The sequence below is a fragment of the Semicossyphus pulcher genome, unplaced genomic scaffold (genome assembly GCF_022749685.1).
Source record: "Semicossyphus pulcher isolate SPU_LCO1_2020_fin unplaced genomic scaffold, fSemPul1.0.p SCAF_17, whole genome shotgun sequence".
In the NCBI taxonomy this organism is placed as follows: Eukaryota; Metazoa; Chordata; class Actinopteri; order Labriformes; family Labridae; genus Semicossyphus; species Semicossyphus pulcher.
This window is the reverse complement of record NW_027211681.1, coordinates 16,010,853-16,137,655: the sequence shown is the minus strand read 5'-3', so window position 1 is coordinate 16,137,655 and position 126,803 is coordinate 16,010,853. Positions and strand designations below refer to the sequence as shown.

Sequence of the window (126,803 nt, the reverse complement as noted above, 5' to 3'; positions counted from 1 at the left end):
GACCTTATTTAAAGTATTGAACATCCATCCACATTATTCATAGAGAAATGTATGAATTACGTTATTATAGGCCTACAGAAATGATGTTTTGGATCGAGTTGCATACAGAGCAAGTAGCACTGCCATGCACAGAACTAATGATGTTAAATTATAGATTGCTGTCCTTCCTGTTCGCTTTAAAGTAATGTCTGTTAAGTCACTATCTATCACTGAATGAGGTAACACAATGGTGATTGAGCCTATGGCCCACTGATGAAAGCCTTTGCATTTGCAGTATTACAGACTGGGTGTCTGTGGCGACTTTCGCAGAAATAATCACAAGCGGCGCCCAGTTAGTGACGCGTTTTCCATCACCCAGCAGTGGTTGGTCTGCCAGAGAGGGTAGGCGGAGCTAAGCGGCTGCTTTTCCAGTCTCTGCAAGTGTTGCGAGTAAACAGTAATCTACTATGGCTGAACAAAGAAAGAAAAGATCGATGACTACAGATACAACTTCAACAATAAATGAAAATCCAAAGAAGAACAAATTGGACGCTCAGATGAAGGCAAACAGTCTTAAAAGGAAAGCGACCGTCAGCGAGGAAACCATTGACGTCACACATGCAGCACTGTCTGGATATCTGGGAAGTGTGCTGACGCAATTATCGTCTATCACCATAGGTGGCGCCAAAGAGAAGGAAACGGAGATCTTCGAGATTACAACTTTAACATCCATCCACACCAATCATAATGAAATGCATGTATTACATTATGATAGGCCTAAAAAAAATTTGTTTTTGGATCGAGTTATTAATCAAATTTCAAAGTCATTTGCAGAGAGAGCAAGCAGCGCTGCCATACGCAGAACTAAAGGTGTTAAATTGCCAAAGTACATCTAATAATGATATGACTCATATTATGTGTTTACTATGAATGCTCACTATATCCATGCTATCTAATTCTATATTCACTCAAGGCAATGTGATGTCAAGGACAGAGCAGAGGAAGGAATTAAGCACAAAAAGCCAACAGCTGTTTTTGTATTAACTGATCCAATGTTTCATTTCACACAAATAAAAGAGAGACAGTCAGAAGCAGCTCAGAGATTCTTTTGATGAGATCACCGTGTGTGGGAGGATCAACATTTCCACAAATATATCTAAGTTTAGGACGCGCCGAGCTTTAGAGAGGACACCTGAGAGCTGGATCACGCTGCATGTTTGCTTACTCAATTACATTTGAAACAGCTCTCCCCGTTCAAATCGTGTCCTCGGCGTGAACTTGTGACATCTTTCATCAGCTTTTCAGGGATCAGAGGTTACGATGTAGGTTCTCCTCTGGAAGTAAAGGCTTTGCTCTGCAGCTCTTCATCTTGACGAGCCCTCTCTGCCTGCTCAGGTTGTCGGATTGTACCCGGCCTGAGCGTGTGAGTCGCGTGCGCGTGGGGGTGGGGTGGGGGGGATAAGGATGCTGTGGCAGAGCTTTAACCTCGTGTGCACACTCGTATCGATCCCTACAAGCCTCAGTGAGTGTTGCTACAGAGCGGGCTGCACTCTGTCACACAGGCCTCCCCCCTGTCACTGCACAGCCCACCGCGCACATATCAGCCTCTGCCGGGCTAACACCCTGCCACCAACCCTGCCCTCACCCCCACCGCCATCCCCCTTTTTTTCCCCTTCCCCTCTTTCTCTACCTCACTTTTCCTCTAATGAGTTGCAACACTGATAACGAGCCTGATGATCTTCCATTGATTCGGCTATCACTTGCTTGTCTGGTAATTGATCCGTAGCTGAGCCTCTAGTTAATTATATGGGCTTCGACATGGACCCCTGCCCCGGGGGGAATTCTCAAGTCCTGCACAATAATAGTTTTAATAAAGGAGCCTCAGGATCCCCCTTCTTTTTCTGCCCCTTCCTGCTTCCCAGCGTCTCCCAACCTTCCATTTCCTCCATCCTCTCGCCTAAAATTTCTCCATCTCTCCGTGTTTTTACTTCTGTGTCTCGTCTTCGTTTCCTCTGTCATCACGGCCATTACCATCAGCGGAGGCGAGAGGGAAAGGAAGCGGGGGTGGGGGGGGGAGAGAAGAAAAAAGAGTGAGCGATATTGGCAGAGTCCACTCCTCCCTCCCACAAATAACAGCCATTAACCAGCCGGGTCAGAAGCTGAGCCACCAGCTTGACTTGAAGCTCTGAGTGCCACTCGACAAAGCCACAGACTCGCACATTTGCAGGCGAGAGAGAGAGAGAGAGGAAGAGAAGCAAAAAGGAACCTCGGCTGCTAAATTGTCACTTAATATAATTAGCCGAAGCCTCGTGCATTACCTTTTCAATAAGTTGTTAAGAGCGGAGCGTGCGACGCGCGGACAGGAGGTGACACATCATGCCTTCTTACGACAAGGCGGCTTGTGGCTCCTGACAAGGCGAGGGCCACTATGGAGGAGATAAATGAAGAAAAGGAGGAAGGGAGGCGTAGAAAAAGTGGAGAAGGAGACAAAAGCGAAGGATTAAGATGTAGGAAGCTTGAGACAAAAGACTTGCACATTATTTTAAAGTGTTCACACTCCGGCTGCACACTCCTCTCCCCGCTCGCACACATCCCTGTACATAACAGTAACGACCGGTGAGATAATCTCAGCAAAGGTTAACACCATACGGCCATTAGCACGCCGCACAAAAGGCTTTTACCCGAGACAGCCGCGCACCTGTCTGCAGCAATTTGCCACAAATTTTGAAGTGACTTTACACATCAGAAGGCATTTAATACAGCCGAGCAGAGAAGTTCCCTCTTTTGTTCCTCGGCGGCGTAAAAAAAGATCACAGTGACATCTTCCCTCTCGCTATACTCGGACGGAGGCACCTGCTCTGTCATTTCTCTGTAATGACGGGTGGGGGGGCGAAAGAGACGGGGCGGAGGAGAGGAGATTTGAAGAGAAGTGGGGAGGAGGGACGTCTTCATTGTTTGAGATGTGTCCTACGCTGTGTCAAAGGAAGCATACATCTCCTTCCTCTCCTTTTTTTTCCCTCTTTGGTTATATCCTCCTGTGTGTCTTTTTCTCCGTGTCTGCCTCCCTTTACTCCTCCATCGCTCATTTTATTCCCTCACCTTTGCTGCTGTGGGGACCAATTTGGCTAAAATGGAACCTCTTCCTCATTTTTTTCTTAATTAAAATCTGAGAGCCTCCGCAGGGGGGGGGGTTCCTGTGTGTGTGTGTGTGTGTGTGTGGCTCCTCCTGCTCGTGTGTGTTCATATGCATGCTGGTGGCAGCCTGCCTGCGTTCCATTAGTCTTTCATTAGAGTGGGTGAAAATCAAACAAAGGCAGCAGATTTTTGAGAGATATAACAAGTCTATTGATATTTTTCTGTTTGTTTTTCTTGTTTTTTTCTTGCTGCCCTACAAATTAAAAATAAAACAATTTTTCAGCTGTGATCAAAGAAGCTTTTGTTGAACACACTCCTGCATTTTCAATGTTCTCAACAAAGAAACAAACACTCGAGTCTGCAAAGGTGATGCTTTTCTTCTTTTTTTACAAAGTAAAAACCGAGCTTGTTCGCTAAGCACCGTGTGTGCGTGTGTGTGTGTGTGTGTGAGTGTGTGAGGTGGGATGCTCCCTCTGGGTAACTAAGTTGCTCTGAGACGTGCCGGCCACTCGCAGCGCAAATGGTAATAAGGCAGGGGGACAAACTCTCCCCTCCCTCCCTCCCTTCTCCTGCTCTGCGATGGCCCCCACCTCTCTCCCCCTGGCAGGGGAGGAGTGTGTGTGTGTGTGTGTGTGTGCGTGTGTGTGAGGAAGCGTGCGGTGCGATGTCATTGAGCATCTCAGAGAGAAGAGGCACAGTTGACTCAGTTGAGCCTGCACCGGCCTGACACACACGCTCACACACACTCTCGCTCGCTCTCTTTCTCACACACACACACACACACACACACACACACGCAGACACTCAGGGAGCCACCGTCTCTCTCACTCTCACTCACATGCTCTGCTCGCTCTTACACACACACACACACACACACAGAGGCTCAGGCGCTCAGCTCAGTTCCTCAGCGGCTGCAGCGGAGTACGGAGGAGTCCGAGAAAGAGAGAGAGAGAGAGGAGAGAGGACAGGCGGCGCGGCGCGGACGTCGAGAGAGGGACACGCTCACACAGAGAGAGAGAGAGGGAGAGAGAGTACGGGAGAGAGAGAGGGAGAGAGAGAGAGAGAGAGAGAGAGAGAGAGGAGCGGGAGGCAGGGAGAGCTGGATAGCTGGTGGCTCACTCCCACACCTCATCTTCACTTTGCTGGGACAGGCACAGAATTGATGGTAAGAGACGTTCATGCCTTTTATTGGCTCGGCTGTTTGTTTTATGAAGCTTTTTATGGCACTTTTATTTATTTTATTTTTTTTAAAATATGTTTTTTTTACTATTTTAAAATTTGTAAGAGATTTTTTTGGTCCTGATTCCTGTGAAATTGTTGATTTACCTTATGAAGTGAGTTGTTTCCGTTTTTTGTCTGAGCATGTTTACATCCATAAAGTTTTTTTAAGACTATTTTTTTTCTATTTAAAAAATTAGATTTATTTGAAACATTAAAAAGATTTATTTGAACCCACATGCGAGCATGTTCTCAGGGTGGAATGCGCTGATTCAAGTGTTCATGTTAAACCTTCCTTCCACGCTCTGTAAGCGTGTGCATGCAGGTCAACATGTGTGTCATTGTGTGTGTTTGCCTTAAAGTGTGTTTGTCTTGAGTCCATGTCCAAGTACAACCTGACTGACAGCTGGATTCAAGCTAAATCTAAGGCCACCGGCAGCATCATGCACCCCTCCTCACTAATTCCCATAACCCCCCTCTTCTGCTTTTAACTCCACTCTTCCTCCTCATCAGCCCCCTCCTCACCTCCATCCTCATCCTCCCTCACCTCCCGTGCTCCGCTCGTCTTGCCCTGTCCGAGACGAGGCCCCCCGAGGAAATTCACCGCGAGCCCTCTTTTTCCTCTCTCTTCTTAAGAATTAACTTTCACACACACCAGAGCTGCCAAGAAACCTCACACACATCCACTCCTCTCTCAGCTCCCCGCTCGCTGTTATCCTCCTCGAGAAGCAGGACGAAAAAAAAGCCAACAAGACCCCAAAAGAACCCACCTTCACTGACTGTTTTTTTTTTCCTCTTCTCTCCTCCTTCACACTCCCACATCCCTCCTGCCCTCCCTCCCTCTCTGTCTCTCCCTCTCTCTGTCTCTCCCTCTCTCTCTGTCCAAGTCCGAGGAGGCAGAGTTGGATGTGAGAGGCAGTGAGTGCGACACAGTCCCACCAGAGCCCAGCACGGACCCCGAGCCGCCCAGGCCACCTCCGGCTAAGTCTGACGGACCCACCGGCACCGCTGGCGTTTGCTCGAGCATCCCCTCCAGTAGCCACAGTAGCAGCAGCAGCAGCACCACCACGACCACCACCAGCAGCAGCAGCAGCAGAAGTGGTCTGGGTGGCGTTAGCATCGTTAGCAGCAGCGCTGAGGGAGCAGGCGAAAGCTCCATGCAGTTCAGCACCAGACCGCCTAGTGCTGAGCAGCCGGGCTTCATGGGGACATGGCAGCAGCAGAGCACTGACAGCAACCTCCTCTACAGAATGTCCCAGCAGGTACGTCAGCCTCAGCCTCTCACCCCCTCACCCTCTCACTCGCTCCATCTCTGACTCCTCTCTCCTTCCATCTTTACATGTTTTTAGTCTTTAATCAAGGAGCAAACTTTGATTCTTCTCCTCCTGCATGTTTAGATGTTTGTTGTTGTGATTATGTGTGAAAATGTGAGTGTAGGTGTGTGTGTTTATGTGTGTGTGTGTGTGTGTGTAATTTAGGGGGTAGGGGTCTGGTTGTGGGCTGTGTTTTGTTTGGGATATTTAAAGTTTAGAATCCGTACTTGCATTTTTACAACTTTCCACATTTTAAATATATCAGATTTCTTATTGAGTGTTTGTCCTGGTGTTGTTGTTTTACACACAAAAACAGTGAGTTTGTTTTCATTCATGCAGCCTCTCTTTTTCTCTGTGTGTGTGTTTCTTTTAATGTCACTAATTCAGCCATTTTCTGCTCTTTAAAATAAACCCAAACAGCATATTTGTGTATTTAGAAAAACAAGCATTTTAATGGAAAATTTGCACGCTTCAGTTATTTCGCCCTTTGATGGATTATCCCTTGTCCGGCTTCGTTACACACATGCTTAAGTCTCCATAATTGCCCTATGAGCGGTGTGGAGTTTAAAAGCAAGCACTAGCAGTGTTTTGGTAACCTCAGTGCCGATAAAGACCCGGGCAGGGGCTCCCCTCTGGGACCGGCTAATTGACTTCATGTGGCCGAGGCAGGAAGCCCCTCGCGCGGCTGCAGAGCAGCGGAGGAGCCGCGAACGAACGAAGGCTCGTCTGGGAAAAAGCAAATGATGATAACGGACAGCCTGCACCGGCTGAGGAAAGTCCACATTTCCTCCTGTCATTTCTCGCCTGTTCTCGTGGATGTTACGCTGAATCTCACTCTTGTTTACAACCTTTTTATTCTCTTAAAGTAGTCCCGAATTCAGGAAAAGAGAGTTCTTTTTAAGGGCTTTTGTGTTTTCGTCTGATAAATGTCAAAAAGGAGAGAGAAGAGGCGAGTGTGTTTGTGTTTTTGTATGTGTGTGTGCGCGTCCGTTCGCGCGCACGTGTTTGAGGGGGAGACAGTAAAGATAGAGGATGGTCGTTAGCTTGCAGTTAATCATAGCGGGACCTGCAGGCTCTCGGTCCGTACCATGCGCACGCTGTCACGCACGCAGGCCACAGCGGCTCTTGCGCAACAGCTCCGCCGCGGCTCTGTGCTGGAGAGGATGAGAAAGTTACTCTGTCACCTTGACGGTATTTACAGCATCAGAGTTTTGTTTTGTTAAATCCCAGTGGTCTAATCGTGAAGGAAAAACTGATCTATTGATACTAAAACACTTCCTGGTGTAACTTTTGGGAACATGTTTCGATGTTTTGTGTTTCTTCATGAAAAATAATCATTTCTTCTGCTTTTCACGCAGACGAATCTTTGCCAGAGATTTCAGGCATTTCTTGACTGAATTTATTAATTGCATTGCTGCACTTGTCATGCACATCATGCAGCATCACGTTCTGTCCTTAAGAAACTATTGATGAGTAAATTGGAGGAGCCGGTGTGAAGCAGGTGGATGGGCCCCTGCGCTCAGCATCTGCTGGGACCCCACGTTTGCATCCCCAATCCTTTTTACAAATGCGCACCGTTGTTTCAATATAATCAGCTGAGGGACTCGCTGTTATTTATCCTTCCTCGCACCACTTAGAAGACATCTTCCCATGTTTAGTAGGCATGACATAAATTCTCCGAAGGAAGCCTGTTCCTTGACAGACTCGCCTTCTTGGAATCTAACCGATAATGACTTTGTGTTTGCCGAGGCTGGCGCACCCTGGGGTGTTGGAGGAGAGAAATGCGTTATGGGCTCGTGTTTCGAAATCTCCCCTCTCTCTCCCCCTTAAAGATCAACTAGGTGACACGAGGGATGCGGTATTTTAGCGTTGTTAGGCCAAATTATATTTCCAGCTGATCGATAGAGACGCGTAAGAGCTGTGCGCACTGCGTGCAGGACAGACGCGGCTGTGGAGAGGTGCAGGGCACCAGCGAAGGCACAGAATGTTGAAATACCTTTGACGTAATATTGTAAACTCGTCACACAAGGCGAGAGTTTGGAAATGAGGGGAAAAAAGCACTTAAATGCAGTCAGCTGAAATGAGGTAAATAAGCTCGTGGATTGCAGCAGGTGTCTGAGCATCTCGGTGCGTAAATATCAGTGACCGATGAGGAGGATGAAAGTGAAGATTTTAATGATGACATTTTAAATAAGGAGGTCTGATTAACTTTGATTTCCTTTCCACATAGTTTTATAACATAATAAATCTATAAAAAAGCAGCACCTGTCTCCTTCAGAGTGAAGACAATTACTTAAATAAAAAAGGGACAATTTGAGAACGAATTTGGCCCAAGAGTTGATCGATTTCCTGTTCGATTGACTCTTGTATTGTTTTTCTTTATTTTATATTTCGGCTTTAATCGTGAAATATTTCAGAATAACTGAATTAATTTATTTCCATGTTTATTTAAATTTCTTTATTTCTAAGAAATATTTTCCCCCAAAATATATTTGGCTCGAGGAGATGCTGGTGCAATTTGCAGAAACCGGAAGAAGAACGAAGCTGAATTAAATCAGTGTTGTTGTTTTTTTATTACCTTAGGTGTTAATATTGCACATAAAAACATTTATCTACATGCCATCGTTTGTCACTATTCCGTGTTTCTATAAATGAACGAAATTAACAAGGATTAAGGAACGACTGCGAGCGAATAATCGACACCTCTCAGAGCAGGCCTTAATAGGCTTTTAATCTTTGAAGAAACTTTTTTTTTCATAGCACAGAGCAGGAGATGCACAGCCTTCATAACCCACGCAAATGTCAACAGGAAACAACACGAACAGCGTGCAATTTAAATGAAATCAATGAAATGGATTCGATAAATACTGCCTATTTTCTCAGCTTCCTAATGTTCAGAAATCGGTGCACATTTGACTAAACACTGTGAAGGGGAACTTTCCTAATTGTTTTTATGGAAGAAAAAAAACAAACATTAATTAGGAGTTGAATTATTTCCCAGCATTACGCAGTGATAATATTTGGAGCCTTAATTGACCCGCTGCTGTACATGCGTGGATCTCAATATCGACCGTTGCAAGTAAAAAAGCCCGGAGTTAAGTGATCCTACGAGCCTAATTGGTTCATCAGGGATGATTCTTTCACAGTAAAACACCCGTAGGCCGCGTCTTCTTTTTTTCCTTTCTTTCTTTTTTTTTTTTTTTTAAACTTCTCCTCCGCTTCAAGTCGGAGGAATGTGGGAACAAGTCAAGGTTAAGAAAGCTCGTAAAGAAATGCCCCCCCTTCCCCCTCCACCTGAGGATGCGATGCTGCCACCCAGGCTTACAGCACAGCTCAGAGACACGAAGACAGACAAGAATAAATCAGTGCATGTCTTCAATCTGAACACGCTCTCTAAAATAGCCTCCCTCTCTTCTCTCTGCAAGGGTGCTGTAACGCGGCTTCCTTTGAAGTGCGACAGGTCGACTATGGGCCGAGACCTGGAAGAGGTACAGTGGCATCATGTCTGCTCTCTGCCTCCTGCTCCACCTCACACCGAGACTCTCGTGTATCCACACAGAAACACAAGGGGTTAATATGTAGAAATAAACATTAGAAAAAAGGATGAGAATTATATGAATAGGCCTCCCTACATTTTTAACAGTTTGCAGTCTTTTAATTTGAAGGCATTTTCACTTTGTAAATTTACTCTTAATTTGAAATCCAAAAACCTGCAGGATTTATCATGATATTTGCACATTTAAGATCCTTAAAAAAGCTTTATTAAATTGTAATTTTAAAGCAATAAAATGATTTAAATAAAATCAATATTTATATATTTTTATTCTAAGAGAAAAAGTGTCTGCTTATAATTTAAGACGCCATAAAACGTTAAAAAAACAAACAGAGATTGATCACACAAATTTGTTTGCTTTATAGGTTTAAAAAAAATTCACCATCTTTATCGACTCTAAATTTCTGTCTTCAGTTCTTCTATTTCAATGTTTTTTAATAATTTCATGTTTTCCTTCCTTTTGTCAAATTCTTCTTTGCAGTCATGTTGCTTAATTCGTCCTTATTCCACATATTCCGTAAGCGCATTGGAGCCTATAATTTCCTGCCGTTGTATGTCAGAGCTCTGAGAGTGAACGCTGCTGCTCTGAGCGCGTGATGACAGACATATTTGAGCACTAACTCGCTCCGCTTTGTTTTGTCTGACTGCAGAAATGAGGCTGATATTATCCTCCTCAGTGCAGATCACACAACGCGCTAATCTGCCCATTAACACGCTGATACACTTATGCTGGTGGTGAGGGAGCGAGTGTGTGCGTGTGCACACGTTGTTTTACACGCTGGGGTACGGCCGTGTTGCATATGTGGTGCACATGCATTGCTTCTTAGCGTGGTGTGTGACTGGGAGGCAGTGATTTGATGCATATGTGTAGAATTATCCACAGTCAGTGAACGTGTGTGTGTGTGTGTGTGTCGTTGCACTCAACTGTTATTATTTCCATGTCTGTCTTTGATGGGTCGTTGCACACAGAGCATATGGATGCCTATACGCGCATGTATCTGGTGTCAAGTGTGCGTCTGTGCGGTGAAGTTTGTGTCCGTGCATGTGTGCGTTAAAGCGTTTGTGTCCGTGCTTTTGCCATTTATTTTTCTGAGTGGGTGGCTAAATACTCATATGCCAGTTTTTGTGTGCGTGTGTGAGAGAGAGAGAGAGAGAGAGAGAGTACGAGTGAGCGTGTGCAGTTTTGTGGGTGTGTGTCCTCTCCCTCTCAGTGTGTGTGTGTGTCTCTGTGTGTTGGCTCGGGCTCCATGTGTGTGTGGGTGCGAGGTGAAGTGTCTCTTGGCTGGCCTTGGCTGGAGAGCTGGAGGAGAGCAGAGGTGAAAGAGGAGATTTGCAGAAAAGACACGCACCACTTCCCCCATTACTACTTTTTCTTCTTCTTCTACTACGTCTCTCTCTCCCTGCCTCTTCTTCTTCTTCTTCTCTCGTTCGCTTTTCCTTCCTTGTCTTATTCCCCGCACCTCAACCCCCTTTTCCGTCTCTCTTCTTCTTGACTATCTTTTATACCTAAAGCTCTATCACCACCAGCGGTCCTCCACGTACTGAATCAGATTCACTCCGCAGCTACTGTCTTCATATGAACGACAGGCCTCCTGAGGTTGAAGCTGCGTTGGCCGTTGCATGCTTCCAATGCGTTTACAGGATTATTACTTACAATAACACAAAAAGACAAGTGGAAGGAGGGGAAGAACCTGGGTGCGTCTCTCAATCATATTCACGGGCCTTGCACCTGATTGGAGCAGCTTTACAGCTACGTCTTCTCCACCTCACATCCCACCTGTCTCTTGCTCCCACACTCTTTCATTCAATTACCGCGACCCTACCGGCCAGTTTAGAGAGTGGAGATAACATTTGCAGCGCCGAGGAAGGCCGCTGTGGCGTTCAGTCGGCGGGCATCTCTCTCAGTCTTTGTGCATATGCAACAATGATGATGTGTTTCCTGAAGGCAGCGTTATTTCTGCAAGAGGGAGCACAGAAACAGGAGAGTGAGATTGAGTGGGAAGGTAGCTGCAGCTGCTTGTATATTTACTGTATACGCATGTGTGTGTGTGTGTTTGTGTGTAAGTGCAGCGTTAAGAAGCCATCGAGTTTGATGAAGTAGGAGGATGTACAAGGTTCCATTCATGCTGTGGTCCCCACTTTATTTACCCAGGCACCAAGCAGGGAGATATGACGTCCGCAGCGTTTTTACTTTCAACTTTTAACGGACTTTCTTTAATCTGTTTTTTTTTTTCTTGCACCATTAAGCAGACGCTTTTTTTATTTTTTAAAATCTGAGCATTAATTAATATAATTTGTTCCCCTGTCATGCAATTGATTAAATATTTCTGGCACATATACTGCACACATCTACAGCATGAGTGGGTAAAATCCATGATTTTAACTCCATTGTTTTCCTTTTTCGTGCAGCAGTCCATGAGACTGTAGAGGAAATCCGTCAATACGACTTCTCCTTAAACCTTTAAAAAATTCTCTTTTATCTTAAATAAATTCACATTTACTCCCCCCCCCAAAATAAATCCGCCCCTCACATGATCATGTGTGTCCCGGGTCACGCACTAACCTCTGCAGCCGTGCAGCAATGCCCTGCAGGAGCAGCGTTACTGTTAAGCACCGACCCTGACTCCGTATGTGAGACCCGGGGCCGAGCAGCGATCAATAAGCATCATGTGAGCATCACTCACGGGTTCCACGTCAGCTGTTTCCTGTTTGTCCTGCGGAGACGGCCGCCTCACCGCCATGCTCAATGCCCGAATAATGAACGTAAAGACGCTATCGTTGAAGTCAGAAGGACTTTCTTTATCACACGTGTGCGTGTTGAGGAGGCATGCAAAGCCTTTTGCTCTGCTTCTTATCACAGGGCTGAGCGGTGAGTCTTTCCCAGGGACTTCTTTTAGTCCTGTGTGGGCAAAAGGAAGAAATACATTATGTATTTCCTTTTGTTGTTCTTTATTTACTGTTATTATGCAAGCTGCTTTCGACACAATAATCAATACACTACTGCTAATGTGAGGAGATATCGGCATGTAGCATCAGGAGATTCTTGTGCTTGACAAGACGGTATATTTGGGTTGGATTTATTTAAAATAAATGTCAGAGAGGCCGTTAAAGTCAGTCAGGCGAGTGTCACGTGTGACATTCACTGCCCTGAGAAATTAATATGAGGAAAAGATGAAATAAAACGTCAATTTTAGGGGAAAATGTACATTTTCTTTTTAAAAATTTGACATAGTTTTTTCACAGATTCATTAAAAATATTGCTTGATCATACATTATAAATCTAAATTAGTTTTTTCTACCACTACAGTTTATTTGTTTCTGCAGCTCAACTGAACACGACTCTTATCGCCACGGTTTCCCTTTTTTCCTTTTGAAAGAGAGCTGTTAGTTATTTGTCTTTGGCTGGTTTCCTGCAGTGGGGAGAAGTCGCCGGTGTGAAGAGGAAGTGTGTGTTTGAAGGGCCAGTCGCTCAGGATGTCACCACCCCGCCACTGGCTAATGAGAGGGGGGGGGACATAAGCACAGGGCCAGGGCAACACACACACTCTGACACGGCAGGAATGCAGCAGCTGTCACCGAGGTCCAGGCAGTTATGAAAGGGTTCAAGTATAATTGTGTCCTGTGTGTGTGTGTGAAGTGGCAGTACCAGGGGTCATGGTGGTGTTGAGAGCTGGGAGGGTCTCACGTTGGCTTCGGTGACCCAAAGATTGCCACCGGCGGAGAGGATGATCACGTAATTGACTAAAGTGAGGAGAGAAAGAGCGAGTCAGAGCAAACATTCTTCAGTGTCCTGTCGTATTTTAAGCCCCGAGCAGATGGCAGAGACATTGTTGTGTGCTTCCCCGTCCTGCATGCGGAGGAAGGTGACATTAGGTGTGACCTGCGCTAAGTGACAGGAACTCGGGGCATACTTTCACCGCGGCTTCTCCCTTTTCCTGTTATTCCTCGGCTCCTGTGATTTTTTTGTTTTCTTTGGAGCAGCGCCAGCGCAACGGGCAAAATCGACAGCCTACTATTTTTACATCCGTCTTAAGGACCCCTGTCTGCTCGCTCTGCCTGCCAATTTGCCCCATCAGCAGTGGCAGAAACAGAAGAAGAAGAGGAGCTCTCAAGGCTCCGAGTGTTTCATTTTTCTGTCGGCGGTGTGGCTAATGCTGTCACTGTTATTTGAAAAAGCACTCAGGCTGGATTGCTGTTATTATTGTTAAAGCCATCATCATCATCATCAGGCTTATTTATGGTTATGTATAATCATGGTAATTTTGTTCAGGGCTCACAGTTGACTCCGGCTCTTTCCCCTGCTAATCCGGCATGTACCGTGGAGCGTGTGTTTGTCAAATTACCAGAGCTGTTGTGCAAAGAAAATGGCTCTCCAACAGGTAACAGCGATTCATGTGAGGTGAAGAGAACTTCTCTCTGAATGCAAACACTGCAGCTTAAGAAGAGAAGGAGGCGGGCGTCATGTCTCTTTTTTTTCGCTCCCATGTATTGCCTCTCCCTCTATCTCTCCCCGCGCTGCTCTGCTCTGCTCTGTCTCCAGCTTACCGTGGAGATTTGATTGCTAGAGGCCCAGGGAGGATTTTTTAGGGAGGTTCTGGAGAAGGGAGGCTAGTGGTACAGACTGTGGTAGGCTTGTTGCCAACTTACACACACAAAGATATTCAGCGCTACAGGCATGTACACCAGCGTTAACGCACTCCCATTATGTCTTTGCCTTATGCAGATTGTGTAAATTGCTCGCTAACCGTGTAGTCGTTTTAACCCCGAGTCTTTACTCATTAGCTACTTTTTCTTGTGCGCAAAGTGTTAAAGCAACATGTGTAAGCATTTGTTTGTGCTCTCTGCTGACTTTGTAAAGATGTTTGCGCTGTTGGATTAATAACATTTAATGGCCACTGTTAAATGCAGCTGCCTTGGCATCCCACAGCTCGTGTTTTTCTGGCAAACTCAGACTCTGGGTGGCTCTCGTTTTTTTTTTGTGAGGATGTGTGTGTGTGTGTGTGTGCCGTGCGGTGAAATACCACAGTGTGTGTGGCCTGGATGGGAGAGGCAGCGTGTGTGTTGTCACTGGGCATACCTGTTCCTTTGAATTCATCCCCCACACACACACACACACACATAAACACACACTGAATTGAGCTTGTGTGCATGTGAGGCGAGCACACTATCGAGCATTTCACTTCACTTTCTAACAATCTATAATGTCAATTAACTCACAAATGATCTAATTAGCCTACTCTGATACACATCAATCGGTCTGACCCTGTATCTGCGGCAACCAGCCAGGGGCGGGAGGTCAGAAATCGTGACCTTTGGCACCGCACATTGTTGGGCTGTGGCACTTATTGTGCGATTGAAGTGACGGCTCGGTCAGGACAAAGTGAGAATTCTTGTAAAGAAAAAGGCTCCGTTATTTTGTGTTGTTGACACACACACACACACACACATGCGTGCAGGCTCAGATGCAGCCACACACACACACTCTCATATGCACTAGCGTTCTCTATGTTGATGTTTTCTCTGTAAATGGCCTGAGCTGCCTCTTCCATTGTCGGGAAACACACTCAGCGATAAGTGCTTTGTTGGAGCGCCGTCCGCTGCATGATGTGTGTGATTCTGACTGCCATTTAATATTTCATGGCATTTAATCCATTTGCTATGTTTCCTCCAAACACAAAAAAATAAAAAATCTGGAGCTTTTGTTTCTTTTATCCAGGCCATTACCTCGCAGCTTGTTGATCAGTTTAGATTTGTAAAGGCCGGCGACGAGGGATTTATCACCCAGATTTACGGCCATTTTTCTGCGCGAGCGTTAAGCTAATAAATTTAGCGTCTTGTTTGAGGCTTAAACGGGACCTCTTAGGGGCAAAGGTGATCCTTTGTGCCTGATCAATGGGCGGCAAGATATAACTCAATAACATAAATAATAAAAATATCATAGGCGAACGGCTGCAAGATTTATCGCAGGAAAAGCATTGAAACGAAAGCACTTAAAGAGCAGTCAAGTTTACAGGATGTAGCGGCAGGAGAGAGATAGCGCATTATGACAAAGAAGAGGAAAAGGAGCCGACAGCTTGTGCATCAGTCAGAAGGTGAGGTGGAGGCTCTCTCCGAGATCAATTGGTAATAGGCTGAAGTCACAGAGGCGATTAGAGGCGTCGACTTGCCTGTGTTGTAAATGCTGTCAGATCTGTTAAAGGAAGCCTAATACCTCTCAGGTTGAAAGCTGTAATAACATCAACTGTAACTGGATCCGCCGGGAAGTGCAAGTGAGTCTGCGTGTGCGTGCGGGAGCGGGAGGAAGGCGAAAGTGTTTCATTGTGTGTGTGTGTGTGTGTGTGTTTGTGTGTGTGTGTATGCGTGGTGTAAAAGCAGCAGCAGCAGCACGCATAAAAGGCGAGAGCCGCGGGGCTGCTCCTGGCATTTTTTCGGCCACCAGATGCCTGTCACCGCTTTAAGGAAAAAAAAGAGCAGGGGATGAGTAGGGGAGGAGGACAAAGAGGAGGGAGGGGGAGAAAAAAAGAGAGAGGGAGAGAGAGAAGGGGGGCCGGGGGTGGCGCTGTTCAAATCATGTCACGTAGCGCTAATTCATCCAGCCTCATTAGAGAGAGGGAAGGGACCAGAGGGCCTCTCTCAGGACAGGGCCCCGGCTCCAACACACACACAGCCACACGCAGATATATGCATACACACATTGTCTCAGTTTTTCTCTGGCACACACTTAAACATTTCCCTCTTCCTCACACACACACACACACACACACACACACAGACACGTAGACGTTCGTTCGTACACAGATGACACTGGCACATGGCGCAGTGCGGGGGCAGTTTGGGGAATAGAAAATTGCCTTCTCAGGAAGGCCCCGGCCAATTAAGGACCTGACCGTATTGAATGTCAAGTGTTAATTTGGGCTCCCCCCCTCCCCTCCTTCCCTCCCTCCCTCCCTTCCTCCAACCCTCACCCTTCAATTTCCCAGCAGTGATGGAGGGGGGGGGGTTGCTGGGGTTGTGTGTGTGTGTGTGTCCCAGAGATGAGCAAATACATGTCAAGCCAAAGTTGATTGCCTGCTCCGTATTATGTGTCGCAGGCAAGTGGCAAATGTGCTCCCTCCTTTTAGCCTCTCGCGCACCCCCCCGAGGGACGCCGTGATGGTAGGAGGAGGCGGAGGAGAGAAGAGGGAGGATTAACTGTACCGCAGTGATAAGAATGGGGGGTTTTACACTGGGGAAGAAGAAGAGAGAGGGACAGACAGAGGGAGAGGGCACAGGGTTTGTTTGATCTCATAGGACTGGGTGGTGACTTTGATAGTCTTTTAATTGCCTTCATTTTTGCAGAGGTGAAGTTTTTTTTTTTTTTTGCAGAAGCTGTCAGAGTAAATGTTTTAAAAAGAGTTATTTTAAAGTTTTAGGAGGCGTTTATGTAAAAAAAAAAAAAAAAGCATTAACTTTATGAGAAACTTCAGGTGTCAGCGTGATGTCTCCGCGTTACACTCGCGGGCACAGTTCAGTTCAGGGGCAGACAAGGTTGTTTGTGAGTCGGACTGATGGTAAATGCCCACCTCCTTACCTCCATGATCTAATAGACATCCACTTAGTCTTAATGGGCAGATTCCCTTTCTCCTCTCGTGATGACTGTTGCACTCTTTAAAGGTGGAATTGCCTGCTTGTCTTTCCTATCAACCCCCCACCCCCACCACCACCACCTCTCCTGTACTCTGTGTATCTCATGTTCACCACCTCCCTCCCAGGATACATGCGAGTATTTCTAGGTAAATAAATATTAATGCATCGCTCGCATTCACACCAAAGACAATCCTCCCGCTTTAGCCGGCCCTCTGGCTACTTTGTGTTCGTCAAAGGCCCTTTGTTTTACATTCGTGTCGGTGTGTTTTACGCAAAAAGATGTGCGCCCGCGCGCGAGTGTGTGTCCTGTGATAGTAGTGATGTTGTGAAATTGAATAGAGAGGCTGAGTATTGATCATTTCCCCCTGTGTGTTATTAGTGCCTGCTGCTACTGACAAAGAGAGCATGAGCCACCTGCACACACACTTCCACACGGAAATACAGTATGTTGTTTGCATGTTTTGACAACTGTAATGTATCGCTTCAACAGGAGAAAAGCTTATTTTCCTGCTACATTATATTTTATGGGACATTATTGCGCGGAAGACGTGGTGGAAGCCTGTAAAATTCAGCTCCTGTAGTGTTATGACAGACCGCGCTATGTGTCGCTGACTTATAAGAGTCAAGGGTCTTTTATTATTACAATCTGTTTTGTCAATCTGCTGTAAGTGATAACACGTCTGGAGTTCACAGAGGTCACGGCGAAGTGTAATTCAATCTCTGATCACTGATATCCAAACAGCCGCCCGTGCAGACCTCCAGGGCCATGGAGGGAGGGAGAGAGAGAGAGGGTGTTAAAGCCTAGACTAAGTGCTCCGTCTCTGGGTAGATTGTGATGTCTGCAGGGCCTCTGGAGCTCCAGTGGTCAGCCAGGTCTGAGAGCTCTGTCAGGCCCTAATTGATCACCCTGACCTGGGGAGGTGAGGACAAAGGGAGAGCGCAGTGGAAGGATGCATTCGATAAAAGCTAACGGGAAAAGAAAGAAGGAGAAGGAAAAAAAAGGAGAAATTGTGCGACCGGTGGCTTAATCTCTCTGGACCGGCCATTTTTTCCCCTCCGGATGATAGATATCGGAGGCCTAGTGTGTGACACAGATGGATAATGCAGGCGTCCGGGGTGATAGAGTTATAAATTAACACATTACTGGACCTTAATGTGGACTACTGTGGATGACCACACGCCAACATCATCAGCCCCTCCAGGCGCGCACACACACAAAAGGCGCACACACTCACACAAACACGCCTACGGTCTCAGTGATGCGTCTCGCTGAGCTCAGGGTGCGGATTGTACTCCTCAAGTGGCATTGATTTGTTAAAGTGCTGAATTAGCAGGAGAAGTCCAGCTGCTGGCGCTTCTCCACTTTCTTTCCTTTCTTTCCTTTTTTTCCCCCTTTGTTTTACAATTTCACTCTCCTCACTTCTCTTCATCCGCTACTTCATTGTTGCTTCACTGTTCTCTTCTTTCTCCTCTCTCTGTACGGCTGTCTCGCTCTTTGACCGAACGCGCGCTCTGCTCGGTCACAAGTGCTCCTTCCAGCGGCCTCGCTCTCCTCGCTCGTCCTGGCAAACGCTTGTTTCTATTTCCCCTCCTCGTCCGTGTCCAGCTGGAAGGTTTCACCTAAAAGAACAGTTGGTTTTTCTCTCCTTCTCCTTGTGGCCCACACAATACTGCCAGCCAAAACTGTTATGTCCCTGACTTTGAGACTGGAAGGGAAGTGGTCTGTGTGTGTGCGTGTGCGTATGAATGTGTGGCTGGGGATTGGTATTTAATAGCCAGACATACAGAAGAACTAATATCCAGAGCAGCAGTAGCCTGCACATTGTAAGGCCACACACAGTGACAAGGCCCCACTAAAGCCGCTGTATTTAAAACTTAACCTGCTGCTTGCAGTGCAAAGCAATGGTTTATACATGTACGAGCTAACCACAGTGAATTCCAATGGTGTAAATGTCATTTTACTACAAACGAGTGCCTCTGGAAACTGTACAGTTAGGGTCACTGGTCCCTCTGTCTGCTGAGTGTGTAGTTTATTAGTTGGACAGACTGACTGAGTCAAGGCCTCTAGCCAAGAGGTGCAGATTTGTTAGTGTCTGCTCCATTATCACCCATCACTCTCATGCTTTGTTGTGTGTGTGTGTGAACGTGTGTGTGTGTGTGTGTGTGTGTGAGCGAGGAAGGAGAGAAAGCAGAGTAAAGAGACTGTCCCCCTCGTTCTCGCTCGCTGTGTTCCAGCCCAAACAGCTACCATCTGGTGACCAGTGACTGACCCTTTTTTTGTCTCACACACACACAGTATACACACACACACACAAACACACGCACACACTGAGTGCCGGACTGCATCCAAGTGATGAGTGAGTGACCACCCGACTCCCCCTTTCCTCCCCGGGCCGAGTGTCCGACTCTGCCAGACCTCCCAGGTCCCTCCCCTCGCTGCACATGATTGGTCGACGAAAGGTTGATGGCCGACCGATGTGTCCACAGCTCCAATAAAATGCTCAATAAAGCAGCGGCCCCGGCCCTGACGGGGCTAATAGAAAAACACCTAAGAGGAAAAAGCACCTACATGCATGTACAGTACATGTGGGTGCACACATGCGTGTTACTGTAGCACATTTCTCCTCGCTGGTTTGTGACATATTGCTGCTTTTAGCTGCTTGCTTTTGTTGCGTTTGCTTGATTAAGTGAGGCTCTCCTTGTGAGCAGTCACAGCGACATCTGACCATTTTTATTATTTTGTATTGTTGTCATTTTAATATATATATTGTTCTGTTTCTTGGTTATCGTGTCCGATTATAGCTTTAACAATAAGACTGATCGATTGAAATTTTTTAAGGAAAAATGTCTTAAAAGTTTCTGTATGGATGCAACTTCAGATTTCATTGATAGAAAACTAAATATTTTACGGGTTTTAGATGATTGCACGGACAAAATGAGACATTTGAACATGTGAATATAGAATTTGGGAACTTGGAACATTTTCCTAGCATCTTATTAGCCACACAATTAATCACTGAGGGCAGCGACCAGATAAATTGATGATATATATCCAAGACAGGGAATAGGATGTATATTTGGTTGACAGTGTAGCGCAGTCACTGTTTTTTGTGTGTAGTGAAGCGCAACAAGAGAAAACATGTGTGTGTGTTTCTGGTCTGTTTGGGTGACAGAGATGTGAGCATCAGGGTCAGAGGCAGAGAAGAAGTGACACATGCATCACAGGGTTGTGACATGCCAGGGTCACCGCAAAGGTCACGCTGGCTGTCCAGAGAACACACACAGAGCTGAGTGTGTATGAAAGGAGTGACCGTCCCTTCAAAAGGAAAACAGGAGGAGAAGCAACCTCTGCTTCTTCTGGCGAGTGTAGTCGGGGTGGGGGTGGGGGGGGGCAAGGATTGAGCGGAGAGGAGGACGCAGGCAGGGAGTAAGGCCTGTGCGGTGTTGTGACGGAGAGAAGGTAGAAACGGTGTGTGTTTGGAGGGTGAAAGAAAAAAGAGACAGAGCGGCGGAGTGAAAGCATCTCAGCAAGAAAAATACTTAAAGTGAGGGATAGTGAGAGTGGATGGAGGGAGGGGATGCAACCAGGGGGACTTGCTGAAGGAGGAGGGGGGAGGAAGGGAGGGGGAGAGAGGGAGTGAGCATCCCTGGCCTGAGGCTGATGCATTGTGACAGTCACTTAGAAGGATTTCACTTCCCCTAAACTGTGGCTTGCAGGAAGAAACACCATAAGTTGGGACAATTATGGGCTGAAGGAGATATGACAGGACACATGCAGAGTGAGCTGCAGAGGGAGGGGAGGGGGGTGTGAAGCAAAGACTATGTGTGTGTGTACACTCGGGAGAACACAATCATATCATCTGCTTGCGTTTGGCGGATGGGTCTGTGTATGTACAGTACATATGCTGTCCAAATACTGTGTGCGTGCATGTTTGCCTGTGGGGGCCTGGGAGGGGGTTCTCGCTCGGTGCACGGCATGTCAGGGAGGGCCGGCGTCTCGCTCCTCATGGTACCGTATGTTACCACTCTGCCTCCCTCATTCCTGCGCCTCATGTCTGTAACTTAACCTGGTGACGGAGGAAAGCAGGGAGAGAACGAAAGAGAGGGGGGAAAAAAAAGAGAAGTTGGATTTAAACGCTGCCAAGAAAACAGGCCCTATTTTTCCTCCTCTTTCGCTGATTTGATTTCTTCCTGTGATTTTTCTTTGTGCGTGTTAATCGCGAGTCTTTTGTGTCACATCCCTGATAAGAGTCCCAAAAAGTTCTTTTTTCTCCGCTTCAGTACATTGTATTTCCCAAGTGCTGCAAACCCTGCCAAGAATGTCACTGTAATTTGAGTGTAAGTGGATTCCAAGAAATACACTTTTCCTGTTTCATTGAGTCGTTTTGCTTTCAGCGCTATTATGTCCTTCGTGCGAGTGAGGTGCTGCTGAAATTGTCTGTTTTTCTCTGGCCTGAGTCTTTTTTCGCATGGCACCTACTGTTACAGTCCACCTACAGTTTTTCCTTGTTCTCTTGTGATTTAGAAGTGAATGGACGAAGTGTGATAAATAATGTCAACAGCAAAAAGAGCTTTTATTCTGAAAAATGGTTATAGAGCCTCTTTTCCTCTCTCTTTGTCTCAAACTTTACTCCTCAGATTTCCCTAAATTCTTTTAATTACATGTATATTTATTTTTTTCCGTAGCTAATTTACCGTATTTACTCTAACAGATAAACATAGTTATATCTCAAGGGTCTGACCACTTTGTTTGCAGGTCCACGGCGTACAGACTCTTTTTGATTTTAGTTGCACTTATTTTGCATCCTACAGTCAAGTCTGACAATTATTCCATTTTTTAGACTTGGATGAAGCTATTTTAGAAATGATTATTCTCTGCAACCTACTGCAGCCACAAAGACACAGCTCTCCCTGAAGTGATGTTTAGACTAAGCTTCAGTCCTCCGCTCTCGCCCCGCTCTGCTCCCTCCTCATCAGTATGGCGGGCGTGTTTGCTGAGCTGGCTTTTGATAGACTTTGGTTTGGTTTGGTCATCGGAGATTTGGTATTAGCTCCCCCTCTCTCTCCCCTCACTCTCTCTCTCTCCTCCCCACCCCAACCTCACTCTCCTGTGGGTATTATTCAGATGCACCTTCAGACTCTGCTGTGGCAGCGTGAGCGAGGGATGGAGTGATGGAGGGAGGAAGGAATGAGGGGCAGACTGGGACAGAGGTTGAGGGGTATTAGACCCCTGAACACAGCTGGGACCCCGACTATCAAAGAGATGGTAATGACCGTCTGCTAGCATTAGAGGAGCTGGGATGAAAGAATGGCCAACAAACCCACTGAGAGAGGAGAGTTTGGCACTGTGTCGAAGCCGGCGCACATCACCGCCTCTGCCACCGCCGCCTGTCGTGTACAGGGAGCTACTGACAAACATTTCAGTAGACACACTTGTCACAACGACAAATAGAACTACTGCCACTGTGATAACCGTGTCTTGGCGTCTGTTTAGCCTTCAAAGTCAAACTTCATTTCCTGGACTGTACGTCATTTTCTCACCAGTATCCATAACAACACGTCCACACCAACACAGCATGTCCCGTTTTATAACACGGTGCTACTTTTGGTCCGAACGCCTGCTAAGAACTTTCTAAAGCAAACAAACAGACGGCACAAGTTATGTTTATGTTTAATCACGGGAAGGCTGGAGCTACCCCTGCCTAGCCGAGCCCACATCCTGGCTCATGTTAGCCTCTAGCTACATGAAAAAAGCTGCTTCCCACTCCTTAGTGCCTATTACCCATACCCCCTTGCAGCAGTCAATACCCGTGACAGAGGTCAAGAAGGGTTGTGGGCTAAGCACTTCATCGTCTGCAGAGTCAATAAAGGATTCATGTCTGTCCACAATGACCCTCATAGTGATCTATTAAAGCGAGAGAGCGCTGTGCATGTGTCTGTCGGTGGTGTTTGAGAGGAGATTACTCGTCAGCAGATTATGATCCATGTTGTGACATGTCAAAGCGTCTCCCAAAGTGGATTCAGGTAAAGAAAAAGATCTCTTTACCGTGCATCTCCCGCCGCGAGCCCGCGCACACACATTTTTCTGGCCCTGAGTCCAATTCCAGCGCTGGCATCTCGCTGCAGCTCTCCACACGGTCCGTGCACGCTTAAATTATTTATCTCCTCTTGCTCCCTCGATCTTTCGCTCTCGCTTCATGTCGCTCTCTGCCGCTCCCTCCCTCCCTCCTCTCTCACCCCCCGTTCCTCTTAGCACTTGCTTCATTTGTTTGCTTTGAGGAGCTAAATCTTGTTTGCGCGTATTAATAAGTCAAGGCGGATTATCCCCCCCCCTCCCTCCCTCCTCGCTACAGCCCCCGTAGCGTCCAGGCCTTCTCTGCTTACACTGTGTTTGCGGCCGGGTGGCTCTATTTGCAGAATGCCCCCCCCCACCCCCACCCCTCACCTCCCTCCAATACCAGAGAGGCCTAGTGTGCTGGGCTAATTAGATTAATTCCGATGCCTGTAATGATTGCTCGCCATCTATTTTTAATGACTGGTGCATATCAAAGAGTAGTAAAGCATGCTACCAGCAAGGCCCGCTCACAGTCCCCCCGGTGTGTCAGGCACTGTAGGGGGCACCGGCTTAGTGTTAGAGTGTTTGCATATTGCCATTGTGTGTTTGTCAATGCGTGTGTGTCACAGACGGTTAAAAAGGAACATGTGCTCAGCTTGGCCTCTGCCAAATTAATAAATTAAACACAAATAAATAAATTAGCCTCCATTTGATGACATATGTTTGTTATGCGCATCATTCCAGCTGTTTGTTGCTCCTTTTATTTTGAAAGGCCTGGGAAACCTGCTCGACAACAGAGGTTCGGTTCTGCAGTAAAACAGATGCAGAACTAATTTAAAATCTGCATAAAGTAAACAGTATTACCTTTTCTTGCCCTATTACTTCCATCTGATGTTTTCCTCCCTTCCCAAACACATCCTGTTTCCCCGCTCCCTCTCTCATGTCGTAAATCAAAAAGTAAACCTTCTTCAGAGTGTGTCATTAAGCATTAAGCCGCGGCTAACACCTTGCCATCCCCGAGCATGTGCGTTCATCGCCCCTCTTTATGCATTTGAGATGTTCCTCATCTTTAATGGATAGATCTAAGTCTCTTCCCTCTTTCTTCACCCGTCTGTCTCTTGGCCCTGTAAAAGGGAGTATAAATATTTGAGAGGCAAGCAGTTCAAAAGTGGGGAAAAAAGGGGGCGTTTAGCGGAGCCATTTGGAAACACAAATCTGAAATGAGAGAAGAGTAAAAGGAGGAATGAAAGGAGGGACGCGAGAACCAGAAGTCATTCAAGAACAAGAACTCCATATACATACACCTCTCTTCTTCTGCTCCTATCTCTCACGCTGAATAAATACGTGCAACTTACAACACACACACACACACACACACACGCAGGGTAGATTTCCATAAAATATTAAAGGAGGTGTTTCCTGTAATTATAGCACTGTTTGCCTCTGCCTCAAAGCCTGATCTGTAATTAAACAGGATTGCACACGCATATGCCAAAGTAAAGCACGCACAAACACACCTCCATGCCCCCAGACACACACAGACACACACACACACACACTGAGCGAGGTGCAGATTTGTGAGTAGATCGCTGTAATTCATACTCTCTCATAACACATGCTCAAATTTGTACACACACACACACACACTCAATGGACTCATTCATAGACAAGTGCTCGTACACATCAAGGCTTGAGCAAACACACACCTTACGCCTCCCCTCTCTCTTCGTCACACACACGCACGTACACACATCTTTACCTCATTCCCACTAGGAAAAAAAGAACAGGGGTCTGTAATACGCTATCTTTCCCAGACACCCTATTGTGATGTTATCTCCATAACTATCCATATATTGATCCACCTCCCCTCTTCCTCCTCTTTAATTCTCTCTCCATCTGCCCCACTGCACCTAACCCCCACCCACCCAGCCCTTATCTAATCTGGCTATGCCACTAATGGCAGCCATTCCCAGCCATGAACAAGTGCCATAATGTGCTCTGGTAAGCCGTTATGATGTGAAATGACCCTATTGATTGGCTCGCATCCCCACTGACAAAAAGAAGTGGCGGCAGTCACTTATTACTGTTAATGAGCTGTGGGATGGGCCCTAAGTGGCACGGCACACGTGCACACTTTCACACACAAACATGCATGTGCTTACAAATGCAGACGCGCGCACTTTGCATAATTGTGGAGGCATTACTCCTACCTGTCTGTGTCCCGCCACATTTCGGCTCGTTAGCGATGGGAGGTCCCACCGTGTGGGCGAGTGACGAGCTTTTAATGGCCGCCACTTGGCATTGTCATGTCGCGTTTTCGATGACTGTTGCATCTGTTTGTATTTTTTGCGTCTGTTGTACACACCTGGTGTGTATGTAATGAACGAAGCAAAGGACTGCCACTTAGCGTAACAAATTAAACCAGCTTTTGCTTTTGGAGTAAAGCGTGTTTGAGCACAGAAGCCCAGATGTGAGCCGATGTCGGCTGTGTAATAGCAGCGGTGAGCGTAATGATGGCCAAAACAAAACTGGGAGGTTTGTTAGGACACCAGCGTGTTGAGGCCACAGGCATAGATCTGACTCCGACACTCTGCTGTGTAGACAGAGGACGGGCGTGCGTGCCCAGCTGCTTTATGAATGAGAGGAACTTCTTGCTTATGTGTTTGTACGTGCGTAGCCGTCGTGTGTTTTCCAAGCTGGCAGAGCCTCCCGGGGATAATCCATGGGACACATCCAATCAGCCGCAGTGCATGTGCGACACATGTTTTTTTATTCAATCTTCTTGTCTTTTCATCTTCCGCCACCACCAGAACGCTTCCTGCTATTTTCTTCCCAGCTCGGGACAAACGAATAACAGATGTGAGAGGTTGGAACGTACCCTTCCCCTCCACCTCTCCCCTTCCCCTCCTCCCGTGCTGTGACTCGTCTGCGACAACCTTTGCACTCTCACTCTCTCCCCCCGCGCTCTTTCCCGCTCTTTTGTTTCCCTGATGTCTGCCCATCCCTCGTCCGCTATGTGGGGACACAAAGCTGCACCCAGCTCCCACCCGCTCCCACTGTATGACTCTGTGTCTCACTCTGGGACTGTTTGCCTCTTCTGTGTTTGTGTGTGTGTGTGACCTGGATACTTTTAGTGTACATGTGTAGACAGGTCCCAGTCCTCGGGGTCCCCCGTCTACGCAGTGAATCATAGATTTATTTAATTTACGGGAATGACATGTCAGCATGGATTCAAAGGAAAACTGTGTCATACAGCTGCTGTGGAATTTCATTTAGACGCATCATTTATTCCAGTGGGAGTAAGAAGGGGAACAGCTACAGGAAGTGCTGCAGAAAGTGAAGAACTTTGGAAATAAGATGCTGTTTGTGTTTGAAAGAAAAGGCTGTTTTAAAATGTTTCAGAGTTCCTGCTATATGGCGCCTAAAATGCTCAAATATTCCCATACAAATCAATCAAAAGCTTTAATAATTTAACTATAATTCAATACATTTGCTTATTTATTAGATCTTCAAACGCGTAAATCAATGGCGTATCAATGTTGCATACTTGAAAAGATTTATTTATGCAAGGCTGCGGCGGGAACAGAGGATATAGTGGGGTGTCTGGGAAGAGTCAATATTTTCATATGTAAGCCTGTGAAATTAATGACCTAATATCTGCAATGAGAAAGCTCGTTTTAAAGGCATAATCCTCGCCCTGTTTCTTGGGAAGACAACAGCAACTGAATCAATGAAGGTTTAGGCTCTGGGAAATTATAACTGCAGACACACACACATGCGTAGAATCACGCGCGCAAACACACAGTTTTATTGCGTGTTGTGCTCCGGCCTCGCTGTGAGAGAGAGTGTACTTTTATTTGATCACACAAAAGGACAAAGCGGTGACAATAAGTGCTTTTAAATTGGTATTAATGTTCTTTTACATAAGGTGAAAGGAACTGATTAAATAAAGCTTTACCTCCAGCCTGCAGAAGAAAAAGCAGTGCATGACATTTGGCAGTTCTTAAAAGTAGCAATCAGTTACTGTATTAAATCCAAAGGCCGCATACGAGGGGAAACTGTACCTGCACTTTACATAGTGAAAACACATGTCGAAGGAGTGACTTCTAATTTCACTGTAATGTGCTCCAGTTCAGACACTGTAGGATTCATTCTGCAGCCATCTTTCTTTGACTTCTGAGGGCTCATTTATTTCGAGCTATATGTAACTGTTACCCAGCTCTTTTCTTACAATGCCAGGAAAGACAAAAGCTCTTTTACATTCATCAAAGAGCGCTAGTTTCCTGCACGCACACGCGCACATAGAAACACACACACATTTTGAATTAAAATGCCATTACTTAGCTGCAGCTCAACAAGACAGAGGAGACAAGGAAAGAGGGGGAAAGAGAGACCAAAATGGTACTTAATTCTTTCATTACAGAAATGAATGAAATCACACCAATGCATCGAGACAAGGCCGTGCATCTGTCTCAGAATTAACTCACCAATTATGTGAGGTAGCTAATGAAAGCCCAGGCTCCGTGTAGTTATGGCTCGCAGCCGTCAAAAAGCCTTTTGATTCCATTTGGAGGGAAGACCTCAGATGGCGCTCTGGTCCGGTGCCAGCTGACCTCCTTTATCTGACCTCTGACCTCCGCGGTGGCTCGGGAGCTGGGCTGATAGCTGATTTGTTTGCTCGCCTGATAGCCCAGAGAAATAGAGTTTGAGAGTGTGTGTGTGTGTGTGTGTGTTCTTGGAGACCTTGCTTTCAGTGAACTTCACAGTGCTGTGTAGATATTCAGAACAATTACATACTGGTTGGATGACTTGTTAGCAGAGATGCAGCCTTGCAGCACACTGACCCTGCACATACTGCGATGCGAGTGCCAACACTGTCTCTACACCGTGTTTTTTGGTATCCATAGGAGGCCACGAACGCTGAGCAAAACAGGACGAATAGGATGGTAGGGGGCATGTAGAGGACAATCATTAGACAGCACAGAAGGAGGCATGAGGAGATGAGGAGAGGCTGCTGGGTGTGTGAGGAAGTGAGCGGGATGCTCAGCGGTCCCCGAGCATCTGGCAACGCGTCGCGGGGAGCCACGGTCCCTGTCATTAATAGTGATGAAATCATTTAAGCCATCAGGACTAAACGAGCCAGTTAAGAGACACTCAGCGCTACACTTCTGTCTCGAGACGGAGAGGCATCGCCGGCGTGCGCTGTTGGCATTGAAACACAAAGAGGGGAAATAGATGTGTGGAAGCTGACAGGGTGTAGAAACTTCATTATCTAAGTATGCGTACGTGACTTTTTACTTCGCTGTGATTGTGATGAACCGAACGGGATTCAATATGAAGGTGGTTCCTTCGCTTTTAACGGGATTAAAGTGGTGCTATCAAACTTATTCAGACTGCGTGTTTTAAACTTGAGTTGCATGGTGTGTATGTGCATTAGAGAAACGAGCAAAGTCATTTGTGTCTGTTTGGAAAAGTAATTTGTAAAGAGAAAATGAATGCAGCACAGGTCACTGTGAAATTCAAGTACGACACAAACTTGCAGAAAGTTCTGTTTTTGGTCACATTTGGCCACCAGATTAACGCAAGCGACAATATCAAGATACAGCAAACGTAAAAGCCAACGACGCGTCTCCATCTGCTAATTGTACAAAATTGAAGCCAAAATAGTCGCCGTGACGGACGCTGACATCTTGAGCTGGTGACGTCATTTGGAGCTGCGCAGTAGAGATTGGCGGGTGGAGCCGGCGTAGCCACTTCCACTAACCAAAACACACACTTAACTCACAGAAAAAACAGCTAAGAGCCTGCATGTGGGCGTGTTTCACAGCAGAACAGCTTATTGTGTTGGTCTGAAGCAGACATTCACAGATATGGAAGCTAGTGATTGTTGTAGTTACGTCTCCTCTCGCCGATCCTCCTCTACTCTGCTAATCCAGAACAGATCGGCTGCAGGAGCCGGATTTGTCAACAGAGCTGTCAATCATCTGTTTTACAGCATCAAATAACTAGATAAAACTAAACTGATGTAAATCAAACAATAATGACCATTGTTTGACAATAACTTATTTGGCATGTATTTTGATTATATAGTTTGACTCATGTCCCACCTGTTAACATGGAGGAGGCGGGCTTTATGACCTATACTGCAGCCAGTCAGCAGGGGGCGCTCAAAATGTTTTGGCTTCACTTTTCGGAGGCTGTCATGTCGTCCATCTTTTAATACCGTCTGTGGTAAGAGCAGATGAAGATGTAAAAAACCCTAAATGATAAGTAGTGATAACAAATCATTAAAAACACCACAGAAGTTCATCTTCCGAACACACGTTTACTTTCCCTTCGTTTTTGCCACAACTCTTAAACCTCGCGGTGTGTTTGGTGTTTTGTTGAAAACTGTGTATCTTGGTTAAAAAGAGAAACATGGTGTTGACATGAGGACCGCAGGGCTGAAAGGCATTATAGACTCACCACTAAATGAGCAGAACAGTAAATGTGGTCCTTTTTATATCAAGTTCCAGCCTCGGCAGCGGCTCTGCAGACACAGTTTGAACAAACAGGTCAATTATCTGGTCCAAGCACTACCTGTACATTACCTCCATGTTCTCCACTGAGTGTACATTATGTCAGTGAATACTTTTTTTTTTGTCAGTGAGAGGAGCATAAACTGCGGATGTGTCTGTTTGATCAAAGTTGGCAACAAGCTGTATCACTGGTGTGCCACCATTTACAAGAGATGTGCCATCATTAGAGCTGCAGCGAGTGAAGAACCAAACCACTGGCTAAATCTGCCATGAAATACTAGACTGCTGCAATAAAATCTGAGCATCTGCACCAAACTGGAAACAGATGAACCCCGTCAAGGATACATTGTGCTTTTTTCCCCTCCTTGTTTCCTACAGGGCTGCGGGTCTTCTCTGGATGACTGCTGAGAATTGTGATTTTGCGCGTAATTGCGTGTGTCGATGTGCGCGCACGGCGCAAAAGCAGCACATGCCGATCATGTGTGCGTGATAGTGCGCATGCTGGTGTACTCTCGCCGGCCTTTGTGTGTATCATGTTATGGCCTACACAAGTACCGAGGCCACAAAGGAAATCCATTGCCAACAACAGCACAGCTACTGGCAAGCAGCCATACCACCCCAGAGGCTTATGGGATAGGGTTTACAACCAGAGATGAAGTGTAGGAGGGCGAATTCAGTACGGGTCACCCTGTGTTACACTGCATGTACATAATGTCCAGTTATTCCTCAGAAAAGTCTCTTCCTAGAATTTCTCACTCCTCTAAAATAATGACTGTTTTCATCTCGTTCGTGCGGCGATAAAAAACAACTCTCGGTCTATAGGCTGCTTCGCACTCGACGCACCAATCAGGCTATTAATACCGAGCATTACACTGATGCAGAGCAGAGCAGCAGAGATTTATAGGCTACATTAGCAGACGGACGAGAACATTATGGTGCTTATCGTGAATTAGGGCACGGGCTCGCTGCTTTGTTTGCTCCTGGGGAGGGGGTCCCGATATCCCGTTACTTCCTCACTCAAGAGGGGACAAGTGTGCTTTTTCCATCGCGCTCCCAGACAGCTTCTTTCCAGCGTGTTGGCTTATGGTTATATAACGATATTTGATCGTCGGAGGGCCCTGGTTACACTGTACAGATGTACAATGGTGATTGGTTTATTAGCCATATAAACATAATGATGTGGTGCGTTTGCCTCTTTGCAGCAGCAGACTAAAGTGACCGTAATATGGCCGGGTTGTGCTTCCTCTTTACTCTCCTGGTGGCTCTGTTAGATGATGTGTTATGTTTGTGGTAATTCATCCGAGTCAGTGTTAATAGTGGACGTGCATTTTCTAATGGCGTAATGTAGAAGAGCCAGAAACCACCACTCTCTCTCTCTCTCTGCCTCTCCTTTGTCTCGTCATCCCTTTCTTCCTCCTTCTCTCAGAGCAGCCGCTCAGTCAGTGGCCGTGGCCGTCTATTGACAGAGCCGTACATTCTGGGCATATCTTGGGGATTAAGTTGCAAATTTAAGCAATGGGAAAATCAATGGGTTCCTCTTTTAATTCATGAGAAAGGCTGTCACTGAGAAAAAAAAACAGTCAGGAGACGTGGCTGTTTAGATCACATTCATCCAGGGGGGAGCAGAGGAGGAGGGGGAGAGAGCGAGGACAGCATCCTTTAAATCTCTCCATCAGGATGGGGGTAAGGCTGATGGTGGCCTGCCAGAGATAAAATAGATCCTTTGTCTCCACTCTGAATATTTGAATGTTACTTTTTTGTGAAGCCATGTCCTCTTGGAGCAGGAGTGTGTTTCATGTAGAAACACAAGCAGTCAGCAGTGTTGGGAGAGGCTGCAGCGAAGGGTTTAAGTACTACCTGAACGCTCAGCCAATAAAAACAGGTATCTGCCTGCACACATGTATAATTTGACTTGCTCGGGAATTTTCGTGTAAAGCTGAGAAGTCACCCAGCCCTGTTCCTTTCAACTGCAAAGATCTTTCTGTTTTTAAGGCATCAAACCTCATTTGTCACAAGAAAGGACGAGTACGATTGCTCGGTGAGAGAAGGAAGGGAAAATCTGCTTTGCCATGATTGCAAAAAAACACATTGTTTTCTCAAGTCGCCTCGTTCCTGCACGTTAGACATTTCTGGCGAACATTCAGTAAAGTCATCACATCCCTGTGTTTTATGACTCCTCTAAACAAGTCATCCCCAGGTTACACTCTGCAACTGTGTATCCCCTGCTGACTTCAGGGAATTTGATTCTTTTTAATGAACAGCTCAATATCTAATTCATTAAAGTGGTTGTTTTATTTGATGCATTTTCCTTACTTCAGCCGAACCAGGGGAGGAAGCCAGGGGATGATAGGAGATGGCTCCCGTCGATGCATGCGGCACACACACACAAAGCCGGTGGAGTGTGTGTGCCTGCGCGTGTGTCCCTCTGAGGGACTCTGGGGCTCGGGTCGATCGTGACTCCGCTCGGCGGGGGCTGAGGGCGGGAGTTTTACTCTGTTTGACTGCTGAAAGACGGGAGCTGTAATTGGCCTCGCTCTCTCTCTCGTCATTAGAGGCAGGCCGAGACGCGGCTTAAACAATCGGCATGGGGCGCACTGCCAGTGCTTCCTCTTCCTCTAGGCGTCTATAAGGCAGTGAGAAAGCATAAGGAGGCATGTTAGGCTTTAGTGCCGTACTAAAAGTGTTGCCCATGGCTCCGCTTTGTGCAAGTATGGGATGTGATGGTGCAACATGTACATTTTCCATTAACACCACTTAGGGGTAGCGATCTCCAACTTTATAGTGCCTGGCTCACGCTTACTTTAGAGGCCTGTCAGTCATTGGCTGAGCTGGAGGAAGAGTTGGGTTTGTGTGTGTGGACAGGAGCAACACCTGTGGCTTCAGAGTCAATTGAAGGAATCATGCAGTGTTTGTTATCCTTTGTTTGGTTTCCATTCATTCTGCTGATTTCGCTCGTAAACCCTGAATGCTAAAAGAAAGTGGAAAAGCAGTTTCGGTTTGCCACAGAAACCCTGGTAAGCCAACATGCCCACTCCTTTGTTTGGTTCAGCCAAATATCTACACACTGCTCTCCACCACCGCCTCATGCTCGTCGGTCCAGTCAAGGCACGTTACAGTGTGTATCCTCTGCTGCTCAGTAATCAGCAAGTCTTTTATTTTGTAGGTCTGCCTGATCTCTGCAAAGATCACACTTTCTAAGTAGACACACTCATCCCTCTCTGAGACTCATGTACAGTAGCAGCAGGTACAGGAGGCTCAGTTCATCCAGAGGTATAATGGAAGCAAGCATTGCATAATATAAGAAAGAGAGAATCAGATATACAGCAGGTTGGAGGCCCTGAAGAGAAAAAAGTGCAGATAGAAAAGGTGCATTAAAGAAACCGAGGGCCTTGGTGGAAATATGAAGGGGTCAGGATGAGAGTGGAAGGGGCTCCCCGGCGAGGGCCTGGGGGGGCGGCTGGGGATGTGTCAGGTGCGTGAGCCGCGCTCTGCGCCGGGCAGTGTTGTTGTTACACCGAGGGCAGCGCCACAAGTCCGAAAGTATTGATTTCCCGCCTTGTCGAGAGGCAGAGAACTGTCATGTGGAGAGCACTGACCTTGGTACACACACTAAGACAACTATTCCCCCCGGCCCCCCACGGCACAGAGAGGAGAGAAGAGAGGAGCAGATGCAAGACACAGCAGCGGCAAGCAACAAACAACGGTGAGCTACCGAGGAGGGGTGGGCGGGTGGAGGAGGAAGTGGAAGAAGAGAGAGGAGGTGAGCTTGAGAGGAGGAAAAAGAGAGAGAGAGAGATTTCAGAAAAAAAAGTCGGAGCAGGAAGCAAGAAAGAGAGAGAGAGAGAGAGAGAGAGAGAGAGAGAGAGAGAGAGAGAGGGAGGGAGAGGGGGGAGCTAACAGTCAAAGCCAGGGCCAGTTCCCCTGAGTTGTCAGTGGGCAGCCCAGTGTCTGGTTATCACGCTGTTTGAAATGACAATGGCTTGACTTGTATTTTCCTCCCGAGACCCAACTCAGATCTATAAGCCAGAGGGAGGGGAGGGAAGGAGAGGAGGAGGAGGAGGGAGGAGCGGGTTAGAAGAGCAAGAAAAGAACAGGCTGGTCATAAAAGGAGACGATAGAAGAGCGAGAGGGATGCAGGAAATAGTGTGAGCGAAGGGATGACAAAAAGGAAAGCGAGGGGGGAAAAGGAGCGCGAGATTGACTCCGTCTGTCTCTGTATCACTGCTGTGGTTGTAGCCTTTGACATCTACAGAGAGAGACAGAGAGGAAGGAAGAGAGAGGCGGCGGCGGCTGCAGCAGCTCGAGTGAAATGTTTTTCATGTGGGAGCTCCGTCAGGATTTGACAACAAAAAGGGCTCCCTGTCACCTGCAGCTACACGGCGGGGCTCATCCCCAGTCACTCCGGAGGAGCGCGGCGCACAGACAGAAGCAGACAGAGAGAGAGAGAGAGAGGGAGAGAGGGAGAGCGCAGCCTACAAAGAGCTCTCCCTGGGTTAGATCAGGGTGACAGACACTTAAGAGACCCGGCTTTAGTCACACATCTCTTGCCTCAGATCAGGGTGTTTTGCTAACAAGCTCAGCAGCAAGTGCGCTGAAGCTTATGAATAAAGGCCACTTTTTCATGATGAAGAGTTCTGTGCGGAGTTGTGAGGGAATCTATTCACAAAGTCTCTTTTTTGGGGGGAATCTCAAAGAAGTTGGAGTCCTAATTGAATTAGTCGGCTTATTAGTGTTTGACATTGTAAGCTTGGCTATGAGTAAGGAAGTGGGGACTTTGGAAGTGGATTTAAAGAGCCGTGTTGGTTTTGGTTCTAATTTTACTCTCTCCTGACACACATTATTCCCCTCAGCTGCAGTTAGGCCCAGATATGGTAATGCTAATAATATGTGTGCGAGGGGGCTTAAGTGGCTCTCTCACCTCAATCGCAGCGCCTGGGAAACACAGTCGTTTGTAAACCTGGCGGCCTTGTCAATGCTGCAGACTCATCCTTTATTGATGAAGCAGGGATACAGAAATACAGATACCACGTTATTGTTTCATTCAAAGATAAGCACACACAACCTTCCTCGTCCTCCGCCCATCTTCGTCGGCCCACAATCCGATTATTTCAACATTTCTTCAAGGGGAAAAAAACTGACTAAGCGCACCTTTGGCCATAATTCTGTTTAGTAACCTTGATGCTGAGTTTGGCCTCTGTTAGTCTGCCTTCATTTGGTCAAATCTAATTGCTAATTACACATGCTTTCATTATCTCAGCGTGTTAAATCCAAGGGCTTTACCAGTATTATCTTTACTCACCCAAAGAAAAAAGGCAGAGCCTTTGATCAAGATTAACAATGTATGCCCTGCTTCGCTCTGTACAAACACACACACACACACAAACACATCTACACAAACTTAATGAATCTGTTTCATCTGTCTTCCTCACTTCTCTCTGTGTGTTGTCGATACTCACCTCCACATGCCCCGAGAACACCGTCTCTAAAAAGTACAACTTCATTCTTTAGGTGATTGAAACGATATCATAATCCCACTTTAAATCCTCATTACTCCACTTTTCATTCACGAGAAGTCAATTCTTAAAACACGTATCGTCCCACCGTGTGGCTGTTCGAGACGTCACCGCGGTGAATCGGACCGTTTAAAAGACACACAAACACAAACGTCTGTATTCATTGCACCAACCCCAAAAATATAGCGGGCAACAACTGGCAGACGAATGAATAAATGTAAGCCCCAAGATTAGCCCTTTGCTCTCAGTGGATGCATAATGGATCTCGCTGCGCAAAACGATTACATGCCACTTGAGATAATGACAGATTGTGCTAAAAGGAGCTACTTTACCCACTTGTTCAGCTCTCTTTGGGGGTATCACACCGTGTGTGTGTGTGTGTGTGTGTGCGGTGAAAAGAGACATGCCAGTGAGGCCTGTGGGCCCCTCAGCCTTTCCGAGATGCCGTAATGCCATTGAATGCCGTGCCTGACACATGATAAACTTGGGGACAGGTGACCAAAGAGAAGCCGGCCATTCCACGCGAGTTTGGAATGCCAGAGACGAGCCTACATGGCACTTTCACTCCTCGTAAATCCAGCAGGAGAAAAACAAGTCGACACTCTGACTGGTGTCAACAGGTATGATGACACGAGGGACATTTTAATGACAGCTATTTCGCTCTCTGTGCATCGCTCCAAGAGGGATTCGCTGTAGTCATTCCAACGTCAAATTTGGCGTCTTTTCAGCGGCTATCGAATATAGTGTTGATGCCAGTTTACTACACAGCAACGTTTGTTTGTAAGCTGCATGAACAACACAAAGCTACAGCTAATAATCTGTGATAAAGCAGAATACTTAAGAGCAGACCCGGACCTGTTTTTGTCGGAAGAAGAAATAGATTAAAGGTAATTATGTGTTGAAAAAAAACAATATAGCGGTTGTTAGAATGAGCTAATTTATTAAAGTGTGTTTAAAGTCTATTGTTGGCTTTAAAGAGCTTTTCAGAGGCAGCAGACGCTTTAAAATAGAGTGAGAAAGAGAGAAAAATGAAGAGATTGATGTATTTCTGTGAGAACATAATCACCTCGGTGCTAAACTCAACTGCCTTTCCATCCTTGTTTGTCTGTGTTTTTTTCTTCCCTTGTCTCGTATCTATCCCACGTATTCCCCACTGCCTGTGACATACTGGAAATGCCTGGTTAAGTGCTGTTCTGACATTAGCTGAGTGTAGTCACAGCATTTGGCCTGGGGACAAATGCTAGAAAGGCCCTATAAATATGGATGCCACCCACCCCTCCTCTTCTTCTCTCCTGCTCTTTCTCTCTCCCTCTCAGCTCCCTGATGAGTTTGCATGTGTGTGCGTGGCACGCCGTTTGCTCTGTCACACCATGTCCCCTCTGTTTGTTTACTCACACTGACAGAGATACACCCGCTCGCCGTCGCTGCTCACCGCCTACGCCTGCTAAACAAGTGCCAAAGAGCTTGCTAATGCTCCAGCTCGTCCTGTAAATAATGCATCCGCCACTGCCAGGCAGCTAGCTAGCGCGGCGGCCCCAGCTGTCTGAGCTATTTCATAGGCTGATGAGTCTGTTAGTCTGCACGTCACTCTCAGTTTGCCCCCTGTGCATGTGTGCGAGTGTCATTGTCACCTGCTGTTAGATCGCAGCGCATCACACCCAGAGCAAACGATGCCAGGCGAGCCAGGCGTACTTCCTCTGTGCCCGCTCACGGCCCCCCCGGCGCTGTGGCGGCCTTGTGGGTGCCCCGTGGCTGCACTGATGCCAGCACGTGTGGAGCTGCAGGGAGGGACCCCGTTGGGAGGAAGTGGGCCATTAGTACGGTCCTTGCCCCGGCGTTTTACTCCACTTCAGTACACATCACAGAGGGCCGCCCTCTCGCTAACTAGCTAACACATGCTAATTAGTGTGGCGACAGAGCCAGTTCCTTCTCGCTTTGGGAGCATATGTGTAGCTGCAGAGCAGAGCTGGCTGAGAGGACCTGGCCAGGGACTGATGCTGCTTCATTAACTTTAATGCACTTCAAATAAAAGTGGAATGCAGTGCGTTAGCGTAAGTGTTTTAGATAAGCTGGAAAAATATGAATGATTTCTATCCGTCTCAGATTCAGTCTTATCTTAAAACGTATAAATGACTGCTTTAAACAGGCATCAGACTGAAAGACCTGCTTTCCAACTCACCTTCAGGTTAGCGTGCCGTGCCGTCTGCTCGCCAAGCAACTCGCCTTTCCTGCAACGTCTTCATTTTCTGGAAACAAGAACAACCACAAGCTTAATGAAACTTAATGATGATAGTCATAACACAACAATAATCCAGTGGTCTGGAAAACTAATCAATGCGTCTTCTCTCCTTCCCCTAATGACCTGTGAAAACAAAGCAATAAAAAGGCGGCGTGTGTTTATTTTGGCCAAAGCAACAGGCTGATAAGAGCAGGCGGGCTGATTAGCGGAGGCGGTCACAGAGATCAGGACAGAACACAAAGCTAATGTCGCCACGCGAGGTAGAGGCGTGTGCATTCCTGAAACTTTAATCTATTACTTCCACTGCGGTGTGCTTGTTACGTGTGTTAAATAGATAGATCTCCATGCGTTATGATTCCCTGTTACTGCAACTTCACTGATAGTTTGTCATCCCAGCCCTGCGATGATAAACATGCTGTTTCCCCTTGTCTTATTTTGAAGTGGCTGACCAGCGTAGCTCTCGTTTTAACAAGCGTCTTGTTTTTTGGTCTCTGGTTGATTCCTCCCAGACTCCGGCCCTTCACCACAAATCATTGTGGTGTGCTGGTGTGCAGCTTCGGGACACAAAAGTGCCCCCGGAGTGGTGCAAAAGTAGCGCTCCTTACATTTATCTTTTTTTTTATATTACAGTGGGAAATACAAAACCAGAGGATCATTTTTTAAACAGTTTCAGGACAGCATGATGGAAAGAGCTGGTTGGAGTGACTGCTTTTAATTAGTTAAGTACAGATAGGAGGAAGAGGGGGAAATAACATTTTGCTTTCATGGTGCAGAGGGACTTATGAGCAAAGAAAGGAAGGAAGGAAAGCTGTAGAGATTGTAACATGAGTACATGCATGTGCAATTTTTGTCACAAGTGCATTATCTGTATATTTCTACTCATATGTGTGAGTGGAAATGATGATGTGTGCATGTGCTGCTCAAACGCACAGGAAAAGACCACCTCAACATCATCCTCCAGGGTCCAAACCAAATATAAGTCATGCATACTGTATTAGGACACACACGTTTTCTGCAATTCTCTGAATTAAAATGATTGAACGAGCCCTGTAATAAATGTATTTTGTATTCCCTGGTCAGATCGTATGAATACCTAAACACACAACACACTTCACATGACAACATGGGAGATCAGTGTCAGGTGGATTACATGGAATGATGGGGTGATGTGTCTTTTTTTTCCCTGCTAGCTGGAGAGCCTGGTGTCCTGATTAAAAATTTCAGCTCCACTGCCTTTCTAATTAATTAGCGAGGCCACTCAGAGGAGCGCTGTGGACCAATTAGTCTCTAGCAAGCCGATGATGCCTATCGCTACAGCATCACTGTACAGCTGTCGCTCCCCGCTCCGAGGGCGGCTGGGGATGGACCCTCAGGTGCTCGCACAGGTTCAAACAGCGGCGTGCGTGCATGCACGCTGCATCGGCTGCATGCATACACACAGCATAGCGATAATAGAAGAAGAGTGTGTAAAATACACGCAGACACGCACAAACACAGGGTCATAAAATATGTCCAGACTGAATTCAGCTTTTATTAAAAAATGATCAGAAAGAACAACATGCCTTTTAAGTGCAGTGAAGAATAAGTGTTTAAAGTGAGGATTACAGAGAAACAGCTTTTTAATGACTCAGTGTGAGGAGAGGATTTCGTCATGGGAGTTTGGCTGCAGACAGTGATGGAAAAAGCTGTCGATTATTAACAAGTCAACCAACACAAAATGGATCCATGACAATTTTGACAAATACATGATCATTTAGGTGTTTATAAAGAGTGATATCTTCCTGCTACAGCTTGTGAATGACAACAATTTGTAACTTGAAATATCTTTATGAATATTAGACTTTTAGTCTAATTAAAATCTTCTTTTTTTTTTTACATTTTTAGTCACAAGCAAAGATTATTGCACGATATTGGATTTTTTGACGATATTTTCCAACCGTTTTTGCCGAGTGCCGATTTTGATACTGATATATTAGTCACGTTTTTTCCTCCTCATTGCAGAGAACATCAAGTCTCCCCTGTAGTGGAACTGATCATGCCTACTCTTATTGTAGTGGCCCACTGGCAGATGCAGAAACAACATAATACAGTGCCAGGCTATGTACAAAATGCCAGATATATGGTTGTAACATTCAGTTTTCTTTTGTTAGGGACTCATCGTGGCGTAACTAAAGTGTGTTTTAACGGCAGAAAATATCTGCCGATACGTCATTTTCAAGCCATAATCCACAGATATCGATAACGTGTCGATATTATCGTGCATCCCTAACTTATACTAAAAAACATTGGTTTAGTGCTGACAAAAATTGGTCCTTCTATTCTTGGATAGTTCAGAAAATGCAACTAGAAAATAAAAGTATATATAAGGACGGCAATAAAAAAGATCTAAGAGCGAGAAGCAACAGTTTTTCTGATTGCCATGTTGAGCTAACTGTGGAGTAAAGACCCTGTATGACCATGAGTTTACTGTCCCTGTCCAGCATCTGTAGTTGACATTGTGAGCTGCTTTGGATTCAGGACAAAAGCCACCTGCACACCCTGGAGCTGCTCCTCTTTCATCCTGGCCCTCCCCATACATTAAAACAAAAGCACATGAAACAAGATGTTTCCCTGTTAGGTCTTGATGGTGAATTCATCTCGCATGCTGACCACAGGGCTGTGGGGGGGTGGGTGGAGCGTGGGGAGGTGTCTGCGTTTCTTTGGAGGGGTGGCAGAGTTTGCTGACTTTGTGAGAACGGACTAGTTAGAAAGCCGAGGAAGCTCATTTCCACTTCAAGGGGTCGCCTGAAACATGGCATCAGCAGGCCGCTCTCGCTCGCTCGCTGTACGCTCTCACACACACGTGTGTGTGCGCTAATGTACGCACACACTCACCATCTGACGTTCACATTTAACACTGTCTTTCCATCGCCTCCTCACCCAATGTTTATTCGTACTTGAGGAAAATGCGCTGATACAGTTTTTCTTGGAGACTGAAAAACAGCCATAAGCTAACAAAATGTGGAACTTCAAAGCCCCCTGTGGTGGTGGGTACACATTAATGAACACATCACACACAAACACACACACACATAACGTCCTGCAAATAATTCATTTTCTCTCACAAGTTTAATTACAAAGTGGAGTGAGGATTGGCACGTTTGAGCATTAAAAATGTGTGTTTGTGCAGTGCGCGCACACACGCAAACACGAGTCCCTCTGCAAGCACAAACAGTCAATACTGTAGTGGCTGATTAGTATGAGGAGAGGGGAGGAATATTGGAGAAGGACTCTCAGGAGCCACCCATGAAACATGGAGAGGATGTCAAAGCATTTTGTTCCCATCTCGTTCATTAGATCCGAGTGTGGACGCTCACACACACACACACAAAGACAAAAAGTGCACACAGTGAGAACAACACTGCTGGAAACAGTTGTAGTTATTAGATCTGCGTGTCTGACATTTTGTCGACATAAGTAATTAATTTAGCCTTTCTATTGGGAAAGTCCAAAGAGCCCAATTAACATGGCTAATATTGCTGCATCGTGTAAAAACATCATTTTTTTTAATACAGAGGGAATATTCAAATGACTTGCCTTCATTATTCAAATGTATAAGCAAAGTCATCACTGGGGAAAGAGACAAGATGGGATTCACACTCGCAGGAACAAGAAAATGATAATCAATCTTTTATTTCTGCAAACTAATCAAATATTCAGCGTGTGTGCTTTTCCTTTATCTCGCTCTTCTTTATTTGTGTCCTCTCAAATCTGAGGCAGCCGTGCTCATTATTCCTCATATGAAGAGCAGACAGTTAATGCTTTCTGTGTGTATTGATTTAGCGCCGTGTTGCCGCGATGATTGTTACTTATTTCAATTTGAAAAATCGCAGGTTTGGAAATCTTGGCAGGATGTTCGCAGGAGCGTCGAAGCAGTTTGGGGTTTTAATTGAAATTAGACGGTAAGTCAAGAGGCTTTTTTGACAGTCGGTCCAGTACACATGCTCAGACAGGAAGCCAGGCCAACGCTCGCTCAGCTGCCAAATCCCACGGCTTTGTAAGCAACACGCTGCAGAAAAAGGAATCAGACAAATAATATTCTTAATTTAGAGAGCAAAAATGTAAAGGTCAGAGGCGGCGGCGAGGGGCGTTTTATAGTTTATTTGAATCTGTTTTTATGGATTGCTATTGTGGTGCTGTGTTTTCTATTTTCACGGCTCGTTCGGGTATTTGTTTTCGAGCGAGCTCGGGGGCCCCACTACCGCACGGCCCGGGCTCTTGGCTCCACTCTCCCACTCGTATAGCTATAACAAAGTCAATATTACAAAGAGGTAACACATGTCGAGGTATGCTTCGGGCCTGCCCTGGTGCTGTGATCCTGGATTGGGACACACACACACACACACACACACACGGCGTAAAAGAATGCATGCCTTCGATTGGAGTCTGCCTACCTCCATGGAGAAAACTGTATCCCGTTTTTTTTTCATCTCTTTGCAAATTTGTTCTCTGGTTGGAGCCGGTATTTTGGCTTTCACACATGTGAAATTGTTCATGTGTGTGGGAGTGTGTGTGAACTTGTCTTCCAACAGTGTTATGTGAGAGCGCCGAGAACTTGTTGGTGTCTGTGCGTTCACATAAATTTTGACTCTGTGTGTGCGTGTGTGTGTGTGTGTGAGGGCCAGTTTGTTTTGTTTTTCCCTTACTTCAGCACATCTGAGAGAGCTTTTCTGGAACTCCTGAGCCCTGTCCAAACAAAGATGGCCGAATGTGAGGGATGGAGGGGAGGTGGATCAGGGCGTGCGTGCGTGTGTGTCTATGTATGTGTGTGTGTGTGTGTGTGTGTGTTTGTGATTTTTCAAGTAAGCTGGGACCAGAAGGGCCTTGCGAAAAACCATGAGGAGGGAGAGAAAACCGAGCCCCTGAGAAAGGCAGCTGGAAACACGGAGACTTGCGGTCTCCTCCTCCTCATCCCCCACCTCTCTCTCTCTCTCTCTCTCTCTCTCTCTCTCTCCCTGGTCCAGCTGCACTCAGATGTGTCTGCCTGGCCCCCCCACACCCACCCACCTCCCTGAATTCCTCCCCCCTTCACCCTTGCGCTCCCAAACTCAATGCCACTGCCAAGGAGAGAGAGAGAGCGAGGGAGAGTGTCGCAGCTGGTAATACTTACTGGCCATTTTACCGCGGTAAAGGCATGAGATTCATTAGGCCAGGGCCCGCGTGTTTTGTGCTGAGTACCGGCCGTGTTATTGTTAGGATGTGGTAAAATTATAAATATGGAGGGGGGTGAGGCAGGGGGGGGTTTGGGGTGTGCAGGAATCTTAGCAGAGGGGTTGGAGAGGAGCGAGCAGAGGAGGAGGAAGAGGAGAAACATGCCACTCATTAACTCCACTGCCACAGTCTTGTTTCTCATGATTGGGTGGCAATAAAAAAGTCTGTCACAATTTGTCAAAGTTAATGACTCAATGGCACACCAGCACTCAAGGGCTGGAAGACACGCTAACATATGTCGAATTAGTCAATAGCTTTATAATTGCAGGAATAAGGATTCCGGCTTCAGCCAAATGAAGCGGACTTAGAGGGTCCTGAGAGGGAGTTTGCAATTTGGTCAGGTCGATTGCAGAATGGCAATCACCGAGGCTTGGCGCCGCTTCCTGCACGCAATCGTGACTTTCTTTTCTTCTGCTCTCCTCCTCCCTCCCACCTGTCTGAGCCGCTGCGTGTCTTCTGCGTGACCTGTGACTCTGGAACAGCGTCTAGCCTCCACTTCAGCCCCTCTATCTGTGAACTTTGTAAAGGCTGATAAAGGCTAAAACACACAGATGGACTTTCCTTTGGTCTGCCGTCTCACTCTCTCTCTCCCTCCCTCTTGAAGTCACGCAAAGACACTCCTCGCTTCTCTCCCTCATTGTGCGGCTTTGGGAGTGACACTCGTGTCATTGCAGTCATGTAGCCATTGGTTGAACACCCTCCCCGTCTCTCCCTCCTCTCTCCGTCACTATCTTCTTTTTTTTCTGTCGTTTGCTGACTGAGACTGTAAATATTAATATAAGTTGCAGCTTTTTCTTGGAGTGTTGAATCAAAAGCGGGACTCGAGAGTGGTCTTCACATTATGCTGGCAAAGGTAAATAATTCCACAAATCTGTCAATAACAACAACCTGGGCACCTTTTGGTGTTATAGACGCAACAAACAAGCAAGATGGAGCAATTGGTTGCCAATAATCTTATTGGAGCAATTATCCCTGCTTCTGCCTAGTTTATACATAGTTTAGTATTTCCACAGCTGTTGTGCGTGCAGGACCAGGTGTTTACACGTAAACCGCCGCTCTGACACTCTGTTTGAACACAACTCTGAGGAAAGAAACAAATATTATTGCCCGGTCGTGTGTCTTGAAAAGCTGCCAGTCCGTCCACAGTAGTGTTCGCTTTAGTTGAAAAATCACATAATTTGCTGATTGCTTACACACAATTAGTGCGGGCTTTTTTTAACATTAAAAATGGTCAAAGAAAATAAAGAGCTATTGGCGAGATTACATCTAGGATCTCCTCCAAGATTTCTCTGGCTGGGAGCTGCTGCGAGTAGGGGAATTCACTGAGTGTGGGTGTTGCTCTGCGTGTGTGTGTGTTTGCATGAGAGGGAATGAGGGAGAGTGTGTGTGTAGGAAGGTAGAGTCCCACCCTGTAGGCTTGTGTGATGACTGAATGTCAATTTGGGGGGGTCTCAGTAGCGCTGGTCTCCTGTCGTCACACCGCTGTAAGCCTGCACCCTCTGTGTGTGTTTGTGTGTGTCCTCGCCCACGCCGACCGATGATAGCCATGGAGATGTCCCCCTGCGGAGAGGGGTCGGTTATATGTCTGGGCTCTGACTAATACTTTCTGTTTGTCTAAGGGTGTAGATGTGGAAGGAAGTAAAGAGCACCAACGCTAACACGACCCCCCCCCTCTCTCTCTCTCCGCCACTCCTTAACTCTTTTTTTCTGTCCCCTTTTCCTTCTTCTCCCTCTCTGCTTTCTCTTTTCGGTCGCACTGTGTGGTCATGTCACTCCTTAAGAGTCTCCAGACGGAAAAGCTAGCGTGTTGTTGCGCTGCCGGCTGTCACTGCGATATTTGCATTCGGCGTGGGCGATCAGCAGGCCAAGCGAGTGCAGGTGTCAGGTCTGACAGGGACTTGTCCTCATCTGGCGCAGGTCAATGCTCCCTCTGATAGGCTGGAGGTCAGAGCAGATGTGGTTTATATTGATGATTATAACGTGTTGTTTCAAGGAAGCGTGTGTGTGCGATCAAAAAAGCTTAACTCGTACAGGTATATCTGGCTCACTGACTATTGGTTTATATTTTATTAAGCTACAATATCAAACATTTGCTGGTTGCGGCCTCTAAAATACGACCATTTCCTGCTTTGAGTTTTATATCCTTGTAAATTTAAAATGTTTGGTCTCCAGAAAAAGGAGGATCTGTTAAATTAAGTTATAAAATAATTATGACCGACATTCGTTTTGATTAGGGCTTATTTTGGGGATTTTCCGTGTGTTTGCGTTGACATCGATATGCCGATGATAAAACTGTAAATATCGGTTAAACACATAAATCCGTACTCATATCGAGCTGACCTGTAACACTAACACACTATTTCAGTTGATCATCTAAAATTCAGACATAAACTTAAACCAAAAGTTGCATCATCCAGGAGAAAATCCCGCCCGACATCTTTTTCACATCACTTTCCCGACTTTCCTCCCTCCCCTCATCAGCTTTCCTCTGCAACACCTCTTCCCCACCTTTTTCCGATACACCAGCTTGCCCGCCGTCCCCCCTCCGCTCTCCTCCATCAAACCCACCCCCTTACTCCCTTGCTATCTCACTTCTCTTCCTTTTTCGCCAATGTACCCTTCCTTCTCTCTCCCTCCATCCCTCCCTGCCTCCCCGAGCCCCCTGCTTTGAACCTGGCCTTGAATCTGTGCACCCAGAGGTCTGTCACTGGGCAGATGGTTTGATCTCCGGCTGGGGAAATGCTTTGAGGAGAGCTGAGATAGGGGGCCAGGGGCCTGGACCAGGGTCCTCTGCCTGGACCTGCTGTCTACACAAAAGAGGGGAGGAACTGTTCACTCCCTTGATGCTTAGGTATTTGAACTGACAGTGTAGTCCAGTGTTAACAGTGAGGTACAGCTCTCCATCTATAGCCAGATCACAGGGTTGTGTGTCTGCTGCAGTATTGTGATATCCCTCTCCCTCTCCGTTTCACAATATCAAAGCCAGCTGGTGTCCTTTAGAGGTCCGCTTCATAAACAAGCATGACTGTCCTGAAGTACACGCACAGATATTTATCATGCGAGTGAGTCACACAGAAAGTTTCGTCATTGATCTGATTTGAAACGTCTTTGGGTTGGTGCTCATTGAGGGGAATTTTACTTTGAAACGAACCGCACACAAGCTGTTGGAAGCAGAAATTAAGCTGAATTATGTGTGTGTCTTTTATTGTGGAGAAAAAAAAAACATGGCTGCTGTTGTGTCTGTGTGCGAGGGAGAGCAGAGCGTGAGTCAGATCTGACAGCTGACAAACACAGAAAAAGACAGGACTTGATGTGTGGTCAGAGTTGAAAATGGACGTCATCCGGCCTGCCAATGGATGACAGATATCATCACTTACACTTTAATTGTTTAGATTGTTCAGTTATGAACTCCAGATTTATGTTTCTCATTATTAAATCGCATCACACTATTCAAAATCAGCTGAGATATTCATATGACAAACCAGGAAGTGGAATGAAAAGGTATGACCTCGTCAGTCTTTGGGTCGGCAGGACCTCATGTTGCTACCTCAAGACAACATTTAACAGCAGGCTAAATCAAAGTGCAACAAAGCTGAGAGCCACTGCCAAACATCTGAAAGTTATGTTTGAAATTTTCACAGATGTAATAAGTTAACAGATGAAATTTATTGTTCCCCAGTTTATGCTAAATGTTTATTTACCTCGCTAAATTCAGCTCTCTTCACCTTCAGCTCTACGTAGCTTCATAGTAAGTGACTAACATGCATTTTAGGAGATACATTAAAAGATTGATAATGAACCTCAAAGCTGTTACGACACAGAGCGCATTAATTAAGGGTGCGTGCAAACAACAGACATGGCCGCTTCCCTTTCACTCGACTTAAGGAAAGGAAGAAAAGAGAGGGGTCCCGGGTCTCCATATGAATACATGAAAACACATGCTTCTCTTCTCCTTCTGTAATCCACCGGGGACTCACGCCCCATTTGGTTCCCATTAGCATAGCTCTGGTCGCTCTGCCCCGTGTCAAAGCCCAGACGCACAGCTGCACAAAGGACAGGGACCTCTGGATCTGCGACTGCCAGCCGCCGGGCTCAAAACCAGAACTGACACGGAGGACGGGGGCCTTACACTGTGGGGATTTCAGAGGAAAGATTTTCTTATGGCTACAGTTTCCCCCTGCGCAGTTTTACGCAGTGCACATGTGATTAATTGTTGTTTATTTTGTACCATTTTGTAAGGCAAGAAAAGCTCTGTTTCAAGTCAAGTCCAATGTACAAAATCAAACAAGCAAAAATTAGCCTTGGCATGAGGTATTTGCTCCCCTGTATTTTGTGGCGTGCTATGTCTGACTACAAAGACTTTCTTTATTCGGCGTGTTTTATTTGTCACCTGTTTCCAATATGGACACTGTGAAGCCCTGATCTATCTGACTGAGCCAGGGCCCTGTTTTATGACACGCAAAGCCGCTGTGCCTCTTTTCCTACACACGTTGGCTGCACATTTCTGGCAGGAAATTGACAGAATTTCAGCAGCTAACTCATGGATGAGATAATATCTTGTGGGTGGAAGAGAGGACAAGATGCTCCCAGTGTTTTACAGTGACCCTAAGCAGAGACAAATTTAAATCCAAAGCTGCTGCTGCAAAGACGAGGCGCACACATGCGCACAGATGCGCGCGCGCGCGCACACACACACACACACACACACACACACAGGGTTTTCATTTAAGTCTCGGCTTTGCTTAACTCACCAAACAAGAAATGTGGTCTGTGGCTGTGTGTTGAACATGGTAAAGGTTTCAATTAAAGTAGGAGGAACAATACCCACCCGGCATCCAGCAGCTGTCTGGGTTGGCTTTTCCATTGTAGGCTGTCAGAGGATACAGAGAGGGACGGGTGGTGTTTTAGTGGTGTTTTCGGGGGCATACGGTTACAACATCAACCTTGAAAAATGACAGGGTTGTAATAGAGTTGTACAGGATATTAGTTTGGGATCACCATCAGTTGTGTGGTTTCATAAGACTTGTAATTGCCAAGGCGCTGTCTTTCTTGATCTCCACATATGCTGCATGGTTTAGGGTTGGACTTGTTTGCATGTATCAGTATCGATCCTTGGCCCCGAAGCCTGCTTTCCTCAATCCTCTTGGACCCTGATGAGAAGAGTCCAGGCTGAAGCCATCTTGTTCCGCAGCTCCTCTTTCCTGCATTTCTTCAGTCCATCTGTCCCGCTAACAGTGTTTTAATTGAGAGTCCTCCCCGGTCTGATGCTGGCCATTGCTGACTGTCAGTGTTTATACAATTGGGCTGGGACAGGGCCTGCGAGCCAAGCAAAACATCCACGAAACATCAAGCCTCCAGCTAAACAAAACGCAGCAGTGAGACACACACACACTTGAGCCTGATAAGAGCTGGAAATGATGCTTTCTGAACGCCGCTAGGTTAAGTTGTTGACCACAGCAGCTGTGTGAGAGTGTTGACTGGGTCTAATTGCAACAGCATTGCGAGATTACCTCCTCTTTCTTTAAGCTTTTACCTTCTATCTGCTCAAGTTATTCATGAAGTCACACACACTCAGCCCTCTGTCCTTTTCCTCACCGTCGTCCTCTGTAGTCGTGAGCCAAAGAGGAAACCCTGGCGAGACGCTCGCACACTGACTAATGCTGTGTATCTGGCCAGGCCTCAGATAACACAGCCTCCTCCCCCGGCCTGCTGTGACAAATATGTGCGAGTGTAGCGCTGGGATCCGGGCCCAAGCTTGTCCCTGACCCAGCCCAGGCCAGACACAGGTTAAACCACGGACAAATGCAACCCAGATCCGAGCTGGCCGCAGAAGTGGAGTACGTGAGAATCATGAGAAGTCTATATGATTTTGTCTCTCTCATTTCCTGTGAAAAGGCAGACACACAGTCAAACTCACATCCTTGATGATGAAGTTTTTGATGGCCATCAATGACACACTCGTCTGCTGGCGCTGTAATCACAGTGCTATCTTTCATCTTATTGCGTATGATCGATTCTGTCTCCGTCACATCACTCTTCTCTTACACGTTCCAAACTGCATGTGAAACAAAGCACAAATTAATCCCAAGAAAAAATCAGGCACAGTGCGTTCCCTCCCTGCCTTTTTCTTCCCCGTCAGAGCCTCCTCAGTTGAGGGGGCTTGCTGCTTTAATGCTTCTTAATGCTGCTGTCTGCTTAATGGGCCAGATATGAGAGGTGCTGCTAGCCAACGTAATAAGTCAGTGATTAGAGGGCGCCTTGTCACAGCAGCAGCCTCGCAGACAGTGGCACGCTCTAATTGCTGTATTAGACGCCCCTTAACTATCTTGTCAGCTGTCAGAGCCCGGCTCGTAAACAGCAGAGGTGCATTTGATATTTCCAATTGTTTATTTCCGTCTGCTGCTGCTGCTGCTGGTAGCGCCGCCGCACCGAGAGGTAATTAGGAAAGGGTTGTGTTGTGTGACATCACCAAGCTAAATTTGGGTACTCTAAATAAGAGTTTGCAAAATCTGTATGCAAGGAGAGTTCAAGGAAAAAGTATTCCACCGGAAAACATCTACAATCAGTTCACTCAAAAATCACAAAAATAAAGCTGCAGTGACGGATATAGAAGAGAGCAGAGAAGTGTCAAGTAAGAAACGAAACAACAAACAATAGCTAAATTTTAGAAGAATACATTAAAGTTGTAACCTGGAAGATCTCAATTTTGTTCTCTTTGGCGGCACCTATGGTGATAAACGGTAATTGCGGGAGCACCCAGATATCCAGACAGTGTCGCATGTGTGACGTCCACGGTTGGCTCCGGTTGTAACTCTTGATTTTCCTCGCTGACGGTCACTTTCCTTTTTAGACTGTTTGCCTTCATCTGAGCGTCGAGTTTGTTTCTTTTTCTTTTGATTTTCACTTATTTTTGAAGTCATCAGTTTCTGTAGTCATCGATCTTTTCTGTGTTTGTTCAGCCATAGTAGATTACTGTTTACTCGCAACACTTGCAAAGAGCAGAAAAGCAGCCCCTTAGCTCCGCCTACCCTCTCTGACAGACCAACCACTGCTGGGCGATGGAAAACAAGTCACTAACTGGGCGCCGCTTGTGGCGAAAGGCACCACCGACATCCAGTCTGTAATACTGCGAATGCAAAGGCTTAGGCTCAGTCACCATTGTTACCTCATGTGGGGATAGATAGTGACATAACAGACATTTATTTAAATGAAAATCTTCGAGGTCGTCACTTTAAAGATGCATCCTTTCCTATAGATTCAGATTTGCTGACAAGACTGCAGGTTGTTGGCATCAAAAAGAGGGAAAACTGCAAGTAGGAAACTGCATTTGACTGCATTACAAAACAGCCGTATGAGCACAGATGTGGCTTCAAAGCAGGACAGCAGGTCGACTGTATCTGAAAGGTCACAGGTTCGACCCACGTTCATGAACAGCCACCTCTGCTGCTGCTCAAGTGTCCTTGAGGGGAAACGCTGAACTCACTTACCGAACGTTGCCGGGGATAAGAACGTCAGCTCAGTGTTTAATGTATGTACACTCAAACCGACACGTGGCGTGTAATCCTCACACACACTGCGAGGATTGCCGTGGCTGCACCTGGAGAGCTTAAAAATGGTGTAAAGTCAAATAATCTCTGCCTCCTGTCTCGTTCGGTGTCAGGCGGCGAGGTGACATGGTTAGAAGTGGTGTAATTTTGTGTTTAATCTTGGATTAGCCCATGTTCACTTTGACACCTACGGTTGCTAATCTGGTTTACAGCACCTTAGGGTGCGCAGGGGGGATTCTGATAGATTTTATGGTCCCTTAGTAGATTATGACTGAGCTGAGTTTTACATCCTGAATTACAGGATATTGGTCTAATCCACTGACTGGGTTATGTGATGTGCTGCTGTTAAACGCCAGCATGTGCACTTGGGTCAATGCTGGTGTGTTGGAGTGTGCACAGAAGTAAAGAGGAGAAACACTCTTGACCTCTGCTGCATGACGTAAAGGCTCATCCTTTTCTATCTGAAAGTGCTGATTGACTGTTTCTGACATTGTGAAACACAGGCTGCTGTTGCAGACGTGGACTCCGACCCGTCTGTGTCACAGTATTGTCACACCGCTGCCTTACAAGAATAACAGTGAGACAATATGAGATAACACGTTGAGAGCTGATAGTGAGGTCGTAAAGTTTGAGGCTCTGCTGTGAGGACAAGAAGTTTCTCTGTCAAACTCTTCCTCTTTTTTTTCCTCCTCTCCAACAGACACCCACACGTAACTCCACAGATCTGCCTTTGCATGTTGACCTGACAGGTTTAATCAGAATTTCATTTGCTGAAAGAAGATTTAAAAAACTTTCCTGTAAAAATAAATAGGCAGCTACTCTCAGCCGTCACCTCGTACACTGCACTCATATGCCTGCGTCAAACATTCCTCACATTTTCTAACTGTGTAATTTTAGTTTTTACAGATGAGATTCTTTACAGCCGAAAGAATTAACTCAGAAAATCCTTCAGATATTCAGCACTGACTCAACACCATATGTGCTACATGCAAAATACATCATCCTCCTAAGTTTAAGTTATTAACTTTTTTAAAATTTTTGCACTAGCAGCCAACATACTTACTGCAAAATCCGGAATATAAATCGCACCAGAATAAAAGCCGCAGTCTGTGTCTGGTGCTGTCCCAGAAGAAAAAAAGTTTTCTATAGCTATTGCAAGTTATTTCAACACTATTTCAATTTATTTAACACATTCAAAACACACAAATTACAGCCTACCGTCTGTTTTTGCCATGTCGAGTTTGCAATCCTGCCAGCTAGCGGTAGTTAGCAGTCTACGGTAACGTTGATTGTTGTGAGGGCGGCAGCTGCAATGGCAATCGTGACAGTGCATGTCCGTGATGAAGCGTTGGCAACAATCAAGCTAGTTTTTCTCGCTTAAAACAGCGATGAAAACAGCACTGCGGCATGTTGTAATAGGAGACATTGTAGCGGCTTGGACCCGAACCTGTTTAATGCAGAGATGTGACGTCACCACTTCGCAACCGGCAACGTTAGCTAGATTGTAGCGCAATCGTCCTCTCTCTGCACTTTATACTGGCATATTGGTCGCACCGGTATACAGGACGCAGCACACTTTTTAGATGAAATAAAAAGTACTAAAAGTGCATGCCAATGTAAAGGACACATAGTATTTGATTGTGTTGAAAGAGACAAACAGGTTTTTGTTCTCCATAAGCTGCATCAATCCTCCTACAGCCTCAGACTCCCTGCAGGCAGTTTAGGTTGCAGAAGTGTTACTATCTTTATTCATCAATTCATCTTGATAATGTAAAAAATGTCTGATAAACAAGGATCTGCCAGCGCTTATAAAGATTCATGTTCCCAATTTCTTTTTTTCTCTTCTCACTCCTTTCACTTCCTTGTTTCTCCATGTCAGAGGGAAATTTACGGCTTCCAGCTGCTGCACTCATTTGGAAGATTAAGCTGTATTCATTTATGTGGGTTTCTGTGTATATCATACTTTTTCTCCACGCTGTACAAACTCCGTGTTGTTTGGAGAATGTGAAACATCTTAGAGGATCATATTAAGTTGTGTAAAATGTACCTGAAGAGTTTTGTTAGAGTTTTTTTTTAGCAGTGAAGGATTAAGCCTGAGCAGATGACGCATTGTGCTGTACCGAGTTGCCCTCGTCAAGTCTGGACACTTAACCCCTCACTACTAAAAGCTTTCCGGGGTCAGACTGAGTGCAGCTCCAGTGTTGAGTAATGGAGCCTCAGTCAAAACAAGTTACATTTCTGTGTTTTCAGGGAGGGAAGTCCTTTGTCAGCTCGCATGAACTCTGGGAAATTACCTTATAGAGAAGTAGATTCACACGCTGGAATGAAATGGTTGTTGGGAAATCTGAAAGTTTTTCTTTGTGGCTGCAGCTGCTGACATGTTGTGTCACAATTTAAAGAAACTGTTTGGAAAAGTATTATGTTGAGTGTGGGATGAGTTTTTGTGTTCTGTATTAGTTGTCTCCTGCTGGTTGATAAGTTTGCTTCCTCTGCTCTTGCTTTATTATCTCTGTGATTGACGAGGATGTGTCTGTCTCTCCTCTCTCTGCAGGCCATTCGCTGCACACTGGTGAACTGCACATGTGAGTGTTTCCAGCCAGGGAAGATTCACCTACGAACATGTGACCAGTGCAAACATGGCTGGGTAGCCCATGGTAAGTAAATCACTGCTAGCCTGATCTGTGTTTCGTTATATAGTGTAAATTAATATTAAATAACTGATGCGTTAAAACTACCGCTTCTTGCTGTGGAGAAAATGCAGGTGCAACTGACATGAATGCATCTCACACATCTCACTTCTATAATATGTTTGTAAAGTTGCTGAAGGTCGCAGCTTCTCTCTCTCCTCTGTGGTTGTGAACCGACTAAAATCCCAAAGTTTTTTCTTACTTTATAGTAAAAGCAACTTTGTTGTTTTTGTTTGATTCTGTATTTTTCTGCTGCTTTCAAAGTCTTGTTTTTGCAGCTTAGATAAATAAAAACAGAGCACACAACCACAAGACAGATAGAGAGGCGCGAGACCACACGTTTCGAGTTTTTCACGCGGGTAGAAAAAAAAAAGGGCGAGGAGGCAAGAAAAGTACAAAGAAGAGGAGGAGGGGAAAAAAGAAAACACCTGTTTGGCTTGCGTCCGCACAAGAGCTGGGCCGTGGGCCCTTCAGCGGATCGCACAGGACCCCATTGACTATTTTTTAATCTCTCCCTCTGAACTGTCAGGCACCCGTCTCTCCTCTCCCCCACTTTTCATTTCATGTCGGCATTGGCAGGGACTCTGACAAGTAGTTCTTCATTTTTTATTATGTTCGTGTCTGGCTGCGCTGTGTTGTCAGGCAAAGCCCTCGTCAGCAGGAAAAAGCCGTCCCGGGATCAGAGAGAGACCCAACCAGGTGTCACCCAGACAGGCAGGGGAAAGAGGGGAGGGAGAGAGAGAGAGGGGAGGGGGGGAGAGAAGGATTGAGACAAGGGAGGAAGAAAAGTGAGAGTTGACCAGGTGTCGCCCAGACAGCCAGAGGCAGAAAAAGGTGACTGAGGTCGTAATAGACGGGTCAATAACAAAACCTACAAGCTGGTTTTTATGCCCTGAGTTCTGCCTCTCAGGCAACATACAGACTACTCTATCCTGGTATCCATGTTTTAGGTGTGGGATGGGGATTAATAATGCAGTAACTTACATGACATTTCTTTGTTTTTGTTATTATTATACAACATGAATTATGACAAGCCCGATTACCTATTTAATACCTTCTTTGCTACAGTTGTAGACTGACGTAGGCTGAAAAACCTTGGGCTTCATTGTGTCTCCACCGCCCACTTCTGAAACCAGTCCCACATCTTTGATTTCATAGTAAATAAACCACTTTAGCTCCTGGCTGATTAAGTATAAATAAATAAGATACAAAGTAATGCAATAAGAAACGCAGATCCAGCCAGCAAACAGAGAGAGTGGATCTAATGCAGGTCAGGATGGAGACAGAGGAGGCAAATAAAAGTGGAGATGCAAGGGCAGCGTAACTGTGAAAGAGCCAGAGATTAGATTAAATAGGAAGAATGGCAGATAATTACGGTAATGTCATTGCTTTTATCTGATTCATACGTTATAATCAGGCAGTGCTGACCGTGCAGCAGCCTCCAAAGGAAGATTTGAGATGAGAGAGAAACTTGATAGTCATTAAGCGTATCTGTGTGTCTGTGTGTGCATTTCTCTCCTCTCTCCCTGCGCAGCTCTGGACAAGCTTAGCACCCAGCACCTGTACCACCCCACCCAGGTGGAGATCGTTCAGTCCAACGTGGTGTTCGACATCAGCAGCCTGATGCTGTACGGCACCCAGGCCGTGCCCGTGAGGCTCAAGATCCTCCTGGACCGGCTCTTCTCCGTGCTGAAGCAGGAAGAGGTGCTGCACATCCTGCACGGCCTGGGCTGGACCCTGCGAGACTACGTCAGGGGCTACATACTGCAGGTCAGCGAGCAATACGTGTGCTACAGTGCAAAACGCATGCAAAGCATCATGTGGGTTTAGTGTAAATGTCAAGTGTGCGTATTAGCGGTGCTTAACCCTCTGCTTACACACAATACATCCCTGCTAGCTTTTTTTATTTAAGGTGAAATGAGCACCTTTCTCTCCAAGCGTATCTACACAATTCCCCCACTGCTGCAGTTATTTTGAGAGGTATTGATCAAAAGGAGAGCAGTGACAATCTAGGCCACTTCAGTCCCATTGCCCATCCATTTTCTCCACATTTTCCCTGCTGTTACTTCTACTTCAGTCTGCCCCCTTTTCCTGCCCTGTCAACACTATGCCCTCCGCTGGAAAAAGGAGGAAAAAAAAGTGGAGAAAAATGTCACGCCAGCAAACTATAAAACCACTGTAGTGCGTTTCCTCTCCATCCTTCCCTCCTCCACCTCCTCTGCTCCCCCCCCACCCCCCCCTATAATTGCAGTCAGACACATTTCTCAATCAAAGGTACGGAGGTTTTGGTGTTGAAACCCAAACCAAAGTGTTCCTGAATGAATTAGTTAAGAGCAAGTGAACATGTGCATGTGGTTAGCTCCGCGTGTGTGTGTGTGAGTATACGTATGTGTGTTGTGTGTACATGTGCTTATCTGTATGTGTATATGGTTTGGTGTTCCAGCAGTGTAAGTGGAACAGCATGGTGGGGAGAGGGTGGTTTGTATGTGGAAACGGCTTCTGTGAGTAAAGCGCTCGCAGATCCAGCCCCTCACTCTTAACGTCTTACGCGCACAGGGACACGCACATGCACAAAATACACATTAGCAACCCAACATTTATAAAGGAAGATTGTTTGCTAGTTTTAAATGAAAGGTTTTGTGTGTGTATTTTAAAATATATGTGTAAAAAAAAAACAAATATCAGAAAATCTAGTAAATTAAATCAATATATTAGTTATACTACACTCTTAATTTAGTAATATAATCATATTTTCTTCTCACACTTAAGATATTTTGTTAATTTTCTGGCGGGGAAAAAACTGCAGAGGATTTTCTGCCATTTTTTCTTGATTAAAAATGATCAAAATTTCTAAATAAGCTGCCTGCCAATGTAATTTCTGCTTTGAGCTCTACAAAGCCTCCTCACCATTTGATTTTCATATTATCCTCGGGAAACGCTCCAAGTCGTCAGTGTGAGAAAGTTGTTTTGAGTAACCTTTGGAGCCCTGCGGTTCCCATATCGTAGCCTCTCTGTGTTTATATCAGCTGGTTCTAATAGTCAGCTGGTGGGAGCACCGTTGCTCAACTGCTCAGCCTCATGTCACGCTACTGGCTAAATCCTCTCGATCTCCTCAGAAGGGGCTTCAAAGAGGCCGCGGCCCGGCGAGAAGCAGCCAGTCACTTAAGGACAGTAAGTAGTCATTGTGCGGCCCTATTAGCCTGTAAGTAGCTATGAAATTCAATCATTTTCCCTGAGCCTCCGGGCAACACTTTGTGTCAGGGGTGTGTTCCCCGCCACTACGCCGCGCTAAATGAGAGATAATTTCAGTGGAAGAGTATTGCAGATGATAGGTAATAAGTTGTCTTTTTGATATTGATGTCAGGGGACATTATTTGATGATAAATTACTTTACTGTGATCTTTGCAGTCAGGCCTTCAAACGCTTGCTCCTACTCATTTAGCATTCGAATAAAAGGGTTTAGACCACAGGAGTGATCATGGTAATTCTATCTTAATGAGATATTGTGTAAGACATTATAATTAACCAGCATATGCATCCACGATTTCTGATATACAGTTAACACATTTCGAGTCTTGTTTGAGATATTTGTACGTACCGAAAGACATCTGTCCGGAGAACTGAGGATGCTTAGCTGACAGAGTTAACGTGCAGCCTGACCACTGGATGTGTGTGGTGCAGGAGGAAGGAAAGCACACATGCAGAGAACACAGGCGCAGCTTGTACCAACACATTCCCTCTACATTTAAAGCTCCTGTGAGGAGTTTTTCGCTGGTAATGAAAAAGACTGAAATTAATTCAATTAAGGCAAACCAGACCATCAGCGACAAGGTGGATTATTTCAGCAGAAAAAAAACAGCAGAGAGAAGAGGTATGGCTTTGTCCACAGGGGGCGCCAAAATCAACACATACCTAAAGTTCCTCACAGGAGCTTTAACACAAATTTAAAGAACGCTAAATAGTTAGCAGTAGGCATTATTAGTTGAAATCATTAATTACATCTTCTCCTTCTCTTTCATTTAGCAAAGTGAGTACCTGTGTTTGTGGCACCCGCCGACCTGCCTCCCCTCTGAAGCGTTGGTCGCATTCAATCCGAATAATAAGCATCAGTGTCGTCTCATCACCAGCTGCAGACGTTTCCACATTAGCGCTGTAATTATCATCATTACCGCCATCGTGATCTCGTTTATATGACCCTGCAAAATACACTAATCTTCTTCTACATTAATGTAATATGTCACCGTGGCTTTTAAGGTCCTGTTGACAGAAGGAATTAATTAACGTCAACATGTGAGATCCACTCTGCCCTCCTCCGTCCTCCGAGCCGCTCACCGCATAGCTAAACAAACGCGTCGTAGAGGTGTGACTAAATATGCGTACGCTCTGCAATTTTCCTTTGTAATAGGCCCCTTACACTGAATAAGTCAATCGATATTATTAAAAGCTCAGTCGATTATGGTGTGGATGGAATTTTGATTTGCAAAGGAGAGGAATTATACATGACATCAATAACCATTAAAATGAATGATTGTCTTTCTCTCCCACTCTTGTCTCATCTTTTTATAAACTGTTTGTAGCCTGACCTTCAGTCCTACAAGCGTTCTCTGAGAGCATTAACACACTATTACACTATTAAATCCACACAGTCAGCTGCTTCACTGTTTTTCATGTAGCATAAGCGCAGTTATTTTTACTTGTTAACCAATTAATTACAGTTTTGCACACGTAAAAACCTTCAAAAACTACTTACTTATATTATTTGTGATGATAAATCTCAACTTTTTTTCAGTAAATAGTCATCAAACATAAAAAAAAATGTCTGCCCTTTACACTTCTTTATTTCTCTGCCACTTCTCCCCTCTTCCCCCTGACCTCAAGTTCAATCCAAGACATTATGAGCCGAGCACAGACACATTTATTCTTTCGCAGAATTCTTGCCCTTCACTTTGGCAGGACTTTTACTTTCTCCACTCCTCGGACTTTCATCCTTTTCTCCCTCCCTCTATCTACTCATCCCTCACTCCTCTCCCATGGTTGTTTCCAGACAGACCCAGAGCCAATGTGCACCAGATGCCCTCCTCCTCCTCCTCCTCCTCCTCCCCATCCCGCAGCCTGTCACTGCTCACTCCTCTGTTCGATACAGACAGATGGAATTGCTATCAGTACCGGCTTCTCTCTCCCTGTCTCAGCCTCTGTCTCCCACACTCCACGCTGTCTATTTTGTCTTCCTCTTTCTTATCCCTTACCAAGTGAAAAATAAGTAGAGAGAGAGAGAGAGAATGAGCGGAAAAAAAAGAGAGGGAGAGAGCCTTTGCAGCCAACATATGGGCCGAAGCCCAGGGTTTTCCTGAGCGACATTCTCAGTAATGTTCTGTCCTTGTAGAACATTGGGCTGCCTCCACTTTTATGAGATGTGGTTTTCCTGACTCCACACGGCTTCCAGAAGACCCAGATGGAACCGCTAACAACCCCCACCGCCGCCACGCAACCACACACACACACACTGTACACACACAAACAGCCTTAACCCCTAATTGCACACACACTCGCTGGAATGCTTATTCAAACTATCGGGCGCACACACAGCCACAGAATCACACTCGTCTCCCCCCTCCGGCGCGGGCTTTGTTTCAGTGGCAGACGCCTTAAGAGGAGGAGGGTGTGTTTAAAGTTATCTCCTCAACTTTCTGGTTCTTTGTCGACGTGTTTGGTAACTACATTGTGTCTCTAATGAGCATGAACAGTGGAGGTAGCTTTTTTTTCCAGCGTTGGAGGCTGCAGGAGGGCTGTGCTCTTATTAAAAAAAAAAGCTAGTGACTGTAATGTTCTACATGTGTACTTACACATGTGGAATATGAGATGTAATTACATGGATTAGGGTGCAACAGCGTTCGTGTAAGACAGGAAACCATTTCCAGTTGCAGGTGGGTCCTGAGGCCTTAGTGAAGGTACCACTCGGCTGCTCTGTAGTGGCTTACAGAGGTATTTATTGAGTTAGAGTCACATTTCAACATTTTGTTCCTTTTTTCCCTTCGCTGCTCTCCCTCTCTCCGTTTTCTGTCTCTCACTCTGTCAACTGTGAAGGGCACCGTATCTCTTGATCCTCGCCTCAGAAACTTCCATTTTAGGCAGTCGGGCTCCGTGCAACAACATTTTTTGGACACAATCCCCTTCTCCAATCTCCTCCATACGGCACACTTGTAACCCCTATTTTCCTCCCTGTCCTCCTCTCCTCCTCTCCACCCTCCATCACCTCCCCCTTCTCTCAGAACCTGTTTTCTGTTATCACTACTTAATGCCTCACCCTGGGAGATGGACGGGGGAGAGAGCATTCTCCTAAGGTGGAAATTCTTATGTTCATATGGTTATGATTTGGTGGGGAGGTCAGGCTCCATTTTTGCTGGAAGGCTTACGGTTGGCTCTGTGCTGGCCGTGCTGGGCTCCAAGCACTTCAAAGAGGGCCGGTGTACTGAATCAAGGTGATTCTCACCCCCCTGCACACACACACACATACACACTCACTTGTCCTGCCTGGTGCTCTTAAGGGTGTCTTCTCCCTTCTTAGACGCAACCGCTCACTTCCAAGTAAGCTGGAGATAAAAGGATGTGATTTCAGATTAGCGGATCAGTCAGAGAGAGGTGGAGGAGCGTTATCAGCGAGGCATTAAAAACATTTGATAGCATAACCAATTTTATATAAAACACCACACAGCTTTATCAACACAAAAATATAAAGTCCGGCGTGCATTATACCAGGATAAACAATCTGAAAATCATGTGATGTTTGCAGAAACTGTCACTTTTTTTTTCTCACAGCTTGCAAAGCTCACAGCCAGCTCCTTACACAAGTCCTGCCCATGCCAAATCCTCAGTCCGGCGCTTTTCAATCCTGAACCCCGAGCCTCAAATGAATTCAAGCTGTAGACGCGAGGTTATGAGCAGGTTACATTGTATGCAGGAATTTGGGAAATAATTCCCCTTATATTGGATTTGGAAGGTAGTCTGAATTTCACCGTAGATATGATGAAGGCTAAAAAGCTGCTGCAAGTTTAATATTGATAAAAGCGTAATAGTGATGAGAGCAGCTAGTCTGCCTGGTTTTACATACTGAAAACACCTTTAAAGTGCAGCTTGAAGGGAAAATAGCTCCTATAGAGGAATTTAAAATGTTTCATTGCTCTAAAGTTTCATTTTTAAGGTGCACTGAACGCAAGCATTCCCTTTGATAAGCAGAAGTCCTTTTCTGTGTATCTCTCCTCTCTGCGTTGAAATTACTGATTCCTTTTGTCAGATAGCTTTCAAGATGTTCGGGTAATATCAGGACTGCAGAACTGCTAGTGAATGATCCGACTGTTGTGAATGTGAATGATCTTCATTTTTAAACCCTTTAAGCTTTAAATCTGCTTCTTCTTCGTCACCTCTTCTGTGTGCTCATTTTCTCTCTCTCACAAGCTCGACTCACTCCTCCTGCCGCCTCCGCCGTCACCTCTTTCGCCGTCGCTTCCACGTCTCCAGCAGAGGGTTAGGGATGTTTTCTCAGCGTGTGTACTCAGGTCTTAGCTGTTATGAACTCTGCTGTGTTGTTTTCTCATTCTATACATTGTTGTTTCTACGTGACGTGCTCGCTCCCTCCTGCTGCCTTAGCATTTCGAGCGATAGCTGTGGTTCAACCCTTCACCATCTGCATCATAACTGTTAAGAGGCACCTGGCTTTTTACTAACTGCTCATATACATATGGTATACAGTAAAAAATCAAGTATGATCTTTTCCTGCTAGCGTGAACAGCGTCTTTTAATAAGCGAGTTATTTACTGATTAAAAACATATTTTTTGACTTGCATGTTAGCACACGCTGAGCAGGCCTGCAGGAGCAGTTCATACTCCAGGATCATGTATGCTGCACGAGCGTGATGAAGAGCCGATACACACGGCAACGTCTCCTCAAGAGACACTTAAGTAATTACATCACATTTGGAAATCCCTTTAATGCATCCATTACATGCTTGGTGGCCACCATCAGAATGTTACTGCAACTCAGGATGAGTGACCCCGCGTTTGGTCAGATTTAAAGATCATGAATTTTCCATGCCACAACGTATGGGGGAGAGAGAGGCCTCTTCGTGTGTGTGTGTGTGTGTGTGTGCAGCGGGGTGCTCTAATAAAATGGGATCAGGGAGTTAACGTGCTGGGCAGGGCAAACATGGGGAGTGAAAATGATATGTTTAACATACATGGTCGAGGGGGCTCCCATGGGATCCCAGCAGGGGTTTGATCAAGCTACACTCCGCTAGGCTCCACACACACACGGTGTGTAAGCGCCACCTTCTTACCCATTTCCCTCTCAAATCCCCGCGATAAGGCCGACTTCAAAGCCTCGCAGCCGATCCTACAGCTTTATCCGAGATGCCGGTTTGATTCACCGGCTGCATCTCTCTTCCCATGGCCCCCCTGCCACACCCCATCACACGCACACGCACACAAGTTCAATCTATATGTGAGAAAAGCCGGCATCTCTGTCCACCTCAAATTCCAAGTGAAGAAAAAGGAGCCACCAGTGCTTTTCTTTTCCCCCCTCTAAGTTCCACTGGCATGTCGTAATTAGAATAAAAAGGAATATTCTGCCTGTATTAACGGGCTGCCTTCTTTCTCCCTATCATCCCCTCTGCTCCTCCTCCTCCTCCTCGCCTGCTCCATGTGATATGCATTACACTGATCAGTGTAATGGGATCTCTGGTTCTCTCACTGTGCATTTGCCTTTCTCTTTCTACCCGGTGTCCATGCCCCCCGGGAGGATTTCCTCAACAGGTCCTGGCTGCCGCCCTGGTGCGGCTGAAGCTCCCCCACGAGAGCCTCTCATAGTCTGCCGTGCGCCCTAATTGAAACTGGGAACCTGCCACGCTGCTTATCAGGAATTTTTATTTACCTCTGCCAAGCTCTGCCTTCTTTACTTTTTCAAAGCGGGCCACGTTCTAATTACCTCCTCAAACAGAATCCCTCTCTCTCTGTCCCTCGCTCCATAGATCCCTTTTCATAAGTTATAATATCCTGTCTCGCCTGCGCTGGAAGGAGGAAATGGCTTCTGAATTCTGAAGTGGCTTTTCACGGGGCTACGGGGGGGGTTTGCTGCTGCAGAGGGAAATTGAATTTTACTTCAAGGTCAGCGACACTAATGACGATGTGGGAAGGTGTTGATCTCTGGAGCACGGGTTTGTCTAACAGCACCCCTCTGTATTGATCTGCGGCACAGATTTCAGTCCTGCATTGATTGTGAGACTGAATGTGGAGGAAATCGCTTGCGCAGCATATAAGCAGTGATTTGGGACTGTAGTCGCTCTCAGGGTAAATAAATAGATGTTTCCAAGAAAACAAAAGATGATAAAGTCTAAAAACAAGTAAGATGAGGCGCAGATAAACAACACGAGGAGCTACAGAAGAGAAATGTCCTGAACTGCTCCCCCACATCATGACTGATGCTTAATATAGCAGTCGGAAGTATACACACACTCTAAATACCACTTGAGAATTGTTCACTCACACACACTGTACTTTCACCGGCTCAGAAATACATCCACCCATACGCACACGCGCACACACACAGTATTTTAACCAATCACTTTCATGATTCACTGCTGCTTGTATGCGCCATGGTTAGTTATGGGTAGGTGCCCTGCGGTGTGAGTGAATGTGTGTCACTTCCCCCACAAATGGAAACATTTAGACACTGAAGTGTGTCCTGAGGTGAGAGCTGTAGAAGCTCTCACTCATAAAGTAGCGGGGAGGCAGCCTGTGGAGGAAATGAGCTAGGCAGACTGGTGGAGGGCGAGGAGGAGTGTGACACACACACCGGAGGACCTCACACACGCACACGCACACACACACACTGGTGACTGCTGTGGCTGTTGCTTACCATCGTGTCTATCACCGTCTCAGTTTTGCGCCAGCGGCTCCAGCTGTGTTTGACTTCCCGTGTTTCTACGTGATGTTTTGGCGTCGTTGGCAAGGAGGACACAGTCCCTACTGTACCCCCGCGTTGTGTGGTAGGGGCTGAAAGGTTAACTGACCCCGCCGTGAACCGACACCCGCGCTGAGACACCTGTGGAAATGCGCCGCCGAATACAAAATAACGTGGCGCTGTTGCTGAAATATAATGCAGCTAGTTATTTTAAATTCCACTTCACAGTCTCTTTCTGTATATTTTTTGGTGATTACTAAACAAGTCGACACCTTAGCAGCTCGCTAGCCTGCTGCAGAGCCCCATCTTTTATGCCTCTGCTCCTCTCCTCTTTCGTTATCCTCCCGTCGTGCACGAGTGCCTTTATTAAGCAGGATGACCTGTCATGCAGGTGTGAGGAGAAGGGCGATGACTCCCGCCGCCCTCCACCTTCTCTCTCTCTCTCTCTCTCTCTCCTGTCCGAAGACGACTCCACCAATTGGTCGGGCTTCACTTCACTTCAGACAGGAGCGGAGAGGTGGACGGAGGGGTTGAGAAAAGGAGGAGGAGGTGGTGTGTGAGTGCACAGCCATACTCTTCTCCGAGGAAGGACCCCGAGAAACTTCAAAGTCAGTCCATCTGCGTCGTAGGTCAGCCTGTTTTTAATGGTGATTAGTATTAGCATGAGTTGCAAGCTTAAAGACATTTTTTTGTTTGTTGGTTTGTTTTTATCCCTAGCCATGCCAATAAACAATCAGTGCATTAAGTGGGGAGCAAATGGAATCAATTCATCCAGTTTTGCGCAGATGAGTGCAGAAAACGAGGCGTGAAGCAGCCGCTCTCTGTGTTTGGAGTGGCTAATTAGGAGCCCATTACAGGGCATCTCAGCATGGTGCTACCCTGATTGTTTATTAGAATTTCACTGAGGTGAAGGAGAGCGAGCGAGGGAGAGAAAGAAAAGGGGACTAATAGTAGTAATAAATGGATAATAAATGGATACCTAACAGACACACACACACATGCAGCCTTGGTGAATGCCAGCCCCTGGGCCTCCTACAAAAAGGGTTCTTGTAAAAGTGAGAGGGGGAAAAAAAAGGAAAAAACCTCCACCAGCACCGTGCATATGCTTGGCTCCGTCCTCTTAAAGACTGTCTTATTAAATGGGTAAGTGGCTGAGTGCTGGGACCACCGAGTGAGCCGTGCTGTCACTGGCACACTGCTCTCTGTGGGCTGAGTGCTGCAGGCGCAGACAGGATATGATATAGGGTCACAAGACATGATGGTTTAACACTCGGTGATGCGTCAGTTCCCGGCACCCGCCACCCGGCCTGGAAGTGGCGTTTCTAAGACGTTTCAAGTGCAGGATGTTTGTTGTAGAAGATGCAGAGCAGAGTTACAGCCTCCTACATCTCTGCCTTGAAAGTGTGTGTGTGTATGTGTGTGTACCTGTGTGTGTTGAAAGGCAAAGGCAGTAATCAACAAAGACAACAGGGCCTTCTGAAGAGGGAAGATCAATAGACTGCTACAGGTGACTGACCTCAGTGAGCTCAGACGCATACATGCAGCGTAACCACACACAAACACACACATGCAGGCGTAGGCACACCAACAGTAAGTACTTGTGGCCTGCTCTGCTCTGTGTTGTCTCCACCTAACCTCTGGTTTACACTGCATGTGTGTGCGTGTGTGTGTGTGTGTGTGTGTAGTTTTACTCTCTCATCTTCAGGATCTAAGGCTCAGTGCCAACTGGTGCTTTGGTGCCAGGCACTGCCTTATCACCTCCCCGGCACGCACACACACACACTTACATTCTTACGCACATGTGCACTCTAAACAACCTCGTTGGGAGCGCTCGCGCACAGGCACACACACACAGCTGTACATGATGATCTACCCTCCACATAAACAAAGATAAGAGCAGGAACGGTCAGCGCAAGGCCCCAAGAGGTACAAAGCTATTACTGGGAGACCACAGTCGCGTGGCTGTGTGTGTGTATGTGTGTGTCTTGTTTGTGTTTATGCAGTACCAGGGCTCTTTGAACAGCCGCTCAGAGTTTTGTGTGTCACCACTTGCCAGTGTTGGAGCACTAAGCGCTGCTAACTGCATAACGGAGGGCTGCAACTGGTACTGCAAGGTGCTAAACTCCTTTCTGATTCCCCGTCGAGGTCTTTGCCTCGAGCCGTCACAGCGCAGCGTCAGGAATGATCTGACAATATAATCACAGCAAGTCGCTGAACAATGTGCCGAAAGGGCCCTGACAATTTGACAACGACCCTGTCAGCTGAATTGTCTCACGCCGAGCGAGGGATCGCACCTTCGTCAAGCAGTGCGGCCTACTTAGGTATGGAGTGTGCCGTCTCCGTCTTGATCCCTGACAAAAATCCAGCCCACTGAGGTGACACGGTACAAAGCGTTTTTCCCACTTTGCCAAGCTGACAAACCTAATTACCGTGGTAAAATTCCGGGATCAGTCCTAGATCAAGTCTCCTTAGCACCGTGAGCTGCACACCCAGCGTCCCTCAGGAATGGAATTCCATTGATTTCCCAGATTCCCAGGTCTGATCACAGAACACGTCTCAAAGCTTTGTAATTACTCACTGAAATTCCCAAAGTGTTACCTTAAGAGTCACAGCAATTAAAGGGTGGAACATATATGTTTTGCCTGTTGAGTGAGCTGAAATCTCATTACCTATTTATTAGCCTTCCAAAGCTTGAGGCAGGCTGTTGTAAAAGTTTGCCGGTGGTGACATCTATGACTCTACTTGCTAGTTATTAATGTTTAAAGAGGTTTTTACAGGTCTGTATCCTACACAAAATCAATCTCTTTCAGCACAGTATGATTTAAAAGCTAAAAATACTCCATTTCAGGCACTTATTTCTGGCTGAGTGACAGAAGTTCGCCTTCTTGTAGCAGTGGAATGAATTCCTCGGCATTATGACCACATCAGTTCCCTCAGCTCTTTGAAATAAACGCAGGACACAGTGTGTTGTTATCAGAGCGTAGGCCCAGCCACCTTCTCCCTTTATGGGCATGTTTCGCTAATCTCGCTACTGGCCTCTGCTTTTTAAGTCGAAACAGGTGTTGCACTCATAACGCAATCTCGCATTAGTGCGAGCACCTCGGCTCATACTCCTCCGAGGCCGTGTTTTCTTTGCAGATTCCTTTCTTGGCTACAAACCTACACCTTGTTGCATATGAGTTAGAGACTCATGGACGAGAGTCATTAAAGCTATTTTGATATGGGAGTAATTTTAAGATGGACTTGCTAGGGGTCAGATATACTTGTAACAAGCCCTGTCAGTGCTTTAAAAAGTAATAAATCCATGCGCTGGCACCAAACCAGTCAAGACAAAAGTCATGTCGATGTGAGTCACAACTCATCATTTCTGGTTTTGCCATCCACCGTGTGCGTGTTAGGAGGTAGGTGAGTTATATTGTCTGCCTTAAAATAAAAGCGATATAAAGTAAAAATCAATCTGGCACAAGACCCAGCAAAGGTTTCTGCTTTGGTCCCCTTAGCCACCCTCCTCTCCGCCTTTTTCTTCCATTTTCATGTCTAAGGATAGAGAGATTAAAGGGAGGCCATGTCTCAGCTCTGAAGAACTGCCATCACTCAAAGATGAGCAGTGCCAAGCTCCTCTCTCTCTCTCTCTCCTGCTCTTTCTCTTTGTCTCTCTATCCGCTGGATTCAGAACATCCCCTGGTGCTCTTTGGCCCTTCTCTTCATCCTCAACCCACTCACACACGCATCACACCCATGATTTACTGTCATACACTCCTGTGTGTGTGCCTGTGTGCGAGCGCACATATGTGCTCTGTCTGCATGGCAGCGGCCACATCAAATACGCTAAAGCGGCGCTCCTCTGAGACATTACCCCATCCATTCTCTTTCCCCCATAGTGATTCCAACACAGAAAAAAGTCAACATTTCAAAACCTGAAAAAATTAATAAATAAAAGTAAAGGCAGACTACATCTGGCACAATGTCTGTACTTAAGGTTTCCAAGTATGTGTCTGGGGAGGAGATCTGGTGGGACGGAGCCTGCGTCGGCTTGGAAGCAGTAGAAACGGATGTCACACTGGAAATTTATACGGTGCGGTTCAGGGAGCAACGGCTGTAAATTGACAAGTGATGCTTGTGAGCAAGCGTTACCCGTCTGTTTCCCTTTCTCTCATCTTCTATCTTTTTCCGCTCATCTTTTCTTCTCTTAGCGTAGCTGTTACCTCTTACATCTGTGCGCGCCCTGAGCGTTATTGTTAACGGGTGAGGGGTACAAAAACAAGGCGGAAGACTAAAAAAAGGGGGGCGGCGGGGGGAGGTAGCTGTGTGCAGAGACGTGGGAGAAAATTACTCGTGTTCGCTTCGCAACATGAAATAGTGACAGACCAAAAATATGAAGTACATCTGAAGCCAATATCTTTAATCTTTAAGCAATGTTTTGCTTGGATGGATGTGACCCTTAAGTCCTGCTCTGGCAGTGATGAGGGAGTATGAAACGAAGGGGAACTGGAACACATCTCTAACAATATAAATACAGTCTCACCAGAGAAAGCTTAACATTTATGAAAACACTGCTCTTTTTTTAATGGCGTGCCCTCTTAGCAACATTAACTATAATCCCTGTCATTTCTTTCCTGGAAAAATGTTCACTATGGCCGAGGCTTTTAGGCCACAGGGCTGAGGCTGTGTGTGCGTGTGTGTGTGTATCTGTGCTGCGGTTTGATCGGGTCATTCTACTGTATAAATGTCTCTAATGGCAGCACTCTTTTTAATAATGCAGGACCCTCTTTTTTTCTGTCCCTCCTCCCCATCGCATCATGTTTGGAGTGACAGCCACATGAGCCACCATTTCCCCTCGGTACGCTGTAGGTCACCTAGACTCACGCACACACATACACAGGCACCAATATGACGCTGAAAGAGATGCACACTGAGAAGAAAGACAATGTGACACTTGGCATTAAGAGCATTAAGAGGCTGAAGACAAAAATCAGTCATGGTGTTAAGATTTAGCAAATCTCGGAGTTCATTTGAGTTGCGATTTTTTAGGTCAAACCTTTTGAACAGAGGGCGACACAACTAGGGGACTCGCAGGGTAACTCACAACACGATACGTAGCCCACGCTAATGATATCATGATACAGCGATGATTGATATATTGCAAGACAACCATATAATACATCACGACATCTGTTTAACTGAATAATACGAAATGCCCCTAAAAAGGCGAAGAGCAGAATTAATGTGTTATTCACTGCAACAGTGGTGACAGTTTCACAGATTTTGACACAGACTGAGATGATGCGGTGACCCAAATTGTCATATTAAAGTATCAATATTTGCCGATAAGAGCGATGCGATAATTGTATCGCATCAGTCGGAGCGACGATATATTGCTATATCGCTATTTTGTCCCACCCAGAGACTCAACTGTGATAATCAGTCTTGATTGATAAAAGCAGATTTCCAAATCAAACTGTTTCCTTTCAAAGACCTTCACAAAAAGAAGCATTTGATCTGCTTCTATGAGTTATGATTATGAAAAAAGAACGTAAAAAAACACGTCTATACAGGAAAATCACGTCATCATATTATATGCTCTTTCTAGCATGTTTATGTCTTTGTCCCAGATTTTAATAATCCTTTAAAAAAAAAAGAAAATTATTTTTAAAACGATGTAGGAAGGATGTAAAATATGCTCAGATTTACATACAAATCACTTTATGTATATATATAAAGTAACTATACGAAACTCCGCCGACTGTGCCCCAATAAAAAATACAATCACAGATCCTGTGGATGTTTTTAGTCACAGGAATTATTTTGGTTTTCCTATTTTAACACCAAAATCATCACCTTCTAAAGCGAATCCTTCAGAGGGGATGAATTGTCTCGCTGATACAGCCCCACTGCACGAGTCAGCGCTCACGCTGCCCGGACAGTGTTCAGCAATGACATCTGGCGGACTGAGCTTTTCTCCCACCAGCACCGCCGCACGCCAATTGAGAAGAGACAGATGCCAAGACCACTGTGGCAGCTCTGTCTCACTCCCTCTCTCTCCTCCCTCCTCCCCCGATGTACCAATTCTCTCTGATATGGGAAACATGCTGTCACATCTGGGCCTTACAGGGAGAAAGAGACGTGAAGGGAGAGATAATACGAGACAAAGATAGGGTAGAGGGATCATCAGGGCGAGGAACACTCACACACCGGCTCTCGACACACATGTGAAATGTCACAGGCCAGAACATCAATGTGGGTGCTGCGAGGGTGATGCCCCTTCAGGGTGACAGCGTGATAAGACGGGCGTATTATACCGTAGCACCAGTGCAGCATGGTGCGCGTTACTTGCCGCACCCCTACCTCGTCTCTTCCGCTCTCTCCCCCTCTCATTAACCTCGCCTCTGATTGCCCCCAGGCCTCCCTCGTGCTAATTAGAGGGGGGAAATATGTCTACGATGCATGCACCCCTGTACAAACACACACAAACACACACACACTATTCTGCGCAGCTGACAGAAAGGCTTCTGTGACTGTAGGTGTGAGAATGAAAGGCTCGTCTGTTATTGTGTTTCATCTAGGCTCTGAACGTGTTGGCAACCGCGGGGTTAACCCCAGCAGGTGATGGTTAGCGGCGTTGTTGATTCCTTTTACGCAGACAGCCCTCGTCTCCGCGGTGCTCACCTCTTGATTTAGCTGCGTTAAATCGAGGAGTGAGCGCCTTGTCTCAACATGACACAATTAGGACTTAACAGGATATGAAACTGTGAATTGATCATTTGAGTCTTTTTTTTTCCTCCCCTTGTCAGTCACTTGTTATAACAGGGTATCACTGTGATATTACAAACAATTGAAGAACAATCATGTGAAATTCGAGCCAGAAAAACAGGATCAGTGAATCTTAAAGAGAAAAAACAACTCTCATAAAATAAAGTAATTCCTTCATATGTTAATGAGGATTGACCTCTTGTGCAGAGATGCTTAGCAGGATGCAGATTAACTGATCGCCAAGTTGAATCCCTTCACTCTCCCTCTCCCTCGCTCACACACACTGTTCCCAGCTCCGTGGCAAATTAAAGCCTATTGACAGAGAAAACTGTGCGACCTCTTCCAGCGCAGACGTTCCTAATAGCACTCTGACATCTCCATTCAGGAGGCTTTTGTGTTCTGGGGAGCAATTTGTGAATAAAGAAAGGGCCCATTTTCTCGTCCTTTTTTTTTTTTCGTGTGTTGTACATGCTGTTAGGGACAAGTCCGAGCGCAGACAAACATGCCGTGGGAGTTGTACAGCAAATAGCCATTTGTACCTGGACTGGACCTGGGGAGAACCGGGGGTAAAGAAAGGGGAAGAGAGAGAGGAGGGGGGGGTACAGATAGATGGAAGCAAGAGGGAGGATGGAGTATTTAAGAGCACTTGAGTGCCAGCGTTAGATGTAGTCACTTCTCCCAGTGGACAAAACCAGGGCCCCTCTGCACCATGGCATGATTTTTCACTTTAGCAAGCACCACTCAGTTCTCCTTCTTCAGTCCCCCTCTCCTTTCTCCTCTTCCCTCAGTCACTGCGTGCTTCAATGGTTCCATCATTCCCTTTCATTCACTCTGACTACGAGGGGGCACGCACGCACACACGCACGCACACACACAATTTGACCCATTTGCCCCCCTACCACGGCTAGTAAATAATTCCATTGTGAGGGCCATTAGCGGATATCTCAAGGGTTAAGAGGGGGAATACGCAGGCAGTCAGATGGGCGATTAGACAATAAGAAGATGAAATGTCTACTATTGTTTTGTTGCTTATTGTTTCACAGAGCTCACATTAGACCTGTGGCTAATTCATATGCGTAATGTCCTTTTATTTGCCCTGGTTTTCCTCTCCAGAGGCCACATACTTTAGAGAAGAAGACATTTACACACACGCGCACAGACACACACTCGCATTATTTGTACTGCTACCACTCTCACATGTGGCAGCCGGTTACTCTGCCAAAATCTAACGATCTACAGACCCAGTTCCCTACGCTGTTCAGGATTCAACATCCCTTCAGACTAAAGGAAATGTAAGATGCAATTATGCAAAGTATAGAGAGGGCAGAGCCAAAACTCTGCGCCTGTCCTCCCGCAGTCCAACAGTGAACCAAGCTGTTTGTGTTAACGCAGTGTGTGTGTGTGTGTGTTTGTTTCTGTATGAGTAAGGCCTCAACCATGAGACTTGCCATCTTAGCCGAGGACAGCACCTTACATGGCAACACCACAGTCCTGCCAGTGACATAACCTTTGAAGAATTAGTGTCACCAAGCCAGAAAGCTTACTCAGGAGACTGAGTCTGAACACTGAAATGTTAATCTTAATTGTGTGTAGATGTGTGTCAGTGCATGACTCGTAACAGCAGTGTGTGTGTGTGTGTCTAAACCGCCACATAGCCTGCAGTCAGTCCTGTACGAGTGAACCTGTGGACACACTAACGGGTCCTCTGAGCCTTTAGTTCAGCCACTGTCAGAGGGATCCTTGTATTTTTCCACAGGCATGTCAGAGGATTACACAGTCCCTCTGCTGTTTCACTGACCCCCCCCTCCCTCCCTGCAAACCCACCTCCTACAGTACACACACACACACACACGCACACACACACATCAAAGCAGCTCAGCGTAGTGCCCAGCACTGAGCTAGGGGCACACTGGTCTACTCACTCAGCAGGCCACTGGCACACACTCCACATCTGCCTGCAGGGATTGCCAATGGCAAGCATGGCCTCTGTGTGTGTTTGTGCGTGTGTATGTATGAGTGGGTTGTTTATTAGAAGAACACAACATATGTTCTTCGTTGTGTGCATGCTTGTCTGAGAGAGTGTTGACAACTGTTTACGTGTCACATTTTGTAGCAGAAGTTATATATTTTGTAGCTGTAATTTATAAGCTGAAAATCGCTACCATCTCATGTGAAATATTCAAGATCTGCACGTCTTTTTAGTTCGCCCAAAGTCGTGCACTTTGGAAAAAGACATTAATTTTAAATTGGATAGAAACCAGGTTCCAATAGTTTTATTGAACACTGAGTAAAAACAGAACTACTCAAAACACGTCCACTTTATTTTCGTATTAAAAAGAAAAAAATCTGAATAAATTGAGGGCGATATTTCCCAGCATTCCCAGTTAATAACTATCAATCAAATGTGTTCTCTATTTTAATCAAGCATGCAAGGAAAAACCTGAATACTTAAAAGTGACTTGTAATCACACACACAGGTACATGTAAGCGTATAATGGGTGGCAGTGAGTTATAATGCAACATGAATTATTAAAGCGCCAAGGCTGTGGTGGAGATATGGTGCGTGTGAATTATCCCTGATCAATACATAGAGATTAGTGGTAACATGGTTGCTAATTACGCCCCCATTTGACCACACTCTCACCTTTTCTCCCACCTTTTTCTTTTTCTTCTCTTTCCAAGCTCTGCTCCCATCCCACTCTTCCTCTGTCAGGCGCTTTGGCCTACACACAGGGGCAGCTATACAAGCGCGATACAAATCAATGGGGTCACACATTAACACACAGACACACAGCAGACAAGGTAAGGGCTGCGAGAACTCTAACCTAAACAACTCTAGCCCTCTAGGTTGATCAATAGTCTAAAAAAAAATAGCAACGCACTCTTTCCCTCTCTACTAATCATTCTTTCAATGTTATCTTTTTCAACCCTTTTCTTCTGCTTCTGCCCCACATAGGAAAGTTTATTTCCCAGAGCTCCTTAGAAGTCCCAGAAGCGCGTATGCCCCCATCTCACCTCCAAGCCACAACCAGACACCCTGTTAGAGCCTATTACTATCACCCTCCTCCATCCCAACAAGACTCAGACAGAACCTGGACATTAGCTAATCCATACTTATTGCATCTGGGTTCCTCTCACAGCCTTGTAATTCATATGGAGAGACATATTAGCGCGACATATTAGGCTGACAACAGGTCTACGAGGTGAGATGCTACACTGACACAAAATTGACTTAGCTGCAGCCTCGCGGGACGTTGTAGGGCACTGCTGCTAGCTGACGACTACAGGCCCTGTCCGCCTGTATTGAGTTTCTGCGATAGCTGTTTAGCTTGTAGCGCTACACAGGGGCGGGGAGGGGGAATGGAGGGTGCTCCGGCTCATTGCATATACTGACAGGAACCCTGCAGACCACAAGGCTATAGGGATCAATAGCATTGCTCTGCATAGCACTGCCAGACCAGGCCAGACACAAACACAGGAAGATTGCATTACACACAGGCTTAAATCAGGACAAGCCCTCAGTGTTATTAGCACAGCACAAACACAATCAGCTTTTTAATAAACTAATCCTATTCAAAGCCTGTTGTACATATTTGCAAACACAGACATGCTATCCTGACTTGTAACAGACGTGCACACAGGTTATGTTTTTGTCTGCTGATCCTGGCGCTTAGCCTCCAGGTGGCCCTGCGTCCCTCCTCTGAACAAACAGAACAGCAGTGCGCTCCACTTCCCCCCCGTGTCACCGAGGCCAAGCCCAGACATTGTGCGGCCCACCGGCCTGCTGACACGGCCACCTAGCCTGCCAGGGATTTGCCGCTGGGTCACAGAGTTGACATTTATTAAAGGAAGTTGCATGTAGAGTAACAGGGAGTTGACAGTCCTCTTGTCACGTCGCACTCCAGAATTTAGAAACCTGTGCGGCACACACCCCTCTCTGTTTCCAACAATAAAAGAAACAATGAAGCTGTTAAGCACTGTATGACCCTCACAGGGCCCACTACAATGAGAATGACAGCTTTCATTTCTCCTGCCTAGCGCCGCTGGGATCGGAGTTCCTTGTAGGGAATTCCAGCTTACCCCTATTTGAAGAAGATGTTATAAAGTACAGATGCTTGATAAGGGCCAAAAAGTCAACTCTATAAAAACTAAACAAATCACATGCATAAACAAAAGCCTATATGATTCTCTAAGTGGGCAGTATGAATGAATATTTGTGGGCCGCAAGGGGGAATGCAGAGTTTAGTGGACCGTGAGGAACAATGAAAAGCTAAAAAGGAGAAGTAGAGTGAAATGGATTGAGTGTGTTGAGGACCAGATGTGCCATGGATGGATTAAACATCTGCTGCATCTGCAAGGCCTCAACGGTCTTGAATGACCCCCATCATCCAACCTCTCCCACCCTGCGTCCTGGTAAACCTTTTGATCTTCACTATCTGTCCTGTCATTTAGATCTAGAGTTGTTTAAGGTATCCGTCTGAGTTATTACATTGCATAGGCTTGCAAACATGTACAAGGATGCAAAAAAAAATCCAACTTCACAGCACAGATTTTATTTATTTTCTGTTATTGTTCTCAATCCTGTGTGTTTTGATGGTCTAGAGCATTTCTTGGTGTATAAGTTACAGTGCAGAGAGGCAGCACCAGATGGTAATGGTGTTTATTTTTGCAGTAAGTAATCACCATTCTGAAACTTATGACAGTAGACAGGCCCAGGGACTTGGAACCGTGCCCCGAGAGACCCGAGCACCACTTCCTGTTGTACCCACATGATTGCAGACACAAGGATACACTATCAAACACACACACACATATGCGTTCACACATAAACACCAACATCCTCCGGGCTGCTGGCGATGTGAACCCCCGGGCCACAGGGATAGATGTGTTCTGGCACATAGGTTGGGGTAGTGTAAATTACGCTGCAGCCACACTGGCACCCTCCGCCTCCGAGATGAATGAGCCAACTTACATGCCAGGAGACAATTCCAGTGAGGCAGTTTAAAATCAGGGATACTGCACTGGTTGTAATTTGGGACCATTTTACCTACTCGGTGCACTATTTCACTTTGATAAAACAACATACTTAACACACACCACTGTACACTTGTTCAATGAATGGCCCGGCCTTAGGCATCACTTACAGCATTTTTATTAGTGTTCACTACAAGACAAAACTAAGGCCACAATGAAGGCCTATAGAAACAAATTGAAAATACTTTTTAAAGTGTTTTTCAAGTATATTTTATATGAAGTACAACACTAAATAATACTTAATAGCAAATTCTATAGTGTTTAGAGATTTATTCTTAAAGCCTACTTCATGAAATTTGAAATTTAACTTGCTTAAAGAGCAGCTCCAGTCATGTTTTAAGACATATAAAATGCTCTGCTTGAAATAATAAATTGTGTCTGATGTGTTTTTTCTGCAAAATATGTTTAATTACCTTGTAAAAATCCTCCCAAGGCATCTCCTCCTTCTGCCTCATTAAAAATTCAAGTATCTGCATAGTCCCCGCCCACTATGCAAATGTACAACCGCCCCTCCGTCGCGAGACAAAACACGTCTCTGCCGTCGTTTAGTGGCAACTTCTTGAAACTTATCTAGCTTGAAATGTAGTGATTAGCAGTAGTTACGTTAACATTACTTATACGATGATGGCTACAGCTGGCTCACGCATCGCTGAAGTGGTTGCCATAGGTTTCACATATGCATAACGTCACGCCGCTCATTAACGGGATTGGCTCCTTAGGTTTGTGACGTCTCAAACCTGCCAATCTGAAAACGTGTTGTTCAGCCTGTCCTTGGTACACTGCAGTTTTAAAGCAGACAGGCCCAGCCATAGAGATGACTGCTTATGTTGTCCCTGATATGTCTTGTTGCACATGAAAAACACCACCAAGGTTAACCACTTGATTTTCACTGGAGGGGGTCTTTAAACAAATTCCTGAATTTGGAGACGTGGTTGATTTCAAGTTCTATTTCGTAGATAGATAGTGTGTAATATATCTTTGCACCTTTCATTATTCTAGTTCTTTTGGGGTTTGAAAAGGCTCTTGAATATTTTTTTATTTTATAAGAACATGTACCTGTTTAGCAAATGCTGATATAACAACCCAAGATGTGCTTTACATTGGAGGCCACACAGCCACAAACTGCATTAAATATATGTTTTCTAACGTAACACACAGCCAAAATGAATGATTTACAATTCCTGAGTCCTGAGCAACACCATGTGCCAATTCGCCAAACAGTCTGTATCATAGATTCCTCGTTAACATGACAGACACAGACTCCTCAGGGGCACCCAGACCCCCTAGTGGCCCTTCCTCCTTACGCGAGTCAGGCCGGCAGTGAAATACTGTCAGGGAAAGGAGTGGGGTGGAGGGAAGGTACCAGAGAGAGAGGCTCGAGTTAATGGTCTTGCATCTTCCTGGCAGCATGTCAATAATGGCTCTGATCACATTAAGTAAAGAGTCCATTAGCTTATTCTCTTTCCTCCTGCATGCTCCATAGCAAAAGCACGGGAGAAAGCTCCTCTAATGCAGTGAGGCTGCGTGTTACAGACACCTCTATCTGTTCTCAGCTAGACCAAAACAAAATGACTTGGGAGGTTTACCCAAGGTACAATCCATTTACTATTCACATTTATTTTCTTTACACAGTAAATGTGACGTTTGGATCGTTGTGATTGGGCAGATATCTATGTTATATCGCAGGGGGTGTAGAAGAAAATGTTTTACAGATCTTTATACACAGTGTAGCAAAAAACAAGTGATTCTCATGTTCTATGTGCTGGAGCCCTCAAGTTCAACTTTTTTTTAGTTCTGCTAATCACACTAGCCTAGGGGTAAAATGTGATAAGGTCATTACACAAAAAAAGGAACAGAAATGACAGATACACAAAGACACGGTAGAAACATGTAGCTACGTGGCCAAAGAGCAAATTGTGAGCATATGTTAATGCACCTTCCCTGCACAGGCATCCTGCCAAAATAGTAATCAAGACAAAGGAGATGTGATATAAGAGAGAAAGAAAAGCAGGTTGTCAGCTCCACCCCCCCTTCATCTCTACCAACACACACACATTGGACAGACAGACCATTTCTCAGCCGCCTCACTGCTCTGCATTGGCCCTGGAGGGGGCACAGCGGCCCCCACATCTGTCTCCCAGGCCCACGACAGACCTGGTTGCTGCATCCAGACCCAGCAGATCACACGAATCATCCTCAATTAATGTGAACCATCAGGCGTTCCCTCGCTGCTTCTATCACCCCACCCCTCTTCTCTGAGGCATCCCCACAAGCTCAGTGCTAGGCCCGCTGGGTTTTACTCATTGACCACGGCTACGGTTCTTTAGCACAGTCGGGTGAGGAAAGCCAACGTTGTTGTGTATGCTTTGCGAAAACTGACAGGGAATCAATACAACAATCCAGACCCAGACGTTGCTCACATGCAAGTGCTGCGAGGCGGTTCTTCAGAGGTTCTGAACTCACAGAACAGCCAACTTTGCTCTGCAGCGCACCGGGGCCTGAAATGGCTTCCATGTGCCGCCCCATCTGCACCTCTGCTGGGCTGTAGCCAAAGGACTGTCCTTTCCACTTTTTAAAGATGCAGAGGGACAGATTTAAAACCAAAGGGGTGGTGATTGTTGGCGGCGGAGGTCAGAAGGGTTGGAAGAATCAGAGGTCAGGAGACTTTTTTTTTAACTGACAGGTTTGTTCTCAGAAACAGATAATGACAAAAGACAAGTCAGTGGGAAAAAAGAGACGGAAACTGTTCACAGAAGGCCACCTGGAACATGGGATGTGCCAGATTGTGACTCATCCGTCTGTGGTAAAGTCCCCTATAATAATCCCCGACCCCCCCTCCCTACCCTACGAGTCTGCACTGCCCTATAAATCTCACTCCAGTCGATTAGTGTGCCCTTAGCAACAACTAACACACAGTCATGAAATTTTAACCAAAGCCATGAGTTAAATCAGGTTGAGAGGTGAAGGCAGGGTATCTCGCGGCCAGTTGGCTGATCAGTGTGTCTGGCCGGGTGAAAAAAGCCCTGTGGCCTCTTCACATTTACTCACAACAGAGCCCAGAACGCTTTTCACCCTGGCAGTATTGAGCGTATTGACCAAGGCAGTGCTCTTTGCATGGTTGTAAGTTAATTGTTACAGTAGGAATCAGACCTGAATAGAACAGTTCAAAGCTCTAATCAGGAATATGATGTGGCACAGACGATACTTGGGGTTGTGTATTGAGTATTTCCATTTCAGCTGTCTTTTAAAGAAGTTCTATACAGTGACATTAATGTAATAACTGGTCCACAGGAATAGTGATTATTCTTTCTTTAATGACAAGATGACAAGTGTATATTATTGCCTTGTTGATCTTGTATGTCAGCAGGCAGCTTATGTACAGCATAATGCAATCCTGGTTTAAAAATACAAGGTATTGTGTCTGCCGTTTAGAAAACATCAAGCATTCATGTGCGATACACAAGGTCACATCAAAAAGTAACATTGTTTTGATGTGAAGAGCATAAAAGAGGAATTTACCAGGATCAGAGTGCAAATTTCAACCTCTATGATTCTTACAAATGTCCTCCACCCACATCTGGACGTAGCTACTGATTTCCCTGTGGTCCATCACAGGGGAAGAAGTAGAGCTGGTTGTTCACACATGACCTATGACCTGCCACTGGGGAGCCAATGGGGGGAGCAGCCCGTGTCTTGGGAGCTCTTGCCCTCTGATGTGATGGCTCCAGGCAGTGGGCTTTGCATGAACCCATCCCCCATGGCACCCCTCGCCACTAGATCCTCTGCATTATTCATAGAGCCCGAGATGGGGTGGGGAGAGAAACGGAATATGGAAAAGGAAGCAGCAAGGTTCAAGACCTTCTCAGATCACAAGGAACTTCTGCTTAACCTCCCTTGAAGTGGCGAACACAGGGATAGAGCAGTTTTTTTAAGGAACTGGATCTGAAAGCAGGACTGGAGATCAATGGGGTGTCCCTCGAGGTTTGATGGAGATCGCATTCACTGCAAGGTGATTGGCGAATCAATGTGGTTCCCATGGTTCACTTTGCCATTGTGAGAACTGATCCTCCCCATTGCAAGTGATACTGTCTTATGATCGTTTAAGTTGGCCTAATGCTAATGTCAAAGTGGTGTACTGTCATCCTACACAGATACATAGCACTTTGTTCCAGTGTATATGTTAACATGAATATGTAAACATCAGTGCTGTTATATGGTACGCTCTATAAGGGTCAGAGATCTCCTATTTGATCTTCTGTACACATGCATGCGTCAATACATACAACACGATGTATTTATAGTCCACATTATCCTTTTTTTCTCCATGCGCATAGCGCGGCATCTCTCTCCACTGCCTTCCACATACACTCAGTCATTGTGCATGATAGGTGATGATTAGTGAAAAGCATATACATGTTAAGCTGTTAATCCCTAATGCAGACCATGGAACCTAACATCTCTACACACCCGGGCTCTTAATACTGCACAGCACATAACCTTCTAATTGCTTAATTGCCTGATTTGTTTTAACTGACAGTGGTGCCCTGGCCCGTGACAAGGCCATCATTTGCTCATCCTCATTGTCAGCAATTTGCAAGGTGGATACCCCTCTACACACCCACTAGACAACATCCAGTGCCACAGTGTTAGACACAGCCATGAATTAAGTATGCATTGCAGAGGCAGAGAGATGAATAAATACAGCCGTGGCTAGGTTAATTCTGAGAGACATGGAGGCAGGCAGATAAAATAAACTAACAGCAGCATGCTGTCCACCAGATAAAGTGGGTACTTCATCGTCTCTCTGCTGTAATTATTGGCTAATAGTCATTAACCTGGCAAACAGAGGTTTAGCTGTATTGTTTAAAGGACTCTGGGATGCATAATGACAGACTAATATGTCATAGCACTGGGGGAGATGGGGGAGGGGTGGATTAATGAGATTTTACTGGAGGGAGTGTACAAGAAGAGGTGGGGCACGTCTGGAAAATATAGGGGAAAGAGGGCCACATTAAGCTAATTGGAAGATGAGTGCCTACTTGTAAAAGTGCTTCTAATGGCATATTTGTTTCTCTCACAGCATCACAAGGCTAATGCAGGGGAGTGGAGTTGTTAGACTTACTGTAGTAAGGACTACAGAGTCTTGTGTTTGTCTGCAAATGCGTGTCAGCAAATGCTCATTTTAATGCAATACTTACTGATGTTTTAGCTAGTTAAAATACTTTAATCAATTTTTATAGAAGGATTTAAGTCTGAAATTACACATGCTATTTTAAAGTAATAGTATTGTGAACTATCGTTGTTATAAATGAAGTACTACAGTGTACTGAAAGGCTTGTTGGCGTTCAAGTCATATTCAAGTCTGTTCCCTCAATTCCTTGACTGGCTTGCTACATATTTTAATTTGACTCCGTGCTTCAAGCCTGACCCGAACCCAGACGCTTATTGACTGGACTCCAAAGTTCAACTGACCAGTGAACGCCAAGTGCTTGGATAGCCTCCTCTCACACAGGGTCCAGTGCATAGTAGAACTGCAGACCTCTTGTGATGGCCCCTTTGTATGAGGGTAGAAGTTGGGGGCACAGGGTAGGACTATTGGAGGATAAAAATGAATATCTAAAACCCGTTCGAGTAAGTCAGTTATTAGGAGGGGGATGGATAGCTGTATGTGGGTTTGGAAAGCGACTTTGTTCTTATTGACGTGTATATTTAATGATATTGGTTATACTGTACCTTGAGACTAATCCATAACAATTTTTATGAAACTCTCCATTAATGATCCTAAAAGCAAGCAGTACTCTGCAAGTACTCTGTGATGTTATTTACTGCTAATGAAACAGAGACACTATTCATTAGAAGCTTCTTATCAGAGTATTAACATTTGAAATGAATCTTTTGTTTTCACTAGAAAACATTAAAACATAGATCCACTTCTTAGATCTACAGTTTCTTAGGAGATGTGGTTGTGGAACTATTTAAAGATTCACTTTCTAATTTGCTTTCCTCTTTTTTGTTTCAATGAAATCACATGGAAGTACTAATGCCCAGATGGCCGTGCGGTATGAAATAATAGAGCCCAGGCTAGAATTTAAAGTCATACCTCCAGGCAAAAACTCCAGAGCGCACACAGAATGAAAGTGTAAAATGTTTTTTAATGTATATTTAACAACAAATACCCCAGTGACTATTGATGTTTCGTCTCAGAAGAATCTATTTCTCAAGTATATCTGAGGGCATGATATGAAACCACTCACACTTTTATTTTCACTATTTTTCTGCTCTTCTTCCTCTGTGTCTCTCTCGTACTCTCTCTCTTTCGCCGTCTCTCTTTAAACATTTATCCTCTGTTTTCTCCTTACAGGCCCTTTGTGCTTTGTGATGTTGGTTTTTACAGCTTTTTACTCACCAGAGTTGCCATTTATCTTTTATAGATGCCAGCAGCTAGGAGCACATTTGAAGTGTTACCATTTTACTGTGACTAATTGTCATCGTTTGTGTTATTCCCTTGATGTCACTTGCACTAGCTCCCCCAGGAACCTGTGTGAAATGAAGTATTTAAAATGTGTCTCTATCTCTTGCAACTATTTCTGTGTTGTTCATACAAACACACCAGTACATACAAATACAACCTTATATCTTATATAACAAGAGCAGAAGCAGCAGCTACTGTATGAGAACAGTTATGTTCAGAGTTCAGTCTTTAGTGCTTCAAAGCAGTATGAGACGTGGGTTCAAACAAATGGTCAAATACAATTGCTTCGAACTCAAAAGCTCAACAACAAATTCAATTCTCAGGATTTACCAAGACTTAGGCACAACCTTAGAAAAACATAGTTTTTCTCTTTGACGGTCCAAAGCCATTCTGTAATACAAAGTATGGCAGTCCCATGCTCCCTTGAGCTTTTCACGCCCTCAGTGACGAAGAACATACCTAGAAAAATGCCCCTAAACCAATGGAGCGCTTAGTGGCTTACACTAATTATTCTTTTGTTACTGTGAGCCATTTTTTCTCTGGCTCACACAATGTTATAAATATCCCTAGGTACAGTTTGTATACAGAGGGAGTCACGGCAAGAGTTTACATCTTTTACAAAGCTGTAAAAGCTCAGATTAACACCCCTTCATTGTTGGAAGTCACAGAGATCCTCTAATTGCCCCACCTAAGGGCTTTTGATTTGTTTTCTTGGGACTCAATGAAACTCTTGCCTACTGTATTGCTGTGTTAGTAATGATCGCAATCACATAGCTAATATTTATAAAGTATAAATGAGTGAAAAGCGGATGGCAAAGAGGGACAGTGGAGGGGTGAGATTTAAGACAGAGATCTGTTAGCTACTTGTCGCTCTGGGAGCCTCTGAATTTCATGAGCAAAAAAGCTTGCCCTTACAAGCTAACCCCTGCTCTATCTTCTCCTTTGACCGCACTGATTATGCACAATCAATAACGGTTTGTATTTTTGTCTTCTTTCTTGTCTCCTCTGGGGCACTAGGATGCTGCAGGCAAGGTGCTGGACCGATGGACCATCATGTCCCGAGAAGAAGAGATCATCACCCTGCAGCAGTTCCTGCGCTTTGGTGAAACCAAGTCCATTGTTGAACTGATGGCCATTCAGGAGAAGGAAGGTCAGGCAGTTACAGTGCCCTCCTCCAAGACAGACTCTGGGATTAGGACATTCATTGAAAGCAACAACAGGACCCGCAGCCCGGGGCTCTTGACACATCTGGAAAACAGTAGCCCATCCAGCATTCACCATTTTGAGAATATCCCCAACAGCTTAGCATTCCTCCTGCCCTTCCAGTACATCAACCCTGTCTCTGCCCCCATGCTTGGCTTGCCCCCAAATGGCTTGCCTATGGAGCAGTCTGCTCTTCGCCTCCGGGAGCCCAGCCTGCCAAATCAAGGTGAACAGGTGGAAACCAGTGAGTCAGAAGTGTCCCTGTCCCCTTTCCGCACTGGCCAGAGCCCCAGCCGTGGAGCACTGGGAGCCATGAACAACATTGAACCCAAGACAGAGCCCAACAATAGGGCATCACCCATCTCACCAACCCCTTCCACCCAGCAGGCTCAACAACAGCAGCAACAGCAGACACAGCTCCAGCAGCAGCAACAGCAGCAGGGCCAACAGCAGTCCCAAAGTCAACCTCAACAACCCAACAGCTTGAGTGACCACCAGGTCCACCACCACTTTGTAAAGGACGAGCACTCCAAAATCTCCCATGCTTCCTTTTCCTCCAAAATGCATCGCATGCGCCGCATGGGCTCCACCTCACGCAAGGGTCGCGTGTGCTGCAACTCTTGTGGCAAAACCTTTTATGACAAAGGCACACTTAAGATACATTATAATGCTGTACACTTGAAGATTAAACACCGTTGCACCATTGAAGGCTGCAATATGGTCTTCAGCTCACTACGCAGCCGCAATCGCCACAGTGCCAATCCCAATCCACGGTTGCATATGCCCATGCTGCGCAATAACCGTGACAAGGACCTTATCCGTGCCAATTCAGCCCCTGGTACACCTGTGATCTCAAGCACCAAGAATGGTGGTTTCACACTCACAAGCCCTGGAAGGCCACCACTGGGCTTCACTACTCCACCGATTGACCCTATGCTTCAGTCACCCCTGCAAAGCCCACTGGTGTTCCCCACCCTGAAGTCAGTGCAGCCAGTCCAACCAGTGCCCCCATTTTACCGTACACTTCTGTCCCCTGCAGACCTCGTCAGTCCCCCAGTGTCGCTGCCCACCAGCCCCATTCTGCCCACCACCACTAACAGTACAACACTGATGGACCAACAACAGCAGATCCTGGCTGCTGTGGCCTCACACAATAATGTTCATATGTCAGACGCTGGACCCATGTCCCACCGCTTACATACATCTAGTGCCAATCACGACCTCAACACTGGCAGCAGTGACCCCACACCCAAAAAGAAGCCTCGTAAATCTAGCATGCCAGTAAAGATTGAGAAGGAAGTCATTGATGTGGCAGATGAATATTCTGACAAAGACGATGATGATGATGATCACCTCCATCATAATCACCATCATCACCAGTCATCCCTCCTTCACAACAATGTCAAAATGAATGGTAATTGTAACAGCAACAACAACAGTGGTGCTGGGAACCACAGTGGTGGTAGTGGGCAGCAATCACCTTCACAGGATGAGATGAGCCCTGGGCTAGCTTTGAGAGGCATGATGAGACAGAGTGAAGATGAATGCCGGGAAGGGACTGGTAGTGACAGCAGGGGTGGAAATGATCTTCAAGGCTCTGGCGAGCTACGTTGTATGGACAGCTTCACCTCTGAGGACCAGGACCATGAGAGAGACTTTGAGAATGAGTCTGAAACTTCTGATTCCAAGATGTTCTACCGTGATGAGCTGATTGATGTGGATGAACAGCACAAACACATCAGAGGCGGAAGGGGTCTGGACAAGGAACGCGACGATGAGGGTGGTGAGGAAGCCCATTTGAGAAAGGAAATGGAAGGAAAGGGTCATTCCTCACCCTCCCCTCATCAGCCCCCAATCAAGATTAAGGAAGAACTAAATGATCCCACGTATGATATGTTCTGCATGGGCCAATATGGCCTCTACAATGGCGGCATGGCTGCAGCTGCTGCCGCTGCAGCAAGTATGGCTGCTCTTCACGAGAGCTTTATCTCTTCAATGGGCTATGGTGCCAGCCCACCGAAGTTCCCTTCTTCTCATTCACCAGAGGGAGACCCATGCTCAAGTCCAGACCCTAAGATCTGCTATGTTTGTAAGAAGAGCTTCAAGAGCTCCTATAGCATGAAACTGCACTACAAGAATGTGCACCTCAAAGAGATGCACGTGTGCACTGTGGCTGGCTGCAACGCTGCCTTCCCCTCCCGGCGGAGCCGAGACAGGTTAGTCCTAGAACTAAGTACAGTAACCATTTTATTTCAGTGTAATTGTGACAGCCGCAGGTAGGTTCGATGGGAATGTTTAATTTTTATCCTCATCAGCTAATATAATCAAATTATTGTGGGGTCAAATTTACAGAATATACTTGATTGATTTGCAAGGTTATAGCCGTTTTCTTTTTTCAGAGATATCCCTTTTTATTTCAAGCAAAATTGAGTTGCAGTATTTCTTAGCTGCATGAAATTAACCTGGATAGGCTACCACTTAACATCTGTTAGCTAATTTAACACTAAATTGATTCAGGGACATCTGCTCTGTGTCATGTAAAAGTTCAGATGAGTAGGGTGTCAGGATGAGAAACACATACACACGTTAAAGCAAGCACTAGGCCGTACCCATAAACCCTGCATCTGGAGTGTGTTGTTTACCTGCCCTCACCACCTCACCTTGTCACAGGGAGGTGAAGGCGCATATATTAACATAGACAGCCGTTTGTCAAACCACTGCATTTATTAGCGCAATAGAAGGTGAGGCTAGCCATACTCACCCGGGCTTGTTAGCACATATCAGTCCCACATACTGAATCCATGGAATTTATACACTGCAGCATCACTGGCAGCAGGTTGATGCCATAACACAAGATGGAGGTACATAACATCTCTAGTGCCTTGGGCGAACAAGTGCTCCAAAAGGGATTACAAACATCTGTTTTTTTGCTTCATGGGAGAACTTTGTGGGATAAATCAGCAAGCATTTAGTCGTGTTAAATGGGTAGTATTTTCACAATCCTTTACATAGATATAGAAATAAGAATAACTTACCCTAAAATGAATTAATTAGAGAGAGAAAACATTTAAAATATATACATATATATCTTGTAAACTCCATGACAAGTGACACAACCATCAAAGGAAGAGGCAATTTGTAAAGTACTGCACATTCAAATTGGCGAACAAATCTTCACAGGGGGAGCTCCTTCTTTTTCACCGACACACCGCCTTTGCCCCTCTGCATCTCATCCTCACCAATGCTTCCCCCCTCTACCCATACATTTGTTGTTTAGGTAGCATTTGTTCCTAGCAGCATGTAAATAGAGCAGGTGCTTCTTGGACTCTGTTAGAATGGAAGTGGCAGGGAGGGAAAGAAGCAGCAGCAAGATGACAGAAAGTGTTATAATGACACACATACATTGCCTCGGTATGATGTAATGCCACTGGTGATTTTGCTAGCTCCTCTCTTACGACAAGGCGTTGGGAATAGAGAAAGCCTAGGGCATGAACGGCCTGCTGTGTAACATTTGTAGTGCACACATATGCGTACTCACTTGCACGTACAATTACTCATGCAAACACAAAAAAAAGAGAGCTATTTGTCCGTTATAAACATTATCTCTTTCTTTGCTCGCTCCCTTCCTGTGTCTTTGGTGTGTGTGCTTGTGACAGTTTGACTCCATGATGAGTAACACCAGCATATAAACACCAAATTAACACAGTAAGCGGCGCACTATATGGGAGACAAAGAAACTTTGTAGCAAGGATGAACAATTGGTGCTGTGAAAATAATGCGTCTTTGATAGACTAGAGTTCTGGGACCTAAGCACACTATTGTTTCCATACTTTTTCATTGGGGAATAAAGTCCTGGTAGTCCTCTTCTGCTGGTTAAAACAGGGAACAGAATAACAGAAAGAAGGGCACCGCATAGCTAGAGGAATCCTGAGGCTTTGAGACGAGTCAATACACAAGCCGAGCTCTCATCAAATCTGTCCCTGGATAATCTTCTAATGACTTAACGTATGTTATGTAGTATAATGGTTATGCTAGCACTAAAATGGAATTCGTTTTCATAAGCCCATTTGCTCTGATAAGATTAAAAATCTACAACACTAGTGGAAGTTACCAATATAATACGGCGTTTTCCAGTGGTTCACCTTAGACATAAAGTATTGTTAAAAAAACACTTAATACTGAACTCAAAGAAATTCTCTTTAAAAACTAAAAACAGAACCACATTGAATTTTAAAAAGAAGGTTCATTTTTTGTAGTTTTAACACCTTAATAATAAATGCTAAAGCAGCGTTGCCCTGCTTACTCAACTCAATACCTCCTAAACAACTGTTGACATCCATCAACAGGGAAGTCCAAGTACCTCTGCATATTTAATTAGCCCATTGACCGAGTGAAAAGCCAAAGGCACGTAAACAGCCCATCAGACACCAGCATCAAAAGCTGCCGTATCAAAGCGAAGAAGAAAACGGAGGAGAGATCATTTGATCTACTGAGAAAAACAACCAAGAGCCGATGACATTGTCAGTGTAGGACGCACTGCAAATGTTCAGCCACGTGAAAAAGTATCACTTGTGTTTGTTTAGTTCGGATCCCTGCCCTATTTACAAGAGCCATGCAACATTATAAGCGCACATCAAAACTGTACGCACACAAAGTCAGGAATACAGTAAAGGATAATTTAATGTGACCTTTAGTGAGAAAGTAATGTGTGTGTTTGTTAAATGTGTAAAACAGAGTCCATCATAAAAGAGTGTGTATGTGTGGTTTTACTGTGGGGTGTTTTCTCCCAGCCTCCCGGCCGCCCGCTGCACGGAGGTAAATGATTGCATATTTATTGTGGGGAGCGAGCAGCGTCGGCAGAAGTGTTGAAGAGGCTGCATGATTAACTGCTGGAAAGACGCGCGTACCAGCAATCATCACCATTATTGGCCTCGTTAATCATATTTTTTAAACCGTTGACAAGACTTGACTTACTTATCTCATTTTTATCAGCCTATCCCGCTGCTCTTTTTTTAACCTTCAATCCCACATTTTTAACCTGCTCCTGCGTCGCTCCGGAAAATAGGTGTCCTCCCTCTTCCACATTCCCATGGTGCGGCAGCGCGCAGCCCCGTGGTCCCTGCACGGGCTGCTGCAAACGAAGAGAGTGAAGGTTAATTATGTTGGAGAGTCTCTTTCCTCCCCTCTCTGTCTCCCTCTTTCTCCCTCGGTCCCCTCACAGCATGTGGGCCTGGCTCCGCTGCTTCACAATCAGCTCTCTGTTTGTCTCGTATAAACAAAGGGCACGCTGCTCATAGAGAGAATATGTTAGCACGAGCCGCTCAACCCAGTTCAAAATATCTGCTAATTCAAGTAACTTGAAATATCCCTTTGGTTTAACAGTGATAGTTTCCATGTGATGCATTTTAAAGGGAATAAGAGGAGTTATTTAATTTTTCATCAATAACTCACAGATGCCTATGCAGGCCTCTGTCATCAAAGTGATTTTGAACAATAACTTGTACATAAAAATGTATTTCATGTGTTATTTAATATCTATGAAGTAATTTAATCTTTGTTGTAGCCTAGGCTGTGTAACGTAGAAGTAGATATAACGGGGACAGGGGGTGATAAATGTCTAACTCTCTTGCCCTCCCACTTAGACCTAAAACCTCATAACCTCACACCCCAAATGACAGGAAAGACAAAGAACCATTCGTGTCAGTTTAATACCACTCAGCCTTCCATCTCATTTACGCATTATGAGTCATTTAGACAACACACACACGCACGTATGCACCGACACAAAAACAAGGGCAAGGGCCATCAGATGAACCTAAAGATGATTAACGCCGGTTGGGACAGGCACACGCTCGCTTTTCCTCCTCTGCACAGTCAAAAATGGTCTCTCTGGAGGCCTCCCCCATCGTTTGGGCAAAGATGAGACTGTCAAATTGGTTTGCCAGCCACATTACTAGCCAACAGGGAGGTCGAGATAGAGGAAGGAGGGGAGGGGGGACACTGAGGAGTTGGGTTCGGAGGAGGAAAGATAGTGAAGTGGAGTGATGGAGGTGGAGCGGAGGGAAGGGGAGTGGGAAATGGGGCAGAAATTCTAAATTTGATAAATGAAGGGATAAGTGCATTATGCCCACTGTGTGTGGATTCAGCTGGATTGTTTTGATTATTCAGGGCAAGGAGGCACTGCCAGCACAGGAGTTAAATAATAATGTTTATGCAAATGATCATAAACGGGGCTCTTTTTCTCCTCTCTAGCTCTTGAGATCAAATGATTTTCAAACGCTTACAAAAAAAGTGACTTTTCTCACTTTTATTTCATTTCATGATCTGTCTGTGAAATAGATAAAAGGGACTGCAGTAGTAAATGTGAACACTTTTCATAAGGTGATGTTGTGATTTTCTAACAATGTGGTGTGCATTTTTTAAGTATGTAAGATGGCAACTGTAACTATAGCACAGACTACTTACTGCATGTTATTTAGCATGTTTGACTTAAGTATCTAAAACTGAGATAGCCATGGTTAACTTAGAGCTTATTAGCAGTGAGAAGGTGTTGTTATAGAGATGGAGACATGTTGCAAAGGGCCTGCCTACCTGAGCATCATCAACAGCATCCTGAACTTCAGGCTTAATTGAGCAAATGTGGCCCCTCTTCATGTAAAATCCTTTTGGTTGGTATCCCTGCAGAAATTGTGCCCGTTACCTCACATATTGATCACTGATTTAGGCATATTTCAGTCTGTCTTATAACACTCTGGCCTCTCAGAGCCAAACGTCCACACATGTATTTAACTAGAAAGGGATACAGCCCCACACACTTTGAATCATGACTCCCATATTTTAGCCATAAGCACACACCATATGGGTGCGACTGTACTATCAAAGGATAAAGAAGAACAAAGGATTTATATAGTCCTTTTGATCGAAGTCCCACGATGTGGAAGTAGTATATTTTCAGTTTTTCACACACGTACACACAAACAGACAAAAAGGACGTGCAAACACACACGCATGCAGTGACAGCCACGGCCAATCGATTTGCCACGCTCTCTCTCTCCTCAATGCTGACGATGCTCGAGTGGACGGGCTCCTGGTTGCCTGGTTCACAGAAAAGGGTCCCTCAAATGAATGTATTTCTACCTCTTGCAGGACAATGTCGGATAGGGAAGTAAATAATTAAAGGAAAGGGACCCTTTTTGACTGCATCAACCCTGCCACTGCTGGTAAGCTCTACTATCCATTGTGACTCCATTTTTGCCCGTCCTGCCAAGGATGACCGTTTTTAATTTTCTTCCCTTTTATTTATTTTTGTTGTTTTGTTTAACACACGTGCCCTCCCTGCATGGAAACCCTTCACATTAAAAGGCACTGAGTGTTTGCATTTTTTTTGCTGACCTGATCTGAGAGGAATAGCCCCTGTGTGCGTCATAGTGACATTGGCCATTAGCTGCTTAAGTTTCCTTTTTGTGTTTTGCAGTTGTGTTGCTAAATGTGTGCTGTTGGTGCCCCTTTTCTTAGTCAGACTTGGCAACTGTGAAATCGGTGCATTGAATTAGATTATCAAGCCCATTTCACCTTGCATTCTTATGCATGGCTTTGTATGCTAACTGAAACCCTCACTAAACGTACTGTGGCTTAAGCATGGCACTTGTTACTTGGTTTCTTTCAGCAGTAGCACACTGCGTGATACAGTTTGCCTTGTGTTTCGGAAAAAATGCCCGTCTTAATTAAATCCAGGGCTACATAAAGACATGTTCATTGAGGTGCTCGATTAAGCCACCTCCAATAGGGAACGAATGCGATAATGCTGTCAGGGCCTAGTGCTAATATGCTATCCAGTTCCCCTCGATTATCACATTACCACAGCTCGAATCAATTGATAAACTCCCATTCAATATGGTGGAGTATTTAATTGAGTCAGAGTCTATTGGATTTGAGGGCTGTGCAGTGCAGACATGCTGACAGCGGTAAACACTAGCAGGATGCTCTCTCTCTGTGCAATCTTAGAGCACTTTTCTTAGGAGAGCTGCAGGGTGAATTTCTGTGTCTGTGCAGTTGTCTGTGTACCCCAGTGGATAGTTAGAATATTCTCACATGTTATGGTATTTTGATACAGAATCCTACAGAAGTAAGATAACTTGACAAAATTAAAAATGTATAAGTACAACACAAGTATTTTGCATTTGAGAAATAATTTACATTTCTCACAAGTAGTCGAATTCTGATTTACAACTATGTCTGTCTCTCCACATTAGGCACAGCTCCAACATCAACCTGCACCGCAAACTGCTGACCAAAGAGCTGGACGACATTGTCCTGGACCCCCAACTCACGCCACTGCCCAAGGACCTGCGAGCAGAGATACTTGCAAAGATCTACGCCGGGCATCACATGGGCATGGACCCTATGGCCGGAATGGGCATTGGAGGCGCCAGCCTTGGGCCCACTGGCCTGAACCACAGTGTCCGTTCCCCCATGAGCATCGAGTATCCCCACCACCATCTCAACCAAAACTTTAGAACCCACCATATCAACGGCTTCTCCCGGGGCCAACCAGATGACTACATGGTGTTGGACCTTAGCACCACATCCAGTGTCCAATCCAGCAGCAGCATCCATTCCTCCCACGAGTCAGACGAGGGCAGTGATGAGGGCATCCTATTGGATGACCTGGAGGAGATGGAAGGAGAAGAGGATGAGGAGGAGGGCAACAGCGAGGGGGAGGACTGCTCCCAGCGAGCCGAGGGGCGGGCTGACGGGGGGCATCGGGATGAGACTGGGGAACTAAGAGGAGAGGGACACGGTGAGAGGATGGATACTTCCTCCTCACCATTCCTCCTCTCCTCCACCGGGGGCAGTAACGGTGGCAGCGGTGGGATCCTCTGCAACATCTGCCACAAAATGTACAGCAACAAAGGGACCTTGCGTGTGCACTACAAGACTGTGCACCTGCGTGAGATGCACAAGTGTAAAATCCCCGGTTGCAACATGGTGTTCAGCTCTGTGCGCAGCCGTAACCGACACTCTCAGAACCCCAACCTCCATAAAAACATGCCCTTCTCCACAATAATAGACTAAATAATGACTTGCTTCTCCACCCCGCTGTCAGTCTGCCCGCTCCACCCTTCATTCCTCATCCTTTCTCCTCCTCAAATTAGCTTTTAACCCCAGCCCAGGGCCATCAAATACAAGCTCAATGCCTGTATGCCTCCTGCCCGTCCTCTATAAGTCATTGCAAGACATTTCTATGTCCCTCTATAAAATTCATTGACTCTAAATACAGTTTACTATTGTGACCTTTGACTTTTCCTTCTTTGGAAGAACAGGACGGCTCTCTTGAGCATGGAGTTTGCTCTATTAAAAAAACTCCACCTTTTATTTTGTTTTTCAAACGTCTCCCCACTTTGTTTTAATGTCCGTCTCCAAAGAATCTATTCAAACTCTTATTTGTGACTTTGCCTGCAGAAATGATAGTATTGAGAAAAAAAAAGAAAATCTTCTTGTTGTATTTGTGTAATGATAGCTTTTAAATGAACCCCTTACAAAAGCATGACAGCTTCATTTGTAAATAATGTCCCAAGAGGCTTTTGGTGTAAAAGAGTTGTGTTGATGGTTGTTTGCTTCTTTTTTCTCTCTCTTTATGGTTTTATGTTACAGTCCAGTACAATACTTCCAGCTATAGGCAAGAAAGAGGTAGCATCGTACTAGCTTGACTCATTTATGTTAGCTTCAAAGACACGTTTTAAACTGAGTCCTAGGAAAAAAAGAATATCATGTGGCTTGTTTTATCTACTTGTTAGATATTCAGAGGTTGCCGGCATGCTTTTTTAGGCTCCTACACTGATATCATTCTCTGTATTTCTATTGATTTTTCTTTCGTTTGTTATGTTAATGAGCTTAAGTATACCAATTCAGTTTTTGCACTTTGCATCTATACAAGGGGATGTGTAATATTATTATAATGAGGACTTTTGCAATGGTTAGTTTAGGTGTTATTTGGGGTCATCGACGGCTACAGCGCCAAGGGATATGTCAGTACCTTCAACATACTTACGCCAGTTTCTTTTTGCACGCAGAACATCAGAAAACATCTCGCCTCCCTGAACAAAGATCTTCCCCTTTCGCTAAACATTCATTCAGTGTCTCCAAAGTGTCTTGTTTCATAACAAACCGAGGTGTGACTGATTATAAACTGCTGTTCCACAAACACAAAGGAGTCAAATATTCGTATAGTGTCAACTTCTCTTTATGTTCTAGGAATCGTTCGCGTATTGTTGCCAGTTACGCTGACAATAATAACTTAGATTCAGCTGGGTTATCTGTGTAAAGCATGCCATTATTGTGACATAATCGAACAAAGTTTCCAATGCAAGAACTCTTCTTTCCTCACAATTGGCATCCTAATGAAATATGGCTGTCCCATCGATTTGAAAGAAAAATAGTCCTTCAACTGTGACCAAAACAAAAGTGCTCGCTTAAGAAAAAGCTCTTTCATTGTACTTAAATCACGCCCCATTGGATCCATATGATGCACTTGAGTCTTAAAGATTTTTGCTGTGATATTTTTCGTTATTGGTTTCAATTGCTAAGTGTCGGCTACAAATGTACTCTATGAAAAATGTTGCGATTTTTCTGGCTGTTGGTCTGCAGCCGTTTTGTCCACGACTGTCTCACGGTACAAATATTTCCAGTAAGTGGGCAAAGTAGCCACGGGAGGGGGTATTTATTGGTAGGTGATGTATCTTCATGGAGATGTTTTTGTCCAGTATGAGAATATTTTTTGTAAAAAGATAAAAACAGAGATTGTTCCTCAGTTTGACTTCTTTATCAATGTATTAGCAATGCCATGTGTTACTATACAAGGAGATCTTCTCTTACTTGACTGGTGCTACACACAGAGGGAAAATATGCAGTGTTATGCGGTGTGCTGTACAGTATTCACAACACCTTACATCCATAACAGTGTTCACTTCCATTTGTTTCATACTCAAGCCATTTTGCAATATAGACATGACCTATTCTGGTGAGATATTTCATGTCTTTTTTTTTTTTTTCAAGACTCCACCTCTATGACACATGCAGTTTTCAGTCCTCTCTTCTCGGAGATAAAGAGAGCGAGGCAGAGAAGTGAGGCTGATGGAAAGGTTGCGGAGGTGGAAGGCTGACTAGGGAGGAAAGGATGACAGCAAGGATCATTAAAAATGTGCTGCTTCTCCGTTACCTGGAGGCGTCCCTGCCATTCCGGCTTCTTCTGTCTAATAACTCACTTGTCACTTCGTTACACTGCCAGACGCCAAGGTTGCTGACAAGACTGTGACACTGACAGAAAGAGAGAAAAAAAAAGGAAAGGAAGGGAGGTTGCGTGCTCTGAACAATTCAATTTCACTCATTCAATTTAGTGGAATTTAATTCCTCTTTTCATTTTCTACGTGTGCTTATTCACGGTCGCTGATAATTCAATTCCTTTCTCTCCCTCTGTTTCTCTCTTTGTCTGTCTGCGCGCAGTCATTTAACAACCGCCTTACCCATTTCTTCAACCCGCCACTCACTTACCACCTCCACACCCCACAGCGCAGGTCCTACAGGGACACACACTAATAGTGTATGCTTAAGTTCACCGGACGGCCATGGCATAGGAAAAAGGGATGGGTAATTGCCTGTTTATCCCAAGTGAAGGGAAAATTGAGTACAGGAACCCCTGCCTTTTCCCAGGAGTGGGTTTCACTGAGGCGCTCGCTGCCTCATTCACTCATTCAATCCCCCCGGCCCCTCGCTCTGGCAGAAATAAAAAAGTGCTACTCCAGGAACCCTGCTGACAGCTGTCTTTCTAGCACACATACACACGTGCAGTAGCAGAAGAGTGGCGCACACCCACATGTGCTTCCTACTTACAGGCCAGAAGGATGACAAGAACTAGATGACTTGTTAACCTTTAGTAATGGAGGAGACAGGAGCAGAGACAAATAGAGAGTGTTCTCGCTACAGGAAATGAAACTCTCCATCCAGCATTAAGATTATAGCTGCTGCCACGACACAGAAGTCTAACATTCGATTATGGAGAGTGGTGTGAGATCGCACTGAGTCAGGCATGGGAAGTCCTCAGCTCCTATTATTATTTGATTTCAAAAAGCCCTACATACCTAACAGCTAATGATACAGACACATTACTCAAAGACTAATTAAGATGAAAATGTATTTAAAAGACTGATCTGAACTAGATTTAGAAGAGCTGCAGCAGATTTTTAAATATGCCTTCTTTATGGGATAAAAACAAGTTTCACATTTCTTGCTGCCCATTTCTGAAGCAGCAGCTGCAGTGCATGACCTCTCTATCTGTGTATCAGTGTGTGCGCAAGACAGAAAACTGAATTTCACAGAAGAGACTCCCTTATAACACCCTTTCCTACCTCCTGCAGGCTGCTTCTGCGTCCTGCACAGAGGCTGGAAACAGAGCTGAGAAAAACATGCAAAAGACCGTCCGGCATAGCCAGGGAGAGAGACGGCAAGGGAGAGATGGTTGGAAAGGGTTTTTTTTGTGAGTGGTGTGGCTGGAGCCTTGCGGCAGTCACTTAACAAGACAGGGGAGACAGAGAGAGACGCAGGGAGAGGAGAGAGCAAGAGAGCAACAGCAGGGCCAGGACTCCCCAGGACTCATCGCCAGATTCTTCTTGATTGCCTGCCGGAGAGCGATCGAGCCGCCCCTCACATTTCCACCCCTCTCTCCTACACTCTCCTCTCCTCTTGAGAAATGACCACCAATTTGCCCTTCTCCTCTGAGAAAGCCCCCAATCAAATCTTTGTCTTTTTTTACTTCTCAGACCACATGGGCCCAGGTGCATTCTGCTAGCTAGTGACCGGGCTGTGGGTGCGCACGAACACGTCACTTAGAGCGCCTCATTGGCCCAGACCACGGGAGTGAATCTTTAATATTTGATTAGAGGAGCGTCAGGCATCAATTATTCTGTAATTCTAACACAGAGCACAGAGGGAGAAGGGGATGGCAAGCGGTTGACCTGTTAATCACTGTCCATTTTTGTTCACGTCACAGAGTGAGTGAGTACAATAGGTGTAAGCAGAGAGGACGGGAGGTGACACCGCATGCAAACTGTCCAGTTAATGTAGCTCATGGAACAAAGTGGGATTAAAATGTTTGATGGGAAATCAAAAGAAATATGCAGATAGAAGAAACACACACACACACACACACACACACACACACACACACAGTACGTGGGTTTGTATAGATGCTTCAGTGTCGTGTTATGTCCGAAAAAAGAAACACCCTCATTAATTTGAACTGGAACCTGTGAAATGTCAATGATCCTGAAAAAATACTGTAAATTCATCAAATGTTTTCCATTGTGCCAATTATATTTTACAGTCTTAAAGTATAAATAAGCTTGAAGATCTGGTGAGTTTAGATTTCTTTTTTTTTTCCACTCGTGTTTTTGTGTATCAAATGCATTTACGTGTGTGTCTTAAAGAGCCCGTGTTAAGGCACTGGCACTCGACAGCGTTTGCATGGCTACATGGTCGCACTGCAGAGAACAACACTCCGGTGTCAAAATGGTGATTTGGAAGCCTCATGAATACTGTATGTTACCTAAACAAGTGTTTCCCATTTGCAGACAGGAGGAAAAAAACGGTCCTCTTTTTTAAAGTTTTTTTTCTTTCTTTTTTTTTTTTTTTTGCCTTTCTTGTATTTGTTTCTGTATCATAACTGTCTATGGTTTTTGCATAAAATGCATAAGGGTTTTGGGATGTAAATGGAATTTTATTCATATTTTGTCCAAATACCTCTTGTAATTTGTATCAGAATTCTTGTACAATTTTTATATTAAAGATTTATCAGTCACTGGCATTTTGTCATCGCATTTTATTCTAATGAATTGTGTTATTTTTGACATAAAGTAAAGTAGACACCGTTCTACATAATGTAGGAAAAAAAACCACAAAGCCCCGGACAAAAACGTGTCAATCAAGCCATTTTAACAAGACACTGTGATTTCAGCAGGTTTCTGCTGGGCTCTTTAATTACCCTGTGATAACATTCACCAGGGAAAAGGCTATCTTGACCAATTAGTGGACGATTAGATTAATGGACTTATTAAAAGATGTACCGGCATGAGGAGAAGGTGCTGCTGGTCTTAGCAAATTAGTAAGATGGTCACTGAAGGAGGGAGACAAAGGACATACAGCCTTTGTCTGATAGTACGCTGAAATTAAATTAAACGTATGCGTGAAGGCACTACGGTTTAGGGGGGGAAATAACATTATATACTTAAAAGCCTCTACAAAAGGTTTAAGCACAAGCAAACCATTAATAATTCCATTTATTTAACAAATATTAAAATCAGTCAGTGAAAAAAAGGACTTCAACAGCGGGAAAATGATGCGACGCTGAAGGCAGAAATTGACAGCGACACTGAACAAATGCAGGGTCATTTTGCAAAAGCGACCTGTGCTGACATCATTTGCTGTGGCTGAGGGTCAAATTACAAATTGATATGAGCTCCAGCAGGGATGTCATGTTTGCTCTGGTAACCAACAGGAACATAACGCCCCCCCCTCCTTCCCCTCTGTGAGAGTGAAGGAGTGACACAGGCCTTATTGACCTTGAATTAGACACCATTCCTCTTTGTCACACACCAGTTCCTTGATCCGCTGTCATCGTTGATAAGCGCACAACACACACATACAAATACACACACACGGCATTTGGTATTGATTATATGCAGGGTTGGTAAAAGATACTCCCCCAGCCATCTTAAACAGACACACTCACTCCTTTCCTTGGGGATGAGCTCCCACCAGGGAGGCGGCGGTGGGCGCTGTCCGCCACCAGGCTGACCTCCCCGCTACATAACTGAGCGTGTTTCTGACGGCGGCGGGCCATCGATTGGGCTGACAAACACGCTGGCCCTGCGCTGACCTTTGAGAAGCAGAGCTCATTGCTGTGGGAGAATACATACAGACTAACAGACAGCCAGGGCCAGCTTTGTTTTGTCTGAACTGGAAAGGGTGCTGCCAGGGGGGTGGAGAGGTTGACAGGGCAAAGATGTCCATCAGTCCATCCGTCTGCCTGTCTGACCTTAGAGGCAGGCCGTCGATGTGCGGCTTTAAAGGTTTAAGATTAAATGCTATGGTTAAGATTTATGTCTGCAACGCAACTAAGCAAATTGGAAAACATCAACAAATGGTATGACACAGAAAAAGACAAAGACATCACATTCACATTCAAAACTACAGGTGCAATATATAGCACCAAGAAGCTCTCTTTCCAGCCACAAACTCAGGCCCCTTAGATGAGATGTAACAGAGGTTATTTTAATAATTAAAACGACGTGGCATTCGCCGTGTCCAGTTCAACAGACATGCATGTGGTTTCACTCTGCAGCGACGGCAGCAGTGTCAGAAACGACCAATTCCAATGCAGAGACATGTACCGTAAAATCTGGAATATATGTCGCACCGGAATATAAGACATAGTCTGTTTTTGGGGGTATCCCAGAGGGGAAAAAGATTTTCTATAGCTTTTTATTAATAAAAATGTGTAAACAAGTTATTTCAACACTATTTCAGTCAGTGTTTTTGCCATGTTGAGTTTGCAATCCTGCTAGCTCCCAATGCGGTAACTAGCGGTAGCTGGCAGCCTACGGTAGCGTTGATTGTTGCGAGGGTGGCGGCCGCAACGGCGATCATGACGGAGCATGTCCGTGACGATTTAGTTCATTTTCCTCACTGATCTAAGCGAGGAAAACAGCACTGCGGCATGTTGTAAATAGGAGACGTTGTAGCGGCTTGGACCTGTTTAATGCGAAGATGAGACGTCACCACTAAACAACCGGATAGCACCATCATCTGGGTAACACACCGCAACACAATAACATACCCCTCTCTGCATTATGTACTGGTTTATTGGTCGCACTGGTGCATAGGATGCAGCCCACTTTTTAGATGAAAAAATATCTTATGTTCCAGATTTAACGGTAAGTCATGCAATAGGAGGCTGAATAAGAAACAAGCTGTATAAAAGTATTCCCACAGTGTGAATAAGATTGATATTTAAAACCCTATCAGAGAATCCCACACAGGCAGGATTGAAGTAGTGACCACTGTGGAGATCGCTGCAGTACTTAGACGAATGATCAGTTTGTATTTCTGTAGGTGGAGGTAGATGAGTGATTAAGAGCAGGTTATGATACTACACCATTTCTGATTTAATTTTTCAGCCAAATATGTGAAATGTGCCTTCAAAAAATGACTTACTCACACACACACACATACTCACATCACATCCAGCCTCTGCACAAAGCAGAAATCAATTTTCATTGAGGTCTAACTGATTGTAATTGCGCACTATAATTAGAAGGTAAATTACTAGAATTCAGAGGGAAGGAGTGAAAAGCTTTCATGTGACACTGCTTTATCCTGGAGCTGCTGAATCTAAATATCCGGATTTAATGTAACAATGAACTCAGACATTTCTTTAAGCTTTATAAAGGACTAACCACATCATTTGAGAGAGACCAGCTGACTGGGAGCAGAAGCACTTAAATGTAATATAGAAAAGGTGGAATGAAAAGCAATGAAATAGACGGTGACTCTTGAATTCTTATAAAAACTCAAATGTGGTAACATGAGCCTCGGCTGGGATGGACCGCATACACGGCTAAGACTTTTTACTGGGCCTTATTGATTTGGTTCTACACCAGTGAGGCCTGCAATGCTGGCTAATGCTATTGACGAGCCATCAGTCTTGTCCAGAAGTGTGGAGGCATGCAGCTCTTTTTCCAAGACCAACCAAGGAAGGAGAGAGGAAGAGGAGAAGAAAAAGAGAGGGGAAAAACATCAATGGACAGTGATGGAGAGTGGGGAGGAGGGCGAAGATGCAAGCACAGCAGACAGACTCAGACCCCTGTCCATGGTTTGGGAACACTAAATTAGAAAAAAGACAAAAGGGATGAGAGAGGGAGAAACTGTAAACAGCCGCATCGATCCAACTAGTGTTGGGCAAATCAAACCATTACAGCCAGAGTCTCATGCCCCTGAGTTGAGGGAGATAGTGTGAATATCTACACACGTCCCTAGTGAAGAGAAAAGTTTGCGCCCGCACACACTGCATCTCTTTTAGAATTGTTGGACTTGCTAACTTATTAGTCTGCTTCACCTTCTAAATAACAAGGTGGAAGTGCAGCAGGACAGGAAGGGGTTAACTCAGAAGAGGGTGGAAGGGAGGATGAAAAAAGCCCTCTGGCAACCCAGGGACAGAGGGAACGCTGAACTCATCACAAACCCCTCTCCTGGCGTCCGCCAGCACATAATGACCCCAACAAGACGGGAATCCCTTTTAATTAAAGTGAAGGGAGATCAGTTAAGCAGATGGTTGCCGACAAATATTAGGGGAAATAGAATGTTTAATGGTCTGTGCACTTATCGCAGGCTATTTTCCACACCCAGCCCCAAACTGATAAACAGGACAGAGCCTTGTTAATCAACCTTACAACCTTTAAAGCCCAAGATAAGAGAATAATTCGGGATCTTTGTAAATTAGCTCGAGATGTGGCTAAGACTCTGGCCCCTCGCGTACACAGGGCCAGACTGTCGAGGAGGGAGAAGAATTTCTATCAGTGTAATAGCCTTGTGCCATGGTGAAGAAGTTTGGGGGGAAAAGTACTTTTTTTTTCCAGGGGATGAAGATATTTTTTTCCGGTCTTTTCCTGACTTTTTATTCCCCTCGTGGTTTGACCCTCTTGCCACCACCCTGCTGCGCTCTTATCAGTGACACAAGAAAGTCACCCGCCTCCGTGGAAATAATCTAAACAGAGAGGCGGGGAATCGGCAGCCTGAGCCGGTGGCCTGTGTGAGCAGGTTAACAGGCCCTCACCCCTCTCAGGCAGACACAGGTGGGGGTGGCCTGTGTTTATTTTGCAGATGATGGATTGAAGAGGACGGGATTATCGACAGCAGCAGCAGCCCTGTGAGAACAGTAGCGTGTAGTTTTCTATAAAAAGACTTGTGCAGGAAAAGTTTTCCTTTTGATAGCGTACTGCAGCGATTTCAAATTCCATGTGACTGAAGGCTCCACCATGAATGTTTTATTCTATTTCATTAAAACTCAGTGGGTGAGCATTTGCTTTATTCAAAAAATGACTAAAAAACTAGAGAGGTTTCCAGTCAAGTGAATCCAAAATTGGAATTTCAACGCAGACGTATTACCATACCAATCATAAATCGCTGCAACCTTTCTTCTTTTTTAAATAACCTCTTTAAGTACCAGCTTCATAAATCGGTTGAAGATGCAGATCACTTTTAGATCCACGTTTAACACCACTCTGCGATCCCATGGTCATTGTTTTAATACCGTTGCATGATTCTCACATTTTTTGGTAAAGTCAACAATGTTATTGCCAAATTTCACATATGTGCTATAAAATCTGAACAGCAATTTGGTCAATATGAAAAAAAAAAAAACAGCAAACACATGTATTGTTCTGCTTCTGCACAAATTGTGAATCCATGTTATAGAAATAAAAGGAAATAATTCACTTCCTGGTTTGTCACAGACATCAACGATCAATGATCTTGGTTTTTAACATTCTTTGTTTATCTGAGGTCAACATGTCGTGACCAGGGTTTCGTTAGCCGCTATCTACCAGCTTCCCGCTGGTATCACATGTAGCTGTCTGGCAGATAAAGATATAAACGGTCAAAATGTCCAGTGGGAAAATAAGCTAAATAAATAAACACTTAAAAAAACAGCATATTAAATTGGCTATTGGGTTAATTGGAACACGTGTTGCCAAGGGAACTTAAATATAAACTTACACAGCCTTTGCCTGTACTGTTAAAACATCAAAAGATTGACAGGCAGAGATGGACAACGGCACAGTGTGACCCATCTCAGTACTCGGCGAGATGCAGTGCCAATGATGACAGCGCTGCGCAGCCAAGGCGGGTTGAAATTCCACACGGCCTGTGAAACTATCATCCAGCATTTCGGGAAATCTACTCCGACTGTGCAAAGCACAATTCCTGTGTCGAGTGCGGCTGCAGAGCGTGGATGCTCGCTCCAGAACCGGATAAAAACGGCCCTGAGAAGCCGGCTCACTGAGGAAAAAGGTTAATAAATTGCAAGTCGTCCCAATGGGTTGAATGGCTTCAACTTTGCAAAAGCAGTGCAGCAGTTCTGTTCAATGAGGCCTTTTTTTCAGACCTATATTAGCATCTTCATGTAGCTTATTTTAAAGTTATTTTATTCAACATCAAGCGCAAACTCTGGTCGTGACCACATTGATATGAACAGTAAAAAGAGAGACCTGCGATGAACTTAGATGACTGACCATCATCCTTTGCTGTCCTCAGGGACCGTAGACTTTTTGCCAATGCAAATTTCCCCTGAAGCATTTTTTACCTCTTCCTAAATGAGAAACACATTGGCTGAACTCAGCTCCACCTTTTTTTTTTTAAATCACTTACAGCAGAACCATACTTCATTTAGAAAGCGTTCAGAGCCTTTCCTTTTTTTCCCACTCTTTAAGCTTTGTTGCTGTTCTAAGCTCTGTTGTTTCCTTCCTGGCCTCTTGCAGAAGGGACACCGGATTGAAGGTAATTACATTGAGAAATGCAGACATTTATCAGTGCTTGTGGTTCGGGACCTTAAATGGTCCTGCTGACAATTTTCTCTTACAGTAGGCCACTGTGGAGCTGGCAGGTTCTGTTCGGAGTCCCAACGCCGGGTCTGAAGGCTCAGAGTGCTGCCATATGTTGGACCTCGCTGGTGCCAGCAGCAAATGTGCTGAACAACGCGACTCAAGCCTTGAACTCCGTGCCTTGGCAAAGGGTGCCTGCACGGTACTACAGGAAGACGTATACGGTTAACAGAAAAAGATTGTGTGTCCACGGTTCTGTCTACCTGTCTGTTTGTGTGTCCACTGTTGGATTGAGAACACATTTCATCCCCCGGTTTCTTAAACCCACGCACACCCATGCATACTCGTATTAGTCTGAATATCCATGGAGAACATCCCAGATTGCAATGGGTCACACCTGGTTATGCTTCTTCCCCGTCTCCCCTCTCTCTCTCTACTCCCCGGTTCCCACACCGGCGGCATCTGGAACCTATTGGCGTCAGAGTCACACCGAGCCATAAAGCCCTCAAAGGCTCACAAACGCACTAGGGGTAGAACGTCAAACAATGTTGGCCCAACACGCTGCCAACAGACACAATGCATCTTGAACCTGAACAAACCCCACCGCTCATTTTTTATCCTGTCCGTCTCTGTGAATGTCTCTCTGAACTATTCCTCTCTTTCTCTCTCTCTCTCTTTCGCAAACACCACCTGGGAATGAGGCGAAGGAGAATTTTACATTTTTACCCCTAAATGGAATTGGTACTGATGCTGAGGGAGATAAACCGGGCTCTGCGACTGAGACCGCGGAGAAATGGATACGGACGAGGCCAGAAACTGTCAAAATAACTTGTAAGAGAAACACAACAATTGAGCTCATTCAGATTTTTGTTTATTTAAACACGCGGTAGCTTGATCTTTTTTAATCAAACATCCTCTGCAGTCCTCGTGCTCTGCCCGCAAAGGGTTAACGGCCGATTATGCCACCCGACAGATAATGTGATCTGTCCTGGATGGGCTCTCAGGAGCGTGAGCGAGACCCATTGTCACAAAGCCATCCTTCTAGACATGAGGAGGTGGGGGGGATTCTGTCACAGCCTTGTAATGCTCTTATCGATTCTCCATATCTGTTACGGAGGCTGGAGAGCACGTCCCAAATTCGATATGCTTTTAATAGGGGCCAAGTTCTCCAAACAACACAGAGCCGATCAAAATGGAATAATAACTGAAAAGATGACAGCAGCCAGAACAAAGCCTCTGCGGTTGAGCAATTAAATAAACTGAAGTATGTTACGTGTAGTTTGTCTGGCAGATCCCTCGCACGCTTTATATATTGCCGCCTCTCTCCCAGCAGTTTCTCCCCTTTTTGATTTCTGTGGCATAAAAAAAAAGTTGGCCGCTTGTTGAGCAGAAAAATCTGTGCTGGAGCTTTCTCAAACCAGCGTTTTATTGTTAACAAATGCTGCCTTTGATACTGGCTACAATAGGTGATACTTCAGTGTTTGTTTGTGCTGGAGGTGAAAATGAGTTGCTAACATTTGGAAGGAAAGGCTTGTTGAAATACAACGCAGCAAAAAAGAAAAAGAAAACTGGCACTCTTTAATGTCGTGCAGGAGCCGGCAATGTTTTTCCACTCATTAGAGGGACTTTGAAGTGTGTGTCTGAAACCTAAGCTCGGGAAATCTGACAGAGACAAGATTGCGGTGTACACTCTCTTCTCCAAGAACACCACGATTCAAGGTAACATATCCACATCCTATTAGCTTGTGGTAAACTTACCAATTGGATGCAGACAGACTGTAGCATTAGGCGGTACAGAATTTGATCATGTTGCCCATAGTGTAAAATACAGTAGGTCTACGCGGCGACCACATGACCACAACGACATTGTGAAAAAGGGGAAGAAAAAGGTGGATTTGGTGTGAGAAGCTACATGAGTGCTTGGCTGGGCTCAAGACTAAGGACTCCAGTGAGAGGTGGTGCAAAGTCTTGCCTCTTCACTGTCAGACCCCAGGGTGCTGTCTAAATTAACTGGGACGAGTGGATTGTTAGAGGGATGACCCTTTCCCTATTCACCCCCTTCTTCCTTCACGCACACACACTTCATCACACATACACACCCCGAACATCAACCGCTAAGCCTCAATAAATCTGATAAGCCGCCCTGGTGGCTTCTGTGGCCAATCCGCGCAGAGAACAACATGGCCGGTATCAGGCAGCTGCAAAGCCCTCGTCAAGCGGGACTCCAAAGTACTCTGCAGGGCCGCGCTCGCACCCTTGAAGGCTGGCCTGTCTCTCAGCTCTCCCTTACCCCACCCCAGCTCCCATCCTCTACCCCGATGCCTGGGTGATGTCATTATTGAAGTCTTTGGCGTGCTATCCGAGGAGTAAGTTACCATTGACAGGTTCAGAGCCTTGCTGGCTCACCCATGAGGATTCATGACTTTGAAGCTATTGGCCTTAAGCTGCAAATTATTCTTTTCAGGCTCTCTCTGCTCTACCTTCAGCTTTAATCCACACCCTCCTTCTCCTCAGTACACTAGAGCTCCAGCAGGCAGCACCCACTAGCCTGCACTCACACATATTATAGAAAGAGATAGAGAGATACAGACCAGCCAAGATAGAGCGAAAAGCAAACACATTCTCACTCACTCTCCCAGATATCTAGAAACACATAGTTTATTGAATAGCCTCGTTGCCCCCCCTCCGCAGTACAGTAAAGTTAATAACACCAGCAGGGCAGAGCAGTACCAGGCTCCAGCAGCACCGGCAAAGATCCTCTTAGCCCCAGCCCATCCATTCCTCACTCCCTTCATCAGCACTTAGTGGACATCTGTGCAGTGCCAGCCCTCTCCATATGCCACGGCGGTCAGAAGACAAACGAGCGTGTCAGTGCAGTGGCACGCCTGTATGTCTGATGCCACACAGGGGTGCAGGGCGGGTGTGGTGAGGGACAGAGACGGGGAGAAGGCCGGGGCCAGTTAGGAATAGGCTGGGTGTGCAAAGCTGCCAGAGAGAAGGGCAATGAGTTATCTCAACTGTGGACACATGAAATGCCAAAACTAAGCAGTGGCTTGTGCGGTTAACAAGCCTGCATGGAAACAAAGAACACAACTTAAAATTGCAGTTCCCTGCCAGAGAGTTTTGCTAGTTATGGCCCATTAACTATGTGTATACACTATATAACTGCATGCTGACCACTTTCAAAAGTACATCATACTTCTTTTGAAATTATTTTTTTAGCTTCTGGGCAACGTGTTTCATTCATTTTGGTGTTGAATTATGCCAACTGTGCATGTTTTTCAACACAGGGTCAAAGCAGACTGAAGCCTGCTTCAGCACACATTGCAGCAGCCATTGATTTCCATGGATTATGTGGTATTTATAACATTATAACACAGTTGGGTCCCTGTTGATGCATTAACAAGCACCCCAAGAGTTGGCCTTCAATTAAAAACCTTTGTGATATACCACAACTGATGCTGGATTTGGAGCGATACTGAAATCCATACATGGGAGTAGGAGCCATATCGTATATCGTATCGATAAACGATACGTGGCCCACGATAATGATAATATCACGATACAGTGATTCTGCGAAAATGTATATATTGCAAGACAATCATACAATACATCACGATAATGTATTCACTGCAATTTGATGTCAGTTTTACAGAATTTGACACAAACCGAGTCGAAACAATGAACTTGTTTTCAACTTTACAACAGCTGTAAAAACTAATTAGGACTTTGGATTTGAAAGTGGCTGCCGCATCTCATAACTTCTTTTCACCGCTGTGCGACATTATCCCGCTGTCTTTTTCTTTTATCCTGCTGTCAACTTCTTCTTCGGCCAATTAATTTCCGTTCACGTTACCCTCATTCATGTCATATGCGCCACTGCGAGGACTCGTGAAGTCGTGATGCGGTGACTGAAAATCGCGGGGAAATCTTGTTTAGAGTGCCAGATATTTGTAAAGTAAAATATCAATATTTGGCGCCAGCCTATCTGTAGTTGTACCGCACGAGTCAGGACGACAATATATTGCTGAATCGATATTTAGTCTTAAAAAAAAATCAGTGGGACAAATGGGCTCTCTGGCGAAAAAACTTTTTAATATTGACACTACCTAAAAGTTATCTCCAAACTGGTTTTGGTCCCTGCAGGTTGATTCTCATATTGTAACGATTTGAAACCAACAAGTCGGCCTGGAAAGTTTGAAATCGATGTCAAATCATGAGGTGTGCTGAGCTGTATTATTGATGTAAAAAACAATGAACCCTTCTGGCACTGGCAGTACAGCTGGTATGAGTCTTTAGCATCCAAATGACCTTGACAGAACATTTGATATCATGCTCACAATCAAAGTGTGATTTTAGAGAGAGAGTTCATCTCAAGCAATGATGTGGGGCTGACAACTCAAAATTACTTTTTGGAGACTATGGTATGCAGCACATACTGGTCAGCATACTTTGGCGATAAATCATCAAAATTGCCTGAATGATTTCATAGTGCAAAGACTGATCCGCATTCTTTCCACTGCAAAATGAAGTTGATGGAATGAATGTGACTGAAAGGTGACTGTAATAATTCAGGCACACATAAGGTTAAACGTGTCATACTTGAAACCCAAGGCTCGAGTTTCAAGTGTAACGCTATGACTCACGTATCACCCTCGTGCTCGTGCTCCAAAAACAAAAATCTGTGTCCAGCCCTGAGCGGAGGAGAGAGGGATTTGAGGTGGGGAGGGAAGAGAGATGAGAGAAGGTGTGTGAAGAAAAGTAGGGGAGGAATAGCAGTATTCCCTGGGTAACGGGCTCTGGCGAAGGAACTGAGAGGTGTTTTGGCTTGTGTTGCATTCGGGGAGAGTGCAGCGTCTCCCAGAAGGAGGCTATAAAAAGACAAAGGAGGCAGGAGGCCATGTGGAGAGACTGTTGAAAGGGAGCAAACACCCACTCCATAATCCCACCACTGCCACCAGCACCACTGGGGAGAGAGAGGAACGCACACTGAGATTGAGATCACATAAACGCTGCACTAAATTGTTATTACAGAAATAGTAGTGGTCTGATCAGTACGAGCTGAAGGTCAAATTCAAACTTTATTGGTCTTTAGTTTTGCAGAATGTATAAAACGCAGCGATACATCAGATACATGAGACTGACAGGCTCAACAAACAACAGAAAGACATCCGCCCATGCAAGGTGCTGATGGAGGTTTTTGGCTAAGCAGCGTTAAACAAACTTCCTCGCATGTGCGCGCTGTTGGAAGTGAGCGACCATTAGTGCAAGTTACATATGAAACAGATGAATAGGGAGATCGTTATCTCAAAGGGGGAACTGCAAATGTGACTTAACGCGAGAGCCACGCAAAATGAAACAAGCCCTTAGGCCTTAAGTCGCAGCTGACAGTTCGATAGACATGCACACAAATATAGGAAAACAAATACACACAGAACACATGGTTTCAAAGAGGGAGTGTTGAACATGTTCTCGACGAAATATTTGAAACATGAGGTAAAGTCTTTGTGAAGAAAAAATTCCTGACGCAAATCAAGCTCAAATGAATCCAAAGCCGTTCTCTGCTTTTCTCTTACTCCTGTCTTGGCCGGCGTAGCGAATGTGGTCGGTCAAAACATGGAAGCCTGATTTGAGTGAAGGGGATGAGACATGAGAAAAAGAGAGGAGAGAGAGAGAGGACAAAGGAGGAAAAAAGAGAGAGGATGTGCCACATCCAATTGTGAATATTTACGTGTAAAATGTGCTCTGCATTTCTTCCCCCTAGCAGGTCCATGGGAATGCAATGCTCTGGCCCTTTGCCTGGGTAAATGTGTTCCCTATGTGTGGGCTCTCTATCCCTCTGTGTTGTCTTCACCAGATAGGGGAGCAACCGGGCAAGGTGCAAGAGAAAGGTGCCTCTGGTTAAAGAGCTTTTTTCTTTTTTTTTCCACGCTCACACATATGGTCGGAAAGAGAGGGAGAAAGAAAAGAGAGAGAGATGGGGTGGGGCGAAACAGAAAAGCCATGGCTCTGTGGTTGAACCTGAGTGTGGGAGGTCCAGAAATCCCCCCCCCTCCCTCCCCCTCCCCACACCTCCACCACCACAACTATTAAATACCTTTGGAACATCCCGACTGGCTTTTAAACAGAGCTGCAGAGGGTAACTGGTGGATATGGGGGAAACTAAGCATGCCCAGAAGGGGGGGATGTTGTGAATCGCTGGGTGTCCATGACCTGGCACTGCTCGAGCCCTCCAGCTCATTGTTCTGTGCCCAAGAAATCCTTTATAAGCCCATTAGAGTGTGAATTTTACCAATCAAATTGAAGTGTCTAGCGCTAACAAATGCTAGCATTGGATTTTATTGCTGTGTGAGCCCTGCTGGTGCAGGCCTTATGGACTACGTGGTCAAGCTGTTAGCCATTACATTGACAGGCATGCACACCTTTCTACATCTGGCCTTCTGCAGCCCGAACACACCAGGCCTATTACATGTTGTTGTTCCTTTTGACATATAATGTTTTTTGTAATCAGATAATTGCTCTACCCTTCAAACTTCCCCTGTTCCGTTTTTTTTTCTCTCCGTGCATGTGTGCCGCTAATGTAAGACCGTGCCAAAAGTGCTCCATCAAAAGGAAAGGAAAAGGGGAAGGAGCGTTTTTCTTTATGTGTTCCGAGCAGTTCTCAAGGCTCAAGGCGAGCGAATCAATGAGAGACAGAAAATAATAATTACTGGAAAAATCCCAATTTGTACACAGTTCCACTTTCAGACCTTTGCACACATGCAGGGGAGATTTCCTGAAACATGTTGTCCATGACAAGAATCTGTCAGCCTCTAAATACTCGCATGTGAAAAACGGCCACAAAGCATGCTGGATGTGTCAGAACCCAGATGAAGGGAGGCGATCTCTTGATTGAGTCATGTGGGTGCATATTATCCCTCGGATCGAGCAGCATGTGCTCGGCGCTCACAGCTGCACAGCACACCACAGCTCTGCCATTTAGCCTCAAAATGCTTCACACCCTCTTAAGGATATAAACATTATTGTTGGATGAAATATAATCTAACGGTCAGGGTGATCTGTCTTTAACAACAGAGCTCCCTTCTTAAATTTTAACTGTCTGAAACATGCACTTATGGGGAATATTTGCAGACACCACAAGCATCTCTTATTATTAAGATGTTGCCAGAAAGCTAAATTAAGTCATGCCGCGTCTGTAGGAGTGCAGCTGCGACGTATACGCAGAAATAAAACACAGACTTTGATGTAAAATGTAGCAAGAGCAATTTAATACAGATCCATCTTTATGCTACATGCATATCTTCTGTTTTATACAAGTCCCCTCATTAGGAGCTACTGCCATCTGCACATAGAGCTACCCAGTGGCTGGGATAATTGTACTGCTAATTGTCATGTGGTGTCTTCTGGTTGCCAAGAATAGACAGTGCCATGTGGCCCGGTGTCTTGGGGTTTGTTTCTGGCCTTGATAACTTGATAGGAAAGACGGGAGGGCATTGGTCTCTCAGAATTGAATTAAACAGTAAATAATGTTTGTGCTTTTGTCACGATTTCCTGTTTGTTAGGAGTCGCATTAGGGGTTTATCTTGGAGCGTTTTCTCTCTCTTACACCCCACCACTCTGTCTCTCTTTACACACATTCTCTCTTTCCCACTCATACACACACAGAAGAAACAGTGTCTATTTTATGCTCTACAGATGAAACGCATTAGCGAATGCATGGCAAGGGACACCGACGGAGGGGGCAAAAAAAAAAAAAAAGAAGCCGTCTTCAGTTCCAACGACATCAGCATTTTTTCGCAAATTTGCAATTAGTCTTAAGGGCCAGTGTAAATTAGGTCTCCTGACAAATGAGCTACCGGGACAGGACATGAAGTTTCAATAAATCTGAGAGGCTGCTCAGGGCATTGGTGTCCTCTTACTCTTACAGCATCAAGAGAGAGTCCCAGCAGACAGCAGGGGAAAGATCCATGGAATAAGCCCAGAGAGCAGCACTCACCACGGGGATTCGCTCGCCCGAGCTCCGTGCCTCTCCCTTCTCAAAAGCTCCACAAGGGAAACCACTCTGAAAGTATTTCATGATGGAGATGTGAGAAGGGGTTGGGTCCCGAAAGCTCTGATAAGGGGCCTCTAATGTGGGTAAACTAGCACCGGTGTCTGTGTCTACGCTCATAACTTCATGGATGAGACCACTTTACGCTGAGACACTGAGAGTGAGAGTGCCGTGGTCCCATTCAGGGGAGTCTAGAGTTGCGTCTCATCAGTGTTTAAACATATTAGAGCGGGGCCTGCGCTGTTGCTGATTTGATCTGCTGCCTCGGTGGAAAGACGTAAAATATAAGGTTTTACTTTTTAAAGACTGTGCAGTTCTCCCGGCATGGTTATTGACGATGCATCAACTTACACAATTGGCCATTGCACGGGAGGGCTTCTGGACAAGTATGACAGTTAATGGAGTCGGCTGAGGAAGCCTGAGCAAGGATCAGGTTCAAATGGATTCCTAGTTACTGTCCATTTAATCCAATTGGACAAAATAACACGCCACAATAAAGTGCTGCTTAAGGTCGAGAAATGCGTTTAAAGGGGAGGCAAACTGATGACAAAGCGAGGGAATGTAGGATGGCACTGTGAATAGCATTAAAGCCCCATTTGTCTGCATTACCTGTATGGAAGGGAGTACCGTCCACGAGAAGGAACAGTGATGGGAGAGAACAATAATGCGGTGGCAGGAGGGACTGCTTACTAGGTTACACGCAAGATGTAGCCCAAGATTGAATTGCTAACAATTGGGATACTTGGAAAAGTACAGGTTGAGACATCTGCCTCATGTTACAGCGTGATGCGTACAGTATCACATTATGTGACCATGTACTGGCTATTGGATCGGTTTCATAGTGCTGGATTAGAAGCAGCAGTAGTGCCTCAGGCGTTGGGACTACTGAACAACAACAAGGTACTGGTGGTTTTACCAAGCATTTCATCAACAGCTTATCTAATTTACTGCTTTCAATAGTCATTTATTCAAGTCAAATCAATATATTATATCCACTAAAATTCTGCACGGTTAAGTTCATAATATTTCATTATTTAAAGTCAGCTTATTATTGTTTTATCCCAAAGTGCACAATGAAGTTCTCAATCCCATTCTGACCCTTTGGCCTAGCTTTACACAGCTCAACGTATGAAGTGGCATCCCACATCCAGAAGTGAACTACATCAATTTTCAACAACTGGTCTTCTGAATTGTTTCCTTATGATACCACACTACCCCAAAACATGAGAGCAAGTTTCTTCGACTCAGGGAAAAACAGCGTTCTTTTAAGTCTCATCACTTTGTCAGATAGTGTTTCGTCCATGGTAGGCTGAGACAAGCTACTGTTGTTTTAATAAAAAGGGGTATGTATTATGGTTTGTACCTAGTCCTGCAGGACCTGGTTTTATTGATGGACTACTTGGGCGGCTGTGGCTCAGTGGTAGAGTCGGTCGTCTCTCAATCGGAAGGTTGGGGGTTCGATCCCTGACTGCCACAATCGCATGTCCAAGTGTCCTTGAGCAAGACACTGACCCCCGAATTGCTCCTGAAGGCATAGCCATCAGGTATGAATGGGCATAGATCTGATTGGAGATTGGCACTTACCCAGCTAGAAATGTTTTTGTTCGAAGAACGTTCTAAGAATGCTACGTGCAATGTTCTGGTAACGTTTTGAGCGGGAAGTTTTTATTTGGTTCCCAGAATGTTCCTTTTAATAGTAGGAGAACGTTCTCTGAAAACATTTTCAGAAAGTTGCAGTGAGAATGTTCAAATCACATTTCAGGAACGTTTTACAAATCACGTTCAGGTAGTTCAGGCCGTACTAACATCCTGAAAAAGATCCTCAGAATGTTGCAGTAAGTATGTTCTACCTTTGTTTTTATGTAACATTGAGGAAATGTTTTATAAAAGGCGTTCTGGCCTCAGTAACATCCTGAAAATAGCTTCAGAATGTTGCAGTTAAAACGTTTTGTCTTAGTTTAAGTTTTGACGTTACAAGAACTTCTTAAAACGTCCTTTGAATATAAGTTTAAAACGTTTTCTTTCAAACGTAATTAGAACTTGTAGGTAATGTTAGCCAATGATATGGGAAAGTTCCCTGCTAGATGGGTAGGCCTTTGCTATCAGTGTGTGAATGGGTGGATGCAACATTTAGTGTAAAAGCAGCGTTGAGTGGTCGGAAGACTAGAAGTGCCTTTATCTACAGGGAGTGTACTGAAGGGCTAGTAGATGTTTCTTCATAACTCTGATACATCTTGTTCATGGCCCCAAGCTTTCCGACAGTTTTTAAAGCCATCCATTCATTCAGTGCCAATAATGATTCACCTGTGAGCTTCCTTCTAGTTTTAAAGATACTTTTAAACAAGATTTTAAAATGTTGGATAGATTCAGTTTAGATATCGCCAACCAGGCCACATCTGAGCCAACCACACAAGTTTACTGCCAAAAATGGCCCGAAAGCACATGCTATCAAGGATGTAGGGAAGTATTTCATAATGAGTAATGCAACATGATCATAAAGTACAACAACGCATTTCTAGATTGTGTCAAATTCAGAGCAAAATTGGGACGGGTAAAGATCAGTATCTGAACAAAGAGAGGCAACGAGGGAGGCAGGTAGAGGGAAGAGAGGAAACACAGGGACAAAATGTTGAATCAAAGATAAGTGTGTTCTTCCTCCCTGGAGAAAACTATCTGCAGCTCTGCACTTCTTGGCGGCTGCCGAGGCGGTTGTGTTTTGCAGACACTATTGACACAAAGTAAAGCTGATAATTAAATTACATGTGTTGTGGCAGTCCTGTGATGCTCAGAATCATTATCACATGTAGGGGGAGGAAGGAGGCAGTCATGAGGGACGGCGTGCACGCTCAGATCAAGTTTGAAGCTTTCCACATTTCTATCGTGGGCTACGTAATAAAGCTTAACGACAGACAAACTGTTAATGATGGCGGTGTAAAACAGAAAGGAAGCCGGTGATTCCAGTAAGCCTCGCCACTGATCTGCTGACATTCTTCCTGGACGTGGTCCCACACATCATTTTCAGGAGGGAGAAATAAAAGAGGGAAGGGAAAACATCAAGAGTTTTCCAGTTTGGCGTCTGCCCATCCATTATAACTATAAAGGCTTTCACACAATTCCTTTGATGCGCATCACTGATACGTGCTTCAGGGGCTTGTACTGCTTGCATGGGAACAGTCTATCTAAGTGACAGCTTCACAAGCTCTCTACAAACACACACATCCCTGAACATGTGCGCACACATACATGCACAATGAGTAAACCATTCCATCTTGTTTAGTGTGAAAATAGAAAAACGTTTCCAGGTAGTTCATGTCTCCGGTGGTTCTGCATGATGCCATGTCCCCTTTACTTACAAAAGACATTTAAAAGCAACTAACAGTCCATTTCTGCAGCACATTAACCTGCAGTTTAGGGATGAAATCTCTCTCTATCTCCCTCTCTGACTCCCCGCTCACCAGTCCAGTCCCTGTCCTAATTGAGTCAGCTCTCCTCTGCTGCTTGGACCTTATCGTATCACGCTTTCTAATTGACCTGCGCTGCTTCATAAGACAATGCGCCAGGAGCTTGACAAAAGTTATTAATTTTCACTTTGTCCAAGGCTCTGTCCCAATTAGGTCCCCTGGCTGGGGCCGACAGGGCGGCTAACGTGATTACAGGACAAGCTTATTAGTCTGCAGCAGCATCGAGGAGCAGGAGGAAGACCCTAAATGAGAACACACAATATAGTGGGTGATAACACAAAGTCTGCCGCATACTGGGATTGTTCTTTTCTGGTTTTATACACATAGACACGTTCGCCATTTTCACTGATTTGAGTTGTATCCCGTTAAATATAATCAGGTTGAATAATCTGTAATAAATAAATAAACGTATATCTTTAATTTAACACATCGCAGGAATTCATATTCCTCATTCTAGCCGGTCTTTTGTAAAGGTATACAGCTGTAACTGGGATCTAGGCAGCATCGAGGCAGTAGACACTGTGAGTCTGGGGCTTGGTTAAGAAGAAACCATGCGAGTCGGTGCTCAGTGAAAGTTCATCAGATGCCAGGAGCAATGGCATCACTCCAGTCCTGACTCCCAGCCAAGTCACTTGAAACTGGGAAGTGAGTGAACAAGCTTAAAGGGAACCAATCGGACCCAATTAGGTGTAATTGCACCAAGTCCATCACAGTTTGGTCTGAAGGTCCTACTTTTGTTTTCTACACCACCTCAATCACAAGGTGCAAGATAAAATACGGAGCTACTGAATTCGACCAAAAACTGAACAAAATGGTGGCCCTCGCCTTTTTGTTCTGACCCGCCCGATGCACTTAACGATGTGTGGCATCTTGTTCCGCATGAAGCGCGGGTAAGAAGAAGATTTCAGCAAATTTTGTTTCCTCAAACCACCGAAAAAGTAGCTGATGCTACTTCCAAAGAAAGTCACAACAGCAGCATGTATTTTGAGCCCCCTTTCAAGTTTAGTTACAGCGCTGTCATGTTCAATCAAACACTGTTCCGAGGATTAAGATGGGAGAGATCTTGAAGCCAGCTCGTTGAAAAGAGGGGAAAAAAGGAGTAATTCTTTAGATGGCGACTTCAATAGCCCTGAGTGCAAAATTACTACCGCACTACCATGCCCGTGGGGGCCGTTTTAATGACAGCTCACAAAGATTGGCTTCACCCACCACGATTAAGGTTACCCTTCATGATCAGAGGCAGAGCAATACAAACAGTTAGTCCAGGAAAACAAGTGAGAGGTTTCACACAAAGACACCTGCCCACTCAGCAGCTCCCTGTACAGTTTCAGCCATGGGGCCTCGCCTGTAGCTACCTGGCTAACAAGTCTAAAGTCCTGTGGATGATAGGAGAGTGACAGCAGCCTGGCAAGCTACCGCTCTCTGATTAATATTTCATCTTGGACCTTTGGCCCTAAGATGTATCGTACTTGTCTTAGTCTTAGATGACTTAATGCTGAGACTACAGAACCAGGGACCTCAACACTATTTAAAATCTGTCTCTTGCAACTTTTTTTTTGACAACATGTCAAAGGAAAAGAAAACTGCTTCTGCTGCTTTCTAGGTGTATTTTAAAGCTCATGATAACACGTTTTTCTATCATTTTATGTAGCATGTTTTAAAAGTCCACAGTTTTAGATAGAGACGCACGATATTGGACTTTTTGCCGATATCCGATATGCAGATATTTTCCAACCCATTTTGCCGATTTCGATACCGATATATTAGGCAGATTTTTTTCCACCTAATTGCAGAGAAAGTCTCCCCTTCAGTGGAATTGATATCATGCCTACTCTTATTGTAGTGGCCAACTGGCAGATGCAGAAATAACATAATACAGTGCTTTTTAAAATGTTCACATTCACTGGGCAATATAAGAAAACGACGTAAACTTATTCTAGGAAAAAAATGCCCGATTTATATCTAACATTTTCTTTCAAATAAATTGTTATATTCATATAACAACTTAGACAGGCGTGGTGCATGGTGCATGTGTGCGCGCACACTCGCGCCGAGTTAATCTCGAAGCATTACGTCAATTTAGACATAATTAAAGCATTGTTTTATTGGCAGAAAATATCGGCAGAGAAATTACATATCTGCCGATGCCAATGTCATTTTCAAGCCATAATCTGCAGATACCGATAATGTGCCAATAACATTGTGCGTCCCTAGTTTTAGAAGTATGTTCATAATTTATATAACACAATTTTGAGGGAAAAAAAGAAATGTGTAAAATCTTAAATTGTGTGGAAAGACAGAAGGACACTTCTGTGCAGATTCTGGGCCTGAAGTTGCAGTGTCTGGCCAATTAATGTTGCATTCTATCCTTTGCTCATCCATCATCGGCGGTTTACTGGCAGAACTCTGGGGGTAAATATTTCTCTTATCAGATTTTCCTGGCAGGCGCGCCTGGCATATAGCACAATTTATCGTATCCTCTTACAGCACAACATAATGAGGCAAAATAAACAAGGCGAAGCTTAAGTTGATTATTTTCATTTTTGGGCAAAATGCATTTCTGAGGGTTTGAAAAAATGTCCTGCTCAGGGACCATGTGGTGAGGCGCGTGTCTCTGTTTAGTGTCCCGGCCTGGCTCGAATGAAACACGATTAAATGAGTGTGAAATCAGGAGAACTGACACACGCCTCGGTTCTGCAGTGTGTGAGCCATCGCTCCGTGGTCTCTCATTGGGTTTCGTAGGACATGTCTTGGCGAAGTGTCTAGCATTTCTTTTCCAAATGGCTTATTAAAATATTTACCCATGCTGCTCTGTCACTTGGAGAAAATGAGAAGACGAGGATGCACAATCAATAAGCAGCAAAGGCAAAGTCCAATTATGTAAAAGTGTAAATTATAGATTTGGTGTGATGCCAAGGACATGGACACTCTATTGCTCTTTTGCTTACACACACGCTCTCTTTCACTCCCTCTCTCTCTCTCTTACGCATGCACACAGAACAAAATATGAAATTCTAATGTTTTGAGCCACAAGCTATTTCAAGTGCAGTGTGACTACATAGTGTACATGTGAGACCATATTCAAATTTGGACTCTTCAGCATCAGGGCGCACATTTTCGCTGAAGGTTTATGAAAAATGCATCTATTAATTCATTATTTCGATTGAACCTGTATTATAAAGCCCGACACTGAAACACAACAGTGATTCTGTCTGCCTCAAGTTTCTATTTCCATAATTTAATTGAGGTCACAAAAGCAGCTTTGAAGAAAGTCAAAAGTTATGGGCCACAAGCTTTGCCACATGTTTGCATTGACCTTTAATTTTGTGAAATATGTGTTACACAATCCTCAGCTTCCATGGGTCAACCTCAGTGATTATTCATACGAACAAACTAGCAGCTGTTGACTCTGACAGCCACATTCCTCTCTAGCCTCCTGCGTTTCAATTTGTCTTACAGCAAAAAGCCCTTCCGTTTTTAAATACCAAGCAGGGCTTTTTCCCACACAGGTCCTGCTGAGGTGAAGAATCCCACTCCTGCCACCACAACAGCAGATACGCCAGGGTCTTCTGAGAGGTTAAAACATTCTGCCGATGTTGGAGGAGGAGAGATGAAGAGAAGAGGGGGGGCTGGGGAGTAGAAGAGGGTCTCTCTGACAGTCGGAAAACAGTCCCTCACAGCGATCGCCCCAGCCTCTGCTGCAAAAACAACACTTGAATTCCTAACAGCGAGTGCCAGGTGGTCACAAGATGAATTCATCAGGGCAATGCATAACGCAAAAGGCAGAGATTATCACATTGCAGCAGCCCTAGGGCCATGGCAGCGCAGGCTGATTGGAGACATAGAAGGGGCCCAGGAGAGGAGCTGGTCTTCCCTCTGGCCAGCGGAGAGGTGTCGGTCCACTCCTGGGAGACATGGAGGAGTAAGGGAGAGAGGAGGGAGGGGGTGGGTGGTTCAGAGTGATGGTTCACCTCGCTACAGGCAGCCCTCCCATTGGGGCAGGAGCAGGCTAGGAGAGGCCTGAAGGCCACACACACACACACACACAGAAATACACACTTGCATTCTGCTTTTCAAAAGACACAGACACACAATGATCTTTCCTACCAGATCCTTGGCAGCACTTTTTTCTTGTCATGGGACTTGCAGTCCCAACAAGATAAGGGTTAATATCAAACAAGAGTGCTTGTATGCTTTGCCACTGTAACCCTGCATTGTTGAATAGTTAAGTCTGAGTAGCTGCACTGCTAACTCTGTCTGCGTGTGTTTGTGTGTACGTGTGTGTGTGAGAGTGTATTTGTGTGGTTGCTTTTCAAAGGTGATGGAAATCAAGAATCATCCACGCTGTCCAACAAAACAGTCTAAAAACAGATACTACTGTCATTCAGGAGCTCATCAAAATGGCCATATGGGAAATATGTAAAACCTAAGAGGGATAAACATTGAATATTTGTATAAACTATGTCAGCGTGAGGCTAAAATATTCGGTTATCTACGAGGAAAAAACGCTCAACGTGTTAAAAGTCAAACTGTTTCACATTTACACAGAGTATTACACATGACAGTCTGTGGCTAATGGTTGTATCTCAGTCATCTTAAATTATCATTACATGATTTGTAATGTGCCATCTTCACATTTGTATGTTGGCAATACATCAAGAGCAGAAAAAAGTAACAGTGGTTCTGACTAACTCTGAAGAAATTATTGAAAACTTCATTATGTTTGGTATAAGTGTCGTACTCAGCGCTGTTTCACGGGTTGATTTCATTTGATTCTTTTTACTGTCAATGTTAAGTTTCCTTTAACTAATAATAACAGACAACAAATTGGAATTTCTGGCAAAAAAAGAAAGATTATTACCTCCACACATGAAAATATACAGGTAAAAAGCATTCTGAATGCCTGTTTATGAAACATTAGAAATGTGGGTTAGCATCTCATGACATCCCCAAATTGAGTTTACTCTGGACCACCTTAAATCATGCCAATGATTACAGTCCTACCAGACACAGAACACTAAACAAGCAACTTTGTTGACTGATGGGTTTAAAGAGACTCGGATAACATACTTTAATTTAATTTTTATCATCTATATATCTAAAGTTAGATGTTTACTGTCACAGTCTGATTCTGAAAAACTAAATTACTGTAACGCACTTCTTGCTAGACGGAAAAAGCAGTCATTAAACAGACTCCAGCTTATCCAGAATGCTGCAGCCAGAGTACTTACTGAAACAGAAAGGTTTGAACACATCACTCCCATTCTAAAATCTCTTCACTGGCTCCCAGTAAAACAATCAAGTGGTTTTAAAATACTTCTCATTGTTTTTAAATCTATGCACAGCTTAGCTCCTTCCTACATTGGTGACATGCTCACGCCAAACAGATCCCTTACATCATCAAGTAAAGGTCTCCTCATTACAGCTCGAATTAACTCTAAATGTGCTTATGGTGCCTTCAGTCATTATGGTCCCACTCTCTGGAATACTCTACCAACTGAATTAAGGTCTACTACAACTGTGTCGTCTTTTAAAAGTAGACTTAAAACATATCTTCTCTCAAAAGCTTTGAGCCAGGTTTGAAGTAGACTCGTTAGGGAGGGATAGGGTGTTTGTGTTTGGTCGATCGTGCTGTGCGTGGCTGGTTGGTGTCATGTGGCCCGGGTCTTGGCTGGGGTGTGCCGGGTTTGCCATCGTCTGTGTTTTTTGTATCTGTTTTCTGTACATAGTGTCTTCTTATTTTCCTATTGTATATGCTTGTGATGTGTGATTTTTACCTACGTCTTTAATCTTAAGCACATTGAGTCTGCGCTTGTCGTATGAAATGTGCCATATAAATAAACTCGATTTGATTGGACTCATACATTTTTGGTGAAAAGTGAGACAATGGCTGAGGTTAAATATCAAGTTTAGAGAAGAGGGTGTTGTTTGCTCGCTGTGATTGTCGCTCAATGATGAAAACCTGTTGTGAAAAAAGCAACATTAAAAACATAAGTGTTTGGAAGGTGGATCATTATCATCATCGAGGGGCAACTCTGCCATCAATCGCACTCTGAAAGTGTTAAAGCATCATAAATATAAACATGCTGTATCGCAGCCTAACATTTGCCACACATTAGGGCTTTTATTTTGTAGGAGTAAAATAAAAGCAGCATTTTTTTTATGCTGCACTTTCCCCCACTGTTAAAAACAAACCTCTTTATGATTTAGACGGCTGAAATATGGGACACTTCTCAAACACTAAACGGACTGCAGATTAAACATCACATCATTCTCGACTCATTTTCCCAAACTGCTTCATTTCTAATTAGCCTCTGTTTAAGTTATGATCACAGCATTATAATTGAGCATGATGACATAATGACCACCCAAATAGTCTGATAATAAAAAGGGCTCCACATTTTATGGCATTTTTTCACATAAACCTGTTTGAGGTCATCTGATCCAAAAACATATTTGCACAGTTAAAATACGCCACGGTACATCAGTCAATGTGTCGAGCTTCCTGCTTCAGTATCTGTGGTGTGTGAGCCTCTTCTGTTGTGCACCATGCTCCTAATGGACAAAGGGAAAGGCTGAAACGACGAGGCTATGTGACTGATCTTTTTAAAGCAACTATCAAATCCTTAAGTCATTGGTATGTCGCTGCTGTTTCCGCCCAGCTTTGTTCACTTTTCTTTCTCTTTGCTTATTCTAACATAAATTATTGACCGGCTAATTTGGTCTGCTGGCCCTGTGAGACGCTGCAGCATCGGCATGACAGCTTTATCTATTAGACTGAGCCCAATGACAGCCTTGTTCCGGCTGCGTGTGTGCTCCGGTTCGCGTGTCTCTGTGTGTGTGCAATGTGTGTTTGGCCTGTTCATGCATGTACGTGTGTGTGTGTGTGTGTGTGTGTGTGTGTGTCATGTGTCTGTGTTGCATATGTGGAGGGGGGTCAGACTCATTCTCAGTTGCATTAGCAGAGGAGCAGGACTGGGACACATCAACATCTTAATCAATATGCGAGAGTCAATTACTGAGGAAGCGCGTGCTTAAGCAAGATCTGATTATTGGGTTCATGTTCAGTCCACCAAATGGACCGAATCAATGCGATGCGATATGTGCTATAGACACCCCCCCCCCTCCACACACACACACAATCATCCCTTCTCCTTTCGTCTCCTGTCACCTCACCCCCGTGCTCCCTCTCCACCCGCTGTCCCCCACCCGCTCACATTCCTCATGGACACTTGAGGAAAGGAAGGCAGGCTGATCAAAGTGACAAAGAGGAAGGATTTATGCTCTGGTGCGGCAACTGAACTTGTCCAGACAGCAGCACAAGTGTATTAAGATGAAACGGCTGGAGGAGCTCAGAATCAACCTTTAAATAAGTCATATTTGGTCATGATCAGTGAAGATATCAGAGAGTAAAAGAAAGAGCAGGACCATCGTAGAGGATATCTGAATGTGCTCGGTACACTCTACGAAAGCAAAACACTCTTTCTCTTGTGGAAATACTACGACGGAGTATTCGGGCCACATTGAGGGAAAAAGAAAATCTCTAAGATTTCCAGAATAGAGTCATAATTATACAAAAATAAAGTCATTATATTACGAGAATTAAGTCATAATATTACGAGAATAAAGACGCAATTTTAGGCTATGGTTAGCCTGTATCTTATTACATCATAATCTATCTATATCAGAAGAGCAGCCAGCCGCCTGCGCTAAAGTGACTCACATCACGAGTCACTTTCAAATAAAATCACTTTTCAGAGACCTGATAGTTATGACAAAGTGCTGCTGATTAAGTATTTTGTATTTGTGAAACCTACACTATGTACTAATGTATGGATTTATAGCTGTTTAGTGTGCTTGCGCATTGCTAGGTAGGACTTTGCATGTTCTCGCGAGGTACATGTATGCTAAGCTTTCATGCTACCAGGTGTGTTCAAGAAATACAGCCCCGTCTCAAGTTGTGTTAAGCCTCCTGTGCAATCATTCACAAGCATAACTTCACAAGATGTTCACAGTGAAGTTCACACGTTCCTCATTTTAGTGCAGGCGGCTGAATGCTCTTCTGATATTTATAATATTTAGGCTAACAACAGTCTAATATAACGACTTTATTCTCGCAACACTACAACTTTATTCTCGTAATATTACAACTTTATATTCGTAATATAATGTATTTTTCCGACTTTATTCTAATAAAATAACGACTTTACTCTCATATTTTCACGACTTTATTCTCGCAAAATTACAACTTCATTCTCGTATTTTTCCGACTTTATTCTCGTATTTTTCCGACTTCATTCTCGTAATATGACAACTTTATTCTCGTATTTTTACGAATTTATTCTTGTATTTTTACAACTTTATTCTCGTAATATTACGACTTTATTCTCGTATTTTTACGAATTTATTCTTGTATTTTTACGACTTTATTCTTGTATTTTTACGACTTTATTCTCGTAATATTACGACTTTATTCTCGTATTTTTACAAAATTATTCTCGTAATATTCCGACTTTATTCTCATTATATTACGACTTTATTCTATTATGATTTATCCTCATAAAAAGACGCTATTCTCGTGAAATTACGTCTTTTTTCTTGTGATCGCTTTTCTTTTTTTTTCTAATACTCAGTCGTAAAATACACTGTCAATCACACTTTTTATGTATTGTGCTTGTGTGGATGTGAATTTTTGGATTGTCTGTCTCTGATGCTTGCAGCTGATTTTTGGGGAGTTTAGTTCTGTTGCTTCTCATCTTGTCATCCTGCGCTCTGCAACGATACCCAACATACTGCACCTCTTCTCTACCATCCCGATTCAATAACAAGTCAAACACTAGTGCCGAGATCCTCCTTTCACTGCGGTACTTTCAAGAGCTCTGTCTTTTTGTTAAAGATGTCTGCAGGTGTGTTTTTCCTCTTTTCCACATTTGGCTGTCATATTTGCTTTTATTGAAGATTCAGTCTGGTGTGCGGCTCCTGTCTATAGCACGTCAACTTATCAAGATGGATCACACGTTGGGTCTGCCGCTCTTCCTCGCAGAAAAACCTCGCCACACCTCAGGCCCCTCCTCGGCACCTGGAAACCCCACCTCACTGTCGGACCACTGCTTTATTCACCTGACTGAAAAATCACACCTGGAGCACGGAGGACACAACAAAGGAGAGAGGGAGGAAAAAGAGGGCGATGGGAAGCCGGGTGGTAGGGAGAGGACCAACAAGGCAAGAAATCAATAGCCCACAGATTTTTAACTAAGGGTTTTTTTTCCTCTCACTCTCTGTCTTTTTTTATCTCGTAAGCTGCCAAACATCACCAGTGAAACTTGCACGAGGCAGTCGTTGCCAGAGGGTGAATCATAGCAATATTGATTTGATTATGTAAAAGCTCGGTGGAACCTCAAGCCAGATGCAGAAATAACTCCTCACCTAGGTCCTGCGGGAGAGTACACACACTGGTTTGGAGGAGAAAGAGAGAGACCGAGAGTGAGAGGAGAGAATGAGAAAGGAAAAAATATTGTTGAGGATAAAAGCATAATTACTTCCCTCACAGCTAAGATACAGTTTTTTTTTTTCTTATTTTCAGAATATCTCTTCCTTTTGTGCCCCCTGCTTCCTCTCTGCAGCCGCGCTGGATGATAATTAACACTGCTCTACTGTACTGAATTAGGAGCTGACAGTTATGAACTCTGCAGAAGGAGCGTGCTACCCTTCTTGATCAGATGTGTGTGTGAGTGAGTGTGTGTCGTTAGCAGACAGCACCACGGCAGATAGAAAAGAAGGCAAAGGAGAAGGCAGAGCGTGCTTGGATTCTGATCTATGGCACCCTCTTCTGGACCCACTATCTCTGACTGTCTTCTCCATCGAGAAAACAACAAAACTTGATGATATACATTGTTTTTCTTATTCACAAGTAAACACTTTTTATAAAGGAATAAAAAGTAAAGTACATTTTTAAAGATTTATTACTTATTTTCGATAAGAGAAGGTCATTAATTGTGTAATTGTTTTGGCTCTGGGCAAACTGTAATCCTACACGATGTGCTGCGTGAGCTTTTGGTCTTTATAATTGTGGTAACGTATTTACTGTAAAAGGAAAAGAAGAGGAAATAACATTTGTAACTTCTGGAAATAATCTTCTAAAGTTACAAATAGAGTCTTGACGGGCTACAAAAAGATGAGGAAACACCCATATAGGATTTAGCAACCAATCATTTTACCAGCGTACGCAAAGCCAGAGCTGCCAGCTAGGCACTAATTGGGCCACCTTTTTTTACGGTGCATTATGGGAGCCACTGATCCAGGGGTCTGTCTTTAACTGCCCTAAATTATGATTCCACCTCGCTGAATCTCCAGCCCATCGAATGACTGGAACATTGTGGTCAGCTCTCATAATTGGCCTGGGCTGGTATCTCATGTAAAATACTAATCAGATCACATGAGTGGTGGGTGTGTCTTCAAAGGGAGATGGGGTTTCACAGAATCTATTTGAGCGTGTGATTAGGTGGGTATAAAATGGGCCAGAATAACAGATCTCATTAGACCGGACTGTATGCCTACCGCTCGCTTTTTTTTCTCTCCCCTTCCTGAGCATTTTGCTCGTCTGGACTTCCTGTGAATTTTAAAAAGCATTTGTGCTCGTCTGTACAGTAATGCAAAGCAGATAGGTCTGAAATGCTATTGTATCCCCTGCTCCAGTGCTCTGTGCAGGGCTCGTACAGTAAAAGACAAAGAGGAGGCACGGACACAAAAGATGTGCTGTTGCTCCCGCTTTTACAGAACAATGACTAAACTCAGATTTAAGAGATGTTTAAAAAGATTATCTGAGACTTTTTCAAGGTTGTACTTTAACACCTGACTTCATTTTAATGAGTCACTGAAATAACATGTTCTCAACAGTTATTTTACACAGTCCTCTCTTCAATAAAGGTTCAAAATCACCAGAGCAACAATTTCAACCGACCAAATTTTTTTAAAGCAAGGGCATCCGATTGTTTCGGAGGTTTTGCTTATATTCCTGTGAATTCATGGAAAACAAAAACATCTAGAATCTTTTTTTCTTCTGGAGATTTTTGCTGAGAATTTTAATCTTACGATATCAACCTGAGTCTGACTGGTTTCAAAAGAAAATTGGAAAAGCAGCCAGCAATTTAAACGGAGTTGGTCACCAATTGAATTTCTCCCTCATTCAGCGTGATTAGGTATTAATGTGATTTAGTGTGAATGAATGCATGGTTTCATACCTAACTGGCATTGACTGGTTTAAGAGTAAACATCAATTCCAAATGCATATAATCATATTACCCGACTAATCATCATTGATTTTTACTCAGGTCAAGACCGACGAAAAAGGTTGCATGCAGATAAAATAAAATGCATTTTAACTGAATAAAAAAAGCAGTGTACGCAGGGAAGCTGAAGGACAGATTGCACTTGAGGTTTAAAAACTGTTCCTTTGTTCAAACTGATAACAATGTCTAGACTCACTACTTACCTGCAAAATAAATCTAATCTATCTATGACTGTATACAGGTAACTTTAGATTGAAATGAATCCTCCTCTTTGCTTTTGCTTGGTAATAACATTGGAGCTCTTAATTAAGGTCTGTTTCAGTGAGAAGCCCTCTCTCCTGTAAGCCCCCTCTTCACAATAAGGATAATTCCCATTCATTTGCAGGATCTCTTAATGATCACTCCCACACTGGACTCAACCTCCAAATAATACCACGCCTCAATCAGCATATTCCTCAATCAATTCTGAATGGATTTCCTTTGCTGCTGATGACTTTAATAACTGCAACATATCTATTAGCAAATGTGAAGTTTTGAGATGATTATCATTTAGCTTTGAAAGGGGAAGGCTATAATTTAATTAGGGTCCAATATAGCTTTGCTCAGTTATGGTTCAGCAATACATGTTCCTTTTTATTATCTAAATTGCTGTTTAAATACAGTCAAGTATCGTGATGTGTTTTTTTTTTTGCTAAAAAAAGGGTGTAAAATCACTTAGATTATAATGTCAGATGAAGTTGTTTTTGCTGCCGAGCCCACAAAGGAGAGACCGCCATAATGTGCTATGTGAACCAATCTCTAATTACATCAGCGCTGCTCCTCAGATTTGAGCTCTGCGAGGGCTCACACACTCCAGTGGGTACAAACTCGTCTAATGAGTTCCAAGCACAGGATATAGACATATTTTACAAGCAACTCAAACCTGGGAGGGAGGAATTTCTTGGACTTAATCCCACCCATCCTCTGTTCGTTTCAAGCTCGGAATACCTGTGTGACAGATCAAGTGGAAAAAGGCTCTTACATTTCAAATTCATTGTTTTCAGGAGTTTTAACGGGAGGCTGGTTCATTATTTGTAGGATTAATGTTGAAAGCAAATCCTTTCATTAAATCTTACTATCTAAGGGAGATAGAGATTTGAGGGTGAAAAAAGGTGTAGAGAATCAGTGCTGATTTGGTATTATTACTTAAATGCTACTTGTACACAATTTGCTTTTATTTTGCCATACAGTTAAAACCGTAGAGACGAGCACCAGTCATGTTTTAAGACATATAAAATGCTCTGCTTAAAACAATAAATTGTGTCTAAATATATGTTTATTTACCTTGTAAAAATCCTCCCAAGGCATCTCCTCCTTCTCCCTTAATAAAAATTCCTGAATCTACATAGGCCCCGCCCACTCTGTGCTACGTTTCTCCTTTCGTAAAATCACAGCCGAAAACAAAACATGTCTCTGCCATCGTTTAGCGGCAACTTGTTGAAACTTTGCTAGCTGGAAATGTAGTCATTAGCAGTAGTAATGTTAACGTTAGCAGTCAGTAGTGAGTTTGCAAACATTACGATGACGGTCACAGCTGGCTAGCGCATCGCTGAAGTGGTTGCCATAGGTTACACATAATGATATGCATAGCGTCACCCCGTCCATTGACGGGATTGGCTCCTTAGGTTTGTGACGTCTCAAACCTGCCAATCTGAAAACGTGTTGTTCAGCCTGTCCTTGGTACACTGCAGTTTAAAAGCAGACGGGCCCAGCCATGGAGATGACTGCTTATGTTGTCTCTGATATGTCTTGTAGCACATGAAGAACACCACATGGAGATGTTCTTTAAAGCCTTCAACCATAAAGTCTGTGTATAAGTAAAAACAGGAGGCGTTTTGTAAATGTCTCTATCATCTGCATACTGCATAATTTTCTATGTATAGTCAGGATACATCATCACCAGTTTGGTTAAGTTAACATGTATCTTTACAGCCTGCCTTGACACCAGATAGGTCTTGAGATAAAAGGCAATCATTCAACATCTTTAATCCTTTTCGGCTCAAATCTGACGTTGATCTTTTGTGACATTTTTACTGTCTGATGTTTGAGAAAGGCTGAGAAAGAGATTATCCAGGCTAAAACAAAATCTGGCAACAAAATCAGATTACATTTAAGCAAACATGCCAAATTACCAGAGAAAGACAGCTCCCGAGGACTTCACTCAATACTCATGCATCGAGCCCACCGCACGCAAACACGGGAGCTACATTTGTCATCCCTGCTGACAGAAACAACTGGAGAGTGTCATAAAATGTGCATTTGTCATGGCACG

General features: G+C 44.9%; 1 protein-coding gene across 1 annotated transcript; it reads left to right on the top strand.

The window, feature by feature from the left end:
* The first annotated feature begins 5,489 nt into the window (after positions 1–5,489).
* Positions 5,490–95,853, top strand: bnc2 (basonuclin zinc finger protein 2). The gene is made up of 9 exons (XM_069666696.1): positions 5,490–5,594; positions 52,498–52,600; positions 54,168–54,403; positions 81,859–82,431; positions 82,570–83,210; positions 83,280–83,423; positions 83,511–84,260; positions 90,297–90,527; positions 90,561–95,853. Exons 1-9 carry the CDS (start codon positions 5,490–5,492, stop codon positions 91,117–91,119), a joined length of 3,342 nt encoding a protein of 1,113 aa, XP_069522797.1. The 3' UTR covers positions 91,120–95,853.
* Positions 95,854–126,803: the final 30,950 nt, after the last annotated feature.

Excerpts from the sequence above, each read along its gene's own strand:
- bnc2 (XM_069666696.1), top strand. The coding sequence starts at position 5,490 with ATGCAGTTCAGCACCAGACCGCCTAGTGCTGAGCAGCCGGGCTTCATG. Across the intron at positions 52,601-54,167 it reads ACATGGCTGGGTAGCCCATG|CTCTGGACAAGCTTAGCACC; the intron begins GTAAGTAAATCA and ends CTCCCTGCGCAG. Across the intron at positions 82,432-82,569 it reads CAACCCCTTCCACCCAGCAG|CACTCCAAAATCTCCCATGC; the intron begins GCTCAACAACAG and ends GTAAAGGACGAG.